Raw genomic sequence first — 142028 nt, 5'->3', positions numbered from 1 at the left:
TCCCAGGTCACATCCCGAGGGCCCCAGGCAGCCTGGCAGGGGGAGGAAGAACCCGGAGGCGCAGTGAGAGGGGCTCCCTTCAGCCTGATCCCACCTTGGCTTCTGCTGTATCGACCTGCACCTGTCCACCCCAGACCTGATCCTCTACCCCGTGACCCTTGGGGCGTCCCCAGCCCAGCTTCAGTCTGATCCTCAGGAGGTGGCCACACCCCATGCCTCAGGGACAGAGGAGACACTGAGGAGGAGAGACCACAGAGGAGGCTCAGAGCAGAGCCCGGTAACTCTACCCTCCCACCGGAAACTCTGCAAACACCTGTTTCCTCCACCCAACGGGGAATTTAATTCCTGTCACACTCGGTGGTGGAATTGGGACCCACTGGGCACCCTCCCCCTCCGCAGTGTCCCTCTCTGCAACCCCCCCAAGCAGTGTGAGTGTCCCCCACAGCAGCGGCGCAGAGGAGGGGTGCTGCTGGGGTGGAGAGCGGGGGCTGGGCTAGAACGTGAGCGCTGATTGTGGGCCCCAGAACGGCCTCCCCGCTCCATTCATGAAAGGGTATTTTTAGCTGAGGACTGGCTGCCTGCGGTCTGGGTGGGGGAGGCCAGGCCATGTGTCATGTCTGAGTGATCATGGACTCACTCTGCCCAGGAAACAAGCCCCCAGGGGCCAGCTGCTGGATCCCAGGGCTGCCGATGCGGCTGGGAAGAGGAAGATGTGCACAGTCAGGAAGCTTAGACCTTCTTACCCAAGGGGTGCTGCAGCTCAGGGAACGATGGTGATTATTAAAACACATAGAGCATCAACGAGGTGCCAGGCACTGCCCACTGCGTTGAGATATCCACTTAGTCCTTCCTGTGAGATCGATACTCTTATTAGCCCCATTTCACAGATGAGGAAACTGAGGCAGAAACAGTTGTTTTCCCCTCCTTGGATGGAGCAGAGGGATTTGAAGCCGGGCGGTCAAGCTGCAGAGTCTGTTGTGTGACGGCCTGGTCACCTGGAATCTGGACCATGGGTGGACAGTTATCTGTTGCTACAGATCCCTGGCTGGGCCACTCTCAGGCCACAGAGCACTCTGGGATTGCTCAGTTCATCCAGTCTGGCCCTTTTTGGGGGTGCGAAATTGGAAGCCCAGAGGGGGTTCAAGATAAGGAGTCATTTGGCCCTAATTCCCAAGCCATGATTCTTCCTACTGGATGGTTTTGTGGGACAGATTCATCCTGTGGCCCGCCCACCTCCTCAGCCCAACCCTGGCTCCAGAATTCCGTCTGTCCCTGCTCAGGTTGCTCTAAAGCAAAGAGCCTGGTCTCTGGAGGCAGAGGTAAGCCCTGCTCCTGACTTGCTGTGAGTCTGGGCAAGTGACATCACCTCTCTGATCCTCCGTCTCCTCTGTAGAGGGGCACAGTTGGGCCATCTCCACAAGCCTGTGTTGTGGGTATAGGTTGCCTGGAGCGATTTTTCTCATCTCGGGTTCCTTGAACCACGAATCACTCCCCCTACACCATGAACAATTTACACATGGCCAGGTACTCCTGTCCAGGTCGCTTCCAGAGACGGAGAGCTAGTGGTAGAACTCCAGGCACTGTTACCAGCGGCTGGGCTGGGAAGGGACCTGGAGCAAATGATGCCTCATCTGCCTCTGCCCAGGCTGCAGACCCCCAGCAGAAGAGCTTGGGGCCCAGATAGAGTGTTGGGGGGAGAGAGAAGAGAAGGGGCAAGGGAGACAGGCCTGCCCGTCCTCTGAGCCTGCAGACAGGCGAGCAGAACAGGCATGGCCAGCTTAGCTAGCTGTCCCCTCATCCCCTGAGTGACCCTCCCTCAGTCTCTGCCCCAGCCCCATCTTAGGTCCTCACTCTCCCACACAGAGAGGGGACAGTCCCCTTTCCTGTTCTCTCTGCCCTGATTTTCAGCTACTTGATTAGGGCAGTCCCTGCCTCAGGGGCTGGGGACCCTTGTGTCTTCCCCACCACCAACACACACGCACGCGCACACACACACACACACGCACACGTATGCACACACACATATACACACATGCACACACGCACACATGCACACACCCTCAGACACATGCACACACAAATGCACACACACACTCATGCACACTCATGCACACAGCACACTCTGCTCAGGGAGGCTCCACAACCTGGCTCCTGGGCTGGCCCTGGGCTTGCCCGTAGCTCATGTGGGCAGCTTTCAGTGACCTCGGCCCCCTGGTCTGCAGATACAGCCCCCCCATTTGCAAATTTCCTAACAGAAGGTCTGGCGGGGCCCATATGGCACAAGGCAGCCAGCGGGCCGGGTCCTGTGTCATGTGTCATGGGCCAGGGGTGGAGCAGCTGCTCCAAAAACAGGGTGAGGCTGAGAAGGAAATGAAGAAATCTCTACTTCAGAAACAAACCCAGTCCACCTAGGATGCAAATGAGTTACGTGGGAAAATGGAACTAACTGATTTCATTCCTCGTCTATTCTTTGCTCATCCAGGAAACTCTCCGCAAACAGGCATGGCTAAAATTAAAGAGAACCTGACACCCCCTCACCCCATACACAAACCCAGCTGCAAAAGGCTTTCAAAAGTCCTTGCCCTGACTCATCTGAGACTCTTCCCATTTGTCATCTCTTCTAATGCAGACAAATCTAACACGTGTGGGTTACTGGTTTTCCACCCAAAGGAGCCAGGATGTGATGAAATGTAACTGCAGATTCCTTTTAAATAAGAAAGATTTTTAAAAATATAAAAATAACAGCAAAGCTTTGAAAAACAGACACAAGGACTTAGCAGCTTGGGGGACATTCAGTGCCCAGCTGTAGTGACCATACTGTGGAGGAGTCCTCAAAATCAGCAACAACAACAACAACCTGGGGCAACGAAAACCAGTGAAATTTGCTCCCTGAACTTCACTTGGGATGGCAGAAATAGGTGACACATTGGGAAAGACTTCCATCTTTACAAAGGAAGGGCTTCACGTTTTTAGCAGGACTCGACCTCATCTGGAAAATGCATTCTGTGGAATAATGAGCTATAAATGATGTTTGACTATGCGCCGGTTTACAAGGCGATCCAACAAAAATAATAAATGGCACAATTTTGAAACCAAACTCTGTAACTAGCAGCTAGAATTTCATCAGCGGAGAAATAAGTGCTTTAACAGTGACTTCAGTTGGATCGAGGACCTTGGGGGCCCTGCCAAGAGCTGGAAAGCAGACGGTTTCTCTCCCACCACGTAATTTCACCCTCTCGCCTCAGGCGAGACCCTCACACTCGGTTATGGTGGTGGTGCGGGAGGAGAATCTGCAGGACTATAAGGTGTTCAAAGTGGACATCTGGAAGGAGGGGACTTCAGAGTCCCGGGCACTGTGGGTCCTAAAGGTTGTCCACAACAAGTCACTTGGAAGTTCATAAAAACTTCAGGAGGTCTGAGAGAAGAACCAGGAGTGTGCATTTTGAACACTTTGCTTCAGTGGATCTGATGCAGGTGGTCCAGGGAAGCCAGATTGAGAATTGCTGCTCCCCCACTCTGCAGGAAAGGGAAATCAAGGCCCAGAGAGGAACAAAGCAATGCTCCCAGTCACACAGCACTCAGAAGCCGAGCTGGCCCGTGGCCTGGGCAGAGCTTCTTCCCACTGCATTCCGCCTGCCCACGGACTGCCTCCCGGGGTGGACATTCCAAGGAGCCATGTAACAGGAAAGGAAACGTTGGCCGTGCCCATTCCGATGTTGGAGGGCCCATGGTGACTCCAGATTCCTGCAGACACAGCCCTCAGCGCTCAGACAGCCAAGCTCCATGAGCCTGCTTTTTCCAGATGGGACTGGGGATGAGAGTCCAAAAGCCAGTATTTATTTTTATTTCCCCAAGAAAATAAATCAGCAGCTTTGCTCCATGAGCAGTGGTCAGAGGAAGCAGTATTCCTAGCCGGCGGGAGGTCCTGGACCCTCTCCAGTCCCTCAAAGCCCCCTCCGGTGCCTCAGCATCCCCCAGGTGTCTGACGTGAAGGTGGCCCCCAGACAGCACATCCCTCGGGCTTCAGACTCAAGAACACTCTTCTGCTGACAGCGATGGATAAAGGGCTCAGGAGGAGGAGGGTCACTTTCTTCCTGGTCGAAAAGGCTTTCGCCAGCTTCTCCTATTGCCACCCCCCTCAACTGCTATATTTGAAATGATGGAATCTGATGCTGACAGGTCCCACCAGCACCTGGGGATCTGCTTTGCACATCCCAAAGGGGCAGAGCAGCCCCCCCCCAACAAAACCCTTCAGCCCAAAATGTCAGTGGTTTTGAGATTGAAAATCCCCGAGCCATGGGCATGTTATCACACATGGTGTGAGTCCAGATTTTGCCTCTAAATGCTGTGTGAGCTTGGGCAAGGTCACAGGCTCTCTGGGTCTGATACTCCCATCTGCACAAGAAAGCAGTAAGGAGAGGCTCGTCTATGGGAATTCAGCTGTTTTGGTCAAGGGAGTCTGGGAGCCCTGAGACAATGGCCCTGATTTACACCTCATAAGTGGCTGTCACAGGGAGGGGTCCGCCCAGCCCCCCCTTACCTAAGGGATGGACAATCAGCTGTCCCGAGAACCTCCCCCAGAGCACCATGTCTGGAACTCCTGCTCCACCAGGAACGGAAAACCCATTATCTGCAGATGACTTCACTTTGCAAAAATGCAGACGGGTGGTTGCCAAGCAGAACTCCAGGGAAGGGGCGGGAAAAGGGCTCAGAGCCTCCTGCCCCTGGCCTCACCAGCATCCAGCACCTCCAAAGCAAGGCTGCAGCTGCCCTGGGTATTGCTAGAAGCCCTTCCTGTGGGCAGTCCCCACCCCATGACTCTTCCGGAAACTTCAGAGGGCCTCTGGGCTGCAGGTGCATCTCCAGATGGAGGCCCTCCAAGCCCAGGGGGCCTTGTTGGGAACTGGACAGAGGAAAGTGGCCACCCTGCCCTGACCACTGGTACACACGGCAGTCCTTGGGGCCTCTACTTGAAAACAGGCTCTCCTCCCAGAGGGCTGGTCATGTGGCCACCAACTCAATTTCTTTCTTGACCTAGAGTGTGGGAGGGCATCCTGACCCAGGAGAGTGGGGACAAAGAGCACCCCAGGGAATGGCTGCATAGATGGACGAGGACCCAGGACTGTAGTCTCCTGGGGACCATAATGTGACGGGCTCTGGGAGTAGAGGGGGCTCAGGCCACCCTGGGAGGAGCCCACAAGGAGGCCTGAGTTCTATTCCAGACATGAGTCTGGGCCTCAGTTTCTCCTCTGGACAATGAGAGATTTGGTCCAGAGAAACTGGGGGGGGGGGTCTCTTTCAGCTCTAGAATTTGGAGGCTCCAGGAGCTAATAAGAGTAAGTCACAGTCAGAGCCTCATGGGGGCCGAGCTCTTTGGTGGGTGGCAGTTCCCTCCCCTGTCATCAAGAACAGGATCAAGTTCAGCCCCACTGAGCTCTAAAAGGAAGGAGGAGGAGGTGGAGCAACAGCGTGCTGAGGGAGGGGCTGGAGCACTGCCCCGCCCCTCACAGCTCTAAGCACTGCCCACTGCGGGGGGCAGTGTGAGCTAATGGCTAGCGCCCTCGGGCTGGCAGTCCCTGGCCAGAATCGAAATCTTGGTCCGTCCACCTTCTTGCTGTGCCAACTTCATTCAGTGTTCCCAACTATAAAATGAAGGCAGGAACAAACACTTCTTTGGCGAGTTATTCTAGTGGCCTCCCTTCCCCCTAAAGTAATTGCCAGCCCCCCTCCCTCGCCCTGCTCTGCCCTACCCACCGCACCCAGGCAGGAGAGAAAGTCAGGGAATTTTCCTGCTTCCCCTGCTGGGCCCCTGTTCTGGCTGTGGCCTCATCCCTCTCCGGGGTCCTCCATCCTGCTGGGAGGCCCTGCTCTGCGATACTGGTACCTAGCCCTCTTCTTGATCCTTCAGAACTGAAGGCCCACACCGCTCCCTGCTGCTGCAGGTCCTGGTGCGGCACTATCCCCTATAGCCACACCTGGCAAAAAGTCCCTTCATTACTTCCCCAAAGATGATTGACAGGTGGCCAACGGGCATGCGAGAAGGTGCTGAAGATGGCTACTCACTAAAGAGATGCAAACCGAAGCCATCATGAGACAGCCCTTCACACCCCTTAGGTGGCGCTGTCCAGAGAAAAGACAAGCGCTATGAGGACAGGGGGAGACCAGAACTCTGCAGGCTGTGGGTGGGACCGGGAAATGTCACAGCCACTGGAAAACAGTGTGGTGGGTCCCCAAGAAACTGGAAAGAGGACTAGCTGTGACCCAGCAGTGCCGCTTCAAGGTATACCCAGGGGAATTGAAAGCGAGGTCTGCAAGAGATGTCTGCAGCTGATGTCCAAAGCAGCGTTGTCCACAGCAGCCAGAGGAGGAAGCAGCCTCGATGTGCACGAGGGACAAGGGTCAAGCAAAGGCATGAGGGTAAAATGGAATATTAGCTTTGAAAGGGAAGGAAACCCTGTCACCCCGTGCAAGAATGGCCCTCGAGGACATCGTGCTAAGTGAAATTAGTCACAAATGCTCTATGATTCCACTCACGCGAGGTATTTAGAGTCATAAAGACAAAGTGGGGCTGGGAGAGGGGATGTTGGGGAGTCTTCGTGGGTCCTAGTGACTCTCCGTGTCACGGGATGGGAGAGTTCTGGAGACTGGTCACCTAACAATGGGAACACACTTAGCACTCCGAAACTCTATACTTGAAATGGTTAAGGAAGTTTTTTTTTTTTTTTAAAAAAAGTATCAAATGGCATATTTTGATCATGTGCAACTCACTGTGGGTCATTTAAATCTCAGCAAAGCTGCTCATTGGGGTTTTTGAAAGTCCCTTCATTAAATTCTCTTCAGAAAACCGGTGCTTCCCAAACTTGTTTGCATATTCAGACTTTTCTGGGAACCCTTTAAAAATTCCCAAACCCAAGCCACACCCAGAGGAATGAAGCCACAACCCCTTGGGCACAGCTCGGGCATCTGGAGGTTTTGATGATCCCCAGGGGGCTCAGTGAGCACAGCCTGGTACCATGGAAGTCGGTCCTCCACTGAGCCACATGCTTCTTGTCACCTGGAGTCACAGGAGTCTGCACAGCTAACTACTTTCTGGGCCTATTGTGAGCATTAAGAAGAATAGAGTTTGCGGAGCACTTAGCTAGTGCTCAATAAAACCTACTGAAGCCCTGATTGACATTAGTGCTGCTGTTATGATTTCTCAGGGGGCCCCTGGTTGCTGGGGCCTTGGAGAGGCTGCAGAAGGAGGGCTCAGGACCCAATGCAAGCCGAGGAGAAAGCCTTGACCGGGAGGAAAGTCCAGGCTCAGGCAGAGAAGGCACAGCTCTGAGTTGGCTGGGGACCTGTAGCGCATGCGGGGCAAGACTGCCACAATGGCAGGGGGCCAGCCGCAGCTGGCACCACTCAGAGACCCCAGAAAACACTGAGCAGCACCAAGGCCAAGAGCAGAGCTGGTGGTGGAAGAAGCATGGTCCAGGACAATCACACATTAGGGTTTCAGTTGTCTGCCACTGGTGTGGGGGTGCTTTTCTAAATTTGCAGGGGTCCCCAAGCACCTGGGTATCCCCAGTGGCCCCTCTCCCAGCCTCTCCTTGGGGCTCTTGGTGAGCTCCTGGCTGTCACCTCTGTTTACCTCCACGTGGTCATCCTGGCCACTCACCTGGCTGGGTTTCTGGGGCAGCAGGCCCAGACAGGGAGACTGTATCCCCTCCCTTGGGCACTGTGTGGGGACTGGAGGTTGTTGAAGGGCCATCCTATGGGGACTGCCTGAAGTAGGGGAGCCCCTGTGGCAGCAAAGGAGGTGAATGAGGAGCAGAGGCCTCTATTCCTCCCCAAACCCTCCATTCCAGGAACATTTCCTAAGCACCTGCTATGTGCCTGGCCTTTCAGAGCTCAAGTCTGGCTGGAGAGAGCAGGTGTGGAGGAGGCAGCCGGAGGCAGGTAGACAGGGCTCCGTGCTAGCTCTTCTCTGTACCAGCTGCAGGTCCTGGGGGAGTCCATCTCCTCTGGAGCCTCAATTTTATCTTTTGCCAAAACAGGCAATAAAAAGGCAGGCATGGTGGTGTATACCTGTAATCCCAACGGCTCAGGAGGTGAGGCAGGAGGACCACAAATTCAATGCCAGCCTCAGCAACTTAGTGAGGCCCTAAGCAACTCAGCGAGTTGTCTCTAAATGAAAAAAAAAAAAATTTTTTTTAAACAAAGGGCTAGGGATGTTGCTCAGTGATTAAGCACCTCTGGGTTCTGGGTCCAATCCCTGGTACCAAATAAATAAATAAAGCCACACTCACAGGGTTGTGCTAAAGGAAATGAGAGGACAGGCAGGAAGGACCCCCTGGCTGAGCTCTACTTAAACCTCCTTCCCCAGGAGGGAGAAGCAGGCCCCTCCCTGCAGCAAGCAGCTCTCAGGGGACCTAGGAGCCAGGAATCCACAGAGAAGCCTCCTGCCCAGAGGTCTCCATCCCGCTGGCCACTGGCATGTGGGTGACAGTGGACAATCCCTCCTGTCTGGAGGCCAGCCTCCCCACTGCCCAGCAGCCCCGCAGCCTGGAGGCCTGGTGAGCCCCTAATACTGTCACTCCAGGGAAGGGGCAAGGGCCTGGGGTCACTCTTTGCAGGTGGAAAAGTAAAACCCAGGAAGGACACAGGAGACCACAGCCAAGTCAGAGCCAGAAGCCATCTCCTCACCCCAAGCCCCCAGGGCCTCTCCACATCCTCCAGAGCCTTGGCTGGGGGTGAACCAAGGTACCAAAGCCCCATTGGAAGGTGTGGCTTCCTTTTTAAGGAACTCCCCAACAAAACTCTGGGCTCCATTAGGGCAACAGCCTTCCCCTCCAAATAGCCTCTAGACCAGCCATTCCCCTGCTCAAGCACCTTCCATAGCTCCCCTCCCACACAAACATCTTGCCCAGAGTCCAGGGTCCCAGTTTCCATCTCCAGCGATCTCCCGGGCTCCCACCCTTCTTCCATTCTGGCCACTCTCTCCCCTTCTCCAGGCCTTTGTGGATCTGCTCCTTCCTCCCGGAACACTCTGCCCTGTCTCCTTCCTCTAAGGCCATCCAAATGTCACCTGCTCCTGTTAGCCTTCCCGCTCCTCGTGTCTGACATGGCCTCTCCCTCCTCTTGGTTGCTGGAGGACACTCTCGGTCACCTTGCACACCCCTTCCCTGTGTCACCAAATCATCCTCAGCACCCTGAAGGGAGGAAGGGCCCAGTGACCTCGGTGCCCTGTGCCCGCACCACAGGGAACAAACAGGGACTGTTTGATGTCCTCTGGGAGCAGTACTGGGCCAGAGGTGCCTGCGGGCGGGGCCCTGGCTCAGCCCTGCTGTGCCTGAGCGCCTGTTTTTGTTTTCCTTCTCCCTGGGCGCAGGCTGCGGGGGTGTTGGAGCCACAGCTGGTTTTCATTGCATCAAGGCTTAAAAAAGCCTGAACATATTTTTAGAGAGAAGGAAAAAAAGAATATTTCTTCCCTGACCCAAGATGGGGCTTACTCCAGTTTTCCATCTGCTCCGTCCCTCTGGGTGGAGCTGTCGGGGAAGCCTCTCTGCAGGACGGTCCTTCAGGACAGCACGCGGGTCTCCCCTCCCCGGGGTCCTGGATCCAGCAGAGCCCCGCCCACCTGCCCCTCCCCCAGTGCCTGGATCCAGCAGACCCCACCCACCTGGGACCAGAATAAGGGATGCACTGGAAGCTTGTTTGAGGGCTGGTTTCCAATTGTCTGAAGACGCTGTTGGGGGTGAATGAAATACCAGATCATGTCAGGCATCACTGAACTCACAGAGCTTCTGTTGAAATGCATTTTCTCAATCAAAAGATGCTTCATGTATTGGCGCCCTGCAACTGTGTGTGTGTGTGTGTGTGTGTGTGTGTGTGCATGTGCGTATGCACACGCATGTGCACCCAGGCTTGTGCGTGACCTGTGTGAATATGGTTCATTTGTGTGACATTTGGTGTGTGGGGAGGTAAAGAGATCAGGTCACACTTTCCTCCCGGTGTGTGTAGTGTACTGTTTCTGGGACCCCGTGTGTGTTTGTGGTCTGACCTGTCCTGGACTTGTGTGTCAGAGGCGTGCTCCGTATACAGTCGGGCGCATGCGTGCTGTGCATGTTTGGTAGGTGCCTTGCATGCTCGAGGCGTGTCGGGGGGTTCAGTGCATGCAGTGTGGGTGCCACTGGTGGGGCTGTTCTTGGTACTGGCCAAAGCACATCTGGAACTGGGGAGAGGTCCCGGCTTCCCCTGAGACCTGCCCCCAGCAGCCCCTGCCCTGCCATCAGTCTGGTCTTTGCCCCGGGTCCTAAAACCCCCCAACTAAGCAGCCAAGGGCATGGAGGCTGAAGTGCAGAGAATCCAGCGTCCCCTCCAGGACAGGCCTAGGAGCCCAGCAGCCTCCCCTCCTCCCGAGCTGGGGAAGGAAGAAAGTGGCAAGGTGGCCGCAACAAAGACCACAAGTCTCTCAGCAGCACCAGGGCACTCAGGGCCCTGGCACTCCAAAAACCTGCCCTATTCCGTCTTGCACTCACCCATCAAAGGGGGCTTGAAACCATTGCCATGTTTTATGGAAGGAAAAAATAGGCTTGAAGAGGAAACAGAGGAGAAGGCAGGCCCCTTGGCAGCCCTCAGAGCTGAGAGGGTAGCCCAGATCCATGGGGGCAGCTTCTTGATCAGGGGTTCAAGCAGGGAAGTTGGAGGCATCTTGCAGGTGTGTGGGGGTCTGGCTCCACTAAGGGGTGCTGCCTCCTCTTTCCTGTCTGTAGAGACACAGGCCCTGCTCAGAACCAGAGCCGGGAGGAGGGAGGGAGAAGGTGGAGAGAGCACACCAGGGAAGTGGGCCTCCAGCTTTCCTAGGCTGACTGGCCAGGCCAGCTACCCTCTTGCCCAACTGCCTCCTTCTATCCCCGGGGGCAGGAAGGGCCACCAGGGGCTCACTCCCAACTTCTTAGAAACTGAGGCAGCCCAGCTGGAGTCCAGGGGAACTTCCTGGGAGTTGAATTTTTTGGGTAAAAAGGAAAAACCTGGATTCAAGACCTCCTCAGCCCCGGGGCCCTGGGCACACCCTCCCCCTTCCCTGTGCCTCAGGTCCCTCCTTTGTGACAGGAGGATTCCACCTCTCTTCTCAGGGGGAGGGGGGCCATGTGGGAGGGAGGGAAGTTTGGGCACAGGCCCAGTACAGGGAGCACTCATGGACGTGTGTCCTGTTCCCATCCCCAGCTGCCCTGGGCAGCCACGAGGGAGAAACTGGGCTTAACTGGTCCAAAGGTCCTTCTCTTCCTGGCCCCAGAAGGAACTGCAGGGGAGAAAGAAACAACAGTTCTTAGAAAGTCCGCGTGGAGTCCTTCCAGGAGAGGGCCGTGGGTCACCACGGGGCACCTGCACCACGCTGGTCCTCATCCCCAGTGCCAAGGTCCTGCTCCCCACTCCATGCCTGCCCTGCACCCGGGCCGGGGACTCACCACACACCTCGAGGCCCTCACAGGGTCCCTGGCTTGGAATGCCATCGCCCTCCTCTGGCAGCCACCTCTGGCTCACACCTCAAGGGCACCTTGGTCTTCAGCTCCCCAGGAAGCCTTCCGATTGCCCCAGCTCCGGGCCAGTGGAGGTGCCTCCTTCCCCAAACCCTCTCGCACTGCTGTCCCATCACTCCCGTCCCCCTGCCCCGGCCTGGCAGGTCCTCTTCTCCCAGCTCCTGTGGGTGTGGGTGTCCACTCGGTGGCCCACCTGGCCCTCCGCACCGACAGTGGCCTGCTGGGATCCGCTCTGGAAACTCCCAGGTCCCACCTTAGCCCCCAGGCCTTGGAGTTCAGGGCCCCGTTGGATGGCAGAGCTTGCTGGAGTCCTGGAGGGAGTGGGAGCAGTCTCAGTGCTAGGCACGACAGCCTGGTCACTCTCAGGAACTGCTTAAGCACAATCTCTCAGCAGCTGGGGCGAGGGGACCTGACCTCTGGGAGTGTTCTAGAAACTTCTCTCTCTCCCCTTTCAGAGCCTGTCACCAGTCTCATGTGAAAATGCCAACGCTGTTCAGAATTCTCGCCAGCGGAATCCTCGGAGGCCCCAGGATTTACTCTCTGCCAATGTACACAAGTTGCTGCTGCCAGTTATTTTAACTGTTCATAGTTATGGGCTGAAGAGTGACCCCTGAATTCACAAGTTGAAATCTTCACCCCAGTTCCTGAGGTTGCAGCCCTAATTGGAGAGGGGGTCTTTTTTGTTTTTGTTTTGTAGTGGGGATTAAACTCAGGGGCACTTGACCACTGAGCCACATCCCCAGCCCTATCTTGTATTTTACTTAGAGACGGGGTCTCACTGAGTGGCTTAGCTTCTCACTTTTGCTGAGGCTGGCTTTGAATTCTCGATCCTCCTGTCTCAGCTTCCCTAGCCACTGGGATGGCAAGCATATTCTCTCAGGGCTTCATGTAGCTGAAGGTCAGCAGCACAGGCCAGGCAGGAGGGCGCCCCACAGCTGGGGATGTCCTGGCAGAGAGGGGATCTTTGAGGAGGGAGTTGGATTAACTGAGGTCATGAGAGTGGGAATGACCCTCTTCCCAGTTCCAGACATCAGACTGGTGTCCTTCTAAGACAAAGGAATCAGAGGCAGACAGGCACAGAGCAAAGACCCTGGAAGACCAAGGGAGAAGATGGCCACTGCAGGACCCTGAGAGAGGCCTCAAGAGGACCACCAACCAGCCAACCTCTTGGCCTCCAACTTGTAGCCTCTAAGATGTGAGAACAGATTTGTTGTCTGAGCAGCCCCGGCTGTAGGACGAGGTGATGGCGGCCAAGCTGACCACTACAGATGTCCATGTGCCTCTGTCTCTCACTGTGCTGTGGTCACCTGTTTGAGAGCCGATCTCCCCTTGCAGACTAGGAGCTCCCTGAAGGCACCTTGCAGACCTGACCCAGGCATCCCTCGGAGCCTGGAACCCATCGCACCCCCAGAGGGTCAGAGGGCATTTCCCAGATGAACCCTCCCAAGGAGGAGCAGAACTTCATTTTGTGAGCTCTTTAAATCCTCAAATGCTGGAAACAGGAGACCCAACAGCACAGGTCTCTCCTCCCTCACCGCCTCTCCCCAGCTGGCCTGTGCTGCTGACCTTCACCTGCATATAGCCCTGAGAGAAAACTCCCCCCATTTTACAAGTGAGTAAACTGAGGCCCAGGGAAGACCACTGTTCTGCCCAGGAGCATGCATGAGCCCTCAGGGAGACACAGAAGCCCCCAGGTCCCAGGGAGGCCTGAGAGGGGTCTCCTGGGGCCAGAGGGCTCCTTGGGGAGATCCCAGGCCCAGGATTGAACCTGACTCCTCTTGCCCGCTCTGGGTGAGCCCGTTCCTGGCCTCTCTCCCCGGGGCCTCAGTTTCTGTCCACACAATAAGTTCAACAAACACGCGAGGCTGCGAGGGCTTAGCACAGTCTGACCCCCAGAGAAGCCCAGCAGTACCGCTGCAGCCACTGCTCCTTGTCCCTGGGCCCTGTGGATGGCCCACACCTGCTCCCACGGGAAGCCTGACAAGCTCAGGATGGAGGCTTTTCCTGAAGCCAGCAGGGGGGGTGGGCAGCCTCCGACCACCACCCAGCGCTGCCCCCCACCCCACCATTTGCCTTCCTCCTGGGCCTCGCGGGCTGCAGGGCTGGATGGGCTCAAGGCTCCTTGTTCTCCCCCAGGCCCAGACCAGGCCAGGCCTGCCGGGAACCAGTAACTAAAAATAGCCCTCGGAGCGTTTGGGTCCAGCTGCTATCTCCCGCAGGGGTCAAGAGGTGCCTGTGCTCTTCCTGGCCACCACTCTGGGCGAAGTCCAGTTTGGCCAGTTCCCAGATCACCCTGACCAGAGAGCCCAAGCTCACACCCACAAAATATCTAGTGGAAAATTCAAGGCCAGTTCTGGTCCGGAGGGCAGAGCTGTCTGTGGCGCAGAGTTTCCGAGTCGCAGGGTTCAGAGGTCAGAGGTGGGCTCAGCCTGCAGTGAATTGGGAGGGAGGGAGGAGGAACAGGAGGATCCACCAGGCCATGAGAACCGGGAAGGCCCCTAAAGGGGCAGGGATGGGGAGTCCACTTGGTAGAGCCGAAGGGGGGTCTTCCAAGGGGAAGCTCTGGCTCTGTGGGGATGGGCCCTGGGTGCCAGGCAGAGCTTCCTGACCTTCTGAGGGCCTGGGGGCAGGTTCCATGGACACCTTCACTCCCTGGGCTTCCCCCAGCACGGCTCCGTAGGACCATCCCCAAGCCCCCAGGGAGGAGCTGAAGGCTGGAGAGTGGGGTCCCCGGCCCACCCTCCAGGCCTCGGGAGGGGGCTGCTCACCTAAGACTTCAGGTCCACCTGTACATTGTGAGGCCAAGGTCAGCAACATGAGTGTGTGTGTGACCCTGCACATTATCACCGAAGGAAGTTCACTCCAGATGGAAGGCTGGTTTGATGTGTAAAAGTCAATCAATGTACTCTCTTAGTGATAAGCTAGATAAGAAGAATTAGGCTAGTCCATCAATTGACATAAAAAAGCATTTAGCAAAGTTCAAAGTCCTTCGTGGATGGTAAAAACTCTCAGAAAATTAGGGTAACATCATTCATAAATAAACTTCCTATATATAAAAATAACTTTTTTTAAAAAAAAATTTTTTAATTGTAGATGGGCATGATACCTCTATTTGATTTACTTATTTTTACATGGTGCTGAGGATCGAATCCAGTGCCTCACACGTGCTAGACAAGCACTCTACCCCTGAGCCACGACCCCAGCCCCTGAAATAACTTCTTATATAAACAAAGAAATCTACAAAAAACCTACACAAATATCATAGTCATTGGTGAAAGACTGAGGCCCCATAAGACAAGTGAAGGAAATAAATTGCATACAGGTCAGAAAGGGAAAAAAAAAAAAAACGTCCCTATTTGCAGAAGAATGATTATCTAAAAAGCCCAAGGCATCTACAAAGAAATCCTAGAACTACTGAGTTCAGCAAAGTCACAAGGTATAAGGTCAACCTACAAAAAAGAAATTGCATTTCCATGCACTAGTAAAGAAAACCTATAAACTAAAATTTAAAATATAATATTGTTTATAATCATGAAACTATGAAATAGGTGTAAGTCTAGTAAAACATATAGAGAACTCACACGCTGAAAATACAAAATGTTGATAAAAGAAATCAAAGAAGATCTAAATAAATGGAGATACCTACCACGCTCATGGATTGGAATATAAACATAGTACAGTTTGTCATAAATGGAAAAACAGGTACGATGTTATCCCGATCGCAGTAAGACGTTTCGTAAGCTAGACAAGATTATCCTCAAATTTATAGGCAGAGGCAAAGTAACTAGAATAGCCAAAGATAATTTTGAGGAAAAAAAAAAAAGAATAACATGGGAAGATCAGTCCACCTAATTGCAAGACTCATAGAATAGCAATCAAGACTCCCATTGGCAAAAGGATAGACACAGATCAATGGAACGGAATAGAGAAGCTAGAAGTAGACCAGTACTAGTATTTTTTTGATTTTTGACAGAGGTGCAGGCAAAATTCAATGGTGCCATGACACACCCCCGGGACAGCTGTAACAAAGGGGCATACATCATAACAGGTGTTGGTGAAGGTGTGGAAGTTGGAACCCTCCCACCCCGCTGGTGCAAATGGCTTGGCAATGTCTCCAAAGGCTGAATATAGTCTGTGTGTGACAGAACAACTCCACAGCGAAGTAGATACCTAAGAGAACAGAAAACATGTCCTCACAAGAACCTGCCCAGGAATATAGCAACAGCATTATTCATAACTGCCCAAAGTGGATATGACCCAAATGTCCCTTAATATAATGAAAGAATAAATAAAATGTGAGATATTATGCAGCATGAAAGAATGAACAAGGCTCATCATCGGAGAAAATGCCCACTTATTGAGGAACAGCTCTGCATATTTATAGAGCCGGGGAGGTTTGACAGTTATGACAGTTTAATGGTTGAACGGTTTGACAGTTGGCTGGGGTACTTTCTGATTGGTGGGTAAGGATCATGTGAGCCAGCAGGGCTAGTCTGATTGGTGGGTAAGGATCATGTGAGCCAGCAGGGCTCACCATTGGATGGGTCTTCTCAGGGGATGGGGAAGTTAGTCTTTGGAGCCGGGGTGACTCCCAACATAAGCATATAAAATGTAATTATAGATAATGGAATATTATTAGACAATAAAAAGAAACTAAGTACTAATACATGGGGCAACCGATGAGTCTTAAAAGCATTGTGCTATGTGAAAGAAGCCATTTGCAAAGGACCACCCGTGTGATTCCAGGACAGGCAAATCCAGAGACAGGAAGGGGATAGGCCCTTGCCGAGGGCTGGGAGGAGGGCTGAGAGGGAAGGAGTCGCTGCTAATGGGTTGAAAATACTTCTAGGAGGTGAGGCAGGGTTTGTTCTAACACTGGTTGTGATGGTGGTTACTATACAAACCTGTGAATGGACTAAAATTGTACCCTCTGGGTGGATAGCCCCCTATGTGGACATCTCAGAAAGCTGGGTACTTTAAAGCAATTCAATGACTGATTCAATTTGATCCATTTGAATAAATGATGTTGGATCCATGGAACATCCTTGTGCAAAAACAAAAACAACAACAACAACAAAAAAAGAAGTTCAACCTGAAGTTCATCTATGATGCACGTATTAGCTCAAAATGAATCACAGATCTGAATGTTAAAGTATCAAACTTGAGAAAAAAAAATAAGAGAAGATCTTCAGGATCCAGGGCTTTGTGCAAAGTTCTTAGACAAAACATTAAAAGTGTGATCTATAGAAGAAAAAAGAGATGAATTGGACTAGTTCAAAAGTAAAGTTTTTGCTTTGCCAAAAAAAAAACCTTGTCAGGAGAATGAAAAGCCAAGCTACAGACTTAAAGAAAAGGAGTGCAAACCCCACGTCGACCAAAGTGTCATCCGCAGAATATATAAAGTCCCCCACAACTCACCAGCAAAAAGGCAAACGATCTAATTAGGAAATGAGCAAAAGATGTGGAACGACAGGTCCCCAGTGAGGGTGTCCAGATGGCGGGTGAGAGGCTCAGCATAGCCAGCCCCAGGGGACATGCAGATGGAGACTGCAGGACGCACACATCTGCTGCTGCTGCGACAGCTCCAACGAAGCACAGGGACAACGTTAAATGCCATCAGGGAGGCACAAGAAACAGGTCTCTCTTGGTACAGCCCCTCTGAAAAGAGTCCCGTAGTTTCTTAAAACCAAAACCTGCACTCACCGTACTGACCAGCTGCCTTGCTGGACACGGATCTCAGAGAAATGGGAAGTTAGGTCCACACAAAACTCCACACAACTTGGTAGCAGCTGGAAATGTCATAGCCCCAAACCTGAAATGTCCCTTAGCAGGTGACAGGTTAAGCACACGTTGTTACCTGCACACGATGGCGAGGCTGCATCTCAAGGAGGCTCAGCTGAGCGGAGGGAGGCAACCCGACAGGTCAGTGCAGTGAGATTCCCTTCACACAACACTCTAAAGGACGAAGTTGGATAGAGCCCAAATTAGTGGCCGATGGGGTAGGGAGGGAGGAGGGGATGGTGTGCCCAGCAGGGCACACTCTCTGTGCCTCAGTTTCCTTACCTGAGAAATACAGATTTAGTTTATAAACTTTCTTTTTCTTTTTGCAGTGCTGGGGACTGAACCCCAGGGCGCTCTATCACAGAACAACACTCCCAGCCCTTTTTATTTTTTATTTTGAAACCAGGTTTTATTAAATTGCCAAGGTTGGCCTCGATTTGTGAGTCTCCTTCCTCAGCCTCCTGCCTCAGCCTCCTGAGTCATCAATAGGAGATAAACATTGATGACACGGTTCTAAGCACCTTCTAGGTAGGAACTCTTTTCCTTCTCGTAGCTACTTCACAATATAGGTACTGTTCCCACACCTGTGTACAGAGGGGAAAGTTGAGGCCCAGAAAGTGAAGTTACTTGCCCAAGTTCAGACAACCCCATAGAAGAGCTGGGAGTTCCCTCAAGCAACCTGGGGACACTGTGCTGCAAGGGGTGGGGGGTCCAATATGCCCTTAACTCCTGGGACCCCTGTGAGTGTGAAAGAAGAAGTCAAGTCAGCCACGTACTTAGCCAGTGCCTGGCACCTCTGAAACTCAGCAAATGTTCTTACCACCAACACCATCATCACCAGCACCACTGGCCTGGGGGGAGGGGAGGGAGGGTTCCAGGCAGAGGAACTGCTTGTGCAAAGGCCCTGGACAGAAGCAAGCACAGTGCAATTGAGGCCCGGAAAGCAGAGCAGCAGGGCTGCGTGCAGAAAGCTCACAGCCACCTTTACGTTATCACAACCACAGTGTTAGCTAAGAACTATCATTGCCTTCTCTTTATAAATGAGAAGACCTGGGCTCAGAGAGGTGAAGTGACTTGCCAGAGGTCACACATCGAAGAAACCATCTGAGCCTGACCTCAAGCCAGGGTTTCTACGACTCCAAAGCAATGCTCCTAATCACTACAGTCCGCAGCCCTGGAATGGACAGAACTCCAGGGATGGAGCCAGTTCCTGCTGTGAGAACACTTCAGTAGGAAAGACGGTCAAAGGGATGCAAGAGTCAGCTGGTTCCCAAGAGCACTTCCAATCCCCCCACTCACCCCTCCTCAGGGCGGGGAATTGAGGCCCGGAGAGGAAAGGGGACTTGCCACCAGCTGGTGTCAGAGCCAGACCCGTGCCCAACATCTTCGCCTGGGCTCTCACCCCACCTCCTCACCACCTCCTCACCACCTCCCGGGGGGGCTGCGCTGGCCGGCCTTGGTCTGCAGGGGAGGTGGGGGGGGGTGTGGACTACGCCCAAAGGGCAGGAGATTGTAAACAACCCGCAGGTGGAAATCAGGGCCAGCCTGGCTGGAGGACAGCGTCCCGAGGGGTGGCCCCGGGGCCAGTGGTAAACAGACTCCTCTGGTCCCTGGGGAGAGGCTGCCCCAACCCCGCGGCTCCCAGGCACATACGTTCCCACAGACGGCCCTGGACACCGCAGGCCCCTTCAGAAGGTCCTCAGACAGGAGGAGAGGCCTCTCTCCTGTCTTCCAGAAGGAAGGAGGCCCGGCAGCGGGAGGGGGGGCTTCATCCAAGGTCCAAGTCACAGAGAGGGTTGGGGCAGATGGAGGATAGGACCCAGAACTGACAGTGCAGGTGCCATTCAGATGCCCAGGTAGTGCCCGCTGAGCCCTGTGCGGGTCCCAGGCCCCACCCCCACTGGGGGCCCTGTCCTGTTCTGGAGCCCCAGGTCCTTGGTTAGAACCTGACAGACGCTGTGCTTCCTCCTGCACAGTTCGTTGGGGTGGGGCCTCCCCTGCCCTCCTGGTGGCCCTGCCAGAGCCACAGGCCACCTCCCTCTGTCCCCAGGAGTATGCTCCCCCTGGGCCAGGGCCCATGTGGGGCTCATACACACCCATCATATCGCTGAGGGGGGATTGTTCCCCTTTTGTGGCTGAGACACTGCCCCGAGACCCCTGTCCCACAGCGCGGCTGAGAACTGGGCGTCTCTGCACCCCCAAGCCCTGTGCTCAGCCAGGACCCCGTGTCTCGCCCATCTGCGGGATGCATAGGCCGTCGGAGAAAGACGGGCTGGGGCTGCTGGAAGTGGTGGTCCCGATCCCAGGGGCTCAGCTGAGCCATTTGTCCACTCCTCAGAACACAGTGCTCTCCTTGAAGAAGGAAAGCCACCCTCAGACCTCCCTCCAGGGCCGTGGGGAGCCTGGTGGAGACCAGGGTGGGCTCGGGTGTCCTGCCCAGTCGGTTTTCTCTGCAACCTGGCCCTCCATCCCCAGTGCCAGCCGCACCCCTGTTCCTCAGGCCCCCGCGGCCTCCTCCCACCAAGGAAGGGGTGCTGCTGTGCCCGGGGCCCGGGGCACCCCCTTTCCTCCTCCTGGCCCAGCCGGGGAAGGAGCAAGCACAGCAGATGTTCCACAGATGGTGCCCACTGTCGGCAGAGCAATGGCATACACGTGGCTTCTCTGGGCCCCCGTGAGGAGGGCCCCAGAGCTCTGGGGGGAAGCAGGGGAGGGGGCAGGGTCATCAGGGGCCTGAGGTCTGGGGGCACTGCGGGGTGAGTTACAGGGGCTTTCTGGGGCAGGATGTCAGCCGGAGGGTTCCAGGAAGGGACAGCCGGCAAAGTGACCAGGGGGTGCAGAGGCAGGAAGGTGGGGAGGGGGGCTCAGCAGAGCTGGTGAGAGGAGCGAGGCCAGAGAGTCCAGTGGGTCTGAGGTGGCTGGGGCAGGAGACCAGCAGGGGCTCTCAGACTGCCCCAGAGGCCCACCTTCAGGAGGGAGGACTGGAGACCCCCCAAGGCTCCCGGGCCCTCCTGACAGACTGGGGATACTGAGCTCCGTGTCCAGCAGAAAGCCGGGAGCTTGGACTAGGCGGTCTCTGCCAGGCTGCAGGGTCTAGGGGCCAGCTGCCCAGGCCAGGAGAGCACAGTCCTCCTGGGAAAGGCCAGGAGCAGGAGGGCTTTGACTCACTCGCAAGGAGTCGGCCACGGTTAGCACAGGCGACGCCGAATACCCTCCGGTGGCATCCGGCTGAGTGGCACTGCCATGCCCCTTCCCTCCCCACCCTCCAGCTGACCCCGGCTGCTCCCCACTGGGCCGAGGCTGGGCAGCAGGGCGGGGACAGGCTGTCTCTGGCTCAGTCCCCGGAATAGGCAGGCTCTACCCTCCCGCCAAACCGTTCCTGAAGCACGTGGGCCTGGCCTCTTGAGACCAAGGCCCCGTCCACAGGGGTGGGTGAGAGCCTGGGGTGGTGCCACCTGCCCCTGACCCCAAGCAAGGTGACACCAAGAGCAGCTCATGTCGAAGGAGCAGACACCTGAGCCAGGCACTGAGCTAGATGCCGCAGGTGCAGCCTCACCTGGCCATTGCGCCTCTGGGCTGGGCGCCAGCCGCACCAGGTACGGATGAGGAATCTTCATCAGCAGCAGAGCCTGGGACTGGCTGAGAGCCCGCTCCCCAGACCTGGGCCTTCCCACCTCCGCTCTGAGCTGCTTCTTCCAGTCTGAGCCACAGGGTGGGACCTGCACCAGGGCTTCCCAGTGCTGAGATCCCGCAGGGACCTGCCCAGGATCACAGGTTCCTTTCTCACAGGTGAAGAGAAATAGGGACCAGGCCAAACACTGTTCAGGTGACAGACGGGAGCCTCACAGGGCAGGGGATGTGTCCAAGATCCCCCAGGGAGCCCAGGTGGGTCCAGGTCAGGACGCAGGTGCCCTCCTCCTCTGGTCTCCAGCTGCTTGCTCCCCAGGGCCAAAGCTGCCAGTGGCCAGAGGCAGCAGGGTGTGAGTAATGGAAACCAGGCCGTGGGGCCTTCCGAAATGGGAATTCCATCTGCCTGACTCTGTTCTCCTGAACTTTGGTTTCCAAGACAACTTGGAAGATGGAGAGCCTGGCCCAAGGCTGAATCCTTAGAACCCAAAGAAAGGGGAAGGCGAGTCTGTGGACCCAGCTGCTTCTCCAAGCAGAGATGTCATAAAGAGTCCAGGCCAGGCTGGACTCTGAAATCCCGGGCTCTGACCCCGCTCTGCATCTCACCATTTTGGAGGGACCGTGAGTGGTATGACAGTCCTCCCTGGGCCTCAATTGCCAGGTCCCTGGACTCAGGCCTGAGACACCTGAGAGGCACCCTTGCTGGGAATCAGGAGTCCGGCTCTGCTCCCTGCCTCTCAGCCTCACGGAGGCCGGAGGCCCTGTGGTGGGAAAGCCCTTCCTGGTTCACCAACAAGCAACTCTCTGGCTGCAGCGCTGGGCCCTGGCCCTGGAAGAGGAAGACGGCCCCTTCCAGGGAAGGAAGAAAGGCTGCCTTCGGGAATCAAGCTCCTACTGTGTGCCTGCCCCCCAGCTAGGTCCTCTCCACAGTTGGGCTCACTGATCCTCATCCCAGGACTGACAAGTCACAGCACCTTCCCTGTTCTGCAGGCTCCAGGGGCACAGGGACTTGCCAAGGTGACAGAGCAAGTCAAACCCAGGACTGCCTCATCCCAAAGCCCCAGCAGCCTCTGGAGACAGGTGAGCTGCCCATGACTAATGCTGCTTGCTCCGACTGCCTGGGAGCACGGAGGAAGGGCCACCCCCCTGACCTAGCTAGGTCTGGCTCTCAGGAGGTCCCTCCAATACAGGCTCCAGGGAGGGCCAGGTGCAGTGAGGGCAGGAGAAGTCAGGAGCAGTGAGAAAAGCCAGACTCACCCTCCGTCTTGAGTGAAGCCCCAGGATCTGCAGTAGGAACAAGACCAAGGACCCTCTCCGCACCCAGGCCCAAGCCCCCTAATCCCATAGAGGACTCAGCCCCTAAGCTCCCCAGTTCAGGGGAGCAGACAAGGGGAGGCCAGGAGGAGAGTCCGACAGCCCCAGGGCCTCTGCATCTCCAGGTCCCCTGCGAGCAGGCCTGAGCGCAGAACCCCAGGCAGAGAACAAGGTTCAAGGAAATGGGCAGCCTCTGCCGCCGCAACCCCAGCAACCTCCACCGAACCAGCCCAAAGGAGCCAGGCCGTGCCCTCGCCCCTGCCCCAGCCCTGGGAGGCTGCATGGGTGGACACCAGGGCTGACTGGGCACCAGCTTGGCCTGAGTTCTGGGCCCTCCTCTGCCCACTTCAAGGCAGTGGTCCAGTCCTGCCCTGGAGTATGGGCCAGATGGTGCCTAAATTTGTATCTCCTTTAGGCAGGAGGGTCAGCCTTGTCCAGGGCCACAGAGAAACTCAGTCCTACCTCCTGCACCTCCCCAGCTCTTTCCTCTATCCGGGAAGCCTCCAGCAACTACCACCCTGTGTGGCCCTGACCACCTCTACTGGCCATCCCTGTCCACCGGAAGGTTCCTTTAGAACCTCAGGGTTTGGCCAGAGAAGTGAAGGTACATGGCCTCCTGGTGACCAAGCGAGGACGCCATCCTGCACTAGGACAGCTCAGCAACCCAGAGCCGGGCTCCACGCCAGCCGGGCTCAGGCTGTGTGTCCTCGGCCAAGTCACCCGTCCTGTGCTTCATGTTCATCTGTAAAATGGGGAGAAGGTGAAAATAACAATGGGAAGAGCGTGGCCAGCACCCAGCACAGGGGGGCAGGTGGGGAGCAGCTCCCTGGACACTGGTATAGATGGCCTGGGGTGAGGAGCAGGTGACGGCAAGCGAGGGGAAGTGGCTGACGGTCCTGACACCACCCGCCAGCCCCAGGCGCTCTGCGAAGGCTGGAGACCAGGAACGCACAGAGAGGGCCGAGAGCGAGAAATAACACAGGCCTTTTATTTGCTCCGGAACTTGGCTGCTGTGTGGTCTGAGGGTGCCATCCTTTCCCGGAGCCCCCAAGGACACGCCACCTAGGGGGTGCCAGACATCCCCTCTGGGCCTCGTCAGTCCAGGAGGCCCAGGTGCCCGGGACCAGTAAATGCCCTGAAACTGGACACTGGTGTCCACCTTCTCTGCAGGTGGCTTCTCACAAGGCATCGGTTAAAATATTGCACTTGTAGATCAAGAAAACTGACGAGGCAAGGGTTTCCTATTACGGGATGACGTGCCAAGCATCCAACTACTGTTTAAATAAATAAAACTCAAAGTGGGGGTCTGAGCTGTGAGGCCCAGCAGCCCCCAGGAGAGCCCCAGGGCCCAGGCCTGGGCCTCCTGCCCCATCAGCCAGTTCTGTAAGGAACTTGGTCAGCACAAAATCTCCGCGTCTCCAAAGCAGGGAGCAGCAGCTCCAAATCTGGCGCAGCCGGGGCCCCCGACCTGCCAGGGCCCTTGGGCCCCCTCGTACCGGGGCATTGGGGACCCAATAGGCTGGTCCTTCTCCTCCTCCAGTGCCCTGGGCCTCTCTAGGTCCAGGTCTCGAATCCAAATGTCCATCTCTCTGTCCGGAGATGCAGCCTCTGGGGGCTTGCTTGCCCCCTCCGTCGCAGGGGGGTGGGAGGCAGGTGGGCAGGGGCCCAGCCCGCTTGGTGTGAACGCTGAGCTCTCCCCCAGTGGCCCCTAGAGCGGGGGACTCATCTTCTTCTGGTTAATGAGGTCCAGGTAGAGGTCAGAGCGGAGAAAGCGAGGATACGAGTCCTTTTCCATGAGCCCGAAGATGCGCTTCTGGGCCAGGTCGAAGCAGCCCCGCGTGACGCTCTGCAGGTTGTCCTTCGTGTGCTCCCGGGTGTACGAGTCCAGGTTGACCTACGGAAGCCCAGGGCGACATGGTCAGGGCTGCCTGGGAAGGACTGAGCCGGGTACTGGAAAATCTGGAGGCCAGGTCAGCCTCTGACCTCCAGGCTCCTCTGTGCCTCATGGGGAGAGTTCCCCAAAGTGGAGGCCCTCAGGCCAGGGGACCCAAGTCGTGGCAGAGTCATGTCTGCCAGGGTGAAAACACTAGGGTCAGGAGGCCCGGGTTCAAAGCCCAGCAGTGCCACACCTGAGTGACCTGAAGCAAGCCACTCAGGGGCACCTCAATTTCCCTGTTGATGGGCTCGGGATGACAGTGCATGCCTCAGAGAATTGTGGGAATCAAGGCGGCACACTCCCCCAGAGCATCTTGCACACAGTAGGTGCTCAACAGATGTTAGCTACTTCAAAACAAAGATGATATTCAAACCTATTCAGACTTTTGTGAGGATTAAACATGAGAGCGCGAAGGTGAAGGGCTCAGCATGTGCCTGGTACGTTTGTGGCAGTGTCCAGGTAAGGCCCTTTTTTTTAAACAGAAAGATAATATTTTTTTTTCAGTTGTGATGGACCTTTATTCTATTTATTTGTTTATATGCGGTGCTGAGGCTCGAACCCAGCGCTTCGCACATGCTAGATGAGCACTCTACCGCTGAGCCACAACCCCAGCTCCGTTAGGGCCATTTTTAATTATGAACCAGGATTCTGCTTTTCCCCTGGCTCCAACCTGGATCACGGCCCCAACGAGTCTCTCTGGTCTCTCTCCTTCCTGGGCCGCTGGCTACTTTCTTGCAACCGAAGGGTCACTGGGCCATGGGGACTGGGGACCTGGGGCCAGCCCGCGTCCTACCTCCTTGCACGCCTGGATAGCAATGTATTCAGCAAAGATCTTCTTGGCTTTGGCTGTCATCTTGGACTGTGACTTGACCTTCTTGAAGTCCTCACAAGCCAGCCAGAACTCCAGGTTTTCCTCGCTGAACTCGGTGCGAAGAAAGGCCTGGAACACTATTAACCCATCTGTGAGGAAAAGAGCCAGGGTGAGAGGGAGAGACAACCTGCCTGCCCTTAGCAGCCCGGCCTCGCCCTCCTGGGGCCTCGTGGGTGGACACGCTGGGAGATCAGGAAGACTCCCCATCCCTGAGACCAGGGCATGGGGGTGGGACCTGGTCCTAGCCCTGCCATTGCCACTGCTGAGGTCCGAGGGGCCTTGGCCAGTCCCGCCCCTGCGGATGCCTCAGTGTATCCTCATCTATAAAACAGGGCCGTCCACCCTGGGTCAGGAGCCCCGTGGGGATCAGATGGGATCCTGCCCCGAGATGGCAGGCACATTTGGCCCAGTGTGAGCCCGCGGTCCACGGAAATGTTTATTGTTGTTCTGAGAATACGGGTCTGAGCACAAAGGTCCCCACGGGCTCCAGGAGGCAGGGCCAGCTCCCAGGGGCAGGGAGGGGCTGGCAGGAGCCAGCTTCAAGTCCAAGCCCAGGGTCTTTCTTGGGCCCAGCCTCTCCCCCATGGCCGGGACACCTTGCTGGGCCCAGGCGAGAGGGAAGACAGCCTCTCCAGGACCCTCTCTGGGCCCAGAGGAGGGGAAAAGAAGAGGGGGAAAGAGAGGAGGCTGGGGGGAGGCAGAGCACCTGGCGCACTCACATTTGTGAAGCAGCAGCTTCTCCAGGGATTCACTCCACTTGAGGGCTTCCTCCGAGGTGGGCCTGAGGGGCGAGGGAAGGAGCACCGTGAGGCTGGGAGCCAGCCGAGGGGGAAGCTGGGGCTGGGCAGCCTTGGGAGCTACCCTGGGCCCAGGCTACAGCTGAGCCAGGAGGGAGGCCCACTCCTGGCTGGCCCTGCCTGGATGTCCCCCTCCAGCCAGCTGATCCCCGCGAGGGCTGCTGCTTACTGGGGACCAGGCTCCCTCTGCAAGAGCCTCCATCTCCCCTGAGCCGATCCCACTGACGAACCCCTGCTCCCAACCCCACCCCCCAGCCCTGCTCCCTAGAGCCAGCCAGCGCCCGAGGGTCCCAGGATGCTGCCAAGGACCTACCTGAATGACTTCATCATCTTGTCTGTCTTGCCCGCTGGCTGGGCCCCTGGCGATTCATTTCGCCGCCTGAAGATGGCCAGCTTGTTCTTCACGTCCTTGGCTCTGGGGGCAGAAGCAGAGGAGGGAGCTGGTCAGCCTGGCACCCACGACCCCTGCAAGTTCAGGGTGGGGTGGAGGGGTCTGGGGCCGGGGACACCTACTCTTTCATGGTGTGCCGTCTCTGAAGGTTCCCATTGCGCGTGAGGTACATGCCCCGGAGCATCTCTGTAGGGCCCCCCACCTTGAGGACCCCCGTGATGGTCTGCAGGGAGCACCCTTGGGCTCCCACCTTCCACCCAGTATCCCGGGCTGCTGGCAGCAATGGTACAGACCGCAGCGCAGCGCTCGCTCGCCGGCCGGATGACTGGACTCCAGGCTCAGCAGAGCCAGGGCTGGGGCTCAGACAGGAGGAGCCAGGAAATGGGAGGGACCAGGAGGGGGAGTGGAAAAAATAGCCCTCCTGACCAACCCTGAGAGCGCCCCCTGAAAGGGGCATGTGTCTGCCAGGGACAGCCTCTGGGGCCCGCCCCCAGGCAGGAAGCCAGACCCAGTTATTTGTGACCAGCCTTCCTGTTACCATGGCAACAGGGAGACAGTGGTGGGGGGGCCAAGTCAGCAAATTGCTGGGAGGGAAGGAAGGAGGGAAGAAGGGAGGGAGGAGGTTCTGCCCACCAGGGTGGCAGGACCAGCTATTTTTAGCTAAGAACCATTTTTAGCCAAGCCGGGGCTCCAGGAGGCAAATTTCAGCGCTGGGTGACTCTGCTGACAAGAAAGGGGTTAAAAGCCTCCGGCTCTAGTTCACTGCCCTGGCCCCTAGTCCCCTGCCCTGGGCACCTCCAGCCCCTGCCAGCCTGTCAGTGGCACTGGGTCCGCCCATCTGTGAAGACACCAGAGGCCCCCAAAGTCTTGGAAGTTTAAAGCTTGAATAACATCAGATGTATAGACCCTAAAAACTTGCAAAAAAAAAAAAAAGTGATCTGAAAGTTCAATTATTTAATTCACTACACATTAGTTTTGTGATTTTTAAATTTCTTTGTCTGTTTTTAGTTGTTGATAGACCTTTATTTATTTATTTGTATGTGGTGCTGAGAATCGAACCCAGTGCCTCACACATGCCAGGCAAGTGCGCTACTGCTGAGCCCCAGCCCCAGCCCCTGTGATTTTTTTTTTAATAATAAAATTTTCATTCTAATTTTTGGTCTCCATCCTACCAAACGTATGAAATGTTGAAAATTTTATTATCAAAATCATGAAGCGAAATAAATGTAAAAAAAAAAATTAAATAATTGAACTTTCAAGTGCGTTTCTAGCATTTCTACTTCTGAAGTGACTAAAGCTTACGACAGCTTTAGTAACTGTGTCATTCAGGGAAGTGGCACCCTGCCAGTGGGGTCAAGGGTCCCGGCCCTGGGGCCCAGCAGCCCCAGCAGGGAGTGTTCTTTGTCCAGTCCCTCAAGCCCTCTCTGAAGGTCAAGATTCCCTCTGTCCAGCAGGGAGTATCCCGGCTTGGGGCTGTTGCAGGACCCAAGGAGAAAGGGCACTCTTGAAACATGCTTGGGACACTAAAGGCCCACACCTGTCCTGGGTGTCTAGGACAACTGTCTAAGGTCAGGGTCCCTGTTGTAGCAGGTTCCAAGCCAACGAGATAAGGCCCAGGAGTCCCGGGGTCTCAGCCCTCAAGGAGCCCTGCAGGGACAGTACTCTGTGCTGGGAGCCCTGGCCCCAGCCCCCAAGGCCAGGTGAGAAGCAGAAGCCCAGGACGGGAGGGCCCAGAGCTCCAGGGTGCTGGCTGCCTGCACCCCACCGGGCTCCTGTCTGCACAGAGCCCACTAGGTTCCTCTGTGGCGGAAGGAAGCCAGGGCTCCTTTCCAGCCACGTCTTTCCTCCCAGACACTCGGAGCCAGCAGGCCAGGTCTCAGATCCCAGCTCCACCCAGCTCTACGAGTAGTAGAGTAACTTGGATAAGTTACTTGGATGAGTGACAAGCATGTCCCCAAGTGGTTGGCTAAGTAACTAACCTCTTTGTGCATCAGCTTACTCATTATAAAATAAGGATAGAGTAAATAGAAAATGTCAAATGAAAATAATAGTAACAATTCACTTCCATCAAACAAAAGTAACAATCTCCTTCCATCCTGTGTGACATAGAACAATGCCTGACCCCATGAACCCAGGCCTGTGATTACCCCGGATGCTAAGTGCCCTCAATTAAGCCTTGTGGAGTGTGAGTGTCAAGCATTCCAAAGGTGGTGCCCATTCTGAAAGGAGACTGGAGGCGGTGGGCCCAGGCAACTCCAGCACCCTGGACATGGGCCTCCCGCCACTCCACTGCTCCCAACAGCACCACCCACAGCAGCCCTGGAGCTACAGAGACCCTCCCTTCCAAAAAAAGTAGTTAAGTGAGGCTGGTTGGGGCAAAGGACTATTTTTGTTTGTGTTTGACCTTCCTGAGAAAGTACTCTTGTTCCTGGGTGCAGAATGAGGGAAGTCTAAGCTTGCTACAGAAAAGGCTGGGGTGGGGGGGTGGGGGATTAGAGGGCAGTGGACCCCAGCCAAGGTCAAGGCCAGGGAAGAGGGTCACTGGAGGTGTCTGGGGAAGACTCCAGTCCTCTTCCCCCAGGCCCAATTTCTGCATAATGGCTGGATACTACCAAACTTGGAAGCTCTCTCTGAGACTTGTGCTCCGTGGCCTTCTCCCCTGCACCTCTCCCCAGTCTCCCTGAGGCCTTGGGGTAAAAGGAGGTCTAAGAACACACCTCCCCACAAACACACACCCACAGAGTTGGAAAGGCCTGAAGGAGCCCGGGATACTGTAGCTAGGCCAGCAACGCCCCCTCCTGGTAATGCTTAAGATAGCACTAAGGAGCTCCAGAGAAGAAATGGGAATCCCCAGAATTGTCAGTTCCGCCCTTTCTCAGGTCGCTCCAGGGCCCAGAGGGAGCAAAGGTCTTGTCCACATCACTACTTGGCTCAGAGGCTGGGTGGCAGCCGGGCAACCTGGCTAACTGCCTCTGGCTCGCTGTGGCTCCCAGGTACTGAATAGACAACCTGCCTCACTCTGAGTGGATTTTCAAGACCCTGGTGACTCTGCCCTGGGGCCACTGCCAATCTTCAAGATCCTATTGATCCTTGATATCTGTCTGGGGCTAGAAAGGGGATGGGCACAGCCCTTCTCCCCACCTGTACCCCTGGAGACAAGACAAACCCTTGGGCAGAGGAGGAAGAAGGGTGCAGGGAGCCTCCCCAGTCCCAAGAATGAAGACCGTGGATCTTCCCAACGTACAGGTTTTTGCTCTTTCTCTTCTGAGAAGCTTCGTCATCGTCCCCAACTCCGTCAGGTCCACTCATCTGCAGAGAGAAGACAGACAGGATGCAACCTGTGTGTCCAGAGGCTGCTGCCCAAGTCCAGACCCAACAGCTCCTTAACCAGAGGGCCCTGCCCCAACGCTCACCCCTGGAACAGCGTTGGGTGCGGGAGGAAGGCCCCACTGCTTGGAACAGCCCAGCCACGGTAAGAGAGGCTAGGCAGAGCCTCCAGCCAGGGGTCCCCTCGAGGCACATGTAGGACCCAGGTTGCCGGGGAGAAGCAGGAGTGACAGAGCCTGATTACGGGCGGCAGAGAGACAGGGGAGCAGCGCTCCAGGCCGGCTCCCACTCAGAGACTTGCCAGTCACCGCCCTTTTCTGAGCATCTTCCTTTATTTCTCAAATCCAGATCATAATCGTTAACTCAGGATTGTGAAGTCCAAAGGAGACCTGATGGGTCCGCAGTGCATAAAATGAATCACCACACAGGCCCGAGCTTTCCAAGACTCCCTAGGACTCTCAGGATAGTGTCCCGACTCCATGACAGGGTCTTCTATCTCAGGGAGAAAATCCCTCCTTAACCTCAGTTCCAAGTCCCTGGGCCGTTGTTCTGCTCAGCAACCTTGACCCTGCCTCCAGCCAAACGAGTGTTTTGGCCTCACCTTGGTGACTCTCCTGCTTCCTTCCCTCCTGAGGTCCAGCTTCAGTTCAGGTCTCAGCCTAGCAGCCAAAGGCCCCTTCCCCTGGAAAGCCCTCCCTGATCCATAGGGCCAGGCGTGTCCCCTTCACCTCTTTTAAGGTCCCTGCTGCACCAAAAATGACTTGTGTCAAACCTGTCTTCCCTGCTTGGCTATGAATTTCCAAAAGCAAGCCTGTGTCTGCCCAGGTCACTTCCACGGGGCCTGGCACGTGTTAGGAGCTCAGTAAGTCAAACCTGACAAATGAATCAATTGATCAGAGAGAGAGGGCGCAGACGAGGAACCAGGACTCTCGGAGTCCTCCTTGCTTGATTGGGCCTTCAACTTTACACACACACACAGCCCTTCCATTGCAGGGTCCACCCCACCCACTCTACCCTATCACCTGCCTTTCGCCTGGGCTGTGCCCCCAGCCTCTCGCCCTCAGTCTCCTCTTCCCTTCAGACACTCCTTCTCTCCTCAGACCACCACAGACTCCCACCATCTACACTGGGCCGTCCTCTGTGTCCCTTGCCCTGCCTGGGCTTGGGCATCCTCCTCCAGGGGAGGCCCAGGGCCCCAACAGTGCTACCCTGCAGCAGGAGCCCATGCTACACTCGGCAGAACCAGACTCAGAGTACAGTGGGCATTGAAGCTCTGCCCCAAGACAGGGCAGGAAACCACCAGGTGTAGACTCAGCCAGACTCCACAGGAGACCCACCCTGAGGCTCAGTTTCCTCATAGAATAAAGAAGATGGGCTAAGCTTTGAAATGCAGAGTTCTTAACTCTGGAAAGAAAGTGGTCTCATTCCAGATGTAGCCAGCAGGTGAAGGTCCTGGCCTCTATGGAGCACCCACTAGAGGATGGACAGATAGATGGACAGATGGATGTGTGAGTCATACCTTTGTTGACCACAGCTTGCACTACAGGCCAGATCCTGGGATGAGCATGAGCTAGCTGCTATACCATTAACCCTCACAGCAAATCCAAAAAGTACACAGGCTCAGAGTCACCTGCTGGAGGAGGAGGACATCCAGCATTCAGTGAGCTGGAATGGGAGCCTGTCAGGGTGCAAGGCGGGGGTTTCTCCACTAGAGGGCGCTGCCACTTGAGCCCAGGACAGGGCACATTTTGACCATTTCCAGGGAAAGACTCAGGAAATGCCGCCTCCTTCCTGAGGCTGCTGCGGACCAGAGCCGCTGGCACGTGTGTGTACGTGCACAGAGAGGCCATGCCCTGTGGGGGTGTGATTTTAGGGCTTTGGGGCCAGGCTGGGCATAGCCCTACTTCATGAACTTGGGAGACTCAGCCTCTTAGCTTAGATTTGTGAGTGACAGCACAGCCAGGGTGACAGCCGCCCCATGGGAAGGGTGGAGGATCCACCAGGATGAAGCCTGGGCCCCGATGGCCTGGTCCTGGTACACACGGTGTCCTCAACGGCCCAGTTGCTGGGTGTGTCACTGCTGTCACCCCAGCACAATCGCAGGCTGCAGGCAAACTGGCCTGGCTCAGCAGTGCCCAAAGCCCCCACCCGTGGGAAAGGGCCACGCCACTGGGCTTCCTCCCATTCTAACCTCGGCTTCCGTACTTTATCAGCCCCACACAATGGGCCTGGGGACCACTCCCGCCCTGGCCACCACCCCCAGCCTCTGCACTGCTGGGAAATGGGCTCTTCCTTCCAGTGCTGGGAGTGGGGGGGTGTCTTCAGCAGGGACCCGTGCAAGCCAAGCAGCCTGATGGAGGGCTGGGCAGCTCTGACCCTGGAAGCTGCCCCCGGGCACCAACGAGGACGAGCAAAAACTGCAAGGTGGGACCCAGTTCTGATTCCCAGCCTAGGGTCTCCTAGAGTCCACAGGGAGGCTGAGACCTTAGCCTTGGAAGAGGCCAGAGTGGCCCCAACAGCTGCAGCGAGGTCCGCCCAGGGCCCAGCATGCAAAGGGCCTCTCCCCAGGGCTGCTCCTTCCATCGGCTCCTCACTCTCTCCTCCGTGACCCTGCCCTGCTGACAGGCGAATGGAAGTGAGCCCAGAACCAGCAGCCCTCCCTACACCCAGCCATCAATGCCTGCGGCCTGCCCGGCCTCACCGGCCACCTCCCAGGACGGGAAGCTCACCATCTCTTGGAATAACAATTAGAATCCTTACTGTCATTACAGGAGGGATCTAGAGTGCAGATTCTAGGCTCAGGCACATAGGGGTTCATTGACTTAGCTCAGTTTCCACCCTCTCGCTGCCTCCGTTGCTTTACTGGTAAAACGAGGGTGACAACTGGGCCCGTCTTATGGGGCTGCCGTGAGGATTAGGTAAAGGACGTGCAGGACGCCCTCGGCGCAGCGCCAGCACAGGAAGGTGCTCCAGAGCCATTAACTCTCCTCAGTTCTTTATTATTTACTGGGCCTCCCTATGCGCTGGGCACGGTGTGACAGTGCTGTGACATGTTTTCTGATTTGATCCTTCAACAGTTCTAAGAGCCATTTGCTCCTGTTTCCCCCAGTCTACAGCTGGGGACCTGAGGCCAGGAGGAGTTTGGTGACTTCCCTAGGCTCTCAGCTGCCAAGGAGTAGAGGATTTTGAGTGTGGTCCAGAGCCCAGTGGTGACGAGGGCTCTTCTGGGAGGGCCCAGCTGGTTCCCCTCTTGGTCCTGGTCTGACGTCTAGGTCTACCTGATTGTTCACGACTGCCAAGCTGCGCCCCGGGTGGCCGTGTGGAAACGGTGGATCTAAACTCTACATTTATTTGTTTGAACATAGGAAATAATTCTCTAGGCATTTTGAAAATAGGCATTTTGGAAGCGTTATCATGTTTTGGAGCTGGAAGGCATTTCAGGAGGCCTCTTGTCTGATCTCCAACCCAGATAGGAAGCTTAGGCAGCGGGGCTGGCACCTCTGATGGAGCTGGTCCCCAGCCCAGGGGGAAGGAAACATGGCCAGAGAAGGCCTGTGGCCTCCTCACTGTTGAAGAATGGCCCGTGACCCTGAGCTCAGCCAGACCAGAATGGGGTGCAACTCAGTGACAGTGTCCTGGACCCAAACACAGAATTTACCTAGGGGGATCCTCTGACTCCCCAGGAAAAGAATAGGTATGAACCCCTGGATCTGCTCGGCTGGGCCTCCAGAGTCGGGCAGCAGAGGGCGCCAGGAGCCAGCTCAACTTCACCCAGGGGGCAGACGACCCACTGGCCAGCCAAAGAGGCCGGCTCCTCTCTGGACCTCGCCAGCTCACCAGTGAGGCAGCCACAGCCAAGCAGACCATTTCTGAGGCCTGTGTGATTCTGACATAGAAATGGCTCAGGACACCGGGGCAGGGTGGCAACAGAGGCTCTGGGAGGTCACAGCTCACCCATACAGCAGGACGCAGCACCAACCCAGGGCCATGCCAGCTTTGTCTGGCCCTCCTGGTCTCGCAGCATCACAAGATCACTGCCCGATGGGCAGAGCTTGTCATGCGCCCGGCACAGAGAGCTCTCTGCACACTGATACCTCGAGTCCCTGGGGCCAATTCCAGGAAGACTTAGCGCTTGCATTTTATAAGAGAAAACTGGAGCTCAGAGAAAGAATGAGCTTGGCCAAGGTAGCAGAGCCAGGCAGGAGGCGGGGCTCAGACTTGAAGCTGGCTCCATTTGGCTCCAAAGCCTGAAGACTTCGCCCCTCTCCTTTTTACCTCTTGATTGGCGCTGTCTGGGGACAGGGGCCTGTCACTGACTCTCCCAGGACAGCCAGGCCCAAGCCAGGAAGACAGAAGTCATGAGAGAACATGCTCCCTCCACCCTCTGTCCATCCCCCACCCCAGCCTCTTATTAGCATGAGATGCAGGGGGCCTGGGGTAGAGCCACAGAGGGCAGGACAGGGCAAGGCCACTGTCAAGTTCTGCCTTGACTGACTGTGTGGCCTGGGACAAACCAGCCTCATTCCCTCCCTGTAAAAGGAACACTGGTCCCACTGGTGGCACTTTGTGAACGGGGACATAGCTGTTCCCGCTCTGGCTCCTGCTGCCCCACCTCCTCCCTCCTCCCCCTCCTCCAAAACTGTCAACATTATGGCCATTTATGGAACACCCTCCCCTCCCACCAGGTGCAGAGTGCCCAGCACTGGCCTAGATACCTGCCTCAAGCTACTTCATCTTCTCAGAAACCCTAAACAGGGGCGTCACCCCCATGCCCACCTGTCCAGTGAGGACACGGAGGCTGAGAGGGCAGGGGCTTGCCGAGGCCCGTTGCAGTGGACCACAGCTCTGGACCCCGTGTGGCTCCGCCCAGGCTTCATTCCCTTGCCCAGGACGGTTCCTTATGAAGCCAGCCAGCCGGAGGCAGTACACGGTGCCAGGATGACAGTGCCAGGCCTGGTTAGGGAGCCACACAGGAGGGGCCACCACAGGACAGGGCAGCCTCGGAGGCCTCTTCCAGCTCAGTTGCTCAAGCCCAAAAAAGGAAGCGAAAGGCCAAAGGAGAGTGGGGGAGGGGAGGGTGCCAGTGGGAACCCTGAGCACCCAAAGGAGGAAGCTGAGACAGAAGGGAGCCCTTCCAGGCGCACACTTGAGCCGGGTCAAGTGAGCCAGGGAACTCCACAGAAGCCCTCGCAGGAGTGTGTGTGAATTTATCTGTGTATAAATATTTGTCCTGGAGCACGGGTGGGGAGGGCACAGACGGGTCAGGGAAGGACCTGGTGGGGGTTAGGATTGGGAGGCCCCAGGCAGGTTTGGGCCCTTGGTCCTCAGCTGCTGTCCAGAGAGGAATGGCCAGGCCCTAGCTGTGTGAGCTTGAGGCCTTGCCTTGGCAGGACAGAGTCCTGGGCTCCCTTCTGCAGCAGCTGCCTCAACAGGTGGCCTAAGATGACGGCTCTTGAGCTCCAGAGAGCATCGAGCTCCTGAGGAGCTGGTTTAAAGTGCAGAGTCTGGGCACCACCGCTGGAAATTGTGATTCCAGAGGCCTGGGGCTGGGACTGGAAGGCATACGGGACCAACCTCCCCAACTCTGGCAATTCCAGAGCACACCAACTTGGAGAACTGCACACGCTTGACAGATGAGGAAACTGAAACCCGGTCCCAATTCCCTTGAAGTTGAATCCTGGTTTCTGGGCCCAAAGTTCAAGGCCCTTTCTGCAGGACCCCGGCCTGACCATATTCCAGCAGAAGCCAAGTCTTCCTGACCCCTAGTGGCTAAGAAGCGAAGAAGGTTTCCCAGGTCATGTCCCAACCGAGTGGTGACATGTGCTGGGATCCACTAGTGATGTCTGCCGTTTGGGGAAGGCCCTGTTTGGAAGGCTGACTTCAAAGGTGTGGGCCCTTTAGGAATCCCCTATTCCAGTCAAAGGACACCTGCTCATCCTCTCTCTGTTCTAAATCTCCTTAACCTTCCAGGGTCAGCTGCACTCCAAGGCCACCACCGCCCACCTAGCCTCAGCCATTGTCATAACAAGGTCCTGCACTGCCACTGCACTTCAAGAGAAAGAGCTCCAGGAGAGCCTCAGACATACTGCTCACACTGTCAGAACACCAGCCTCTTCTAATTCCCCCTCACCTGCCCGGGAACACGTGTGCTGTCAACCCCCACTTTTCAGGGAAAGAAACCCAAAGCTCAGAGGAGCTGGGTGACTCACCCGAGGCCACACAGTCAGTAAGGGACAGAGCCCAGATTCCAGCAGGCTGGTGGGCTTCAAAGCCATGGCACAATCTGTTCCCCGTTAGGCCATGTTCCCCGCCCACACAACTCATGCCTCCCAGGCTGAGAGCAGCTTCACGGGTTTCTGCAGCCCCTGCTGCGTCTCTGAGCGCAGGGCCTGGCACACAGCAGGAAATCTATAAACACTTATTTAGCTCTTTATAAATATTTGCATGAGCAAACAGCATGGTGCCAAAGAGAGCCAGATTCTACTTTGTTTGGACACTGTGCAACCTACGACAGGTTAGAGAACCAACCCTCGGTGCCTTGGTTTCCCCATCTATAAAATGGACGCAGATATACTATCTACTTCATAGGACTATTGTGAGAAAAGAATGCAAACTCTAGAAAATTGCTAGCACAGAATAAATAATGGCTGACAGATTCCTCGGCTGGCTGGGCCTGGACCAGACCTGAATTCCAACTCCTTATTTCTCCAGCTATTATCTCAGATCTTTTAAATCCAAATAGGTACGGTCCTGCTCTGCCTTTTGTGGAGACCAGAGGACCATGGGGCTGTGGGAACACAGCGTCTGGGGTCCAGAGGTGCAGGGTTTGGGTCTAGGCTCTGCCTTCTTGGTCCCTCTGGGCCTCGTCGTTACCTTCTGTGGAATGGGCAGAAGGTTCGCTGGGAGGCTCAGAGAAGGGGTGGGAAGGCTGCTCCTTCCCTGCCACCCTTCTGGGTCCCACGTCCCACCATCCTCCACCCTCCACTTCTCACCTTCCTGTGTCCCGTGAAGAAGAGGGAGAGGTGGTGCATGGAGCCGCCATTGCGGCCCAACTCTTTCTTGAGGGTGCGGGGCGAAGGTATGGCCCAGGTGGACGCGGTGCCCTCGCCGTCCGAGCAGTGCAGGGTGGTGTCGGAGGAGAAGCAGGGCCCGCGGGCCTCCTGCAGCAGGCTGCCCTCGCTGTGCGTCCGGCGCCGCAGCGAGTTCTGCACCCGCAGGGAGAGGCCGCCCTCGGCGCCCTGGCCCGTCTCTATCATGCTGCTGCGCTTGGCCTCGCTGTGGCCCCCGTAGTTGTCATCGCTCGTGTCCTCCTCCTCGTCCTCCTCGCCCTCCTCCCCCTCCTCCCCCTCCTCCGCCTCCTCCTCATCTCCAGAGCTGCCTCCCTCGGCCTCTGCCTTCTGGCTGTAGGTTCTGTCCAGCCGGACCTCGGGGATCACAAAGGTGGGTCTGGAGGCGGCTGGGGGGTCCCCAGAGCTAATGGTCTCCTCGGCGAGGGCCTCGGCTGGTGGGGGGGCCTGGTGAGGAGGCAGGTCCCCACAGGCGGGGAGGTCCTGGGCAGGAGGTTCCGGGATGTCAGCGAGGTCTTTGGCGAGCGGAGGGTCCTGGCTGGGAGTGGGACCTGGAGCAGCAGGCAGGTCCTGGCCGGGCTGGAGGTCTGGGGCAGGTGGGGAGTCCTCGCTCAGCGGGGCTTCTGGGCCGGGAGGGGGCTCTTGGCAGGGAGGTGAATCTTTGCTGGAAGGTGATTCCTGGCCAGGAGTGGGCTCCTGCTCTGAAGAGGAGTCCTGGGGTGGGAGATCCTGTCCTGAAGGAAGCTCCTGGGCAGGAGAGGGGTCCTTGCTGGGTGGGGCTTCCTCAGCGCCTGGCCCCTTCCCTTCCTCCAAGGGCATGTCCCTCTTCTCATCTGCCTCCGTCTCAAACATCTGGTAAACAAAAAGCAAACAAGGAAGGGTCAGAAGAGGAGGCAGCATCACAGGCTGATCCCAAATCGGGCAGCCACCCGAACCCTGCACCCTGCTGTTGGAAAGTCCAGGTGCCAGAGGGAAACCCCTGTGACTCTCTCGTCGCCTTGCTTGAAACTTCTGGTCCACCCAAAATATGGCAGGCCACTTGGGGGCAAGAGCCATTTACGTGGCTCCTGCTGTGTGGCAGGTACCAGGGAACCTAAACTCCCTCCCTTACACGACCCACCCCACCGCCCTGAAAGGGGACCACTGGCGTCCTCACTTGACAGAAAAGGAAACGTTTCCTCTGAGAGTAAAAGTCTCTGCCTTCTTGGACCAGAACCAAACCAAGCCCCTGAGCCCGAGCCGTCGCGGTGGCAGAATCTTGAGTACAGGGAAAGGGTCTCTCTACCAGAACCAAAGTTGAAAAAGAACAACCTGCCTGAGTCATTCTAACAAGAATTTTTCTGTAAATGTTAAATACATTTTTGAAACCAGGAAACTGGAATAAAACCAGAACTGGAAAACATGGCCCACACCTGGACTAACTAGACGTCACAGACACATCCACCCAATGATTATTAAACGGTGTGGAGGAAACTCAGATCGCACACACAGACAGCATTTCCTGCCTGGCACAGCACCCAAGGAACCCTGGAGGGGTTTTGCTGGCCCAACTGTAGACTCCGTTTGCAAACGGAAAAATAGTTCCCTTGATGAGAATCTCAAAAGCAGCTCTTGCTACACTCAAGGATGTGGACTGCTAGAGCTACAACTCTTCAGAGCTCAGGTTTTGTCCTTCAGAAAGCCATAGCCACCTAGAGCAAAGAGGAGGACCCCACACATACCCTGGAAGCGTGCAGATGCGTGGGAGTGAATGTGTGCGCATGCGCTGGCCAAGAATTTCCGCAGCAGGTACCCCCGAACATAGGCCCCACCCTCTCACGGTAGACAGCACGAGTGGCGGCTTGACAGATGAGAAAACTGAGCCCCGGGAATGGTGACTTAGCTACTCTTGCACAGCAGCCCAGAGACCACAAGGCCACGCCCCAGGTGGGAAATTCTTACACGTGGGGAGTCTGCGCCCAAGACCCATCTCCACCTCTCAGCTGGGAGCAAGCCACCCAGCCCAAGCCACACCCATCAGGGGTCACGCTGGTACCTGGGAGCACCAGAGCGGATGTGAAAGTACAGTGTGGTGAAGATTCATGGTCTGGGGGCATGAAAAGTGAAAGCCCCTCCCCCAGCTGGGTGGGGTGGCACAGAATGGGAAGCCTCTGAGCACTCTAGGGTGACCTGGTAAGCTGGGGTCAGGAAGGGCACATCTTGGGCTCCATTTCCTGGGTCAAAGGCAGATGCCTGCTGACTCCACAGCCTTCCTGCCCTGTGATCCTACCTGCACCTGGGAGGTGACCAACCAGGGACCCCTCAGACTTTACAGGATCAGCCCCTGCAATATCATGATCCCAAATCCCTGTTGCATAGACAAGGAGGCTGAGGCCCAGAGAGGGGTAGGGGCCAACCCATAATCACACAGCAGGACGAGGTAGACCTAGTTACTAATTCTCTGGGCCTCCAGGTCTCCATCTGGAGACCAAAGTGGGTTAACCGATGTCATGCACCCAAGTAACAAACCAGGAGAATAGACTCTAGAAAAGAGAAGGCTCCTCGATGGGAGGATGATGGCAATGGTACCTGTGGTGGTTTTAAAAATGCATCTAGAGGGAAAACCTGAACTCAGGGACCACAGCAGAGGCACATCTTCCCCACGGACCCCTAGAAGCCAACCCCGCCTAAGGCCCAGGATGAAAGTTGGCAGTGGTGATGCCAGTCCCCTAGTCCAGAACTTCTGGAAGCTAGGGGCTGTGCTTCAGTTCCACAAGGCTGTTCCCAGGTGCAGAGACAGAGCCTCCATGGATCTGACAGGAAGACTGAGGACCCAGTTGGACGGTGACTTGGTGACTTGCCCCATGTCACCCTACACACTCAGGAGCTGAGCTTGGGCTCCATCCTGTCCAAGTCCACTTCTGATCTGTCCCAGTCCCCAGCCCATCACCTCGCCCACCAGGGAGCACCTCCATCAGGGAAAACAAACTGTTCCCCAAGCACCCCACATCTGCATCACCCTCCCCTGCGGCCAGATCCCCCACCTGCCTCCCATGGTCTTACGGGAAAGATGGAAGGACGCAGCCACCGGGTCCCCTTGGGGCCTGGCACAGACTGACTCTAAGAAGCAGGCCTCATTTCCCTTTCCTGGGAGGTGGGGTGGGGGTGGGGCCCAGGCCTGTCCCCGTGGTGCCTGTCCACAGAGCCCGCCCTGTCCCCTCAGGGAAAGTGCAGCAACAGGCCCCAAACCAGATATGCAAGTCCACCTGCCTCTGCCAATCCTGCCCTAGTCGGAGGCCAAACCAAACAAAGCCTGGAGAGGAAGTGTCCTCCAGTAGGGGAGTCCATCCCCAGAGGGCCCCACCCCAAGGGTTTGGCCGGGAAACCACCTGGGACTGAAGGGCTCTCGGTGGTTACGCACTGGATGCCCAGTAAGACCTTGACTTGATTCTGACCGGGCCCCTTTCTAGCCCTGCAGCTCTGGCCAAGTCTCCTAACCTCTCGGAGCCTCTGTCACCTCACCTAAAACGGAACTCAGGAATGTCACGCCAGACTCCCAGGGCTATGGTCAGCCTCCTCACAGCGCCTGGCCCAGGAAAAGCATGTGACACATTGGTAGTTATAAGTAGTTTCATCTTATTTAGAGATGGGGAAACTGAGGCCCCAGGGATAAAATTACCTAGGAAGTCAGGACCCCCAATCCTGATGCAGGAATAAGACTCCTGTGCCCCATCCCAGGTCTCTTGCATAAAGGGTCTGAGGCCCTGAGGGGACCAAGCAGTTGGGGAGCAGGCGGTGAGGACTGTCCAGGGCCCTGGCCTGACTCCATCCACCAGGAGACATGGGCAAGGCTCCTGTGCTCTCTGGGCTTCCAGGCGGGGCTTGTATAATGTGCTGTGCCTGCACAGGAGGGTTTGGTCAGGCCAGTGTTCCCGGGAGGGCTGGGGCAGGAGTGGCTTGTCAGGGTGCTCTGGGACAGCTCCAGGAGACCTGAGAGCCCCAGGGGCACCAGGTGGCAAGTGGAAGAGAGAATGAAGGTAAGAGAGGAAGTCAAGTTGAGGGTGAGGTCGCAGAATGAATGGCAGGTGTGGACCGTGCTGTCAGCCCCAGAGTGACACTGGCAGAGCTGTCTGCGTCAGTCCTGCCCTGGGCAGTGCCAGCAGGATGTGGAGGCAGGTTGTGCGTGTGCTCATGCCTTCGTTCATTCCACAGGACCCCGAAAAGGCAGGGAACAAGCCACACGCTCGCTGCTCTCAGCGAAGCAAAATGACAAGAGGTTAGACATCAGAGTGTGTGTTGGGGGGGAGACTTTAATGGATGAGTTGCAGACAGAAGTCGCAACAGGCTGGGGTGACAAGATCCAGCCAGGGCACCCTTGGAAACCAGCCTGTGCCCCCAGCGCCTTAGATGCACAGTGCTGGAGGCTGCTGCCCAGCCCTCCGAGGGGCCCTGTATCTCTCCATCCATCACTTCTTTGGCTCGGCTGGACCAGGGGCAATTCTGCCCTTGTCTCGCCTGCTGGCAGCGCACAGGAAATGAACCAGGGCCTCTAAATGATCTAATCAAATCCTCTCCCCAAATCCAATCCAGAACTCGAGCAGGCTGGGGAAGTGGCAGCTCACACCAGCCAGTGGCTCCTGTGCCCCAGACCCGCCGCTGCTGGGTCTGGGAATTAGTAATGGGCTGCTAGAAGTGACTTGCCCAATGTCCCACAGTTACTAATCCAGGAGCCAGGACTGCTGACCCCAGAGGCGACCTGGTGGCTTTCCCTGGGATGACTCATCCCATCCACCCAGAGGCTCTGGGTCTGCCCAGGAAACCACTTCCTGCTACAGGAGGGGAAGCACACTGGGGGCTGCCTCTGTGTCAGGGTGGCCCCTTCGCAGGCGGGAGTTTACAGAAAGCACTGGACTTCAAGCCCAAGGACCGGAGCGGCCTCCTCTTCATCCTCTGCTGGCTTTGGGATCTCCACCGCCTGGTTCTCTGCCATGGAGAGGGGAGGGGGAACCTCCTGCCCCTGCTCCAGAGAGAGACAGCCCAGGAAAGGGCTGCGAGCCGGAAGGTGGCCTGGGAGAGGGAGAGGCCTGGGAATCCCTGCCCAGCTGTGGGCCTCCGGGCTCAGCTTCCAAGATGGGATGGTCCTTCAAATTTGGAGCACTCCAGGTCCCCAGCTTCTGGACCCCTGGCTCCACCATGACATCTGCAAACCTTAGCTTCTTGGCCAACCCTGGGCTCCCTTCTCCCAGCCTCAGTCAACTCCTCCAGCGCTGGCTTCCCGACACCCCGAGCTGCAGCCCCCAGTGCAGCCTCTGCGGCCAGCTCAGGGACCCTCCGAGGCCATTCCGAATCTTTCCTTGGCTTGACTGGAGAGAGTGGGCAAAGTCCAGGACAGGGGCAGTGTCTGATAGTGACTGAGCTCCACTTTGCATTTCCTGGTGGGGGGCCCCTGGACTTAACCTCTGTGCCTCAGTTTCCGTAGCCATACGAGGGATTTGTAACACCTCCCCACGGTGCTGTCAGAGGAACAAATGAGTAACGTTCATCCAGAGCTTGGCACTGCGCGGCCGGCCACACGGGCATTCAACGAGTGGCAGCCATGACCACCCCAGCACGGCATGGCTCTGCCCTCTGCTGCCTGGATTTCCCCTGACCCATCCCCTGGGCACTTCTCCACTCCATCATGGGCTGCTCTGCCTGGAATTTCCCTCGTGTACCCATCCGCTCCTGGGCTACCATCAACCTCCGCACCACTGGGCCACCGACGCCTCCTGGTCTACGCAGCCGGCCAGCTCCGAACCCGCTCCTGAGGGCAGTTCCCACGGGCGAGCCTTTGCTCAATCCTCACCAAAGACTCTGCAGCCGGACACTGTTCCAGGCTCCTCCGTGACACAGCTGGGAACCAGAAAGACCCAATCCCTGTGGTCATGGAGCTTACTAGCTAGAGAGGAAAGATGGGCATAAATCACCCAAGCTGTCACCCACGTCAACACAGGATAGTACCAACCGTGGCCTGCTGCACGAAGGAGACCTACCGGGTGCTACAAGAAAAGAAAGGGGAGTGCCCAGGAGAGTCACCCGTGTGATGACCTGAGACTGAAATGTGCTCAGTGGGCTGGGAGGGCTCCTGGGGGAGGAGGCGCCATAGGCAAAGGCCCAGGGAGGAAGGACTCGGTGCCCCAGCCGTGGAGAGGGCCCCCTGGAGCCCGGGGTGGAGAAGAGACCTGAAGATGTGTACCCCCAATTCAACACACCCCAGACGGCACGTGCAATTTTTCCCCAAGTCTGTTCCTCCTCTGGGGGCCCCTATATGACGCTGCCATCAGTCACTCCAACCAGGGACCCAGACTTCATTCTCTCCTCCTTTCCCCCCACTATCACCCCCGTGGCCAGCAACCACATCCTTAGCATCTTTTCTCGTGGAATCCCAGGAATCTCTCCACTTGGTGAAAGGCGGTGGGTGGTGGGGACAAAGGGCACATGGGAACTCTCAGTACTTCTGCTCAATCCCCAAAACTACTCCGAAAAATGGAGTTAATTGATTTTTTAAAAAGAGAACATTTCCGATCTCTGTGCCTGATCCTACGCTGCCCTGCATCCAGGTGCGGCTGACCTTCCACCGGTGCCCTAGATCCCTCTGCTCGAGCTCAGTGTTACATCAGGGAGCCTTCTAAGTGGACTTGAACTTGTCACTCCTCTGCTTGAACCCCTGCTGTGGCTCCCCAGGACCTCTTGGGTAAAGTCCAGGTTCTGCGGTCCTGGGAGACCCTGGGTTCTGCCCTTCCTCTAGCCCCACTGGGCTGCACCTCAAGTGTTTGATGAATGAATATTTGACTTAGTAATCCAATGAATGTCACAGGACCATGCAGACTCACTCCTCAAAGTGTGGCTCACTGCCCAAGGGAGCTGGTAGGAAGCACAGACCCTGAGGCCTCGTCCGTAGCTACCAGGTCAGAGTCTGCACTGTAATCAGATCCCAGATGATTCATGTGCATATTAAGGTTTGCAAAACACTGATCTAGACTGTTGGTTCGCAACAGAGCAGTACACTCAAGAATCGCCTGTGGATTGTTTAAAAATATCTTGGCTCAGGAGGCTGAGGCAGGAGGATCACAAGTTCAAAGCCAGCCTCAGCAACTTAGTGAGGCCCTAAGCAACTCAGCAAGACCCTGTCTCTAAATAAGATATTAAAAAGGGGCTGTGTAGGTGGCTCAGTGGTCAAGTGCCCCTGGGTTCAATCCCCAGAACAACAAAAAGAAACCTACATCAGATCCCAATTTTACACTTACTGGATCAGATTCCCTAAGAGAGGGGACCCAGAGAGGCCTAACCCGGGGAAGACAAAGAGGAAGAAGAAGGAATTGGATCACAGACAGAAACTTCTCTGTCCTTAAAGGATCCCAGGACTCATGGTCTTGGGGGCTCAGGAGGGGAGCACACCAAGGCTCGGAGGAGAAGCCACTCACCCCAGGTCAGAAACTCTCAGGACCAAGCCGACAGTTGGGAAGGGAATTCCCTGAGGAGTGAGAAGACAGGAGGCCCCTCATGGAACCTTCCCTGCTCCTGGAAGTGTCCCCAGACGGAGCCAGAAGGACACACCATGGCAGCCTGCGAGCTTCCCTACTCCCCATGCCTAGCTTCTCACTGGGCGGGGAGGCGGCTCCCAAGGTCTGGTTCTGGGTCTTGTCAATGCCCTGCCAGGCTCCTGCTTTTCTTGGGGTCTCAGATACCCAGCCTCAACAGTGGGGCAGGGGGACCCCCAGGGTCTTTACCCAGCCCACAGCCCCCTCTCCATCTCCAGTTCTGCTCTCTGAAAGGCGGGGCGGTGAGAGCAGGGCTTCCCAGCTCCTTCCTGCGCTGTGCCCATGGGGGTCTGGCAGGAGAACCCAGGCCCGGCCAGGCTGCTCTGCTTAGCGGCTCTGTCCCTGAGGGCTCCACCAATGACCCCGTCCTTGCGGGCACCCTCCTCCTTGGCTGCCACATGTGCCCACAGGGTCTCATTTCCCTAATATCTCTGTTTTGTCGAGTGCACTTCCTGCCCATTCTGTGAGCCCTGTGGGTTAGATGGCCCTTCACACATGCCGGCAGGAGGGCTCTCGGCTCTCCCACCCCTGCCCCTGCCCTGCCCTGCCCTGCAGGTGTGGCCCTGGGGCAGGCCCCACTCTGGTTCCTTTGGCTCTCAGCCCTGGCATAGTCACCACAACCGCCCCCTGCCCTGCCCCAGAGTTACTCAGCAAATACCTCCAGAGCCCAGCCACGTGCAAAGCCTGTGCCAGGCACTGGAGCCAAACAGCAGCAGCACATCTTCCTGCCCCATGGGGGAGAGGTGTAGGCCCAGGTCAACCTCTCCCCCACCCACTCCTGCCCCCGGGAGCTATGGCTGCACAGAGGTAGCAGGAAAGTCTGACAGACTCGGAGGAGGTTGTGGGGAAACCACAGGACCCAGAGCCAGTGCATTTGGTTCCACGGGGAGGAGGTGGCTGGGCTAAGGGACTCGGGCCTTCCCCCTTCCCCTGAAAGTAGTGCTGGGCTCATGGGCTGTCTTGGCTTACTTGCAGCCCCTTGCCCCCTGCCCAGGGTTTCTTCGACTTATTTTGCTTTAAGATCTTGTGCAAGTTACTTAACCTCTCTGGGCCCCAGCTTCCTTATTTACAAAATGGAACCAATGGCACTGACCTTACAGAGTTGCTAAAAGTGACAGTCTAAGTAGAGGAATCGTCACAGTGGCTGGAGTGTAGCAGATGCTCATTTAATGACACCCCCCCCCTTAGATTTTCCTCCTTCTCTATTTCCACTATCTCTAGCTCTACCCACCCCATCCCAACAGCACTACAGGGTGAAGTCCAAGTTCCTTGCCACACCCACCTGCATTCCCCCCAGAGCTCCCTGCTGTCACCTCAGCAGCCTCCTGCCCCATGCCTTTCCCCAGAACCTTCTCCAAGAGTCACGTCCTTGTTTTCTGCTGCCTCTGTGCAGCCATAGCTCCCTGGGGCAGAGGTAGGTGGGGCAGAGGTCGACCTGAGCTGGAGTCTCTCCCCCATGGGGCAGGAAGATGTGCTGCTGCTGTTCGGCTCCAGTGCCTGGGGCAGGTCTTGGCACGTGGCTGGGCTCCGGAGGTATTTGCTGAGCAACTCAGTGGGGGGGAGGGATGAGCCAGGGCTGTGATCCTGAGGACCCAAAGCAGGGAGGCTTGGCAGGGGCAGGCAAGCCGAGAGCCCTCCAGCTGGGGCAGGTGAGGAAGCATCTAACTGCGCTGATCAGACGGGCAGGAAGTGGACTTGATGAAGTGGAGATACTACAGCACACGTGGCCGCGTGCACGCGCGCGCGCGCGCGCGCGCACACACACACACACACACACACACACACACACAGCAGAGGAGTCAGCTCTACTTTTCTACTACCCAACGAGCTTCTTTCCTCTCCTGTCTCTTCATTTCCTTTCTCCCTTCCTCCCTTCATTCAAATGATGCTCCCTGGGCACCCACCTGGGCCGGGCACTGTGCTGGGTGCTTCAGACCCTTCTGGGCCGTGGTGAGCAGTTTGGCAGGCCCCACTCTGACTCCAGGAGGCTGGAGCCTGAGGAGCAAGAGCCTGCTCGGCCGGAGAGGGGAGGAGGTGCAGAAACCCAGGCACCTGACGACTCTCCTGAACACGCTTCCAAATGGGGCTTTTCTGCCATGCTCGGCACTAGGGTAATCAAACAAAAAAAACCTCTGCCATGCCAGGAAGACCCCAGAAAGGGCACAAATAGTGCTGTGGTCACAAGGCCAGAGTCTGGGGTTGACATTCTTTTGCCAACCATAGAACTGTCAACGTGAAGCCTCCCTCACGAGGCCGCGTGGGGTGGGTGGAGGCAGGGCCTGGCACTCAGCAGTGTTTTAGCACATGGCAGTGCCCCTCTGCTCAAGAGTAGGCACCAGGGACCAATCCCAAACTAAGGCCTGATTGCAAACAACAGCTTGGTGAGCAGGAGCACTCGGAGAGGCAGAGGGAGTGGGAGGAAAACCCACCGTGGTGGAGAACCGGGGCCTGGAGACCAACAGATCTGGGTCCAAACACCAAGTGTAGGCTGCTTCCCCTCCGCAAGGTGGCCTTTCCTCCTCTGTAAATGGTGACACAAACACTGAGCACTGCTGGGCAATGATCCACATAAAGAGCTTGGCATGGGGCCGGGCACATAGCAGATGCTCAATTAGCAGCTGCACTTCCTGTGGTCAAAATAGGCCTCCCACCACCAGCAGCAGCAGCAGCAGCAGCAGCTCCTCCCCTGCATCCAGTTCCGTGACAGCACATTGGCCATGTTGGGACCCTGACCACAGCCTGGAACAGGAGTCTTATCAGCTGTGTATGCAGAGGAGGAAACTGAGGCCCACACCAAAAGCCTTGGAGGCTGTGGGGTGGGCGAGTTTGTGCCCCGCCTTCTCCTGGGTTTTGTCCTCCTGTCTCCCTTTATGGCCCAGGCCAAGTCACTCCCCTGTCTGGGTCTCATTCTCCCTGGGTCAGGGGTTGTCCAGCTCTGAATCTCAGCCAGCCCCAAGTGGTCAGATCTTGGGCCCCCCCCGGTGTGGCCAGGTCTCCTTGTGCGTGCAACAGGAACAGGAGAAGCGGACAGCTCCTCTTCCCAGGGACCCTGCAGGCTTGTGTGTCTGCCCGATTCCTACAATACCTCCTCCTTCAGCGCCGGCATTGCTGGGGGTTCTGGTTGGGCAGAGGTGGCAGGGGGGAGGCTCTTCCACCCCAGGACACTGGAGTGGACATCTGGACATTGGACTCCACCACACCCTGTGGCCAAGGTCCCAGGCACCCTCCTGCTTCTCCACTGCCTTCCTCCCTGACCAGCCCTGTGTCTGCTGAGGGGGGAACGCTGGGGCTGGGTTGGGCTGGGTCAGTTCCAAACTCATCCTCCTGTCATCACCCTGTCATGGAACTGTCCCCCGATTCCCCTTGGCTTCGTGAGAACCTGGTTCTTTTCCTCTCCTGCTCAAAATCCCTCCAGCCTTCTGGAATAAAATCCCAGCCCCCCGCCTGTGTGCCCTGCCCCCTCTCCCCCACGTATCTCCCCTTCTCCCTCCGCCAACCTGATGAGCTCCTCTAACCCTGTGCTCACACTGTACCTCCTGCCTAGATGGCCTCCCCTCCCCGTCCACCTCCTGATCCTCCGCCTGACAAACCTCTACTCAGAACCCCAGCCCACCACGTGTGTGTGCCCCTTGATTCCTGGCCAAGGCGATGATACCCTATGGAGAGAAAGGATGGTCTTTTTAATAAATTGGATATCCACCCCAGGGGAACGAGTCTTTGCCTCTGCGTATGTAGTGCAGAAAAATCTATTTCAAATGGATTTGGGATATAAATATGAAAAAGGACAAAATGCCTAGCTGATCAGAGAAGAAGTTGGATCCCTGTATCTGTGGGTTTCATATCTGCAGGTTCAACTAACCACAGACTGGAAATTCAGAGGAAAACATTTCATCTATAGTGAACGCAGACAGACTTGGTCATTATTTCCTAAACAATATTTGTAACAATTCTTTACGTAGCATTTGTAATACATCAGGTCTTTCTTATAAGTAATCATAAATCAGAGATGATTTATTGCACCCAAGAGGATGTGACAGGAGTGTGTAAACATGACACCTTTCTGTACAAGGGACTTAAGAATGGGTGGCTTTGGGCACCCACATGGCTTCTTGGGGCTAAATCCTACAGATACCGAGGGATGACAATATGTCCATAACCTCATAAGAAGCAAAGACACAGAACTCCGCAAGCATTCACCATACAAGAAAAAGATTAACAACTCGGACTGCTCTCCAAATATTCCCTTAAAAGAGCAAAAGACCAGCCAAGGAGTGGGCGAACATATCTGCATTGTGTTTATCCAACAATCACATAGCCAGAATATTTTTAGGTTCCACAGATCAATCAGAAAAAGAAAAACAACAGTCCAATAGAAAAATGGAGAAAAGTCTTGTACAGGCACTTTGCAGACAAAGTCATCTAAATGGTCAATCAACAGATATAAAGGTACTCATGAGCCATCAAGGAAAAATAAATTAAAACCACATTAGAATATCACAATGTCAATATCAATAATGTGGGTAAGTATGTGGAGCAATGGGTGATGTCCTGCTCAGCTCAAAGGAGGGTGTCTTGGCATCACACTTTGGAAAATTATATGATGGTTATCTACCAAAGCTAATTATATATAACTCTATGACTCAGCAATTGCAAACCTGGGGTATTTACCCGACAGGAAGCAAGGACATTTACAGCAGCACCATGCATCATAACCTCGAACCCACAACAACCAAAATGTTCATCAAAAGTGGGAATGGATAAACTTAACGCCACACAGCCATGGGAAAGAACAAAGTATAACTTGACGCAATAACATTGATGAATCTCACCATTAAAACGCTGACGGAAAGAAGTCAGCAGAAAAGAATATTTACTCAATGACTCCATTTACACAAAGTTCAGAGTCAGGTGATGGTAATCAATGAACAAAATCAGACACGGGCGCTGCCTATGAGGTGGCAGCGATTGAAAGGGGTGCAGGGTACTGGAATGTTCTATTTCTTGACCCGACTGGGGTGCTTACATGCGTGTGTTCACTTTGTGACAATTCATCAGTATATATGTCTAATCTTCTTTTAAGTACGTGACACTTAAGTTTTGAAGTTCATTTTAAAAACAAAACCCCTCCTCCCTGCCTCTCCTCTGCGCTCCTCCGGCAAGCCCCTGGCCCTCTGTACACATCTCCACCAGGGCATTCCAACTGTGTTCTTCCACAAAGCTGCTTCCCACCTCCCATTTGCTGAAGGCCTTCTGGGCCACCCCATGCACTTCCCCACACTGTTGCATTTAGTTACGGCCACCCATGAGATGAGGTGCAGTGGCACACGCATCCCTAAATGACCTGGAGTCCATACCTTTGAAGTCTAGTCTGAGATCTTTACATGCACACCTCATTTGATCCTGGGACCACCGCCTGAGGAGACAGAGGCAGGGGCTCAGGGTCCTGCCCAAGGACACATACAGCTAAGCTGCCGTCAAGTCCACTCCTGCATGACACATGAGACAGCCTTCCAAGGTAAGGAGGAACACTGGCTATACCTGCAGAGGCCATTTCTACACCTAGGGGGAAAATCAGACCTACAGTGCAGAGGGGTGGGTAAGCCAGGTGGGAACTTGCTCTTTCAGAGGTCAAGCATGGACACCACCAATTCAACCTCTCCTCCTGCAGGACGCACCACTGGGCCTCGCAGGCCAGACCAGGGCTCCCCAGGATTCCCAAGGCCCTGGGCCTCTCCATCAGCACTGTGTTGTTTCTGTCCTTTACGGCCAGTCCCTGGCACTAGAATAAGGAATTAGGCCTTTTAGGCTATAATCACAGCTACACCCAGGAGGCTGAGGCCAGCATGGGCAACTCAGTGAGACCCTGCCTCAAAATAAAAAAAAAGGGCTGGGGGTGTGGCTCGGTGGTAGAGCTCTGGCCTCACAAGCAGAAGGGCATGGTTCAATCCAGCACTGGGGGGGGGGGGGGAAATCAGTCCTTTTATTTCTGCACCTCCTGTACCTGGAAGGAGCCCGACACACAGAAGGGGTTCAACCTATGTGGAAGGAAGGAAGGAAGAATGGGAGGGAGAGAGGGGGCAGAAGGGACAGAACAGAACCACCATCTAGATCAACGGTGAACTCCATCAAATGAGATCTGAGCGAGGAAGAGTCCACGTCCTGGCTGGACTCCAGCTATAACCCTTGACTTGGGGGTGGCATGGCTATGCCACCTTCCATTCTGGGGCTCCTCCCCTGGCTGCCTCCAGCCTTCTCTCCAGGTTCCCACCAGACATTGGGTCCCTGAGGCTCTGTTCAGCCCTTTTTCTGCCCAACCCTGTCCCCACCCCTGGGCCACCTGCCCTGAATGCCTGAAGGTAACGAACCCCACCGAGGTAACAGGACAGCTCAGGGAGCCCTGCCCTGTGCGGACAGCGTGCCTCGGCTAGCCCCACCGAACTTACTGCGTGCCCCACCTTTCTAAGTTGGGAACTGCAGGGCATTCTCTGGCAGTAGCCTGGGCCAGGGTGCCAGGTGCAGGCAAGCTGACCCATGGCAGGCAGGGAGATGGCTGGGAGAAGCCCTGGGCCATCTGAGCAGAGGGCACACCTGGCAGCGCCCCACACATCTGCGGGGATGACCTAGGCCTAGGAGGAAGAGGGCACCCTGGAACCCTCTCCTCTCTCCTGGGTGCCTGGAAGCTCTGATCTCCCAAGTGGCTCATGGCTCACCTTGGAGACCAAATGGGAAGCGGCTTTCAGGGTCCCCAGGGACCCTGTGGCCACTGGCACCCTACTACTGAATGCCTGGGTACAGCTGGTTGTGCAGGCGAAGGCGGCTCCCTGGGGTTGCGCCCAGCTGGCCTGCTGTGAGCGGCTCTGGCCTCTCCAGGCTTAGGGGGCTGAGCCATGAGCGGCCTTGTTTATCCCTGGGAGGAATGATGGTTTTCCCTGAGCAATGACATCTTGGAAACAGCCTGGCTCCACAAACAACAACAAACCTCCCGCCAGGCTGCAGTTTGCATGAGAAGGCTTCTGCCCAGAGGCGCCTGAATGTAAGGTTAGAGGATGCTTCCCTGCTGAGCCAGACCCTGGCCTTGACCCTGACTCCTGGAACCCAGGAAGAGGAGGTGTCTGCAGAAAAGCAGAGAATCAGATGGCTGGAAGAGGCCTGGCAATACCTGATCCATTCCCTGCTTGTTCCAAAGGGGAAACAAAGCCCCCAGAAGAGGCACATTTGCTGAACGGACACTGAAAGATGCCCTGGTCTCCTGGGATTTCTCCATCGCATACATTGTTTTTCCAGAGAACAGCAGGACTATTGTCAGAAAGTCTAAGGGTCTGAAAAAGAAGGTGCCACCAGGAAGTCCAAAGATGGAGAGCCACAAGATGAAACCCAGCTGGGGCAGTGGAGAAGGATGCAGGCTGGGCAGCCAGGGTCCTGGCTTCTGGTCCCTCTTCACAGTGGAGTCGTGTGTTACCTTACACAAGCCTTTCCTTTGCTGCTCGCTCCTTTCTTTATCCATCCAGAAGGCAAACAGACTCTGCCATCTCTAGAATCTTGGAGACCAAATGGGAAGTGGCTCTCAGGGTTCCCATGCTGGGCCTGGGTACACCCTCCCCAACTGCATCTGCTGGGAGAGTCAGGCAGACCACTGGCTGAGAACCAGTCCCCCAGATCCAGCCTGGTTGGCACCATCTCAAGGAAGTCCCGGGATCTAAGTGCTAACCATGTACAGACTGTGCAAAGGACCATGGGCATTGTATGCACATCAGCCAGGGCTGCCCGCTCCACCTTCTGTGACTCAGGCTATGGTGTGGACACCACCTAGCCCAGCATGACCCCTGAGTTGGCTGTCCCTCGGATCTCAGCCAAGCTGAAGTCAGAATTCTCCCAGACTCACCTCCCATCAAACCCAGCCCCTAACCCCTTGGCTCTATGGATACAACCCCGACCTGCAGAGACTAGGGTCCTCCTAACGGCCCTCTAACTGGCAGTGCCCACTCTCTCGCCAAAGATCCAGGGTGTGCTCACCCGCCCTCGTTAGCCAGGGCACTTCAACACCAGCTCCAAATATGCCCCAGGAGCAGGCCAGGTTCTTGGGTGACTAAGGGGAGAATAAGGCCCATATCCTGCATAAATAGGACACAAAGCAGCCACCGGCAATGCTACCACTAATGGACCGACTCATTCACTCTAGTTGTGAAAGTTGGGTAGGATTAGGACCTGGAGGGAAGGAAAGAGAGGTGCTTTCCAGACAGATAGAATTGCACCCACAAATGCTGGGAAGTGGTGCTTTCGTTGTTACTGAGTGTTGGACAACAGAAGCCACATGGAAGGTTCTGGCTCAAAGCCCTCGTGGGTGGCCAGTGCCTCCATCCTCACCACTGCCTGCTTCTCAGATGCCCGGCTGGACCCAAGCAAGCCCTGCTGCGGAGTTTGGCTCCCGGGAGGACCCGCCCTGGGCTAAGCCATGCCACGTGCTAGGGCTGGGGAAGAGGGGAGGTGTCCTTTGGCTGGGCACAGAGGACTCAAGGGGCCCTGGTGGAAAGTTTGACTCTGGCTGCAGTGCGCTGGCAGGAATCCCTTAGGCACCAGGGGGCAAGCCTCTGCAGCGCCTTCCTTCCAGAGATGCACCCACTCCAGCAGTCCTGAGAGGAGCCAGGAGCCCCCTGGCCACAGGTCTGAGGGCATCAGGGTGAGAAAAGTTTGCAAGAGTGGCCTGAGGGTCTGGTCTCCCTGCACCAAGCCAAGCATCTCAAGCCAGGGGTGCCAGTGGCTTTCCACATGTCCTGTCCCCACTCCTCTAGGAGGCAGAGGTCCTCCATCCTGGTCTTGGTTCTGAACTTGAACAAGGCTCTCTCCTCTCCAGGTCTGGATTCTCCCTCCTGCCCTGGGCAGAAGGTTCAAGAGTTTTTCCTAGACACCTTGGGACAAGGGTAGACATGTGGACCCTTCAAGTTGAGGAAAGAATTGGTGTCTGCCGCTTGGCAGTAGCTGGCTCTGTGGGGTGCATGCATCTCTAACCACTACCCTCTTCCTTATGGGTCTCAGTTGGAGCCAAGAGAGCAGGTGCAAGCCCTTCCCCAGGGGGTTTGAGCTCAGGAAGCAGAGCAAGCCTGCTTGTGTTTTCAAAGGTCATTTCTGCAAAAAGCCAGTCTCAGGGATCAGACTTGAGACCAGCCCTGGAGACCCCCTTTTTCCCTGCCAGAGGAACCAGGCAGCGCTGCCATCGCCAGAGCCTGGTGTGCGGCCAACGTCCCTGACACAATAGCCAACACTGCTGGCGGAGCGCTCCCTCCCCATGCAGTGTCCTGACTTCTCGGTCACCAAACATTCCTCTTCTCTCCCAGAAAGAAAAACTGGCGGACTAGCCCAGAAGTGGGGAGCAGCCAACAGTGGAAGCATGCCCCCTAACCCTGCAGGACCCCCCGTACACACACACAAACACACACACACACACACACACACACACACACAAGGCTACCTCAGAACAGAACACAACCGGTCGCAACATGCTTATCAATGGCTGCCCTGGGGAAGAAACAATAGAAACAAGGGCAGGGGCTGGCTTGGACAGGCCCCCCCCCCGCCCACCAGCCCACCCCTGTCACCAAGGCACCTACCCAGCACACTCCAGCAGGGACCCAAGCGACCCTGGGCTGCCGCTCCTGCCAGCCCGCCCGCCCGGGTCTCTACCCGGCTCCTCCCGCGAGCGGGCGGCGGTGGCAGTGGCAGCTCCGGGCGGGCGGGCAGGCGGGCAGCCGTGTCAAGCGGCTGCCTTCCCCAGACAGAGCTTCTTTGTGTCAGCAGAGCTATTTATGGACTTACCCAAGTTCCCCAGGGGAGCGGTACCTGCTGGGAAAAGCAGAACCAAATGACCAGGTTCCACCTCCCACATCTAGGTAGCGTTTTTTTTTTTCAAAACCCTTGCTTGCATCACCCGTCCCTCCCCCTCCTCCTCCTCCTCCTCCTCCTCCTCCTCCTCCTCCTCCTCCTCCTCCTCCAAGCGCCCTTCCCAAACACACCCTGTCCAGCCGGCCGCTGCCACTCTGGAGAGAGGCTGGATTTCCTTCTTCCATCAAACAGAAAACTCTGTGATTTCCCAACCACTTTCACCCGAGGAGGAGTCCGGGATGTCTCAAGGAAGACAGTCCTCAGCCAGCCCGTCCTTCAGCCTGCCAGGGGCTCCTTGCCTACACGCTCGCATTCGCCGTCGCTGGCCCTGGGACCCCTGCCACCAGCCCCCCAGGGCCCAAGCTGGCCCCCGGAGTGCTGCTCTGGAGAGAGAGGCGTCCATGCCTCCTGGCGGCAGCCCCTGGCCCTGGGATCCCGAGTGGGCTCCACCCCAAGCACATCCTGAGGGCTCCCGGTCTGGGGCAGCGCAAAGCCTCCGCTGCTGCTCCCTGGCAGGTCCAGGCCAATCACGGAGGAGGCTGCACTGTCACACCCCCACCCCTTGCGGATGGTCCCAGTGGGTGGTTGCGATTGAACCCGGTCTCCCGGCCAGCCCAGCTGACCCTGAGAATGCAGTTGCCCTGGAGGGTCAGGAAGTGGTGGCTCTGATCACCTCCAGGCAGCACCCTCCAGCACAGCTGGACACGTGTTTGATTGGGCACTTTTTTGTGTGCCTAACTCCGGGGAATCCAAGATAAGAGCTGGAGGCTTCCAGGCACAATGACTGAGAGGGACCCGGAGACATCTCTAACAGGAAGGTGGGGACTGTGGAAAGGGCACTGACCTGGAGGCAAGGCCCCTGCTCTAGTTCCAGCTCCAGGGGTCTCACTGTGCAAATTGCTGCCCCTCTCTGAGCCCTGGTTTCCTCCTCTGTAAAGCAGGACTGATGCCCCTGGGCCTGCCCACCATGGGATTAAAGGACGGCTCAGTGAGTGAGGGCAGCTTGGCTTCCCAGCGCATGGCTCCTGCATCAAGGCTGTTAAAGAGCTGGATCATCACTGGCACCTTCTGCTGAGGGGACGATGATTACCCTCTTGACAGATGAGAATCCAAGGTACAGATGGGCAAAGGGAGTTCCCCAGGGTCAACCAGCAAGGTGGCTGTGAGGCCAGGATTGAAGGCCAGTTGGTCCATCTCCAGGGTATCCACTTTTCACCATGACGCTGCCCTGCTACTGCGAGAAGTAGCTTTGGGAATACAAAGCCATTCTCTGACGCTGTGGCTGTGACTGCTGCACTGTGTCATCTGACTTTGACAAGTGCTCCCTGGGCTATGCCTACACCATCTCATGGCCACTCCACCTGCGTGGAAGGCGCCTGGGATTCAGCACAGGAACAACTGGGCACAAGAAGCCCCACCCTCCTGTCCTCACACCCCCACCCCCAGCCACAGCAGGCTGAAGTGCTGTCCCCCGCCTCCCACTCTCCCTGTAGTCGTCTCAGTGCCTCTGCCCATTTCTCTGCCTGCCCCCCGGCTTCCCTCTCTGCTTTTGGGTTCCTGTCTTGCTCACAGTCATGAGCACACACATGCGTGCACTGCAAGAGAACTTCCTTTACCAGGGTCCACCGCACAGAACGACCCTCACCTGAGTGAGTCACTTATGAACTCCAACCAGTGTTTGTCATGTTCCTGGGGGCGACGCCAAGCAGTCCTTGCAGGGGCCTTGAAGCTGCCATCCTGCAGGCTCCTGAGAAGCAGGACCCACCCGTGGCCTGGGAAACCACGGAGGTGAGTCTCAGGAGGTACCAACTCTAACGGGGGCTGAGTAATTCCCAGGGCGGCGGGTTCTCAGGATGAAATTCCTGGTGCCTTGGATGAGAATCTCGGGTAGAGAGGCTGGGGCAGGGGCAGGGAGCCACTGACAGCTGGAGGGCCTAGGAGACCTTCCGCTCCTCACACCCACACACAGCCAGTGAAATGGAGGTGCAGAGAGGGTAAGTGATTTTCCCAAGGAAACAGAGCAAGCTAGTGGCAAGGCCGGGAGCAGGGACTGGACGACTCCTTGTCCAGCGCTCCTCCTACTTCTCAGCTCTTGGTAAACGATGGTGCTGCTCAGTGCAGGAGAGATGGGGACCCAGGGAGTGGCAATATCCTTCTGGCCACAGGCCACAGGGTCAGCACCTGGGCACACAGGGCCTGGGCCCCATTTGTTGACCCGTGTATTTAACACTAAGCACTCCATGTCAGCCCTCTTCCAAAGCATGGACCTTGCGTTTCCTGATGGCAGGTGCTATGTATTGGGGACACATGCCACAAATGATGGGGGTGGTGTAAGAAAGAGCAAGTCTCCTCAAGTTCAAGTTCATAAGGAGCTCTGGCTTGTAGCCTGCAGATTCCAGGTTAAGTCCCTTCCCCATCCTGGTTTCTGTGCTCCATTTATAAAATGAGAGCTCGGGATGGAGCTCAGTAGTAGAGCACTTGCCTAGCATGCACGAGGCCCTGGGTTTGATTTCTAGCACTGCAAATGGGGGGGGGGGAAAGGAGATCCCATCTCTAAAATGAGGCCAGGGCCCAGGGACCTCATCCCCCTCTCTCCCTTGTGTGGTCAGTCTCACACCCCCTCTAAACTCTCACACTGAAAGAGTTGGCTCAATACCACCATTTCCAGTGGTATTTAGAAAGAGCATAGTCTTTGGGGGGGGGGGTCCAAAAACTTTGAATGTGAATTAATAATGGACGAGTCACTTAAATGTGTTTGAGTCTCAGTTTCCTCACCTTAAAATAGGGTTATTACCATCTGCCTGACTGGACTCTGTTGGGGGACCCAAAGAGGTAGCACATTAGATTGCCTGGCACACAGTAAGTGCTCAATAAATAGAAGCCATCAAGGCTGCTGTTGTTGCCTATCATCATGCCTATCTCATAGATCAAGAAACTAAGGTACAGAAGTCACATGGCAAAGCACCGGCACACCAGGCAGGAAGGCTCCGAGGCCCGAGCTCTGAACTGCAAGTTCTGCCCCCAACCTCGTGTTTCCTAAATCTCTCCCCTCTTGCCATGGGCAATTCCCCAGCAACCTCAGACAGCAAAGGACAACCCCACCTGCTCCCTGAGTCTGCAGCCCCCAGCCGCAGCAAGGAGAGGCCCACATGTGGCAATCATGAGGCCCTGTGGAGCTGGCCCTGAGGATTGCCACGGGCTGGCTTCTGCCTCCAGCCTGGAGACACTTCGCCATCACCTCAGCAGTACCAGCCTGACCTTGGGTGGCTGCAGCAGCACAGGATGGCCAGGAGCCATGACCATCTCCCTTCCTGGCTCCAGCCCAATTGGCCACATGCTAACCTGAGATTTCAAGCTTTCAGGAGCAATCCTCGACCCGCCGCCCTCATGCCAGCTCCAGGGCCATGCTGTGCCCTGACAGCCTGAGTTCCTGGGGAGTGTTCAGCCCCTGACTCAGCTCTGGGGAGACCAGGCCTGTAGCCTTGGCTGCTAGGATCTGTTCATCCACGCACTCCCCTGGGTCCACCCACTGCTTGGACCACTGGGCTGGAGCCAGGTCCTCCAAATAGAAGGTCAGTGGGAGAGAGACTAGACCGAAACGCCAACTTTGCTGCTGCCTTCTGCGAATTCTGGAGCAAGGCCAACCCTTTCTCTGAACCTCAGTTTCCCCATCTCTAAAATGTGCACAGGGGTTGGACTTGGTCCGTCCATTCAAAGTGTGGCCTATGGAACGTGAACAGTTTATCACTGGACTGCAAGGTGGTAAGCAGCCAGACTGAGAGCATTTAGGAACTTCCATGGCAACTTGACATTGCCACATCGAAGCATGAGGTCAGCAACAAGTTCCCTGGAATAGGGTGCAGGCCGGCGCCGTGTTATCAAAGCCACATAACAAACCATAGCCCTCCCACCAGTGGCTGAAGAGGCTCTGATTGAAGTCTGGTTGAAGAGTGTCCCCGGGCTATAAGAACCCACTAACTGGGACCCTGTCATGCTTCTTACCCTGCAGTGGGACTCACAGTCACCGTAACTGTCCCCCCTCCACTGCTCAGAGTGGCACTGTCCCTCACCTACCTCAGCCAGACTCTTAAGTGTCATCCATCTCCCAAAAACCCTCCACCATGAGTCACCAGATCTTGCAGATCTCACCTCCTGTACATCACGTGAATCTTTCCTCTCTCTCAATCCCTGGGGCCTCCAGCCCTGGTCCAGGCCACCATCATCTCTCCCGAGTACAGCACACCTTCCACACCCTCCCCCAGGAGGCCACTGTGCGCAGTCTACACGGCAGATGCAGCGCCAGGAGCTCCCGCTGCCCTCAAGACCAAGTTCAGACTCCTTGCCGCGACTTCTCAGGCCCTCCCTGCACCGTCTGCCCCGAGCTCTCTTCCAGCCTCATCTCAAGCTTCAGCCACCTCCCCCGTTCCTCCCCCTGGTCTGGCCTGCTTTGGGGGACAATCCTTATAGATCCCAGACCCTCAGAAACTCTCCTAATATCCTGTCCAGATCCTCCCAACGGATTGGTCCGATGTTCTCATTGGACCATTTTCTTATCTGTCGTTGACAGGTTCCACGCTGTTCATAGTTAGTGATGTCTGTCTCTCCTCCTGCTGTCCTTCCACCACACTGGACTGTTAGCTCTATGGAGATGAGGACAGAGCTGGCTGATGAACCAAAGGGAGGAGGACATCTGAGTTTGTGCCTGACCAGCCTCCGTTCACCCTCTTTGCCATCCACGGGACGACACTTCCCTCCCACATTCTCAAATCGGATGACTCGTATGGAATGGACCCATCTCATACTCCAGAAGTGGGCATGTGACCCAAGCAGGCCTCAGCCAATTAGTTATCCCATCCTGTTGTCCCTGGTGACTGGGACGGTGACATGATCCAACTCGGGCCCATGGGACTCAGGCCCAGGGGCTACCATTGAAATGGTGGATGGGATCCAACCACAAGGCTATGACCCTGTTACTTCTGTCAGCTCCACCGCCACCACCGAGGATTGAGCAATGCTAAGGAAGAAGAACCAAGACATGGAAAAGTGAGGCCCGTTCTAGGTCAAGGTCCTGAATCCAGGGATGCATGGAGGTGACCCTCCGTAACCCAGTGAGCGCTGCTTATTGGCTGAAGCTAATCTGAGTTGGGTTTTTGTCACTTGCAACTGGCAAATTCCTGACTAATAACTCACTGGTGCTAAGTACATTCGACACTCCAGGTGTGTTGGCTCATTCATGAAGTCACACCCAGCCACACTCAGCAGGAAGAAGATGACTAAGTTTGCTCAATAGAAAGAGTCATCTGGCGGCTATTTAGAGAGGTGACTAAAGGGACAGGAAGAGGCAGAGGGAGATCCACCAGGAGACCATGTGACAGAGATGAGGCCTGGAGAGAGTGGCTGAGACAGAAGGAACGGAAGAGAGCAGAAGATGCCCTGGAGAATCCTTGACAGCCTCTGCCCCTCTCGGGCCTCAGTCTCCCAGTACAGTATCTCAGTCCGTCATTCTAGAACGCCCACGTGTTGGGCAGATTACATATTATAGCAAAAGGAAAGCACACTCCACCAATGTTAGGTGCCATTATTATTACTATAGTCAGTATTAGGAATTTCAAAAAGAGGAAATGGAACACAAAGTCCATAAACAATGAATATCAATAGAAATTGTCCTTGAGCTAAGGGAAGACTCGGGTCTGCTGACAGAGGGTTTACCCTGTCAGTACCCAAGGAGAACAAGCGACTAGGAATAATCTGGTGGAATTTCCAAATATCAATGATTCAAAAAAGAAATCTTGTCTGTTTCCATAAAGAAAATCTAAGAGACTCAAATAAACAGTGTGATTCTTACCAGCACTAAAACTCAGAGACCACAGAGGACAGCTGCTAGGTTTGCAGGGAGAAGGACTATTAGCCTAGAACTCTTGACTCAGGCAAACTACGGCTCAAGCACGAGGGCAGACATCTTCAGATCTCCAAGAACTTAGACAGCACACCACCTCAGCCCCTTTCTGGAAAAAATTACTCAGGAAAGCTCTCGGACACCAGGAAATCGAAGCCCAAAAGTCAAGTGAGACACGAAGCGGTGGGAGAGACCGATAGCAAGCCACCAAGGCAGAACTTTTATAGGTTCAACTACCGATAACAGAGAGTTAAAGGCAATTTTCAATAAATGATTATTCAAACACAATGTCACTAACATTTTAAAATAGTGACCATGGGTAACAATAAAACTGAAATTCCGGATGATCTCAACACTATCTAGGAGGTACAGAGAAAAGGGAAGACAAGTACCGGCCAACCGACAGGGTTTGCTGTGGGTTGTAGGAGGTGAGGACGGACCATTGTAGCTCTGCTGAAATGCTTGAGGTTGAAATATGTGTGGGGAAGAGGAAAAAGGAAAAGCATCAGCTGCCTAGAGCTGGAAAGTATAACTTCAAAGGGGAATTTGCTGGAGAAAATAGAGGCTGGCCCTGGGGTGCTTACTACCACTAAAGCAGCAGGAAGCAAGAGCCAGGGAGTTTGAGGCCAGGGCCAACGTGGAGCTGTGAGGGGCACAGGAGAGTTCAAAACCCCACCCACCTCTGGGGGAAAATTTGGTCCATGATAAATGAAAAAAAAAGGAAGAACAGTTAAAAAATATAGGGTTGGAAAAACTGGTCAACTGTTTGGGGGGGACAATAATAAGGGTTAATCCATCTGACACCAGGCACTAAATTAACTGTAAATGGATTATAAACACAAACGTAAAAATTAAAAGGACAAAGGGTAAAAATACCAGAATAAAATATTCCTCATGATCTCAGGGTAGTAAAGGCCTTAGTAAGTACCAGCCACCCCCCCCAAAAAAATTGATAACAAATTGATTATTAAAATTGATTATCAAAAAGATTAATATTTGAATAATAAATGATAGTACAAATGAGGTTAAAAGGCAAACAGCAAGCTGGAAAAGTATTTACGTCCTATAATAAGCAAAGGTTTAATATTCTGATCATGTAAAAGCTCTTACACACAAGAAAACTGGGTCAGTGATATGAACTGGCAAGCCAAAGAAGAAATATAGATAACTAATAGGCATAAAAAGAAGCCCAACCTTGTTAGTAATCAAACAAATGCAAATCAATATGGAAGGTGATTTTTCACTTCTCAAGCCAACAGAGCTCAAAGAATAGCATCCAGGGTTGGGTAAGGGACAGGGAAACAGGTGCTCTCGTTCTGTTAGTAGGGATGCAAATTGCACATGCATTTCACCACTGTGTTCCTTTGTTTTCTTATCTATAAAATGGGAATAATAATAGTGCTGGGCAGATTTACATGTGTAGACAGAAGGAAAGCAATTTTAGAGGACTTTGGTAGCGTGGGTCACACTCTACCCTAAAGTGCAAGATGGAATAGAACAGTCCTCGCATGCTCATTGCAACATTGCTCCAAATATCAAAGCATCAGAAACAACCTAATTGTGCATCAATAAATAAATCATGATCCTTTGGCTACTAAAAATGAAGATGGAGAACTTTTAAGTATCAATGTAAAAGATTTCTACAACATAGTAAGTTTTTATATTTGAGTTTTTATATTTGCGTGTAATACAATATTATTTAGTAAAATAATATGTGCATGGAAAAGGATTTGGAAGAACCATGTCAATCATTAGTGGCTATTGATGGGGAAAGGGCTGGAAGAATGGGGGGGAGGGGTCTTGATTTTATTCAGTTCAGTTAAATTTAGATTTATGTTTGTGGGTGTATGGTGCTAGGGATCAAACCCAGGTCTTCACCTGTGCTAGGAGTTATGGTTTGGATGAGTGTCCCCCAAAAGATCATGTGTGAGACAATCCAGGAATGTTCAGAGGTGGAATAACTGGATTGTGAGAGTTGTAACCTAATCAGTGGATTAATCCACTGATATGGATTATCTGGGTGATAACTGTAGGTAGTTGGGGAGTAGCTGGAGGAGGTGGGTCACTAGGGGGGTGCATGCCTTTGGAGTTTATATTTTGACCCCAGGAGAATGGCTGTCATGTCCTGAACTGCTTACTCCACCATACACTTCCACCATGAAGTTCTGTTTCTTCTTGGGCCCAGAGCTATGGAGTTGGCCAGCCATGGACTCAACTTCTGAAACGATGAGCCCAAATAAGCTTTTCCGGGCTGGGGATGTGGCTCAAGCAGTAGCATGCTCGCCTGGCATGCGTAAAGCCTGGGTTCGATCCTCAGCACCACATACCAACAAAGATGTTGTGTCCGCCGAGAACTAAAAAATAAATATTAAAATTCTCTCTCTCTCTCTCTCTCTCTCTCTCTCTCTCTCTTAAAAAAAAAAGTTTGCACTGTCTATACTCTTCTCCCCCAACTTTAAAAAAAAAAAAAAAAACAAGTAAGCTTTTCCTCCTCTAAATTGTTCTCAAGTCTTTTGGTCACAGCAATGAAACAGCTGCCAAAACACCAGGCCAGCATTCTATTGCTGAGTTACACTCACAGTCCAAGATTCTATTTCTGTTCTGTCTTTGAGGCAGGGTCTTGTTATGTTGCAGGACTGGCTTTGAACTTGCAATCCTCCTAGTTCAACCTCCTGAGTAGCTGGGATGACAAGCGTGCACCACCCATACCTGACTTCCAGCCCAAGTTTGTAATTTTTATACAATTTTTGTAGAAGCATGTTTCAGTTAAAGCACATATATAATGTTAAATAAATAAATATTCCCATTCACAATATAAATAAAAATCTATGTTCCCCACAATAGATAACAAAAAATGTGCAAGTCACACATGAATCTTGTTTTCAAAACTTTGCCTGGGAAATATTTTTTAAAGATTTGCGTAAATGAAGAGATATGATCCTATTCCCAAATGAGAACATGCTATTGTAATGATTTTAATGCTCCCATTTTTATAAATTTTAAAGTATACTGACAATAGGAATCTCAAAGAGATTTAAAACCACAATGAGACACTACTTCAAACCCACTAGGATGGCTATATTTTTTTTAAAAAATGGAAAATTATAACTGTTGGCAATAATGTGAAGAAATTAGAATCCTCATACATTGATAGTAGAAAGTAAAACTGCACCGTCTTTTGGGAACAGTCTAATGGTTCCTCAAAAAGTTAGGCACTTGACCCAGAAATTCCACTCCTAAATATGCGCCTAATAGTCAAAAGGTAGAAACAACCCTAATGTCCATCAATAAACAATACATGGTACAGCCATATGATGGAATGATATTCAGCCACAAAAAGAAATTAGGGATTGATACAGACTACGGCATGGAAGAATGGGGGATCATTATGCTAAATAAAATAAAGAAGCTATTCACAAAAGACCAAACACATGATTCCATTTATATGAAATGTCCAATATAGGCAGATCTATAGAGAAAGAATGCGGATTAGTGGTTGCTAGGATGGGAGGAGATGGGGGGAATTCATGGGTGACAGCTAAAGGGTATGATTTTTTTTGAGATAATAAAAATGTCCTAAAATTGATTGTAGTGATGATTGTACAAATTTGAATATGCTAAAACCCGTAAACTCATATATTTTATGTCTTATGTTGCAGGACTGGCTTTGAACTTGCAATCCTCCTAGTTCGCCTCCTTATGGGTGAATTGTATGGTATTTAAATATCTCAATAAAGCTGTTGCCAAAACAACTTACAGATATGACTATCTATAAATCAGAATTACCTGTAGCTTAAGAAATAATAAAAATAGCCAGGTGTGAGGTGGCTGAGGCAGGAGGATTGCAAGGTCAAGGCCAGCTTGGTCAACTGAGTGAGACCTTCCCTGTCTCAAAATAAAGAGGACTGGGGGTGTAGCTTCATGGTAGAGTGCCCCTGAATTAAATCCTCAGCACCACAAAAAAGGAGAAGAAGAAATAAAGAATAAAAATTAAAAAGTAGCATACAAATATCTTTATTATATAAAGAGCTCTTTGGGAATAAATAACTAAATGATAATAAACAGTCCAACTGAAAAAAATGGCAGAAGATTTGAACAGACTATTTCCAAAAGATGACATATAAATGACTAAAAGGCATATAAATAAATGTTTACATCTCTAGTGAACAGATTTTAAAACATAACAGTATGCAGGGTACATACGCCCTGAGTGTACAGGGAAATGGACATTCTTTTACCAAGACTCCTTGGTTCCCTGGAAAGCAGGACTTTCCGTGCTAACTAGAGCAAGACCCATCAAGGCAGGTGAGCTGTTCCATCTAAGGTGGGGCTAGAGATTGTTCCAGGCCTACTTGGGGGTAGGCTCAAGAATCCATTGCACACCTACCCATCCACTGACCCAGAAATGCCAACAAAGCGTTCGTTCTTTCAACAATTATTTATTGAGAGTCAAACTGGATGCTGAGCCCGAAGCTGGGGACACCAACATTTATCTACCAGGATTTTTATCTCAGGTGTGTGTAACAAGGAAAAACTGGGAACCACTTGAACGTTGACCTGCTGGAGATGGTTTAAATAAAGCATGTTTGATCTACATAATGAATTACTCTGCAGGCACTAAATAAAAATGATGTTGTTAAGAATAACGTGGATATACTACACGGAAGAAAGCCGGTTAGGAAATGGCACCAGTAACCCCAATTTGTAAATAAGATATATATGTGTGTCAACAAATGCCTGACAAGTTAACCCCCCCCCCCCCAAAGTTAACCGTGGTTATCTCTGGGTGCTGGGATTAGGCTCATTTCCTTCTCCTGGTTCATCTGCTTAAATCTATTCTTTATCATAAACATAAATTCCATGAATCGCTTTTACAATCCAAAAAAAGTCAACTGCATGAGAAATTATACTAATAATCCTGCCATGCCCCCAAGGGACGAGGCCCCTAGTTATGGGGTGACAGAGTCACACCTGTGTTCGATGTTCCACGTCATGACAGCCTCTCCTGTTAGCGTTGTAAGAGATGTTCTCGCCACCACCCTCTGATCATCACAACAGTCAGCACGACAGGTGTTCGTGTGTGCTCTTGCCTCATTTTGTACTAACCCTACAGCTACCAGTGCCCACAGAGGCCCTGGACCCCTGGCCCCTCTGCCTCTACGCCCACAAGCCTCTAGCTGCCTCTGCCTGTTCCCAGGGAAGGGCAGAGAAAGACCCCAAGGGGAGAGGCCTCACTCCTGAGGCCAGTTCTATGCTCCTCCTCCCTGCAGAGAGTGCAGGAGGTGACCAAAAACAAGTCAGCAAGGGAGGGGACATCAGCAAGGGGAAGGCCTGGCGCTGACCGAGGTCAGGGCACAGAGTGGACTAACCGGGGGACTCCTCGCCTGCCAGGCGACACTCAGGAAGCCCGACTACATCCGGTAGCAGGAGTTCCCAGGCCCCGTGAGCCCAGAGGCAGCGAGAGAAAACCTCGCAAGGTCTCAGGCTGCCCTGTGAAACAGCAGGAGGAAGACCGCCTTCCTCTGGAACCTTCTCCCCAGACTAAGTGACTGCAGGCCAGTCCTCCAGCCCTGGACCTCCAGGGCCTCCCGGTGGGGAGGGTGGGGGAGGGGAGGGCTGCTGCTCCAGGACCTTCCCAGACCTGAATTCTGTGACCCTGCGGGACTTCCTCACCAAGGGCCCCGGCAGGAAGAGGAAGGGGGCCAGGAGTCTCCACCCTGCTCCCAAAGGGGCCCCCTCCTCTTCCCTCAGTTGTGGTTCCCACTTCTATTTTTAGAACAGACCACAGGGGAGCGCCTCACCTCCACCAGCCCGCCCCCACCCTTGGAGCTCCAGGTAAAACAGGGGCCCATTCATTCCGCTCCAGCAAGAACATGCCAGGAATTTCTAGACAAGCCGGCCACTAGACAACCTCTCCCTAAGCCATTAGCTGGCCTGGTTTCTCACTTTTCCATTACAGCCAAAACAGTGGCTTGTATTTCTTAATGACAACTCTGTGCATTGCTGAGAGACGAGGAGAGCCATCTAAGACCATCTGTGCCCTGCTCTGTGCCCCCAACCCAGCAGAATCTTCAAAAGCCTGGTACCAGCTGTGTGCCCTTGGCCAAGTCTTACCTCCCAGTTGGTTTGGTTTCTGTAAATCACCTTGTTAATCAATTGACCTCAGTAGGGAACAGGGGAGGATTATTTATTTATTATTTATTTATTTATTTTAGAGACACCTTAGAAGAGTCTATGGTTAATTCTAGTTATTCAACATAAATACTGACTTCTCTGCTTTGGGATATGTGCTGGGTTGTGGTCCCAAAGTCTTCTGGGGGTTAACCATCGAATGTACTTTCCAATGGAAACCGTGTCATAAATCATGGTCATCTTCCTGGGCTACTTTTCCCTTAATGTTCTTCCATGGAAGAAAAATGGTAGAAAACTAAATTTGCAATAATAGAATTAAACTCAAATGGAAAAGCACTAATGTTTAAAAGACACCTTTTAAGAAAATTTATCTTCAATAGTATTGTCTGAGGGATAAGGAACAGATGTTAAGGGCAATGAAACAAGTCCACGACAACTTCTGGGGAAGGGTCTGCAGGAGAGAGAGACTTCCGACCACTCCAAAAACTGAGCACTGCACATTGATGACCATCAGTTCCACTTGAAGTCAGCCTGATGCTGTAGACCAGAGCTGGTAAGGTTCAAGACACACATGTGCACCTGTCGCTGTGAAGTTCCAACGATTCCTGGGTGTGCCAGGCCACCTGAGCAGAAGGGAAGGAGGGAGGGGAAGGTTCTAGACTGAGAGCTCCTTGTGCTGGCCTCCCAGGGGAGCCTGGAAGAGGTGGCCCTGGGTGAGATGGAGGCAGGAGTGGGTTTAATTTTGGGCATCTGTGATGAGGACCCTGACTGGTATAAGATCCACAAGCAAACCTCGAGTTAGGAGTGCATGATGGATATTAACCCAGTACGTGTGCGTGTTTCCACACACATGCTCTCTGATGTCTGCTCCTTCTTTACCTTAAGGGTCCCGAGGCTTCCTGCCCATTCTCCCCTCTGGAATCCAGTGTGGAACTGTCCCAAGGGATCAGGTGTGTGTCTGGAGACAGTGACAATGATGAAGAACTTGAACTAGTTCCAGCTGTCCATCAAGGGCTCTATCCTCTTGGAGGAGGTAGCTACTCTATACTGAACCTTGTGGTTCTATCTGAGTAGTTTGGAATTTGATGAATCCTGGAGACCATTAAAGTTCAACTCCTTCATTTTTCTTGGTAAGGAAATGGATGATTAGAGATGAGAAGCAATTTGCCCAAGGTCACATAGCAAGTACCAGCAAAGTCAGTATTTGATCCAAGAGCATTGGAATTCTACTTTGGTTTTCCACGAGACAAGTGAGAGGGGGGAGCCCTAAAACGTGGGGAAGAGAACCATAATAGCAGCTCTGGTCAGGTTTCCTTTCCCTCTGAGGAGACTCTGGTCAGCATGGGAACATGGTTGCTACCCTTGACTCTGATGTGAATCTGATTAGATTGGCTCATAAACCCCTTGGGACTCCAGCCCTGCCCTGGTATCTGCAAAGCAAGGGGTAGGACAATAAAAAGAGCTCTGAGCAAGAGAGTCCTCTGACCTGAAGTTCTAGCCCTGGCTCTGATGCTAACTTGCCCATGACCCTGGCCAGGTCACTTCCCCTTTTGGATCCTGTTTCCTCCTGTAATTTCCAGAACATGAGAGGCTTGCACTGGGCAGCCCAATACAACATCTACTGTGGGCCAGACAACAGCAAAAGACAAATAAAACATGGCCTCCACTTGCCCCGCCAGGGGCTTGCAGTATTGCAAGAGAGAGCTCTGCTGATACACCACGCTCAGTATGAAAATCCTCTGGGAAAGCACTACGGGGGGAGGCAGTGGCTTCTGATGCATGCCTGAGAAAGGGGTCTCAGAGGAGGTGTTAAGCCTTGAAGGTTGAGGATCGAAGCCAGCACAGACAGCACAGAGGTAAAGCAGCATCAAGCAGGAGGAAAGCCTATACATGAATGGGCCCTGGGACTTTGGAGCAGGGGACATAGCCCCCTGTGGCCAGGCTCAGGGGCAAAGCAAAAGGGAAGAGCAGCCAGGAGAACACAGAGACCTGGGCTTTATTCTGAGGACAATGGCCTCCCTGATGGCTTTTAAGCAGGAGTGTGACTGCCCAGTCACCCCAGCCCTTCCCAGCTGGGATGGTCTGTGGTTGCAGAAAAGCAGCATTAGAACCGAATCATCCAAAGCCAGGGTTCTGGAGCTGGGCTACCTGGGTTGCAATCTGAGCCACCCACCAGCTGTGTGACCTTGGGCAAGTTTCTGAATTCCTCTGAGACTATATACTGGGCATAATGGGAGTCGATGTGAAACAGAATAATGAAGCTCATAATACCGAAGTGAGGATTAAAAGAGACACTGTGCGTCAAATCTGGGCACTGTGCCTGGCTCACAGTGTGATGCTCATAAAATTACCTAGTGTTATCATTCTAACCTCAGACCAAGATCTGGGACCAGTTGGGAGGACGGCAGGCAGCAGACAGGCTTCAGAGACAGGCTTGGGAGAAGACAGCTGAGACAGAATAGAGGGTGAGACGAGGCTCTGTTCCTTGAGAGTGACAATAGCAAGACGGCAGAGCCCGGGAGCAAGACCGAGAAGACGGTCCACCCACAGCCAGACCAGCAGCCGGGGAGGGAGGAGAACCCAAGGGCATCTGGAAAGAGCTGAGCTTGTTGGAGAAAACGGTCTGCCTCTTTGAGGGAAAAGCTAAAATCCAATCCATTTGATCTCCGCTCGCCCAGGGTTGAGACCTTAAATCAGTCAATTAGCATAAAACCCAGCAGAGGGATCAGCCCAGGCAGGCCCTCCCCTTCTGTTCTCAGCTGGCTCAGGTCAAGGCCTCCAGAGGTACAGATGCTCAACCAGGCCTTCCTGCCTGGGCCCCAGGGCTGTGCCTGCGGATCCTCTTGAATGCCAGGCTCCAGAGGGGAAGGGGCATAACCCAGTCATTCCCAGTGCCCTAAGAACCCGTCTTAGGAGCTCAGTCTGCCTTTCACATCAGACTTGATTCAAATCTTTTGGGAAAAGATTGATCTTTTCAGCCTGTGCCACCCCACAGGGAAATGAATACTGGAAGTTTCTTCTTCAGTCAGCAGAGAATAAGGACTCTCATTGTACTTGTCCCCAAAGCATCCCCACAACAGCTGGCGGGGCCACAGCTTCTGACACACAGGTAGCCACCTCCTGCTTCCTCCTGGAGGAGGTCAATGACTTCTCTTACTTCTAATCCTGAAAGCAAATTTTTTGCCTCTAGAAAGAGTGATCGATCAGACTGGAGGACTGGTTCAGTCTTAGCTTGAGGGCTGGTTGGGTCCCTTACCAGCTGTGTGACCTAAGAGAAATCACTTAACTTCTTCTCAGAGGGTTGGGCTCTCTCATCCAAGAGGCCCAGGGGACATAATGCCTGGGGACCCCAGCTGCCATTTCCAAATCTTACTTTATCACTGTGAGAAACCCTCCCACCTTGCAAATTACCTGCACCTTTACTTTGTAGAATTCTCTTGGTGCCTTGGCGCTATATGTGACAAACGAGGGCTTTGGTGGCAGAATTTAGGGAAATAAATTAAAGAATAAAACAACAAGACATACACAAATAAATGTCATTATTTCCCAAAGGTCCATGTTGTCCCAACTCCTAAAGGGGCTCAAAGACCCGAGCAGGATAGCTTACAGGAGAGATGAGTGTTTCAAAAGACCCGGAGCCTGAGACCTAAGAAACCATGAAACAGGATCAGAGGGTGTGTGGGGGAACTAAAAGGGTCACTTTGTATTCAAATGACACAGATGGCCTTTTCAACAATAAATGGTTGTGCTCCCATGCTCCCAGCTCCTGGGCCCAAGACACCAAACCAAGACAATTGGCCCATCAGGAAAGAGGCCATTGTGTGCTTCTTAGCGTGATTTATGTGGTGGGGAGGGGCCGGCCACGTTTCCCGTGATTATGACTCTCAGATGTGATTTGGATAGCTGTGCACCATCTTGAACGGCTGGGATGGACTGGGATGCTGAAGAGCGGTGGCCACCAGGTCATATTTCATCTTCTGGAGCCCATGGAGCCAAATTAATTGTTGCATCGATTCACAAGGCAGAGCAGCAATGGCACTGTGGCTCACCGCAGTCGCTGGGCAGCCCAGGCCCACCAGCAGCACAGGTCCGCTTCCCCGCCCTGGACCCGGAGGGGAGCATGCTCCGCCTATGAGCTCATCAGGACAAGCTGGAAGGCAAGCCTCGGCCGGGGGCTGGGTACTGTGTTCAGAGTCTCCATTTCTCTGTGGTCAGAGCTCCTGTCCTCTGCACCTGTCTGCTGGACAGAGCTGGGTCACCAGGCCCAGAGGAGACAAGCCTGCTGCCTTCCCAGACAGGCGATTCTCTCGTGCCTCCCATTCCTCTTAATGTCATTTTGTGAGGGAATCAAATGAAATCAAAGTGCAGCTTGCTGTCTGTGCAGACCCAGCTGCTCCCTGCTCCATTCGCCCTGCGGGCCGAGCCCTGGCTGGCAGAGGTGCTGAGTATCCCAGTCCAGGCAGCGTCTGTCTCCCTCCTGGGCAGGGGCATTAGCTTGGTCACCAGCAGATCTATCCCACCCCCCAGTAGGCTGCTGATTCAGCACGTCTGCTCTTCCTTACACTGGGAAGAGGGTACATGGAAGGTAAGGGGCATATCCTCTTCTAAGCTACCAATCTGGGGATTCAGGTGGCCACAGCAGCTGTGCAAACTCACAAGGGCACTGGAACCTTCTCTAAAGACACTGACAACACAGAGAGTATCCAAGGGCAGGGGCTTCTCTGGCCAGAGCCATATCTCCAGCCTCTCGGTTCCCTTTTCCTTCACAAATGATGCTGGTCTTAACACGTACCCTTTTGTACAGGAGTGTTGTCCCTCAGACCTGTGACCTTGGCATAGGAAGGGGTATGAGAGCTGCCTCACCCTGAGCTCCAGCAGGGGCTGTGGCAGGCAGCCCCCAGGATGGGCTCCCATCATTGCCCCTCAGTGAGTCTTCTAGGACAGTCTATGAGAGTCCCTGAGCCACACCCAGCCTGTAGTCCCTGACCCTTAGGAGCTCTACAGAAAGCAAACCAAGCATGTCCAGAGCTGGGTTCCAGTTTCCCATGAGACCACTCAGCAAAGGATGGAGGGGCTGCACGGGCAATCCCTGCCAAGGTCTGGGGGCTTTGAACCTTCCCACCTTGGCCAGGCTGAGCATCACTGGTCCCACCTCCAGGAACGCTCAAGAATTCAGCCCAGGCCTGGCCAGCAGGCAGCTTTCTGAGGAAGGTTCCAAACCTGGCTCACACCACTGAGAAAACAAGATGTGCTGGAAGATAAGGGCGGGTGGTGGGCAGGGGCGGGGGGCAGGGAACCATCTCTTCTCATCCTAGAACCTGGCATTCACATGCCCACCCCACCACCCCAGTCACCCTCCAGGACAAACCATCGTCCCTCACCCAGAGGACTGAAGGGACCCCTAACTGACCTCATACGTCCTCTTGGGCCCCACTATCCACAATCTGACCTTGTAGAAATGTACCTGAGGCTCTGACTCCCTTCCTCAAAAGCCCTCCATGGCTCCCACTGTATCTAGAATGAAATCGACAAAACACTGCCTAAGTCCTGCCCAGGCTGGCCCTCACCACTAGGGGCAGCACTCCACGCTCCCACGGTAGGAGTCCTCCACAAGCTGCGCCTTCGGCCTGGACCATGCTCTCAGACCTTGGCTGGCTTATTCCTTTGCCCTCCACTTTCCTGTCCCTGCAGAGCCATCTGGACACAACGCCCTCTAGAGGCATTCGTTAGCTTCCTGCACAGACTCTCCCAGCTGTGAGCTCCTGTTGGCGGTGATTTATTTAAGGTTCCTTCCCTGCTAGGACTAGAATCTGGATAAGAGAAGTGGCCACATCCACCTGGTTCTCCATAGTACCCCCCAAGCTCCTAGCACAGAGCCTGGCACAGAGGAGATGTCCCCAGATATCCAATGAATGAACACAGGAATGTGTCCAGATGAAAACGAGTGACTGGGTAGAGGCACCTTCTGGCCGCAGAGGGTCCACCTTGTCCACCAGGGCGACCTCGGCGCAGGTGCCCGGATGCCGTTTAGTCTCCTTCTCCTTGGAGGGAATGAGCTTCCGAGTCTTCTCCATCTGGGCCTCCTGCCACTGGTCTGCACATGCGCCGGGGGCCTCTGGCGCCACTGCTCCTGTTGCCAGTCCACACATACCCTCGGGACTGCTCCCTTCAGATGACCCTAGGCCCACCATCTTGGTCCTCTGTTTTGGGTCCAGTTGAGGTGAGGTTACTGTGTGGTAGGGGACGCCCCAGAAAGGGTTAAGTTGCCAGAAGCAGAGTCCCGCCCTTGGGCTTGCTCAGCCAATCAGAGTCTGTCCTGATGAGGTAAAGCTTCTATCCTGGGTAGCATTGGTGGAGTTGGCTGGCCCCATCTCCTGCTGGAGAGAGCCGTAAGGGTGGAGTTTCTGTGGAACCAGACAGAACTGGAATTAGCTCACTGTCTACTCTCAGGCCAGGCCTGCCTGGCTCCACAACCTGCCTCTGGTCCTTTCTAAGGCATTCAGACAGTCCCCAGCATCTCCAAGGCCCATCTCGGGCTGCCCCAGAGGAGACGACAAGGTAGCACACACCTCAGCATCCCATCTGGGAGAAGGCTGGCAGCCGGAGCGGACCCAGGAGGCCTCGGTTTCCCCGCCTGGGTCCTGAAATCCAGGAGGTGGCCACCAGGAGGTGGCATGGAGCAGTCCTCACAGAGCACCAGCATCGACTTCAAGAAACGAGGACCCCAAAGGAACCTTCCTAATCAGACATCATTGACAAACCACGGCGAGAACGACCACAGGCGCCAGTTCACAGAGATCTTCTCCCAGGCCACTTGGCCAAGCACAATACCAGTGTGATCCTCAGAAGGGCCCTGTTAACCCATCCACTTCACTGATGAAAAACTGAGTCTCAGAGAGGCTCCGTGGCCCGCCTGAGGTCATGTCACCACTATGTTATTTTGAAGTATCTGCTGCCTTATCTGTCTCTGCCATTAGACTGTGATCTGCCAAGGACAGAGTGTGACAAATTCCTCTGTGTAGTTCCCAACATGGAGAGCAAGGCCAGTCTGTGCTGCCCTGCACCTTCTCCCTGGTCAGCCCCAGGACTGAGGCAAGACTACTGTGCTCAGAAGGTTCCAGAGGCCAAGCCTAGCACCATGCAGATGGGAATGCTCCAAGAGGATTCCCTGCAAGGATCATGAAGACATAGCCACAGCCCCTGGGACCACTCTTAGACCTGCAGGCAGGGCCTTAGTGCCCAGATCACCACTCGGATGCCCTTGCCACCTCTCCCCAATCAGAAGAACTCCATAAGGACAGGGACCAGGTCTTGTTCATCTCTGTGATCCCAAAGGACCTAAACCAGCGTCAAGCACAGAGAACACATCCGTTATGTATGTTTGATTGACTAGCTCAAATAACCCACCGCTGCCTCTCCCCACCAGCCCGGAACCTCGCTGGCCGCAGCGGGGACCAGCTCCGTGTTGCTCTAGATGAGAAGCGTCACAGCAGTGCTGGGGGAGCGCGTGGAGAACTCAGTGTGAGTTGTGCAGACGGAAGAAAGCTGGAGGCCCTCCAGGGACAGGTAATGAGGCAAGAGAGGGGCAGAGTTCCCCAGAGGAAGGAGGTTGTAAAGCAAGAAAAAAAAAAGCTGGGACAGGAGAAGAGCCACTCCACGGGTGGTTGTCAACAAAGAGCAAGCAGGAGAAAGGAAACGGAGTCCCCAGACAAGGGATGCCAAACAGCCAGCTGCTGCCGGTCTCGTTGGTCCATCCTGCCGTATGGGATCCTGCACTGTCAGGCCACAGGCACCTTAGACATGGCCTAGAGAGCCGGTATCTGCCCTTCCACCCGCAAGAGGAGATCAGGTCTGGCCTCTGAGACAGTAGGTTTCATGAGAACTGGGCCAGAAGCCGGAAGCAGAAATCTTCAGGAGACTGGATGGCCCCAGGCCCTCGGCTTTCACGATCATCACCTAGCTGGAAGTGCCCCAAAGCCACCTGACCAGTACAGAGGGGACTGGCTGAGGCCATGGCGGGCAGTAGTTGATGAAGGTCACACAGCATGGGTCTCTCCTGTTCTTTGAGTCCCTCTTCCTCCCTTTCCCCATCCTTCCCAGCAAGCGTCTAGGTCATTTTCAGGGCAAATCACACTTATTTCAGTTGGTGAACTGGAGAAGAAAGACCTTCGCCATCCTTGAATGGCTGAAGAGTTCCCTATCCCAAGGGGCCAGGGACTCGGGGCTGGGAAGGGGCAGCGGGTTCTAGGCAGTTGCCTCACAAACCTCTCTTTCCCCAAGAGGCATCTGGATGGGGCGGAGTGCTTGGCAGCGGGAGGTGGAGCCCCCCTAGAGAACACAGAGGAGTGGAAGGACAGCCTGGGCCGACTCCAGGGGTCGGGCAAGCAGGACCTTGGTGCCGCAGCCCAGCCCTTGGGAAGGAGGTTTACGGTCCCCCTGAGACAGGGCAAATATATGGTAGGGTGGGCCGGCTGGCAGCCACCTGGGCCTGTCACCAAGGTCACTAAACCCTTCCTGGACTTATTTCAGCTGGAGAGAATTGTATTTATTGGAACTTCTCTTGGGAAGCCTCTGTAAGTGGCCAAAAGGAGTAAGTTGCTAAGGCTCTGAGTATGGTAGAGGCGGGTGGGGAATGTTGAACCCAGAGACGTCGGGGCCACCTCACTAGAGTGGCTCCATAAACTGCCTTGTACGAAGGGTGGGCTGGGGGAGGGTCAAGCCTGGGGCGGGGCCCATCTCAGGCCCAGCAGGCAGTCCCAGAAACTGGGTGCCTCCTCCACCTTCTCCTGCCGGCTTCTCCACTAACCACTTGTACAAAGGGCTGATGGGGCAAGGTGGTCAAACTGCTGCTTACTCGAGAGGCCCATAGATCTTGCTGGGTCCCTGAGGCCAGGCCAGGTTGAGCCACCTGTCAGGGTCAGCAGCTGTCTCAGACACAGTCAGCCTCCGGGTGCTTGTGACCCCACAGATCTCGAGAGGCTATTACCAACATGCTCCAGAGGCAGCCAACTCTGAGGCTGAGACTCACAGACCTGTTCCCCCACAAGAGAGGAACTAAGCCCAAAGAAAAGAAAGCAGGGGACCATTCAGACATTCAGCACCCCCAGGGCTGCCCCAGTGAAGGAGGCTCAGCCTGGACTCTGACTGTGGCCAACCCCGGATCAGTGGGGCAAGACCAGCCTGTAGCCCCAGACAGGTCTCTCCCCAGAAAAGGAGCCTGACAGTGAGACCAGCCGGTGCTACCTGGGAGAGGGCAATGCAGTAGAGTGACTAGCCCAGGGTCACACCGCCGGTCAGTGGTGGAGTGGGACTTGGGAGGCCCATGTCTTCCCACTACCCTGGTCAATGTGAAACACATCAACTCTCAAGTCCAAGATGATGAAACTCTCAGATTCTCAGTTCCTTTGGGAACAGCTGGGGATTGTCTGTCCACCAGTGACAGGAAAGGCTGCCAGACACCTCTCCCACCTCCTGCTCACAGCCTCCTCCAAGAGCCTGGGTGCGAGGCCCCCGCAGGCCTGAACACTCCCAGAAGCAACAAGGCCAGCGGGTTAACAGGCTGCAGCTCCCTCTCATTTCTCCTCTTCCCCCAAACCCAAAAGCACCCTCCTCAGCAACTCTCATGGCCAACCACACCAAGTTCCAAACGGCCAGCATGTTTAGTAAGAGAAGGGATCTGAAAACCTTACAAATGAGGGAGTAAAACTGTGCCTTATGGAGGCATCCAGGTGTCAAAGGGCCAACACGCGTCGTGGTCCATCCCCAAGCCCTTGGCAGTTTCCACTGGCACTCTCCAATTTTCCCTAGCTGGCCAGTCCCCAGCCCCCCGCAGTCCAAATCCAGCTCCACTTGGCTCTGGCCTGCATCGAACTATGATAGGTCCTGCCACAAACACGTCTGCCTTGGGCCAGTGCTAAACACCAGTGCGCTGCCCCCAGGCACGGCCTACCAACGGCAGAGGGGCCGCCTGCCTGGCAGCAGCAGGGAAGCCAGGCCAAATTAAACCTTGCCCCAGGCGAACCCAACAGCAGAGCCGAGGACTGATGGATCACACTCAGTTTGGCTCCTCGGCTCTTCCCGAGCGATGTCACGCTCACTCGACAGACCCGAAGAAAAGCCCAAGGGGCAGACCTTCCTGCTCAGGCAGCCTGCCAAGAGCTTGGTGCCCAGATCCAAGTGCCAAGCCCAGGCTGGCCCCCAGCTCAAGGCGGAGGACCAGGCTGGCAGAGGGGAAGCGAGGCAGCCTGGGCCGCGGCGGCTGGCGAGGCCCTTACCTTCCTCCCCGGGGGCGGCGCTGCCAGCTGTTGCTGCTTGGCGATGTTCTCCGACAGGCACCAGCACACTCTCTTCTTCTGCTCCTGCGAGTGCGCCTCCAAAGTGAATAAGCACTCTGCCTTCTGACGTCAGGGAAAACAGAGAGAGGGATGGTCAGGGCTGCTCCCTGGCTCGAGGGGCTCCCAGGCCCCAGCCCATCTCTGGGCTCCAGAGGGCGAGGCCGCAACGGGGAAGGGAGCGTCCGCTAAGAGCCACAAATGCACACTAATCCCAGGTGACATCAAGGCAGCCAGAGGAGCAGGGAAACAGTTCTGGGACCAGCTGGGGAGCTCTGGGCTGGATGGTGTTGGGGGAGGGGAGGGAGGCAGTGGCTCCCAACACAGTAAAGGCCTGTGGAGAGCTGTGGGACAGGGACCAGGGACGGTGAGGTCACCCCCGGGGCAGGCAGCACAAGGCTGCAGCTGGGGAGCACTCGGGGAATCCAGAGGGACGAGGTCTCAGGCTGACGCTGTCTGGAGCCAGGGCCTCTCTGCATCCCCCACTCAGCACACTCCTCTATCACAAGGTCAAGGTGAGATGGATGGATGTTGGATGGATGCTGAGCAGAACCAACCCAAGGAGCAACTCAAGTCCCTTTGAAAAGTGCCAGGTGGGCAGTGATGCTCCTCTGCAGCCCACCATGGCCTGGCATGTGAGCTGGGACTCTTCCCTGACTGTTGAGCCCCACTGAGGGTAGGGTCACCTTGGGCACAGCTGTCATTTAAATAAAATCCTTCTAGGAAGGCCCTTTTCACCCAGCCCAGCCCTGTGCATGGAAGTACTGACTTCAGCAAGCTCTGGCTGTGAGGAGGAACTTTCAGGAAGAGGTCAAACCCAGGCCAGCTTTGGCACAGGCACAGGGACACTGGCCCCTGAAGCATTCAAATCATGAAAGGGGTGCGGTGGAGCCAGGAGCCCAGGGTTACCACCCGCCACCAACCAGGCAGGTGTTCTGATCAGGGCAGGAAAGTGCTGACACCACCAGAATTTGGTTGTAACCTCAAAATGCTCTGATGACGTGACCTCAGCCCAGGAAGCTGGGGAATGAGCTGGAGGGAAGAGAGAAGCAGGCTGTGTTTCCACCTGGTCCTTCCTCATGGGATTTGAATTCTGCCTTTGACACTTCCTAGCTACCACCCTCAGGAAAAGCAGGAGTTTTCTGTAACATAGGACTGATAATGATGTCACCTACATCCATTCCCAGGCTATTAGGAGACCAAGCTCACAAGGATGATCTCAGGTCTCCTCATGCAAAAGCTATTGTTATTATTTAATAATTTATTCATTTAGTAAGTGTTTATGGAGCACCTAATATGTATCAGGGTCTCTGCTAAGCATTGGTAATAAAGATGCAAATAAGATTGACTAAGTCCTTGTCCTCAGGTTAGGAGGTAAGGGCGATAAATCATTAAATAAATGATATAATTTAAAATGGTGAAAATGTCACAAAGGTCATACTTGAGCTGGGTGGTCAGAGAAGGCTTCTAAGAAAGGCTGAACTTGAGCTGAGGCCTGATGGTTAAGAAGGAGACAGCAAGAAAAGTGTTCTTCTGGGCAAAAGGGACAGAAAATACAAAGGCCCCGTGCTGGGGGTGTTCACTGGTATTTTCTTCTTCTTTTCTAAATTTTTTTAGTTGTTGATAGACTTTTATTTAATTTATTTATTTATATGAGGTGCTGAGTGCGCGCTACCGCTGAGCCCCAGCCCCAGCCCTCATTGGTATCTTCTAATAGCACATTTGGGATTTTTTTCCTTTGCCCTACATCAAATCCAACCCACAGGATACCATCCTTCAGGGTGGGACCACCTCCCACCCTGTCCCCAGGGTGCCAGCCGTTCCTCTGCCACAGACAAGTACTCAGAAGCCGATCTTCCTAAAAGCACCGAGAGGGGAAGAGCCTGCTGGCTGACCTCAGAAAGGCCACTCTAACCCTCCACCTCTCACTTAACCAAGGTGCCCTCTCTGCCCACTGCAGGGGAAGGTGCAGGACCCACCCAGAAAAAGAGCGAGATTCCCCAGGAGGAAGCCCCTGGGGCAGGCGCTGACCAAAGAGGCTCAGTCTCTTTCAAATTGGAAAAAAAACCCACCACTTCAGAAAGCTGGCCCCGGCCTGATCCTTCCTGCCCTGCAAATTCCTTCATCTCCCACAGTCTTAATGTCCTCTTTCTGTTCTGAAGCAGGAATTCGGCCTTAATAATAATTCCTTTTATCTGATTATCAATTTTAAAAAGCACTTTGCCATCCATGATCTTGTTTTGATCTTGGCAATTTCATGGAAGCGGAAAACTAAGCCTCAGAGTAGCTTAAGGGTCTCGCTGAGTCTTGTGGCCAATGAATCTCAGAGAGAAGACCCCAAGCCTTACAGAATTATTTGCGGAGGTTTCATCTCCAGAACCTGGGGAGGCCTCACCGCCTGGCCAAGTGCCCTTGTCTGGCAGGACTGCTCTCTCTTGCAGACAAAGCCAGAAGCAGCCACAGCACCAGACCATCAGAAGAAACTATGGGCCAATGGGTCCCCCAGCAGCATGGGAGTTCACTGGGAGCTTTTGTACCACTATCTGCTGTTCCACGCTCCAGCAGGGCAAACCCTTCCCTGCAAAAGTATGAGAAAACTTCCCTAGGTTGGAAGGACCCCTCAGAGAGACAGGGCTACCTCCCTAATGTCTGAGACAGCTTCCTCCCACCCCCCAGCCCCCACAGGACTAAGCACCTTCCCGGAGGTGCCTCAATATTTCTTCCAATAATCGTGTAAGGTAGCAGCTGTGATCATTCACTGACACCACAAGAACCACCCCTTTGGGAAGCCATGTTGCTCCACTTGGAATGGAAACCCGATCATTTGTAATGATTAAATGGGATGCTAAAAGATTCTGCTGCCAAAGCACTTAGCCCAGCGCCTCCTGCGGAATGTCACTTGGAAAGCCATGTTTCCCTACCTGGCATGGCCACCATAGTGCCTGTGTCAGCAGCAGAGCATAGGGCTGGAACCCTCCAAAACGCTAGAGGACCCAGAAGGCTTCCTAGGTACCTCGACAAACCCAGGCCTGGCCCGGGACAGGGGCTGGCTGTCTTAGATGGGAAAACATTTTGAGGAGCTCAATCTTGGCAGACTGGCCTGGCCAAGCGGAAGAGCCACGCTCCAGCCCCCTCCAGGGAAGCTGAATCTCCGTCTCCCTCAATCTGCCTAAAGTGGGGGCCCTCACTGCCAGTCTGTCTGCCCACACACGTGAACCATCTCTCAGACCAGTGTGTGCTCCAAGTGCCCCAACTTGTGGGTTTCATGCTGACTTGAACTTTGCCCTCAATACCAGGCTCCAGGGTCAAGGCCGCCGTGAGCCATGCAAAAGGCATCCTCACATAATTCACATAACCCCCCAGGGTGGTCAACCATGCACAGACCGCTCAACAGTACAAGCCCTGAGCAAATGGCACCGGGCCCAGACCCCTGCTCTTAAACATGGCCATCCTCAAATCTAAACAGACAACCCAGCTCTTCCTGGCTTCTCTGAAACCCCCATCTTGCCTCACCTCCTTGCTCCTGGATTAATTTTACTTTGATAAAAACCAAAACCTTTTCATCTATGGCTGAAGTTTGTTCGCTTGCTTTGGCGAGCATGTTCTCACTGTTGAGTTCTCCTGACAAGTGCGTGGTGTGGGGAGGAAGGAAAGTCACAGCTGTTCCCATTCTCCAGATGAGAACACTGAGGCTCACAGGGATTAAGTCCGTCTCAAGCCTCCTCCCGAGCCTGTGATCTGTTGGGCTTGTATCGCTGTGTAAGCGCATCACAGAAAATGTGAGTTTTCTTTTTAAAAGATCAATAAATCATTTGTTGTCTCGCTAATGGAGGGTAAATGAATATGAAAAGCACTTCCTCTTGCTGTGAATCTGACAATAATAGTAGCTGCCACTCATTGGGCACTCTGTGCCAGGCTCTGTGCTAAGTGCTTTGGATGCACTGTTTCATTGAATCTCATTTAATCATTACAACCCTGCAAAGTAGGCCTCCTCGCCTTGGGTCACAGAGGAGTATATAACTTGCCCAGGAAAAGGCAAAGCCAAGATTCGAATCTAAGTCCTCCTTAGTCCAAAGTGAGGGAATGGTCCCTAGCCTACATGATCATCCACCCAATGCCCCCTGTGCTCCCATGCCCGTCCTGGGCTGCATCTGACCCATGGATTAGCAGGGGCTGAGGGACACCTGTCCAGGGGACTAGACCCAGGACTAAGGACTGCTTAGGGTGACCTTCCTCTGGACTTGGAGCTGGGGAACAATCAGAAAGCTGCTACCACACAGGCTGTGGGGTCCTCTAGTGCAGAATGGAAACACCTCTCCAAACCTTGACTCATCCCCCTGGTTTCTGCTCAGGGTGCCACTTGCCCATCAGACAATGAAGAGAAGTCACTTGGTGGAAGTTCCAACTAAGACGCGAGTTTGGGGCCCTCCACGGAACCCAAAGCAGCCCTGTGGAGACTGTGCCAGCTATAGAGCAAGCAGGCGTCTGTTCTCCCTTGCATTAGACTTGCCTCTCATAAATAGCAACCCATTAGGAGAAGAGAGACTTCCAGCTGCTTGCGAGCTGCAATCTCCCAGCCCCCTGGGGTCAGATCACCTGGCACTTCACTGAAATAAAAGGCCCCAAATCAATATCCCTTCTTCACTCTTTGGAGGGCTAGGACACCACAGATCCAATGGAGCAAAAGTGCTTTTCTCTGGGAAAAACAAACCCAGCCTGGCAGGAAGCTCTCTTGGTATTAAATTAAAGGTCCTGGAGCCGCTGGAGAGAATCAGAATCCAGAATGACAGCGCTAGGGGACCAGCCTGCACCCTGTGCGCTTGGCTCTGTAGAACTGGACACCCTCCGGGCACTGAAGCTATTCCCTGTGTCCCAGTGGGGATGTGGCTGACCCAGAGGAGGACATCCAATGCCCTTGGGTCTGTATTCTGGGCCACTGAGTCCCCAGGTCCTTCTTGGGAGTCCCCAATTCCTTCTCAGAAGGGTATATTCCTCTTGGACAGCCGATAGACCATGTCCCACCCCCAGGGCTGAACAGTGTGGACTCTCCCACCAGTGTAGACAGGTTCCCAGGACTATTGGGTGAGGCAGACTTAAGGGGAGGCAGAGGGCAGGGGTGAGCCTAATGAATCCTTCCTTAGAAATGACGCCACCCTGCCCACACATTGGCAGAGATATAAGATTGAGAATAGAAAATTCACTGAAAATGAAAAGAACTTGTGTGGCTCAGTGGCTCTCAACATTTTCATCACCAAGGACCTCTTTGGTTAACCCCCAGGTTTCACGATATTTTTTTCTGCCAAGTCGTATCAAGCAATAAGTTGTTTGCCTAATTTTGCTCTGCATCCAAAGCACCTAGCACAGAGCCTGGCACAGAGTGCCCAGTGAGTGTTTTTCTGGAGCCTCCTCCCTCCTGTTCGAGGATCCCAAAATCAAGCATGTAAGCATGAGATAACCAGGAGAGTCCACCTCTCTGAGCGGGGATCGGTCCAGCCCAAACACACACACTTCGTGTTTGCTTTAGCCTGCGTTATCTGGCCCAGGGAATGGTATGATCACCTTTGGGGCCTTTGGGGCCTTTGGAAACACTGATGAGACCCTGTAGGAGTGGAGTGTAGGTGTTACTTCCTGGAAAAAGACAACCAAAAAAGGCAGGTGCAGGAGTCAGGGCAATCTCTAGAGGAAGGGCTGCTAAATAAATAAACAGAGTGAAGTGCAGCTGTCGGGCTGCACCCTCATTATGCGAGCTGAGCAGGAGATCTCAGGAGCTGTCCTGAGCGCCATCTTGTCCACTGCTCTTTCCCACAAAGCTAAGAGACGGGGACACTGACTGCCATTCTTGTTCAACAGAGCAAGAGGCAGCCCTTCTGGATTTGCCCTGGATCGTGCAAGAGCCTTGGGGAGGCCAACATCAGAACCCTCCTCCAGAACCCGGCCCCAGGTCTTCCCTCAAGCCCCAGATCGCAGATCACTGTCCTCAAGTTCAGAGAAAGGGACTCACCTCTGCTAGATACAGCACACAGAATTTCAAGTCTTCTGAAGAACCTTTGAAAGAACAAAAAGTAAGGCTGGTGTTAGCATTGGCTGAAGAGTCTCAGCTGGGACACAGCCCAGCTGTCCCAGCTGTCTCGCCCCAAAGGCTGCAGGTGCTGCTTTCTGGGAAAAGTGGGAGCAAGAGGAAGGCACAGGGTGCAGAGCCCACTAATTAGCCAACCAGGGTGATGCACGGTTGTAAGTCGCCCATAGGTCAGCGTGAAAGGCATCCCCAGGAGAGGCACCCCGAGCACCCTTTGGGCATCCAACAGGCAGACACACGGAGCTATCATAGATCCCAGGAGGCCTCCTCCTTCCCGAGATCCTGCTATGAGGGGCGTGCAGGCAGCACACACCTGGGTTTCCCTTTAAACACCCCAATTGCCTTGGCTATTCAGAAATTCAACAAGGGGCCATTTGGGACCTGGAGGCGAGGAGCTTGTTTCCCTCCAAGAAACACGGGGCCAAGGAAGGGCAATCCCCAGGCACGGGCTTTCTAAGCAGGTTTCCTGTGTGTTTTCCTGGAGCCTCCTCCCTTCTGCTCCAGGATCCCCAAATCGACCATTTACCAACCTCTGCGCCTGCAGAGCGCTGGGAGAAGCTGTCAATCATTCCCTTCTCCTCCAGCAGAAGAGCCAAGGCACAAGCCCAAGGACCCAGAGGTGACCCCCAGCTGTTGGCAAGGGCGTCCTGGAGGAGGACCTTTCTGAGCTAGAACTCAAGATGGGAAGGTGGGAACAGCCTGAGCAAGGGCGAGGACAGCGAGAAGCAGCAGCTGTGCCCAAGAGACAGCGAGTGCAGAGGAGAAGCTGCTGCCTCCTCCAGGACACCTGCGCTGGCCACCGGGCCACCCCTTAGGCCCTGGCAGCACTTCCCATTGGGACACTTGTCTGAACACAGGGTGGGGATGGGTGGAAACTCCCTGCACTTTAAGCAATCCACCTCAGCAGCAGCCTGTCACTTTCGAGGACGCAACCATACAGCAACGCTGAAAGCCCCAGAGATCTCTGGAGTGCGACAGTGCCGTGGTCCAAATGTTGCTTCAAGTGCTTTCCATGTATCAGCTCAAGAGCTGCGGGGTAGCTCAGCGGCAGAGTGCTTGCCCGCCATGTATCAGCCTACCCCACCAGGACCCCCAAGAGGGGGAGCCAGGGGTCTACTCGGCAGCCTGGTCCACAGCCCACCTCTCAAGGCCTACCTCGCAAACACTGGGCACAAAGCACACTCCGCGCAACACATACTTGAAGCAAAGAAATTGTCAAAGAACCAAAACTTGTCACAAAGAAAAGGCAGCAAGGTAAAAACAGAAATGGTGGGTCAAGCCGACGCCCTAGTAAAGCAGAGAGTGGGGCGCTGGTGGGTGAAGGCCAGGTCCCCTCCAAGCAGGAACACAGGCAGTTCTCTGGGCCCAAATCTCCTGAGGGCCAGAGCCAGACAAAAACAGCCCCGAAGTAAGTGGGGGTCTACTTTGGGCTAGGAATAAATCTCCCTAATTTCCCCACTGGGGACGGGCTGGGGAGGGAGGCCGTCCTGCCTAAGAAATCATCACGTTGAAGGAAACTAACTCCAAAGCTTCTGCTGGTTCTTTGTGCTGTGGGGGGTGTGAAGACAAAAACACTTGACTTTCCAGAAGCAGACCTTAGTGCAGAGGCAGAGCCAAAGAGACCCATGGAGGAAGAATGATAGAAATTCGGGTTTTAGAAGCTGGCAGTGAGGACGGAAGGCTCTGCGAGGAAGAGGAGCGCCCAGGACATGAAATCCTCCAGGAGGCAGGAGCGAGGCTGGGGGTCCCCCGTGGAGTCTGCTGTGAAGCCAGCTCCTGCTGCCCGGACCTCCCCGCATCGCTGCAAACTTCCGCTGGAATCTGCTCCGCGTCCCAGCCGGGTGCTGGCAGCACTGGGACAGAGGATGGAATGGGGGCAGCACTCAGCATGAGTCAGAGCCTCATGAAAGAACTACAAACCAAGGGAGCTTAGGGGGCTATTGCGGCCACAGAAAAGCAGGGGCAGGGGGGCTGACCCAAGAGAGCCTCAGGGCCATGGTTTGGGTCTGGAATGTCCTCAAAAGCCCATGTGGTGGCCAGGGTCCCCAAATCAGCAAGGTTCAGAGGGCAATGATTAGATCACTGGTGGGGACTCTGAACTTGTCATGGATGGATCCATTAATCCACTGACAGCTTAATGGACCACTGAGAGGTGGGACCTATTGGAGGGAGTGGGTCACTTGGAGGGTGTGCCCTGGAAGCACTGATCTCCCCCCAGCCCCTCCCCCTCTCTGCCTGGATGCCATCATCTGAGCAGCGCCCTTCCACCCGCCATGCCCTACTGCCACCATGCTCACCTCGGGCCCAGAGCAATGGAGTCAGCTAACCACGGACAAAATCCTCTATAACCATGAGCCCAAATAAATCTTTCCTCCTCCTGGTTGTTCTTGCCAGGTATTTTAATCACAGCAACAAAATGTTAACACACTTCCCTCCTGGAACATTAAGACTGGCACTTGCCTCCCACAGGTGAGGCACTGAGTTTGATCCTCAGCACCACATCAAAACAAAAAAGACTGGGGCTTTTTGAACTACTGAGCGGTGGGACCTAGTTGGAGGAAGTAGGTCACATAAAAAGACTGGGGCTAGTGTAGAAAAGAGACTCTGAGGCAGCGTGTGCTGGGGTTTTCCTCGCAACATTCTAACTGCCTCCGCCATTTTGAAACTCAGTGGGGAGCCATTGACAGTTCCAGAGCGGGCCTCCCTTCCCAGGAAGGAATGCAGGGCCTTGCAGGGCAGATCTCTAAACATGAGCTAAATGGAGCCCAGAGGGGCCTTCCTGGCCCAGGTCTGACCCCTCTGTTATTTTCCCAGAGCCCTTTCATGCCTGGCCTAAAATTGCAACTCAACCATTCACCAAATCCTCTTCACCCTCCGAAGCAGGCCAGGAGGGCTGCAGTCTCCATACCCCAGGTACACAGACCGAGGCCCAGGGAGGGGAAACAACCTGTACCGGGCACAGTGCTTCAGTGGCAGAGCTGAGATTTGACCAGGCGTCCCACCCCCAAAGCCTGTGTTCCTGACAGCTGTGTCACACTTCTGCCCTGCCACAGGTCATTCCACCAGGCTGGGAGCTCCAGACAGGGACACGCCTCTTCCTCTGCTCTGGCCCCAACAGCGAGCACCAAGGTGAGCACCAAGGTGAGCCCTGAGGACAGGCCAGCAAATGTCAACTGAGATTTAACTCCGAGTACTCTAGCAGCTGGGACCAAAGCCACTGAGTTCCCCAGTGAGAACCTGGCTCCTCAAGGTGGCTAGAGAGCCCATGAGTCAGCCGGACATTTCCAGGCCACGTCTGAGAGACCAGGGCAGGCCAGGAAGATACACTGTGGGCGTGATGCTGGCCGCCTGGGAGGCAGAAACACAAAGAGGAGCAGAGCCAGCAGGCGGCAGAGGCAGGAAGAGACCACAATGGGCCCCGGCTGACCGGAGATGTCCCAATTGTTAGCTCCAGCCTTCTGCCTGTTCCCATTACACTGCCATTCAGGCCTCCTGATCTCGGGGAAAGCTGGGCAGGAGGAGGCAGGCAGGCAGGCTTGAAGAGACCACCAGCCGGGAGCCGAGGGGGAGGGGAGCCACCCCCAGCTCCCAAACTGCTGCGTACTTCTGGTCTCCTTTTAATCGTGAAGTCTGTCCCCCAACAAGCATTTGTGCCCACCCATAATGCCCCATGCCCTGGCAAGGCCCTGGGAGTGTGCCTGGCCAGCAAAAGTGAGGGCTCCTCAGACAAGTCACAAGGGAGTCCTTGGTCCCTAGGGTGGGGTGGATTCTCCACAGACACAGCCTTTTCTGGCCCCAGCCTACAGGAAAGTTTGGATACACCCCTTCTTTACCATCTTCTCTGCCCCAAATGAATTCTGTGAATGTATTAATTTGAAAGAGACAACAAGAAGCTTAGGAGCTTCAGGTAGAGACCATTGTGCCCCCAGGGGCTGAGGCCGAGTGTGTCTCATGGCAGCCTCACAGGCTCCTGCTCCAGCACCGAGTCTCCTGGGCCCTGGGCAGGAGGGCAGGAAATCAGGTGCCAGGACTCAGAACAGCAGGTCCTACAGCTCCAACCCTGAGAGGAACAGAGGGGGCACTGGACCTCGGTGAACCTCTGGAGCCATCTCTGGGGGTGGCTGGGGGCACTCCAGGGCCCCCTGTGGCCCAGAAAGAAGTCTACACACCAGAGCACGCACCCTCGGTGCCCAGCAACATGGGGCCTTTCCTTCACCCTCAACCATTTCCCCAGGGGCTGCTCCAAACCGTGTCAGGCCTGAGGTCTGCCCAACAAATCCAGAGCAGGCACATCTTCTCCCATGCCAACCCTATGCCAGGCTCTGATGTCCCTGGTCATCTCTTCTGAGGCACACTGCCTTGGCCACCCTCACTCCTCAGCCCTCTGCAGGCAGAAGTGGTCTTTAGGTCAAGGAGGCCACGCCTGCACCAGACTGTGGCTGACACACAGCTCAGCATCTGGAGAGCTCCCCTGCCTCATGACCAGGCGCCCACCACCACCCTGACCACGTGACCCTGTGAGGGACGGAGCGCACCCTTCCTCTAACTTCAAGTTTTGGGTCTGGGGGATCCAGAGGGGAAAAAACTCCCAGTTCAGGCCCCCCAAGGGGTGGAGACAGGGCAGTCTGGGCACTGTCCAGCTTCTCCCAGCACCCACAGGGGTCCCAACAGAGGGTGTTAGGTCCTACCCAAAAGCCTGGCCCACCCCTTGCTTCACAGTCAGAGAAGCCCATCTCAGAAACGGGAGTGAGGCAGCCAAAGTCACAGAACATGAGCAGCAAAGCCAGACCCCACCTCCAGCTACGCCCTCACTCCTCCATCCCTTCCTCCGCCCACCCTGACCTCCACCTAAAGCACAGCCAGTCGGAGCCCCCTTCTCTTCCCTCCCTCCCTGTATCTGGAAGCTGAGCAAACAGGGGTGCTGGGCTTGTGGCCCCAGAACTACAATAACACAGCAGAGTTGGGGTTTAGTTCTAGTCCCCCTCAGGGCATGTCTCTGAGCTCTGCCTGCCCAGGGCACCTCAGATTCGACTGGCCTGCGCGGTCTGCAGAGCGGGATGGCAGGGGCAGCAGAGCAGAGGGACGGTGCCCTAAGCCTGTAGGCAGGGTGTGCACCAGCGCAGGGAAGCCGGGTGCCAGGGAGCAGGGAGGAGCTGGTGGGCAGCAAGGAAGCCAAGGGCAGAGTCCACTGGCGGGCACAGGGGAGCACCCAGAAAGCTGGTGCCTGCGCTGAGGACGCCTCCTACCACTGGCCCTGGGTCGGGCTGAGCCAGCCTGCTCGGAGGGAGGGGCTGGCCCCAAGTGAAGTGACTTGCTTTTCTTTTCAGTGGCCACCCTGGTCAGTGAAAGCCGGAGAGGAAGAGTTGAAAGCCTTTTCCCACGGGGAGGGGAGAGTGGAATTTTGTCACGGGGACACAGCGGGCTTCCAAGGAGGAAGGCCAGCCGGGGCACCCAACACGCAGGATGGGTCCACGAGCAGTCAGGAAGTTTCCCTGGAGCAAAACCCACCCAAACAGATTTCATTCTCTGGGTCACATTTTCCCCCTGTCGCCCGTGCTCAAACAGGTCTGTTGTTGTTTTCGTGATCCAGAAGAGGAAATCGGGCCCCTCTCAGCGCAGACCTCAGGCGCCAAACCAAACTGCTGGACACACACTCCCAGCTGGCTTCCCGTTCCCCGGCGGACCAGGGCACGTGGAAAGTTCTGGGTTAGAAATCCACCCCATGTTTCTGCATGCTGCGTTCACCAGCCCCAGCCACACGCACTCCCGCTGCCCCCAGCTCTGGCCAGGGCCATATGGCTGGCTGAGGAGGGGCCAGTAGTCACGGTCTGCAGCCAGGCACAGTGAGTGGGGTGGCAACAAGCATTTATCGGGCACCTGTTGTGGGCCAGGCACTTTGCATGAATGACCTAATTGGACCCAACAACCTTCTGAGATACTATTATTATCTTCATTTACACAAGAGGAAATAGGCTCAGAGAGGTTGAATAATCTCCCAAGGTCACACCAGCAAGGATGAGCAGAACCAAGATTTCAAGATGGGTCTGAGTCCAAAGCGCTTCCATTCCGTGGCCTCCCTGGAAGATCTCTAGAATAGAACCTCCCAGAGAAGCTCGAGGTCTACAGAAGGCTGGGACGGTCTAGAATGGAACAAGAGTATCTGAGAGGCTGCCAGCCCAGGGGCAGAGCCCGACCAGAGAGCACACTCAAATGACCCACAGCTGGCAGCCAGGTTCCCGAGGGGCTCCCAAACCAGGCTTCTGGCTGCCCAGGGCAGGGGCAACTCGTGCGTCCAGGCCCTGCCTACCTTCCTGCAGCGTCACGCTCTGGAGGTAGAGGGGATTCCTCAGGACACTGCAGCGACCAGGCTCGTCCTCCTTGGTGAAGAGCAGCAGATCCGAGTAGGCAAACAGCGTCACCTGCACCAGGAAACAACAGACAGAACCAGCTGCTCTGCTGTCCCCTGGACGTGGGCAGCCGCAACCTCCCTGGAGGTCTGTGCCACACATCCTCCTCGTCATCTCAGGTAGAACCAGGGGCGCTCCAGTGTGGCCCAGCCCATGAGGGACTCACTCTGCAGGGCACACAGCCCCCAGTTTTCTTGAGTCCCCTCCTTGAAGTAGGAAATAATGAGCAAGAAGAAAAACAGCCCTCACCCTCTACGGCCAGCAGCTTCTACCAGCTCCTCTCCAGCCAGGTGCCCCAGACCCTCTCCTGGACTGGCCACGCCCACGCCTAGGAGCTCCAACCCTGAGCCTGCTCCTCCTCCACCTCTTGGCCCAATAGAATGAAGCATCATGTGGCCTGAAGTCATTTAGATACCTTGCAGGTAATTTTAACTGCATTGAGAAATCAGTTCAAGAAAAGCCAGTTACGTCCATTCCAATACAGACTTGTATAGAACTTTATCTCCCGTATGTTCTAGCCGATCCAAAAACAAAGGAAAAGGCTATTTTTAGATATTCTAGGTAAACTGACGGGCATGCTTGGCATACTTTTAAGCTAAAAAAAAAAAAAAAAAACCCAGTGGATCCTCTACAGCCTGGACTGCTCTTTGTTTTGGAAATCCTGCAGTGGCCTTTAATTAAAAGCAATAAAATCCAATTTTAGATGCGCCCAAAAAACACAAAGTAGTATTCATTCTGGGACGTTCTTTTTTCGATGTCAAAAACCGACCCTGCCTCCCTTTCTGAAGTAAGAAAAGTCAGCTTGGAGCCTGCTGAGGACACACGAGCGTGCGCTGGATGGTGAGCCAAGTTTAAAAAGCCAGCGTGCTGACGCAGAGCCACAGGCCGTCAGAGATGACCCGCAACTCCACTTCTCAGATTCTTCCTACAGAAGTCAAGAACACACAAATAGGAACAGAGAAGGAAGTGCTCAGAGGCATTTCTGAAATTAAAAAAGAAAAAAAAAAAGACAGAAAGAAAGAAAACATAAATGCCCATCAAGAGAGAATGGATAAAATAAATTACGCTGCTTTCAAATGGCACAATTTTATGCAACTATTAAAAGAACAAAGTAGAGCTATGTGGGCAGAAATAGAAATCTGTCTCTCATAAACTGAAACAGTGCCGTGTGCAAAAATACCTAGAATATAATGCAATTTTGTCAAACAAAACTATAAATCTCTCCATATGCATTTTTTGTGTGTCTGTGTGGTGCTGGGGACTGAACCCAGGGCCTTGTGCATGGGAGGCAAGCACTCTACCAACTGAGCTCTACCCCCAGCCCTCTCCATATGCATTCTTTAAATATCTAAGGTACTCCCGGCTCTCCTCACTCTGGAGAGTGGGGATTTGACTTTCTTCATTTCTGTTTAATTTGCATTATGTTACAGTGGGACTCTGTCCCTTCTGTAATTTAAAAGTATGCAGTACACATTTCAAGGCCCACTTGTGGCTTGAGCATTGCACCAACACCGAGATTGAGAGGATCAGGGCCACAGAGACAACAGGAAGATGTTCTTGAGCAGGGGGCCTCAGGGCTCCTGCTTCTCCAGTGGGACCCAGACTCCAGAACTCTGGGCTGGAAGGGATGATCATGGTGATCTTATCCAACTCCCTTCCCAGCACAGCCCTATCATAATACAGCCCAACAGAAGCCTCCATTTGTTGAATACTCTCTATGGATCATCACTTAAATAACGCTGTCACCCTTTACAGATAAAGACCCTACAGCTCAGAGAGGTTAAGTGACCTGTCTACAGCCACACAGCCAGAAACCACTACCCAGATCCAAAAGCTCTCACTATCCAGAGAGAGAGCAAATACGCCTACAACTGGCTTGTCCCTAGATACGCGAGAATCCAAACAGGGACCAAAGAGAGGCGCTAAGGAGACCCAAAATATAAGATAGTAAAGGGAAGGGAAGAAAATAATCAAGAGTTCAGAAGGATTCAAGGGGTTGGCTGTCTGGGGAGAGGAACACAAAGTCCAAGCAAAGGAAAGAGGATGCCACAGTAGCCGGAAACACGAGGCAAACACTCAGGCTCCCACAAAACATGTCCCCAAACCAGGGAAATCTGGCTGTCACCTCCAAACACACAGGGAGGTTGTCAGGGGCAGAGCTGGAGGATACAACCTGCCAGGAGCCTAGAAAATCCAACGTGGCCCAGGCCCAGAGAGGGCTGGACAGAGTGCACAGGGGAGGAGCCACAGGCAATGTGGGAAAAGCCCCCGGCCACTGCCCCAGCCCAGACTCCCAGAGCTGAGAGTATGGTCTAGACAGGAAGTGATTAAGGCATGAATGAAGAATTTCCCCAAAGGTCAGGTCAGGGAAAGGACAGAGCTGGCACACAGCTCGCCGTGGTGCAGAGGGCAAGAGTGCCAGGGGAGAGCCTCAGACCCCTCCCAGCTCTCGGGCATCGGCTGGCCTCCTCCAGTCCCAGGGCCCACAAGAGGGAGGCCTAGCTCCAGGGTCCAGTACCTGCGGCCTTCCCCCACTGGCCAGGGGTCCTCCAGGTGTCTGGCCCACACAGGCGCTGAGGACACATCTGTTTTCCCAAGGGTCAAGGGTTGAGGGATGGCTTAGGGAATCCTTCCAACCTGGAAGGCTGTCCTCCCAGGTGGCCCCAACCAAGCCTTCTCCTGGGAACCTGGCCTCAGGGCAGGATTTGCAGAAAAGACCTTGGTGACTTAGTTAATGGTAAACTCAGTGAGTCATTGTATAAAAAGAGGGTGTGTCTGTCTCCGTGGCCTCACATAATTCCTGCAGCCTCGCACAGGGCCTGGCCACGGAGCATCTGAACATCTAAATGAAGCAGTTCCAAACTGCACATGCAGCACATCCGTGACTTCTGGGGCAGAGGATGCATGGTGTGGAACTGGATCGTCACAGATCATCACCAACTTGAGCATGCCCGGAGAAGATAATGGGACAAAGAAGCAAACGGGGAACATTTCAGAAATAAAGAATTCTGCCGAAGGTAACAGAGAACTCCCTATAATTTAGACCTCTCCAGAAAACAAAACCACTGCTCAGAGAGGCTGCCTCTCTGCAGATTCAGAACTTCCAGGAAAACCATTAGCTGGAAAGTTACAGAGAAAAGTTAGGCACAGTGGTGGACACTAGGAGTCCCAGCAACTTGGGAGGCTAAGGCAGGAGGATCGTAAGATTTGAGGACAGACTGGGCAACTTAGCAAGGCCCTGTCTCGAAATTCCTTTAAAATATAAACGAGAAGGATTGGGGATTTAACTCAGTGGCAAAGCACCCCCGAGTTCAATTCCAGTACTACAAAAAAACTTCAGAAAAACAAATATCAGGGATGATCACTGAGAGCCCAACCAATACTAGATTCTGTGAAGTTATCCAAATCCCTCTGGAATTGGTTTCTATTTTTAGTCTGAGTAACATGATAGGGTACAACAATCCTCATATTTGGTTGCTATCATACTTCAAGAGAAAGGGATATATTTATTTTACTTGTCTTCAAATCACTTCCTTCAATCTTCAAGCAGAGGGGGGAGGGCATCTCTTGGTTCTAAGGTTCCAGAGATCCACGAGGCAAATATTTTTTGGATGAAGTGTAACTATGGCTGTGGCTTGGCTTGTGTTTCGTTGTTTTTAAACAAACATGTCAGGACAGTGTGGGATCATAAAAGGCATTTCTGAGCTGTACTCAGTTATACTAATGCTGGCTCCATTCCTCACCAGCCTGGAGACCCTCAGGCCCCAGTTAATCTCGCCAGAACCTCAGTTTCCTTGTCTGCAAAGTGGGGACAATCATGCCTCTCCAGGAGACATGCAAGAGCTAATCGGGAGCAAGTATATAAAATGCATGTGTGGTATAGGTATCCCCAAAGTGGGGATCCAGAAAGACCGTAAGCAAAACCAACCAGTGTTGGGGGATTAAGTGCGCGGTCTACCTAAGGAGCCCCCTTGGAAAAAAGCAATGCTGATTTGAACTTGAGGGTTCTGGTCCTCTTGTTGGAAAACAAAACGAAACAAAAAAAGGCGACCTCCTGCTCTAGGGACAATCACACAGAGTGCCCAGATGCTTAGGCTGAGAAGCTTAAGAGCCTGCCTCGAATACAGACCACCCTACCGTTCGGATGAGGGGGCGGAAGAAGAGAGGAGAGGTGACAAGAGACCCAGCCGCAGAGCTGGGGCTGCACACAGGCTCCTGCTCCAAGCTTAGCTTTCCACTGCCCCAAGCAGCCACTCGGCCCGGCAGAGCCAGCTCGGCAGTAAGCCCTCTGCCCTCGGCTCCTGGCCCCTGGGGACCCAAGCGTTTCTATTCCCAAGTAGTTTTCTGGGGCTGAGCTGGAACCTGGCCAGCTCTGGGGAGTGTGGGGGTCAGAAAAGAGCTCCCAGTTGGAGAAGCAGGGGCCAACTCCTGGGAGGAATGGCTTGGCCTGCACCCTGACCCCTGCTGGCAGAGCTGGCGCTCGGGAGAAATCAGACTCATCTCAGAAGAGGATCTGGGATTTGGGTTAATACAGACTCAGAAAATTCGAGCAATTGATGCGCCTCCAGAAATTCTCTTTGGCTAACAGCTTGAATCTTCTCACCGACAAAGCCACTCTTCACAGCTGGGACACACTGCCAGCTCTTCTCCTTAGAGGAAGCTGGGATAGGGAATGGGGTGTCTTTAGGGGCTGGGGGGATGTCTAACCATCAAAGATGCCCTAACAGCTTTGAGAGGACTGAGCTGCCCGTCACTGGCAGCGTGCAGGAAAAGGCTGGTTGGCAATTCGGTCAAGAGAACAGGGGGCACAAGGGGGTGTTAGAAGGGTTGTTAGGTTGTATGATTCCAAGACCATCTGGAGGAGAGAAAAGTGCAGGGTACAGAGGATGGCAAGGACGGCCTGCAGGGAACGCGTGTCACCTTACCTGGGTAGCCTTGTTCCTCCCCTCGTACAGCAGCAGCTCCTCCGACAACAGGAGGGTCCGGGCAGGGTTGCAGAGATCTAGAGGCTGAAACAAGGCAGGGCTCGAGTGAGCAGGCAGTGCAGAGGCCCGGGGCGCGGCAGTTTGCCAAAACCAGCCTCAGGGAGAAGACTGCGCCCGCCCCCTCGCAAGAACCCACACGCCCCCACCACCCAAGGGACGGAAACAGAAAGACAGATGAGCCTGTCCTGTGTGGAACGGTGGCTGTCACCTTCTCCACCAGCCCTCACGGTGACGGCTGTGCTCTAACAGGAAGTCCAACCACACACTTGGTCAAGCAGAGGGGGAGGGCACCTCTTGGTTCCAGCTGTCTGCCCCCTGCTCTGAGCTCCTGGGCCCTGGCAGCCCCCACACCCCGGCTCTGACCTGCTCTCATCTCCCAGGAAGCTCTTTGCTGTCCAGCCCGGGAGGCATCCTGAGAGCCACACCTGAGAGATCTGGCCACTCGAGTCCCTTCGAGGCCTATCCCTGCTGTGCATTCATGACACACTGCCACCCACTGCCTCCTCCTTGGCCATCAGGTCTCCAGGAACAATTCCCACCCAAACTGCTCACCCCAATGTCCTGTCCCCACGCAGCTCAGAGAGAGCTCCCCATGCCCGAGGTTCCAGCAGGACGTGACCTGGTGAATGTGCATCTGTGACGTGGCTCTAACTACCCAACCTCAAGCCAGGGGCCGGAGGAAAGGTGAAAGTCCCCACGACACGCAACAGCCTCCGCGGATCTGATCAACAAGCCACGAGGCGAGACCTGCGTGAATATATGCTGTCTGGTCCTCATTAAATAGCACTCGAAAAAGGCCAAACAAAACATGTTTTTTAGGGAAACATGCACAGATGGTAAAACTAAAAAAAAGCAAGGAAATGTTCCTCATCAGGCCAGGCCCGTGGGAAGGAAGGGCATTAGGATCAGGGAGAGCGTGCAGGCTTCCAGGCTGGCAACGAGGGACAATTCCTTTATCTCAGTGCATATTTGTGACATAATTATAGGTTAAATTGTTCATTTATGTGTTAGGCCCTTTTTAGTTTATATGGTATGCAATTTTAAAATTTTCAAAAAGTTTCCATTACTTTTTTTAAAAAAATCAATTTTAGTTTTTTATCAAAATTTAAAAAACAATAAATAACCCCCAGGGATGCCAAGACCTTTGGGTCATAGCCTAAGACACAGACTCACAGACAGACAGAGGCCAGGCCCACAGCCATGGAGAGAGAGGAGAGGTGTGCTGCTGGCCACAGACGCATGGAAGACCAGAGGAGGGCAGGGGCAGAAGTGACACCCCTGGGACCGTGTCACCTCTGTGCTGCTGATGAGAGAATGAATGGGATCATCCTGGTACGAAGCTTGCTCAAGTGTAAAGAGGCCTCCACGTGTGTGGCTCAGCCTTTTCACTTCCAAGAATCTTTCCAAAGGCAAAGAATCAGAGAGGCCATTCATGTGCCAGGATTTTCATTACAGAGCAGATTACGATAGCAAAGGAGTAGAAGAGTGGACACGTATCTGAAGGGAGGACCGGTGAGACAAGCCTGGCAGGTGATAAAGAATTGGGCAACCGCCACATGACCCAGACTCCAGGAGCATCTAGTAAGTGGGAGATGCTCATGCTACTGTATTTGTTTAAAAACAGCAAAAGGATACATAGAATAAGATCTATTTTTTAAAATGTGTTTATATATGTATATATATATATATATATATATATATATATATATATAAACACAGAAAAGGCACATCTTGATATTCATACTGGTTATTATTTTGTTGATGGAATAAAGATTATTTTTAAATAATTTTAATAAATAATTTTAAAAGAAGGTGAGAGAAATGCAGGAGAAGAAGAGGAAGGAGGAGGAGGAGAGGGAGATCCAAATGCATCCCAGGCCACAAAGCTCTCCTTCAGCCAGTTCTGAACCAACCACTGGCCAAGCCAAGGAACGGATGCCTCACAGGAGAGCACCTGTATGCATTGCCCTGGGCCAGACAAAGAGAAAGCCAGGAGGGAAGGAGGAGGCCCTCTGTGCTCCACGTCCTCCTGGAGACTTTAGCCTGCTCACACGACCTCAGAATCCTGAGCATCCGAAGCCATTTGTCTTTCCCCAAAGGAGAGTCCTGCATCCTGGGACCCACACCCCACCTGGTGCTCAGTTCCTCCTGACGGGACCCTTGGGGCCAGCCTAGCATGCTCACCTGTACAAAGATGGGGAACACCAGGACTTTGGGGGCCAGGGTGACATAGGTGCCGTAGCTTGAGTGCGTGGCATGCGGCCTCAGGACAGGGCAGTCCTGGTAGTTCCCGTGGCCCTTCACGGTCTGCACTGTCTTCATCAACCGGGACTTCTTCCCCAGGCCCGTGTAGGACTTTCCTTTACTGGGAGTCCCTGATTCTGTGGACAGAGATGGGGGACAGTGAGGTGTCTCCATCACCCCTGCAAAGGATCCTCTCTGTGGAAACAGGGAGCACAGACTCAGCCAACCCTGGGGCCTGGGCATCCACCCTGTGCCAGGAGGAGAACACAGGGAGGCCCCAGCAGAGTCATGGTCCTCAAGGAGTCCCTCACCAACAGGTAAATAAGCACCTCCAGGGCCAGGACAGAGCTGGGAACCAACAACTGTGACCACGGCAGCAGTCCCCACCTGTGACCCCAGCCCCGAATCCCATCTATCGGTTTACTGACCTCCCGCTTTTAAATACCAATCAAGTGCTCATATTTTAGGATTCAGGGGGCCTGACCTCACAGTCCCACAGGGAACGACAAGTTGGAGCAGGGGCGACTGCCCGAGGCATCTGCACCCCCGCTGCCATCCCAGCCCAGCTGGCCCATCATCACCCTGAGCAAAGATCCATTCTCAGCAGCGGTGGCAGAGGCAGTGGGCTTTCCCAGGACATATGGGGTGGGTCTGCTGGAGCCACCTGGTCACCACAGTCTAACTAGGGGCACCTGTCGCACCTGTTCTTGGTGGGAAGCTCAAATCCTGCTCCCCTCCTGCTAGCCCGGCGACCTCAGGAGACTGACTTCCTCCTCAGCGCCTCGGTTTCCTCAGCTAGATCAACAGGGACAGGCTCATGGGACTGTTGCAAGGGTCAAAGGGGATGCTCTGAGCCAGGTCCCCAGAAGAGCTCCTGGGACGGCATGTCATGTTTGTCATTGTGATTCCCCCACTTGGAAAAGCAAATTTGGAAATTAAGGCACCCCGAGGAACTCTGGCAAGTCTAGGCATTGTCACAGGTAGGAGGTCCTCCACTTGGCCACAGCTTACACAGTATTGTAGTCATAAAAAAGAGAAAGAGTGAGGACAAGGTCACCCCAGGGAAGAGAGCCACAATGACAAAAGGTGGTCCCTCAGGGACCCCGCTGGACACACCTCTGCGTGAACAAGGAGAAGTGCACATGTTTTTATCATGTCCCATCAAATGGGTAGAGAAAAAAGCCCAGAGTGACTAAGAAGTCAGAAACTCCTGAACACAGCAGGGGACAGACAACCCCAGAGTAACCAGGCTCCCGGGGCACCCAGACCCCTTCCAAGGACTCCTGCTGCCAAGGGACCCAGCCAGGCCCTCCCTGGCCCCGGCGCCCAGCTCGGTCCCAGCACCCAGGCCGCCTTCTGTCCCAGCCTAGGCAGCAGCACGGGGGATTGACAGGTGGCCTGACCCCGCTGCAACCCAGGGAAGCTCCCCGCCAACGCGAGGCCGGGCCTGGAGGTTTCACACCTGCTTCCTCCTCCCGCCCAGGGCCCTTCTCACCAAGATGTGAGAAAAACAAGTCAACTGCTCCCCCAAAGAGTGACCACCGATCACAGTGGAATCAGGAGGCGGCACTCCCACCACGATCACTCAAACCGCTTCCTGCTTCTTCAGTGAATCACCTAGAGAGGAGCAGAAAGAACCGAAACCCAGGATGGGGGCAGGAGGCGCAGACGCCCCCAGAAGCCCACATCTCTTTATCAGCTCTGGCCCCAGCGGGCTCTGTACTGCCAGGTGCTGGCCCCTTTGCTGGAAGAATCCACACTAAGTTTCCAGGTCGGCGCGGGATGGAAACTGGGTAACCCCTGAAGCTGAGCACGTGTCCCAGGTCACAGATGGCTGTGTAACCCTGAGTGGGCTCCTTTGCCCTCGGAGTCAGCTTTTGCCACCTTAAAGTGGAGGTCGTGCAAATTTCTGCCTCACCTGGCCCAAGGCCAGTGGGAGCTCACAGAGGCCTGATGGGAATGGGCTGGACCAGAACACAAGTGCCCAACAGGTGACCTCAGACCCTCAGCACTGAATACGCAGCACACCTGGGTTGGCAGGAAGACAGAAAGGGCAGCTGGACCTCAAACCGTGCTGGAGCCACGGGGCCGGCCTGGCACGACACAGGCTAATCTGGCGTGGCCAAGCCTAGACCAGAAGGCAAAACCACCCAGGGCTGACTGGAGGCGACTGAAGCCAACTAGACCAAAATTAAACAAGGGTGCCACCTGCACATGACAAAATGGGGTCCCTGGGCCCCAAGTCTAGACTCCTAAAAGAATCCATTCCCTCCCTTCCCTGGCCCAGGTGCTCATGGCTATCAAAGAACATTCACCTTGGACCTCGAGAGCCATAAATCAACACCTGGCCCATCATGTTGCCTTCAGAGAGGAAAGGTCTGCTCAGTCCCATTTTATAGACAAGGAAACTAAGGCCTAGAGTGCTTGGGTGACTTGTCCAAGGTCATTTGGCTGGAAAACGTTACAAAGCCACACTCAAGCGTCAGCCATGGCCCACAGCCCACCTCCACAACCCCGGTGTTGGGGGGCAGGTGGGCGTGGCTCTCCAGTACCCATTTTCCAAGTCTTTCTTTTTTTTAGAACAGTGCAGATTGCAACCCAGTTGTGGAGCTCAGTGAAGGCAAACTCATTTACTTCCCACCTGCTCCTTCTTACAATGACGTCTGGTCTAAACCCCCACTTCACCCAGTTATCCTGCAACACCTGCCTCCCTGACCAAACACGCTAATTACACAGCGTGGCTCTGAGCTTCCGAGGCGCGCCCTGGCAGCCTTCCCACCCTGGCAGGACTGGATCTGAGGCCAGGCTGCCTTCACAGGGCAGGGGACAATGCTGAGGGCACCCGCGGCCAACGGGAACATGCCAAGTACAGCCGGATGGGTGCCCCAGGGCCCAGCGGGATACCAAACCCTATTCAACTCAGGATGGCTCATGCCTCCTGAAAGGCTGGCCGTCTCCTGGCAGCCGGGTCAGGGTCACAGCCTTGACCTCCGCACAGCCCCCGGTATGCTTCAGGGAAGCTTTGTGCCCTGGATTTCACCCCTTCCTCTGGATCCCGGGACTGGAAGCACAAAGACTTAATCCCTGGTAAAGAGCAAAGATCTCCCTAGATACCAGCACGGTTACTATTATGAAGAGTAAACAAAACAAAGTCAAAAGCTTGATAGAAGGCATTCAAAAAGTCAACAGTGGCATTAACCACACCATCGTTTCCCCAAGGCTCAGACGGCTGTTCTCTTCTTGGGATCATAGTCTCAAGAGTGAAAACATGGACACATGTGGGGAGTGGCCCTGGAAGGCATCTCTCAGGCTGAGAGGGAACCAACCCCAGGCCGTCCAGCCCTTGGTCACATGCCCACAGCAGGTGACACCCCTCTCCGGCACCCTTACCCCATGCTCAGAGTCAACTGGGGTCATTCTCCCGTAGTCAATCACTCAACCAAAATTTTACTGAGTATCTGCTGTCTGCCAGGCCCTGGGTCTGGGACCAGACTCAAAGAAATATGCCAAACCCAGCCCTGCCCTTAATGAAGTCACCATTTAGCAGTGACATCCTCACTCTCTAATCCAACGTGCCAACTAAAAGTTTTTTAGACACTTCTTGTGGAATCATGATCAGAGTCCTCCCACAAGGAGTGTGGCCTCACTTCCAACAGACCAGGCCCAAGAGCACTGAGGTCTCAGGGTGGTGAGGAAGAAGGCGCCTTCCTCAGTGTCCTTGAGCCTGGTAGGAGCCCTTCTCCTCCCAGAAGAAACAAGCACTCTTCCAAGTACCGTCTTCATGCCACCCACGGAGGGGAACAGCAGGAAGCCAGCTGCAAGTGCTAAGGAAAGGCCACTCTCAGGGAAGGAGGCCAGGAGCTCTGAAGGCAGAGGAAGACTCCAGCATGCCCAGGCGGGCACCACCGGCCACCTGGCCAGTGTCTCCCAACCCTCCAGACACCAGCTGGACTTCTAAGTCAGAGCTCTGTGGCAGGCATGGAGGACCTAATGGAGTGCTCAGCCAGCCAAATGTCAGGACCCACAGGCCAGGCTTCCTGGGAGAAGGGGTTGATTTTGGAGTCTGGCTTCCATCCCTGGCTTGGACTTGAAGACCAAAGGAGAAGAATCCATCCAACAGCAGAGACCTCTGTGAGCTTCTAGGACCACCACCTCAGGTCACAGGCTACTGCTCACCACCGTGTGCTCATTTAATCTGCCCAACAAGCCTCTGCCTAGGAATTACTGACCCCCATGTTATAGGTGAAGGAACTGTGGCTCAGTGAGGAGAAACAATTCAAAGTCACACTGCTAGAACTCCAACCCAAGACCTCCGGGCTCCACACTCCACGACTCCCATCCATGCATCCCAGTTACACTGCCTACAGCTCCCAACAAATATGGCGGCTCAGTAAGACTGGAGGATGCTCGACTGGATGCCTGAGACCTGAACACTCATTCTCCTAGACGACTCTGGAAGATTCCCCTCTCTTCTTTCTCAGTTTCACTTCAAGGAAAAACATGGTGGTTCATTAAGGGAGAAAAGGTACCCAGAGGAAAGAGGGTCTGCATCAACATGCTGGGCAGCCTTGACAGAGAGGCTTCTGAACTCTAAGGAAGAGGCTGGGCCACGCCTCAGCTGACCTCTGCCATCTGCCCAGACTGAGATGGTGGGCAGCTCACCTTCGGGGATGGTGTCCTCCTGGTACAAAGGCCGCAGCAGCTGCAAGAGAAAGACAAGAGAACAAGCTCAGCCTCAGGAATTGGCCAGGACAGCCCATCAGGCGGCTGGACACCAGGCCTGGGGGACAGGAGGCGCAGCATCTCAGGGCCAGGGGGAGAAACAGCAGTTTTTCTGACCAGCTGAGGGAGGGGGCCTGGGGAAACACAGAAGCAGGACAGTCAAAGGAGGCTTTATGTGTTGTGAAGTCTCACCCCTTGGCGAGACCCCCAACTTCCTTTACGGCAGCTTCCTCCATGGATCACTGGAATGGGGGACCCTAACAGCCACCACTAAGGAGTGCCACTACGGAGGAAGTTTGGGGCAAGCAGGGTTAAACAAGGTTCAGCCACCTCCTGTACTGAAGGAGGCTCTCAGAACCTCAAACAGGCCAACGTGCATTGGGAGCCCCCCAAAAGGAAAGAGGGTATGGGATCCCCAAATGTGCGTGATCTCAGAACACTTTTTTCCTAGAATATCTCATGGTTAATGTTTGGGGGACGTGCTTCACCGTCCCACCATGTAAGCATGCAGCTCTGCCTTCACACCTCCTGCCACAGGGGGCCCATCCCCTCAAGGCAGCCCTTTGACCACGGAAAAGCACAGACGAGGAGAAAGCTCTTCCTTCTTGGGAGCTGACACTTCCAGCCTGTGCATCCCCTGGCCCTGGCTCAGCTGCATCCTCCACCCAGGACAGCCTTGCGGAGGCCAGAGCCAGGGCAAACCCATCTCCCTGCTCGATGTCCCCAGCCCCTTGCAGGCTCCTCTCGACACCTCCTACCCTCCCACAGGGACCCAGGACTCTCCCCATGTCCATACCTGGCTCCCAGGATTCAGCGGGGCCAGGATGATGTAGTTGGGGTCGGTGGGGGCAGTGGCGCGGGACAGCGCAGGTAGGGTGTGCTGGCCCCCGCGCTTGGTCACCTCCGTGTAGCGCTCCCAGCCACCGAGCAGCAGCCCATCTGAGCTGTCGCACACCAGGTGGCAGCTGTGGCGCTGCTCCGGTCGTGCCTGGGCGCCGTGGGTGCAGTTCTTCTCCCTCTTGTTGGGGGGTGACTGGAGGTCATGCGATGACTTGCAGGAGGCCCGCCGTAGGACCCCACCATCAGGCCCAGGCTTGATCTGGGGAACCATGCGCCACACCAGCAGAATGATCTCACCAGGACAGCTCCTGAAAGTGTGGGGGGTTACACAGAGAAGTTGAGTCTGGGGAAGACCAAAATAAGCTAGGGTGGAGGCTGCAGAATCAAGAGGAAGAGGAGGGGAGGAGGAAGCAAACCCAGAGGCAAAGCGCCCAGTGTCAGGGTCCAAAGGGACGCAAGAGGCCATTTAAAGCAGATATAGCAAAAGGGTCAGCTCGAACCTAAGCTTACTCAATGGAGTCTGAGAAGGACCTGAGGGCAAGGCCAAGTTCAACAGTAAAGAGAACCATACCCAACACAGGCTGCCTGTTGTAGGTAAGATACAGCAAGCAGCCACAAGACAACTACCCACACGCAACCCTTCTCTAGAGAGTCTAGAAGCAAACCAAAATGGAACCATTAAGGTCTTACCCCAGGGGATCAAACTTAAGGGGCCCAAACATTTTTAAATTTTTTAATTGTGCAGTTGAAAAATTTACAACGTCTACACGCCCTAAAACAGAGGGCTCAGCTCTTAGGTGGCAGAAGTACTTAGCTGAAGTGGAAAGCAACCCCCTGGAGCCATGTCAGGAACCACGGGGTCTGTTTAAGAGCTTCTCCCTGCTGTTGGCTCTGGGATCCAAAACTGCTCTGAGCCTGAACCTTCCATTTTCAGGGCAAGAACCGGATTCCCCGAGGAGCACAGTGAATTGCTCACAGCGGGACAAAGAAGGGAACAGCGAGAACAAGACAGGACAAGGCAATGTGCCCAGAGCTGGGGTGGGAGATATGTGCCACCCGCTGCCCCTGTCACCGGATCTCATGTGCCAGCTCCACACATTTCCAGTGCTCCACCGGCCTTTCATTCAGTTGCAACACCGTGTCCAGCTGCTGCAGCCCTGCCCGCTCTGCCGGGCCTCCTGCAGGGACAAAAGAAAACCCATTCAGGGACCTCTAAAGCCCAAGACCCCCTCAAAAGACCTGGAGTGCTTCACTTCCAGGGTGACTTCGGACAAGAACCGCCCTTTTCCTCTCTGTGTCTTTATCTGGGAAATGAGGGGCCAAACTGAGTGGCTTTCCAGGTCCTGGAAGGGAGGTACCCTTTGCCCTCACCTCCTCCCTGCCTGCCCCACCCAGGGCTGGCTCACCTCTCTGCTGTCCTTCCCTCCGCAGGGCCTCCCCGCCCACTGAGAACCCTCTCTGGGGCCAGGCTCACACTCCCCATCCATTGTTCCTACCTCATTCATTGAGTGCCAACTGCATGCCCATCGCCCTGATCACTGAGCCTTGGCTTCTGCCCATTAAGTGTACCCCCTGTGATGAGCAATCTTTCACTTGTTAAAAGTAAAGAGAAGGGATGGCTGATTCTATGTGCTGATCAGGCTTATAGGAGGAGAACTGCATTCCAAACACAGTCCATAACTGACTCTCATTTTCCTATGTAGCCTTTACAGAAATCGGGCTCAGTTCCTATTCAGAATGACTGAGAAACAAAATATGAAAACTTATTTTCATTTTGATAAAACAACAACAACAAAAAGAGTGGATATATTTTCATAAACTTCAGTTTCATCCATGGTCATTTAAAAATATTATTCTTTTCATTTTGAAACCCAGAACTCTTTGCTCCAGTTTGGAGCTCCCTGTCCAGTTCCACCCTGTCTGCAAAGCCCGGGTGCTTGGCAGGACAGTAGAACCCTGAGTCGCTCACTTACCAGAATCCACAGCCTGGACTCGGACTGGAGAGTCGCAGCAGATGGTGAAGCCAAAGCCGTCTTTGCCCCTCGGGATGGTGATCTAGGACACAGCCCTTCCCAGTCACTCCCAGGAGCCGCAAGGCTGGGAAGCCCACAGGCCCCACCCAGAGCCACCCTCCTCTCCAAGGAAACCAGAGCTGAGAAGGAGCACACTGTCCCAGGCTCAGCCCAGGCATCTTGACGCTGGGTTGTGGGCCAGGCAGGGAAACTGAGAGCTCAGGCGGGAAGCCCCCCAGTCAAAGCTGGAAGGGATGGGGGTCTGGGAAGGGGATACCTTGCCCAAGTCAGCCCCAGCAGCCCCAGCTCTCTGCCCAAGGAATCCCTGAAGCTGCGTCTCCACCTTGCCACGTCCCACGTTCATCACATCCCTTCATTCTTTCCCAGAGACCATGCGTCACCACAGGGCTGGCCCTGGGCTGAGTCCACAGGAAAAGTTAACACGGGGGCTGCCCTCTCAGCACCCAGGGGAGGGAAAACAGGGTCACACTTGCTCAGTGTCAGGTCAAGAGTCAGAGGAAGAACCTGGGGTTCTTGGGCACTCATGGCTAGGGGCCCATGGCAGTCAATGAGCTCTCAGTGCAGGGGCAGGTAAGGGAGGGCACAGCTGGGCCTCCCAGCTGAACATGAACTAGCCCCTGACTCTGCTGAGCCTGCAGGGCTGTGTGCAAGGCAGGTCCACAGTCCCAACTATCAGAAGTGCCAGGAAAGGGCCCTGTCATCCGTGTCCTCTCTTCAGACCCACACAGCTATGGAGCTCCTACTGCACACCAGGCAGGTTCAGAGGCGCATGGCCTTGGTCTCTGCCCCCCAGAGGCCACAAGAGTACATAGATCTCTCCAAAGAGATGCAGGCATGATAAGCAAATAGGAGGACTGTGCTTAAACAATCCTTTGTGCTTGACTCCAGAGGTCACCCTTACGCGTGGTAGGAACTCAACAAAGGCTCAGTCCACAAGGGCGGCCCAGCACGTCGCACCCACAGAAGGACGCTGTGTGCAACGTGGCGCACGGGCTCCCTTAGGCCTCACTTCACCAGAAAAAAGGCAGAGGTGAAACTCAGAGGGGCCCTGCAGAGGCACAGAGCTATCCTGGGCGGCTCAGCAAGCTGGCAAAGGTCAAGGGCACCGCTTGCTGGGAGACCGCTGGCCCTGACCTTTAGGGGTTGTCTCTTCTGGGCTGGGTGCTTGCATTCACCTGCCGGCTGTCCCAACGCCAGGCTTGACGAAGGGGAGCGGGTGGAGGCCCAGAGCCACCAAGGCCCTTGGAAGCTGGAGGGGCCCCTGAGGCTCTGCTTCCCACCAGCCCTGGGCCTGGATTCAAAGTGAGTTTGTAAAACAGGAAATCTGACAGACAAGGGGAAGGGGGAGGGGGCAGGAAAATACCCTGTTCCCATAAGAATTCTGGGAAAACACACAGCTAAGACAGGAAGGGAAAAAAAATGGAAAGAAAGAAAGAAAAACAAACCCAGGAGTGAGTGTGGAAAGCCAAAGGAAAGGGGTAACCTCTAACTTCCCAGCCCTCCTGAGGCCCAGAGAAGACTCCGGGGCCTCCTCCACTCCACGGGACCAGCTCTCGGGGGCTTGAACCCCCTCCAGCCCACACAGCTCCCGGGGCATTTCCCCAGTCCTACCCCGTGATGGTACCATGGCCCAGCACCCTGGGGCTCTAGGCTAACAGGTTTTGGGTGGTGGCCCCAGAGCCGAGTCTGGAGAGAAGGAATGTGCTCCCACATTCTGGTGGCCTCGTCCAGGCAGGGACAGGAGCCCCTCCACCTTCCTGAGCACCGACCTAAGAAGAGACAGCCCAGAGAACCGTCCAGCCCCGTGGGAGCGGAAGCAGTGGAAGGGGAGGACACAGACTCCTCTCCTGGCTCAGCAGGAGGGGTGGGGCTGCTGGGGAACAGAATGATGCTCTGTGCACTGTGATCACCGGCCATATTGAGAGGGTGCTGTCCAGAGCCTCCCATCGCTGTGGCCCCAGGGGAATGCAGTTTAGCACGCCCATTTCACAGAAAAGAAAACCAAGGCCCGAAGAGAGAAAGTGCCCAAAGTACCCACCTAGTCCCCAGCCCTCCTCTCTGACCTCAGGACTGGGGGGGGGGGGGCTGCAGGGGGCTGTCCTGACTCTGGGACCTCAACCAACAGTTTGCCTCCCTGAGGGTGGTTTTTGCTCTTTACTGCCCAGGGCAGGAAATGCTACTGCCCCCAAGTCTCAGTCAGGCCTGCACCTCACTTCTGCTCTCCTGCCTGGTCCCTGATGCTCTTTTATGCCCGGACTTCAGTCCCCAGCTGCCACCCTAGAAGAGCATAGCAGACATTGAGCCAAGCATTTCACATGTATTGTCTCGTCCACTCCGACAGCACCACCACTGGGTTTTACCATCTAGGAACACGGAGCTTGAGGCTCAGAGAGGGAAAGTGCCTTGCTCAAGGGCTGCAGCTAAAGGGGGCCGATCTCGATTTGAACCCAGGTCCCACAGAAAGCTTAGCCATCTCCACTCTGCAGTGGTTTCTAAAACAGGAGCTGTTGGAACGCTGAGCCCCAGGGCCCCAGGTACAGCCCACACCAGCGCCTGGGTCCCCTCTGACCATCAATGCACCCTGGTCTTCTGATCCATAGTCACAAGGAGACCAGGGACTCCATAACATCCCAGTCAGGACTCTCCCTGTCTCACCATTGTGCCACCCAAATGCTAGTGTCACAGGGGCTACTCTTCCAGGCTACAGGAAGGAGGTCAGGGAGCACCAAGTAAGGCTGGCGAGGCAGGACCTGAGAGCTGGGAAGAGGTGGTGGAAGAGAACTCCAGTTCTCCGGTAGCAGGTGTGGACATAAGGGGTCCCTCTGGGCATCTCCCTGGGACCTACATGACACATGTCAGGGGATTCGACCCAATTCCAGTCTGGTTATCAAATCAAGTTTTAAAAATCAGAACAATTTCTGGACTCCCTTCTAGCTTGGACAATGCCAAATTCTGGACATCTCCTCCTTACCCTCACTGGCTCCGTTCCATTTTTATAAGGGAAAAAAGCCTCAGCACAGTTCCAGAGGAGCTTCAGGGGTGGATGGATCATCACCCCACCCTCCAGACCAAGAAGCCAGACCCTTTCGATAATGTTGGATTCCAAAACCACAGCTGCAGGGGTCCAGGCCGGCGGGAGGAGAGTCACACATGTGTGCATGCACACAGAAACATCCTACCCGCACACGGGCACACACCACACTCACAAAGGGCGGAATGGGCACCGCCATCCCCCGGGAAGTGGGGAAAGTTAGCAAAGTCACAGAAGCCGCCTCCAGAAAGAAGCGCCCAGCTGCTCAACCACCAAGCCGCTTGCCATCTTGGACTCCAGATGCCTCTTTAACCCACACCTCCTCCCCAGATAAAAAGAACAGAAAACCAGCTCAATAATCTCTCCCCCAGCCAGTGGTTAGGAGGCTGCCCGCAGCAGAGCCTCACTGCCCCTAACACGGGACTGTAGGTGACAGGCTGGGCCTTGGTACAGCTCCTGCCCCTGTCCTCCCCCAGACTGAAAGGAGCCTGCAGGAAGGAGAAGGCCGATGGGGAGAGGTCCGCTGGACGGAGCCCCCACCCCTGTCCCCCGATTCCCCACAGTGTCCCCCAAGGGGACAAGCACCCACCTGGCGGTAGCGGCGCTCCGAGCACACCTTGCAGAGCCCATTGAAGCGGTTCATGGCTGCGGGTCCTGCCTCGGCTGCCGCCCCATGAAAACCCAGCTCTCCCCCCAGCAGCGGGAGCCCGCACTGCGCCCGTCAGCCTGGCATGACCGCCCTGGGAAGCCGCCCCGCAGAAGAATGGCAGGAAATCACCTCTCACCTCCCCAAGCCCTGTCTGCGCCGGGTGCCTCTGCAGATAAGCCCGAAGGCTTCCTGAAACCTCAGAATGACAAGGAAGAGGGAGAGTTTTATATTAAAATTCCTGTCAACTAGTTAGTATTCCCCGGGCCTGGCGGGGAGAGGGCGCCTTTGTTCTGGCCGCATTCTCCGCCATGGGCCACTTTGTGATTCCAATGTTCCCACAAACACCCCTCGCTGCCTGCCCAGGAGAACCCAGGCAGAAAACACGACTCCGCGACAACACCGCCTCCCCTGCAAGTGCCAGGTCCCCAGCAGCAAATCCAGGGGACTAACCAGAGAATCTGAGGGAGCCCGGGGAGGGGGAGTTGCACCTGAGGACATCCCATCTCAAAACAGGGAGCATAGAACATTTGGAGCCTACCACTCAGGGGCTCCTGACGTCACTGTCTTTGTCCACATGAAGGGTCTGATGGCACGTGGACCATAATGGCAACTTGGAAGGGGTTTCCAAATCTTCAGACCACCCAGCCCCCTGTTCTTATCCACAAAGAAACTGAGGCCCAGAGAGGCTGTCACACGGCAGGGCAGACCCAGGCTCTATCTCTGGCCTATGGTTCCAGAATCATATTCTGCAGAGCAGCACAGTATAAGCCTGGCCCTCCTGCCCACCTGGGAGCCTGAGGAAGCCCACCCGCCCACTTATGACCTCATGATAGAGGCTGCCCCATGTTTGGTTGCAGTGTGACAGGTGACCCAGGTTTTGGGGCCTCCATCTCCCCACCTGTACAGTGTAGAGATGGATGGGTGAGACCTGGCGGCTTTCCCAGGTCTCTGGCAATCACCCCCTCTTTGCTGAGCCCTGTGGACACCTTTGAGTGTACAAACCCAGAAAAACCCACACACCTCAGAAGAATGTTCCCAGGGGCGTGGGCTTGGGCACAGAATCCAGCATGAAGCAGGACTTTCCTAAGTCACCAAGAAACCTGCAGTGTCTATGCCCATGCAATTCCCATGAATCCCAAGGGTAGGTCCCCCAGGACTGTCCTTTCTGTACTTGGTGCACAGAAAAGGAGGAAAGTCTTTGCAGCTACCCCTAAAGCTGGACGAAGCTTTTCAATTCCCAACAAAAACCACAGAAATCACTGGCAGGTTTCTCTCACAGCAGGCTGTTCAAAATGGGAGCAACTAGACATGTGTGCAGGGTATTGAAATTACTTTAAATAAAAGCCGACATTCAGCTCCTCAGTCCTGCTAGCCACATCTGAGTGACAGCTCAATAGCCACAGGCAGAAGTGACCACCACCCTGGATGGCACAGGGGTGAACTGTGCACACCACAAGGCCAGACCTTGCACATGTGCATGGCTCTGTCCCAGCACTGGGCTAGGACCACACAGGTATAGACACGTCATGAAGGAGTGAAGACGTAAATGCATTGAGTCAGTGAAGTGACGGTGCCTTGTGGATTGCAATACACCTCCGTGTCAGATGTTACAGACCCTGTCAATGGTCAATGGCGGATCTTCCCAGTTGTCCTCAGGTAGGAAACTGCACAGTGCAGTGCACACGGGGCTTTAGAATCAAGGCTGCTCCCTGCTCACAGTAGGCCCAACTCAAGATGGTGGTATAGCCACAGTGCCAGGAAAGCAGAGGGTTTGGGGCCTCTGAGAAGGGAGGACTTGGCTTCCAGAAGCTCAAAGTCAACAAGATCCATAAGTTTCCACTTCCAGGAGTGAGAAGTCTGTCCCTTTCCCCGCCATGGCTGCAATCATGAACAACCTGAGAAAAGCATCTATTTCCTATGGTGCACTTTAGAAAAGTCAAGAGATACTCCCAGTGTTCCCTTCAGGTCAGGGGATATAGCTCAGTGGTAGCTCTCTTGCCTAACACGCACGAGGCCCCAGGTCCAATCCCCAGCACCACAAAGAGAGAAAAGAAAAACTGCCTTCAGAATGCAGAAGTTGCTGTGGAGTCTCAAACACCAAATGCCGCTCGCTTTGGAGGTCACCAAGGCTGAGGGTCTGACAATCGGATCAGAGCCCCTGGAGCAATGCTCAGGTGTGACCAGGTGCCCCCAGCCCTACCCAGTCCTATCCCTACCTACCTCGAATTCCTCCCCATTGTCAGGGTCCCCACATCCTGGCATTCTCAGCAGCGGGTCTGGAAGGGGACAGAGCAGAGTCAGAAAGCTTCTGCTGACATGTGAGGGCCCTTTCCGCACACCACCCAGAGGATGAGGCTGGGCAACAGGACAATGTCACTGCCAGGCCCATTCCATGACCCCCTGATTTAGAGATGTCCGGGGCTCAAGCCAGGCAAGGCTCTGGAGCCAGGTCTGCAATCCTTCCCAGAACAGGACTGAAGAAGACACAAAACCCAAGTCCTGAGCTTCAGGGCTCCTGGCAGGTCCCACACAGCCTGTCGGTAGAGGTGGGCACCCCAAGGTCAGCAAGGCAGCCTAGAGGAATACCTCGAGACGTGGAGCCTGGGAAGGAGCTGGTCAGGAAGAAAGGAAGCCCTCCAGGAGCAAGGTGGGGGGCTGGACCACGGGGGGGCCAGGCCTCCAATCCCCTCCCAGGAAGCTTCAACCTGATAAATAAAGATGCCGTGGACAGGAGCAGGCCTGTAAGCTGGATTCTAGTCTAGAATTCCCCGGACCCAGTGGCTGGACAAGGGCCTGGAGTGGCAGATTCCCTAAAGCGCAGGGACCAGTGTTCCACACAGGCAAGGAAGGAGGGGGAAGCCTGGGGGGGGGAGCTGCAGGGGGTGTGCTCACACCTCTCAGGGGCCGCAGCCGCCGTCTGGCCACCTTCAGGTGCTTGGTCCGACCGAGGTCCTCCCCCAGAAGGTAGTACCAGCCACTGACCTCCTGTGATGAGAGAAGGAATGACACTTTCAGACAAAGGAGGCAGAGGGCACAGGTCAGGCAGTTACCAATTGCTCTCAAAGAGTGGCAGCTGGACACCCCCCCTTCAGAGACACAGATGTCCAGCCTCCTGCCTCATGGCCACCACACCTGCACCTCCGGGAGGCCCTCCCCTCCCTAGAGCTCCAGCAGAACTGGAACTCCCTCTGTGGGACTCCGAGGCTTCTTATCCCTGGAGGACAACCGTGTGGTTGTCTCCTCCCCCACCTCCACCCCTGCCCCAGATTGTACACAGGCTCCTGACATGGCTGACACTGAGACTAGTACACAGTCAGAGCCCAATAAATGTTTGACAAATCAGAAGGAGGTGAAAGTCATATGGAGGGGACAAAGAGCAGACATTGGAGGCCCCTGTGCAGTCTCCAGGCTCCCGAGGGAACATCTTTTCTCATGGAAATGAATCCCAGGCGGCAGTCCAAAGATCATGGGGCCCTTAGGCAAGGTAAAGGGTCCTCAGCCACCCCTACCCCACAGACTTCACTCCCAGGTCACAAAGCTGGGTGGCAGGGCCATGCAGCAGGTCACCAGGACACCCAGGGATGTGCAAACGGAGTGTATTCCTGCCCTGAGCAAAGCTGCAGTCTGGGAGTGGGCAGCAGGGCAGAGACGACAGCTGGTGACCCAGAGGGAAGGCCTCCAAGTCCCATGTGCTCGCCCAGTCCAAGGCAAGCTCCAGAGATGTGCCGCTCCCTCCTCCTCTGAGCACCTGCTAGACCAGAAGCATCAGACCCAGCAGACACATCAAGAGGACCCCTGTGTGGGACCACCAGGAGCACCTGCCCCCTCTTCCAGGGTGAGCCAGGAGTGCTCTGTTCCTCCAGGGACCTGCCAGTCTCAGCAGACACCAGATTCAGCCTCCAGGGAGGCCTTGTAGCTACCTAACTGCCGTCCGACAAGATAAACCAAGAAGGAGACCCAAGCCCTCAGGTAGGTAGGTGACAAACAATGCTGTTACTGGGGACATTGGCACATGCCTTGTGGGGGGCACCATGCCACAGAATCTCTACCCAAGGATTTCCAGAGAAGGCCTGCCCGTGCCAGGCTGGGCCTGGGCAGGATGATGTACTGGAAACCCCCCAGGACCCACCTTATCCGGAGCCAGGAGGGACTTCACCCCGAAGCTCATGCAGCCGATGAGTGCACATTTCCTGGGGAACAGCAGAGGACAACTCAGTGCCCGCACTGGGCTGCACCCAGAGTTCCCCTACCAGTGCACACAGGGTTGCCCAGTGCACGGGACTGAGCACTTTACCAGCCTAGCTTCACTTGACTCTTGAGATGCAAGGTCAGAAGTTCTCTCTGATTTAGAGAGAAACACAAGGCTCAGGGTTAGTACCTTCCCAGGGTCACAGGACTGGCGAGTCCTGTCACAGGAACCTGCTCGACCCGACCTCTGCCCACTTGGTCAGTGACCAGAGGCCTAGAAGGTCTCTATAAACATTTTGTTAGGATCCTCTGGAAAGGGTGGCAGCTCACCCCCTAACAGGCTTAACCAAAACAAAAGAAGCCTCTCAAAGGCAGCCAAGCTAAGTGAGGGGTGGGGTGCAGGATGCTAGGGGACTGGCCCTCAAAACTGGTCCACCTGCCTGCTAATCCATGCTCTGAACCACGGCCACCCATGGGGCTGAGGCCTCTGCCTCCTGCTGTCCAGTCACTAGCTCACTCCACTACTCCTCCAGCTGTGGCTCCAGCTGTCACCCTTCCCTTTTGCCCCCTCCCATCATATTCATAATCTACTCAAGGAGGACAGCGCAGTCAACCTGATAAAGCATCCCTTCCATGTCCACCTCCCCAGCCCACCGCCCAAACAAATCCTCCTTCCTACTGGGAGGTAGCCAAGGCCACACTAGCAGGAGGCAGTCGCAGTGGCTGCCTAAGTGGCAGATGCTCATCTGAGCTGCCACTCAAAGTTGTCTGGACTTTGCCAACATCGTCCTACTGATTTTGCTTTGTTTGCAACACATTCAAGAGAAAGCCGGCTGGTGTCCAGGTGCCCACACTGCCTCGCTCTACTCTTGTCTCATGCTGGGCACGGCTGAAACGAGAAATCTCCAGGCCAATGCATTAACTGTAATCAATGCAGCCCTGCCCTCCTCTCCAGTAAGTGGAAGTTTCGTTCCCTGGTGTTAGAGAATGCTAAATGGTTAATAGCCTCCCTTGAGCTTTGCTTCCTACTAAGGGGCCTCCAATGATTTCAGGATCATTCAGGCAGAGCAAATTGTCACAATTAATGTCCACAAGCAGGAACTTTTCTCTGAGTGTTCTTCAATTAGCCATTTCTGCAGGCTGCTTTTGAAAAACCTCTGGAGGAAGAAAGACTTCTTTTACAAGCAACCTGAGCATACGGCAGTATACTCCAATATACTCGTCAGCTTACAGGCTTGGGAACAAGGGCTGGAGAGGCCTGAAGTTTCTGGAATCAAGCCTTGGTCCTTTCTGACTGCCAAGGTCTGAGCTCCAGGCATGGTGCACTCTGTGAAGGTTTGGCAAATGGGAGAATCCATCATGCCCATGGTTGGCAGGCACTGGGCAAGAAGCCCCAGCATTAAGGAAACAAGACAAACAGGCAGGAATTTACACAGCAGCTCAAGACAGCAATACAGGGAGAGATTGACAGATGAACAAGCACAGGCAACAGATTCTGAAGGCTTAGGGGGCAAGAGGTAGTTTAGGACTGAGATGCTTGCAGGAGACCTAATGAGTGGAGCCAGAGAGAGAGAGAGGAAGAAGAGGAAGAGCATCTCAGGCAGAGGGAACAGCCCATACAAAGGCTCAGAAGTCACTTCATGGAGCACACAGAGGGAAGAGAATTTAGTTTACTTTTGAGCATAGGGGAGAGACGCACTGCAAGATGAGAATGCATTATTTTCCAGGGCACGCATTTCAAGTCTCATTCTCAGGGACTGAAACTGTTTTTCATTACAGGGTTATACAATTTAATGTCAATTTGTTTTTTAATTTGATGGCTTCGGTTGAGCACATATTTTTCCATTCATTTCTTTCCTTAGGTTTCGGTATCCATCACTGGCCACAAGCTTTTTGACATTAGATCACTGTTCTTGGCACGGAGACCTTGTTTATAATGGATTAAGGGAGAGGGGACACTTACAGTGCCCAGGATGGTGCTTGACATATAGCAAGCAGACCCTCCATAAGTGTAGCTACTGTTAGCCTAAAATGTTATGTTCTTGAATTATAAATTTTTTTTAAAAACTTGGTGCATGCCATTACACTTCTCTCCAAGATGGTTCTCTGACCACAAGTTCTGAAAAATGCTATAATTCATACTAGAAACTTCTGTTTGGCTTTCAGCATATCATCAAACAGAACTTCCAAATAGCTTAGTTCCATATTCAATGTGATTGAAGAATTATCATTATTTCTAAGTGTGATTATGACACTGTGGTCATGTTTTTTAAAGACTTATTTTTAAGAGATATACACTGATGAACTGTCTGGTGTTTGCTTTAAATACCACGGGAAGAGGGCAAAATGGACAGGGCATAGGTGACAGAAGATAGGCCATGAAGGAATGAAACTGGGATGAGATTTCAAGGGTTTATTATATGATATCGCCTACCTTTGCATATGTTTGAAATGTCTATAACTTTTTAAAATTCACAGAACCTTGAAGCTGGAAGTAGAGACATCTGCATTTCACAGGCAAGGACACTGAGGTCTGGGCCTTTGCCAGCACTCGTTTGTGGATCATCGTGTTTTTCTAAGTGAGTCCCTGGACTCACTTAGGATCATGAGGAATCTTGGACCCAATGTTTCCCTCTTACCTCCTACTGGTTTCAGAATGTGACCACCACTCATGTGGCTGGAATGATTTATATCAGACTCTGCTATTGGTGCTCACAGAAGCAGCCTGAGGCCTGAAGGGGATGCTTCTGACTCAGAAAGAGCCACTTCAGAGTTATTTATCACCCAGGCAAGGTCATCAAGGGTACAGACACAGGCTTGGGGACATACTGCCTGCATTTGCAACTTGTTCTCATTGCATTTCCGCTGTGTTACCTTGATGAAAGGTCCATAAACTTGAGCAAGGTCCATAAACTTTCTGAGCAGGTGAGACCCCCAGGGAGGTCTATTCTTGCCTGTAAAATACCTACAATAATAATACCCCACCTCCTAAGGTGGTGTGAGGATAGATTAGATAATGCCTGGCATGGGCGTGCTTAGGGTAATGTCTACTCATAAGAAGTGCCTGATAAGCATAAGCTGTTACATAACCTCAGGCCGAGTCCTGGGCCTTTGTGGGCCTCAGTTTCCTCTTCTCTGAAGCCAGGGACAATACTCATTCATACCCTTCAGGGCTGTTATGAGGATTAAACAAGATAATGTATGGAAAATGCTTGGCACAGAGAATTTAGCAATCGCCTGTTTCCTTCCTTCCATAATTGTCTTTCACGTTAAAAGGTTCAACGTCCATCCTTCAGAGAAACACAATTTGATCTGGGAGCATTCAGCAGAGTCAAAGTTTCCTGTCAGCCCTGTCTGTCCCTCACCCGGCTCAGGCCTCCTCGTTCAGAAATGGACCAGTAAAGGACAGGCCACGAGAAGACACGAAGACCGAGGCCCCACTGCTGCTGCCAGCTTCTGCAGGGCCATCTGCTCACAGACAGGCCGGCCAGAGCCTACCCTGTCCCTCTTGAGCTTTGGGCTGGGACTGTGACCACAAGTTGGGCTGTGTTTCATTTAATAAGGAATCTCACTTTCCCAAAATAGGCAACAAGTGGAGACGCGGCTCGGGTCACCCTGCCTGGCTGGGGCTGACTCACTTTCCCCCCGCTTCACTTTCTCTTCCAAAAAACGTGACCTGCGACCTGTATTACTGGATCCTTCACGTGCGGCTCCGCCCCTTGCTGTGTTCTCCACGGAGGGAGAACCCCGTGGGAGGCGTGGGAGGCGCGGCCCGGTCCTTGCCTCCACCCGGTGGGTGAGCCAAGCACCCTTCTGCCTCTCTGACACTCCTGTGCCTCCAGAACTGTCTCTGCATTTCCCCACCCCTTCAAAGACACAGTTCTGACCCTTGGCCTTGAACAAGGCCCCTCCCTGCCAGAATGTCACCCACCTCCTGTCTCCACGGTCCTGGCTGCACACCTCCATGTGGCTCTGGTGAAACCTCTCTCTCCCTTGTACTCCAGGAATAAAGGTTTCCCTCCTCGACCTCTGCAAAGCTGACCCACCTTCCCCTCTAGTTCACTCTGCCTTCGCTGGGGACACCACCAGCCACCCAAGAGCTAGCTTTGACTTTTGCTGCACTCACTGGCAAATAACCACTAAGTACTTACTATTAACTGAATCTCTCAAATATGTCTTGCTTCTATTTTCTTCCTCTCATCTCTGTCGCCTTGACCTACCAAAGATGTAATCAAACCACAGATCTAGAATGTGCATCTGTCATTCCCTGGCTTGACACCCTTGGGTATCTCCCAAGGGCCAAAGGTTCCGGCTGCATGCACTTGTTTAAAAGAAGATTCCTAGGCCCTAACCATGAAGATCCAGATTTAGTCCATCTGATGTGGCCCCTGGGAACCTGTGTTCCTCCCAAGCATCCCAGATGATACTGATGCACATCCAGGATTGAGAACCACTGGCCATTAGGAGAAAACCCACTCTGCACAGAACCCATAGGAGCATCTGGTTCAACTACACTACCCCTTCATCTCATCTCCAGCCAGGGGCTACTTTGCATTTAACTCTCCAGCAACTCCAGTGAGTCTGCAGGTACCCCTCACTCTGCTCCTGTCCTCTCTGTGCTTCTGGTTCTCTCTTCTGTCTTTTTGCTTGCATACCCATGAGGCATTATGGTGTTAAGTTTAAGGAATCAGCTCCATCAGTAGGCTGAGGCAAGAGGATTGAAGGTTCAAAGCCAGCCTCCACAATTTAATGAGGCTATAAGCAACCTAATGAGACCCTGTCTCAAAATAAAAATATATTTTTAAAAAGGGCTGTGGATGCAGCTTAGTAGTTAAGCACCTTGTGTTCAATTTTAATCCCTGATACAAAAAAAAAAAATACTCAGGTCCAGCTGCCTTGATTCCCACCCCAGCTCTACTTCACTGTATGGGTGACCTTGCGTAAGGTACTAGCCTTTCGTAGCTTCAGTTTCCTCTTCTGAAAATTTAGGAGAAAACTATATCTTCAGAGTTTTTATAATAATTAAATGAGATAATGTACTGCCAACCCCTAACTCAAGGTTGGCACCCAGCAAATAGTTGCTCTTGTTATTAATGTGATGTCCCCTTCCTCATCCACACCATTAAGTCTATCATTGATCCTCTAGTAAGCAGGACAGTCTCTGATAGATCCCGTGAGTTCTCAGTGCCTAGAATGTTGGTGCCAGAAAATGGCAGCTGAATGGATAGATGAATGGATGAACAGATGGGTGGGTGGATGGATGGATGGATGGATGACTGAGTGGATGGATGAGTGGATGGATGAATGGATATATGAACAGATAGATGGGTGGGTGGATGGATGACTGAGTGGGTGGATGAGTGAATGGATAGATGGATGGATGGATGAATGGATGGATGGATAGATAGATGGGTGGATGGATGGATGGATGGATGGATGGATGGATGGATGCATGAATGGATGGATGGATAGATAGATGGGTGGGTGGATGGATGGATGGACAGATGGGTAGATGGATGGATGGGCAGATGGATGACTGAGTGGATGGATGGGTGGTGTATGGATGGATGGATGGATAGATGGGTGGGTGGATGGATGACTGAGTGGATGGGTGGATGGTTGGATGGATGAATGACTGAGTGGATAGTTGAATGAATGGATAGATGGATGGATGGATGATATGGATAGATAGATGGGTGGATGGATGACTGAGTGGATGGATAGATGGACAGATGGATGGATGAATGGATGGATGGATGGACAGATAGATGAGTGGTGGATGGATGGATGGATGAATAGATGTGTGGGTGGATGGATGACTGAGTGGATGGATGGATGCATGGATGGACAGATGGGTGGATGTATGGATGGATGGATGGATATAGATGGATAGATGGGTGGATGGATTACTGAGTAGATGGATAGATGGATGGATGGATGGATAGATAGATGGGTGGTGGATAGATGGATAGATGGATAGATAGATGGGTGGGTGGGTTGATGACTGAGTGGATGCATGGATGAATGGAGAGATGGATGGAGAGGTCTCTAGCACCATGAGTACCACTCTATGAGGAAAAGCAGACACTCTATTAAAGCAAAAATTCTTCATTTTGAATGTTAAATAGGGCCCAACTCTAAAAAGTATACTCACCAAAAAAATTTAGTAAATTATATACTAAAAAGCATTTAGGGGGTAGGATATACAGGTCAATAGTAGCATGCTTGCCTAGCATGGGCAAGGCCCTGAGTTCAATCCTCAGCACCACAAAAAATAAATAAATAAATAAGCTTCAACTCAAAAATATTTTCCAGGTCTAAGCTGGTGAGTTGAGCTGGTTTTCATCCACCTAGGCCCCTTCCCAGTCACATTTGGTTCTGATTGCTTAATAAATGTTAGCGACCACCTCATCTCCCAGACTCCTCCTGCCGTACCTGCTGCTTACAGTGAACTGCTCTCACCCGCCTTCAAGAACAGCCCATTCTCACACTCCCCTGCCCAGCACTCCTCTCTGCTCCATATTGCCTGCCACTACTAAAGACTGCACGTGGCCTCCTGTGTCCTGGGCTACCTGCAAGATCAGCCTGTTTGGATTCTCCTACAGGATACTTCTGCACCTGCCTGAGCTGGCTGCCCTGCAACCTGAGCCCTCTCTACACATTTCCACCTCCCTGCCTTTCCTCAGGCTGCGCCCTGCCTGGAATATGCTCTCTGACCTTCTCTCCTTGTCTCATTTATAGTCTGTTCAAGTTCAAAATCCTACTTTCCCCAGGAAGCCCCCCTTATCATCAGCCTGCAGTGAGCTCTCCCTCTTCCCACACTGCCTGTCCTCGTTACCCATCTCATTCCTCATGCATGCGGACAATATTTATTCAACATCGTCATGCTAGGCACTAGGTACAGTGTGCTGAGTAAGAGCAAAATAGGCCTATTTTTCATGGTGCATGGAGTCCTTTGGAACTGGACATGTGTATGTTGTCACCTAACGAATCTCCATGCGGCAGCCCTTGCCCCCACCTGAACACTGGGCACCTTGACAGCAGAATCCACGTGTGGGTTGGTTGGCACCCCTGGAGGCCAACGCTGTGCCTGGTTGATACCAAGCATTTGGCAAATCCTCATGATACCAGGGTTCTCAGCCTCACTTGGAGTGATGGTGACTCAGTAGGTGGCAGCCTCTGCAATGTAGCACTGTCCCTACTACTCCTCCGGCAGGCACTAATGGAGCCCCTGCTGCATGCTGGACTTCTGGCTGCCACCCACAGCCCAGAGCAGGGTCTCCATCCAGCTCAGAGCAGGGTCTCCGTCCAGCTCAGCAGTTCTCACCTGGTCTTACTGGCCCTGTTCCACACGGTAACCAGAAGACGCTTGTGATCATCCTCTTCAGGGACAGGACTGTGAAGCAAAGCAGACCATCAGAGAGCTGGAAAAGCCAGACCCACCAAGCCTGTCATAATTGCAAAAATCTGAAAAGAACCTCAACAGCTGGTTAAATAAACTCTAGCGTGGGAGATGAGTACTTACACGGACAGAAGAGTTTATATTACATTGTTAAGAACAAAAAGGAGGTTACAGCACATCATTATGAAACAATTCCATTTCATAAACACACACACACACACACACACACACGTCCACGCCCACACCAATGAAAGGCCCTGATGAGGGATACAGAAAGGCCTATCTGTCTGAGTTGTTGAACCACGGGTGTTTTCTATTTTCTTCTCAGCTCCTCTGTTTTCCAATTTTCTAGAAAATGCAAAATCACCTCTTGAGGTGGAGGGGAGAAAACAAAATATAATTTTTAATTTTCACTCATAAGAAAAGACCAAATGTCCGTGACCTTCCCATTGACCTCAGAGTGCAGAGGTGGGGAAAAGAAATAACAACAGCAGCAGTTCCCAGTCTGCCAGGTGATGCCACACATCGCATTGACAGCTCGCAGATCCCCCGAGGCGGGTGCTATTAGTAGCCCCACTTCACAAATGAGGAAGCTGAGGCTCAGGGAGGTTAACAAGTTTAAATAAAAAAGGGGGACAGGGAAGTGAAATGTCCCTCAGCTTGGAAAATTCCTTCTACTGCAAGAGAAATCTTGGCCCGAGGCATGGTGGGAAATTGCCTACTCTTCAGGGGCAGCCAGGCCCAGGCTGGGCATTTTAGTTCTGAGAACCAGCCAAGTGATACCTTATCGCTGTGGACCTCACTGCTGGGCCCAGGGCCAGGGATGCAAGGACACAAGGGAATGAGAAAACAAAGACATCCTTTAAGTCACTGTTTTTCTGCTTAGATCCAGTTCTAGATTTGGCAAACAGAGCTGTTTCCAAATAAACATTCCTTCCCCCTCCTCTTGAGGGCCCATTTGCCCAGACTCTTACAAGAAAAAGTGTTCATGGAAAGCAGGGTTTCTGCAGTCTGGAATGGTCTGCGTCTTCTGAAAGCGCATTCGATTGTTTTCAGGGATCAAGGAAACCTTGAGTTGAAGAAAAGCAAGCGTTAGGTCACAACGTCACCTAAGTCCAGCAGCCAACTCTGTGCATTTCTGTGCTAAAGGTTTCCCAGTGTCCTCCAAACCAGCCTCTGCAGAGGATCGAGTGGGGTCCCCAGTTAGATGCTGGAGAGGAACAAGGAGCATGGAGCAGGGGGTGTTGGGAGTCAGATGCCAGGACAGGGCCTCTTGGTGGTGGTACCAAGAAGGCAGCACAGCCAGAGATGGGGTAAAAAGGCACCTGCTCTGTTCTTCCTCCAAGCTGGGAGATTCCCCCAAAATCCAAAGCTCTCCTCTCTTCTAGACTCCTGACAGCTGTTAACAGCCCTTCACAGAGGCTCCGCTCCTTCTCCTGCAAGGCCAGGCTCTCTCCCCAGGGTGCTCTCCCCTGCAGACCCCCAGCCATGCTCTGGATAGAGCCCTCACCCAGGCCCTTGAGCAGGGGAGGACTTAGGAAGAATGCAGAGGGTAGCACAAGGGACTACTATCCCATTGCCACACTAAAGGAAGCTCCTGGCCTTGTCTCCCACTGGAAGCTGACCCTCGCCCTCCTGGCTTCACCAAGAGGACCCAACTCAGCAGGCTCTTCCAGGCCTCAGAGACACTCCCTCCGCTTCCCTGCCCAATCCTGGCTGCCCTGCTTCTAGCTTTGGAGGGTAGGGAGTAAAAATATTATTTTTTACAAGAGGCCTTAGATTTCAGCCACTCATGTGCTCACTGTGCCCATCTACATGGATGACCAGGATCACCGTTAAGATTCTAGCTCCTGCCCAAAGCCCCAGGGACCAAGGTGGCGAAAGGAAAGGGTCTATCCTAGCACAGAGCCTAAGCAATGCCCACTGACCCAACGAGTGAGTTGGTAGCTACACTCAAATGGCCTGAGCCTGTGGATATGCTGGGACCTTGGGACTCCACCCAGTGGCACGGTCCCTCAATACCCCCAACAATACCACCCCTCCAGTCTCACGTACCTTCACATAGGGATCACAGACGCCGGGCTCTTTGCTAATCAGGCCTCTCCCTTCTATGACTAAAAGAAAATGAAAATGTTGGGGGGGGGGGCGGAACACACTTCTCTCTCTCTCCCTCTCTCTCTCTCTCTCTCTCTCTCTCACACACACACACACACACACACACACACACTAGCTCAAAGATCTGTAAAGAAATTCAGGGCATACCTGTGAGCAGTGGGCATGGCCCTCACTCCCAGGCCCTTCATCTGTACAACAACATTGGATATAAACCCCCTGGGGTCTAGTCCATGCCGCCGTCCCCCACATTCTAGCAGCACCCTCACCACAACACCACAGGGTGTGTTCACTTCCCTGAATCTTACAGCTGGAAGGGAATCTAAAATATATACAGCCCAACCCCTCCTGAAGGGGGCAAATGGGGCTGCAAGGGGGACCAAAGAAGTAAGGAGCTTGCCCGAAATCTCAGAGCCCTGGGGATGTAGAACCCCATGTCCTTGGACTCCCAGTCCAGTGCTCCTTCTGCCTTCTGGGGTGGCAGGGCCAAGCTGGCCCTGCCTGATGAGCTGCACTGTGGGTGGGCAGAGCGGCCCCCAAGCTCGGGTTCCAGAGGCAGTCAGATGCCAGCTTGGCTCCCAGCTGGGCCACGTCCTGAGCACACAGGCTAGAGCATCACCTTGTCTTCTCTCTGAGACGGACTTTGCCATTTTTCCATGGGTTAGAGCTGACAATATGCCCTTCACACAATCATCGTACCCGTTAAATGAGATAATGTATCTACAGTGCTTAGTAGAGTGCCTGGCAAATAAGCCACTGCTCCACAAATGTTTCTGCTAGAGAATAAATAAAGGCCAAGGGACAGGCGTGGGCTGGGTGCCGGTCTGGTCATGAGGGCAAGAGTGACCTGTCGGCCCGAGGAGCCTGAGCCTCCTTTCTGTTTTCTTTTGAGCTTGGTTTTGAGGGAACCCTGGAGTTGGCCTGGACAGAGCCCCTGGTAGTCTGGGGCAGGAGGCCTGGGAAGCCAAATGAAAGGGACGAAGGGCTGAGGCTGGGGCGAAGCCAAGACAAACTGTGAGGACAAATGGGGTGGTGGAGGCCAAGGCGCATTCTGCAAAAGCTGTTTGCACAGCTGGAGCCAGGCTCTGTTGGGCAGAGAACACCCCTCTTCTGGTCCTTGGGAACTTCACCTTGGGCCCCCTCAGCCACAACCAGGGAACCCCCGGCACCCCCGGGTCTGTTGGGCCCTGCATCCTAGTCACTGTGTCTGTGTCACCCCTCCCCTGGAGGGCGCGGCTCCCGAGGGCAGGATCCAGGCCCGAGGGCCTCCTGGGTCACCGTGGTGGTGAGGCAAGCCTGGCCCCTGCCCTCGCTGCACTCCACGCTGCTGGAGAGACCAGACCCAGGGTGGCTCTGGGCAGCCAGGCTGTGGGGACACAAGGAGGGAGCAATAAACTCAGCCCGGGCAGATGGGGGGTGTGACTCCCAGAGGGGAAAAGATAACAACATGAGCCGCCTTCCTGCCTGAATCTTGGTGATGGGGAAGGGAAGGCAGACATGTTTCTTGCAAAAGCAGAGGGAGGGAGAGTTATTTTTCAAAGGGTGTTTGACAAAGAGGGAAGGATTTTCCAAACACAAAGAACAGTAGGTGCAAAGGCACAGAGGCATGGTCAAGCGGGGTATATACAGCGGGGTCCAAAGAACTACAAAGGACGGGGGTGGAGGCGGCCCTGACAGCAAGAGCCAGGGTGGCTGGGGAGAAAAGCAGTGCGTCTGGGCTGAGCAAAGGGTCCAGGCAGTGGGGACCATGACACAAGCTTGTGACTGTTTACATGTTGAGTAAAGAACAAATGGATAAATGAGCGTGTAAAATATAAGACCCTCCCGTGCCGGGGGGGCAGCCATACTAGATGGATCTTCAAATGCAGCAGGCCTCTCTGGCCCCAGGACCTTTGCAATTGCTGCCCCCTGCTCCCTTCTGCTTGGGGTGGGCCTGCTCCTCCTCCAGGGTGGAGTGTGATTATTACCACTGTGCCATTCTCCTTGGCATCCCATCAGCACCACCAAGACAGGAGTAAGTGCTTCTCAGTGTCCCCAACCCCTACCCAAGCCAATGCTCAGCCACTATTTTTGGAATTTATGGCATTCTTTTTTATTTAACCAACACTTATGTAGGGTTTACTAGATGCTGGGCTCTGTTCTAAGCAATATACTAGTCTTAACTCACTTCATTCTTATAACAAGCCACGTGACGAATTCTATTACTACTACCATTCAACAGAGAAGAAAACTGAGCTTGCGCAACGTCACCAGCCAGGAAAGAATCAGAGCTGGGGTTCAGATTCTGGAGGTCTAGTATGGTTTGGATGTGAGACAATGCAAAAGGTTCAGAGAAGACGGGCGCAGTGGCTCATGCCCGTAATCCCAGCGGCTCGGGAGACTGAGACTGGAGGATCGTGAGTTCAAAGCCACCATCAGCAATGGCAAGGTACTAAGCAACTCAGTGAGACCCTGTCTCCAAATAAAATACAAAATAGGGCTGGGGAGATGGCTCAGTGATTGGGTGCCCCAGTACCAAGAAGAAAAAAAAAAAAAAAAAAGATCCAGAGAAGAAATGACTGGGTTACAAGAACTTTAACCCAATCAATCAGTGAATCAATCACCTGATGGGATTCATTGAATGGTAATGAAGGGAGGTGGGGTGTGGCTGGAGGAGGGGGGCATTGGGGGCGTGGCCTTGGGGTCTATATTTTGTATCAGGCAGTGGAGTCTCTCTGCTTCCTCATCACCCCTGAGCTGCTTCCCTCTGCCACACTCTTCCTCCATGTCTGCCTCGCCTCACCTGAGGAATGGAGGCTGCTGTCTGTGCACTGAGACCTCTGAAACCGTGAGAAGCTCAATCAACCATTCCTCCTTTACAGTTGTTCTGATCAGTTCCTTTTGTCACAGAAGCAAAAAAGCTGACCAGAACAAGGTCTGACTCCCAGACTGTGATCTGAACATGACCCTGCACAGCCACCAGTGGCTGGAGAAATGAATGAATGAATGAATGAATGAATGAATGAGAAAAAGAGAGAGACGCTGAAAGGGTGGGAGAAAGGACCAGCTCCGTGGGTGGAAGGGCAGCACCAGGGTTCCCAGGGACAGCTCTGGGCTCCACAGGCAAAGGCCCGCTGTGAGGACTCCTGACCCAGCAGGCCGGCTCCTGGCTGGCTCTGCAGAAAGAGCCCCGAGTGAATGACCACTTTTGTCGATGGGCACACAGCAGGACACAAAGATGAGACAAGAAGCTGTGGCCCATGGCAACCCTGGCCCCAGGCAGGAGGGGAGTGGCCCCCCTTTGCTACGTGAGCCCGTGCACAGCCATACTCACTGTGGAGCAGCAGGACCCGGTCCTTGGTGTCAATCGACAGCTTCAGCTGACCTAAGGAAACCAGAGAAACAGCTCGCCTCAGCTCCTCCAGTGAGCACCATGGTGACGGGTGCTCCTCTGTTCACACCAGGCCATTCAGAGAGGCCGGCCATCTCTGGCTAGGAGGGCCCTCAGAAGCCACCTGCTCGGCCTCTCTTCTACAGTGCCTCCAGCGTGGTTCCCCTGCCCGGCTGGTGCCACCGGGGTGATGGGGAGCCACTGTCACTGTGGATAAAGTGTAGGACCGACAGCAGGCTCTCTCTCATCCCGTTGGAGGGCCCACGAGGATGATTTCTGGCAATACCAGCTGGGATTTAAATGTGCACATCCTTCTTCCCAGCTGTCTTCAGTCCAAGTTACCAACAGAGACAAATCCCACACAGGGGGACACAAAAGCTGCACCACAGCACAGCTTAAAGAACGGAGGGAGAAACTAGAAACACGGGACTTCCCACCTGCAGCTCTACTATGCAGTACCATGGACCGGCCCCATATGGCCTGGCAGGGGGGACTGTTGGGAAGTATTCTCGATAAACAAATGGTAGAACATATGTACCCCTGTCCCTTTCTGTGAGGGTCTATGCACTGAAAGGGACCAGATGAACACAGTGATCACCTCGAGGGAAGAGGCTGGGAACCGGAGGGTCAAGAAGGACTCCAACCTAGGGCTATTATTGTTGTTTTACAATATGAACATATCCATAATCTATAATTTAAAATAAAAAGAGAGCTGGACGCGGTGGTACATGCCGGTGATCCCAGAGGCTCGGGAGGATCTCAAGTTCAAAACCAGCCTCAGCAAAATCGAGGCACTAAGCAACTCTCTAATACAAAATAGGGCTGGGGATGGGGCTCAGTGGTTGAGTGCCCCTGAGTTCAATCCCCAGTACCCCATCCCCCCAAAAAATCAGTAAAATAGGGGCTGGGGTTGTGGCTCAGCGGTAGAGTGCTCGCATAGCACGCGCGAGGCCCTGGGTTCGATCCTCAGCACCACATAAAAATAAATAAATAAAATAAAGGTCTTGTGTCAACTACAACTAAAAAATAAATATTAAAAAAATCAATAAAATAGACTTCTGGCAAAACTCAGCAAAGAAAGCTACAATTAAGTTTGGGAAAGAGGAAGATAACTAAGATATAAAGGTTCAGTGATTGAGTGCCCCTGAGTTCAATCCCCAGTACCCCCCGCAAAAAAAATAAAAATAAAAAAGTAAAAAGAGAAGACAAAGAAAGAAAGAAAGAGGAGAGGAAGAAAGAAAAGAGGGAAGGAAGCCGGGAAGGGAAACTGTGAAGACAAGAAGCACCAGACAGACAGCCAGGGAGGAGTGGGGACCAGTGAGGGATTTTTTCCTCCTTGATTTTCCTGTTTTTTATTTAAGGAGAAGAACGTCAAAATAAAACTCCTCTTTCTCACGACGTATTAAAGTTCCCTCTTCAGGCTGGGGTGGAGCTCAGCACGCGTGAGGCCCTCGGCTCCATCCCCAGCACTGAAAATAAAAACCCCCCTCAGTCCAGCCCACTCTTCCTGGAACCTCAGAAGATGCAGAATTCTGTGCACCCAGGTGACACGTGCTGGGGAGGTGAGGAGTCAGGCCTGCTCTGTCTGGAACAACCATCCTCAGCTGCCACCTCCAGCAACGGGGAGCTCTCTTCCCTTTCTCTTAAGCAGCTGGGTATTTGATGCTCCATCTATTGAGCCAAGAGGGACCTCTCAGTATCTTTCGCTCACAGGATCTGGTTCTGCCAGCTCTGCATTGTCCCCTGTAGACCTGATGTCCAAAGTCCATCCACCATTCCTCATGACACTATGAGACCTTCCCTTGTCCCCCCAGTTGTCATCTCTGGACATGGCCCAGGAAACTGGGCTGGGGGCTGGGCTGGTGCTTCAATGCTGGCTGGAGGAAGGGCAGGCAGGGTGGGGAGAACTAAAAGAAGGGACTCTGCATGTCTCATAACTGCAGGAGTCCCCTAACCACGGTGACTGGCAATTCCTGGGAACTCTCACTGCAGGTGTTTGCTCCAGCCAGAAGCAGTTCAGACTCCAGCTAACTCGGGTCCTGCCCTTTGCCCGTCTGAATCCTTGCTGCTCTCCTGCCCAGGACACAGGTCCTACAAGCCCAGGAGGCCTGTCCAGATCCAAGCCTGATGACTCTCCCGTCATTTAGGACCATGGTGTCCATGGCTGGGAGTGGAGCTAATGATAGTGGTCCCTGCACCCCTGAGCTGGGATCAGATAATGCTGGGAGTGAGTCCTTGGATGACAGGTTCCATGGGAATCCACTGTATTATTATCTCAAGGTCTGAGAATTACCACTTTGGGGGTTCACAGAGCTGAGAACCCTCCTATAAAAACTGTGCCCAATCCAATATGGAGCAAGAAAGAAAAGCTTGGAAAACAGACAAGGCCAGCAGCACACAGCAGATCTCACCCACTCACAGCAGCTACGATTAACATGAGACATGTTTTCCAGAAACTTCTACCAAGGCAAAGCCAACTCTGTCCCAAATGTGTTTGAATTTCCAAAGCCCTGGGAAGAGGTGTGCTATCCGACCCCTATCACCCAAGAGTGGCCCTTCCCAGAAATCAAGATTGAGAAGTCTCCTAGCACAAATGTCTTGATCACTAATTCTAGTTGGCAAACATGAGCCCCTGCATGAAGGAGGGCAGATCCAAACGTCCAGGAGCCTGTCCTCAGGGAGCTCCCAGCCCCGTGGCTCAGACAGAGATGCAGACAAGGCCAAGGCTAGCACTAGAGTAGAGGAGGGCCTGAGGCCAAGATTGACTCAGAAACCATGAGTCTGCAAGCTCCCTGCAGCTCCCCGGGCAGGCTCGGCCAAGCAGGGCTCCTCAGGGAGGGCCAGGGCGCCCCCTGTTAGAACAGTGACCAAATCCAGCAGGCCAGGCTCCAGGCTCCCTGGTTCCTTCCCTCTGGGCTCACAGATGAGGGTAAAATGAGACCCTCCCTGGCACTGTGCCTGCCCTCTCTGTCCTCCCCATCAAATGTGCAAGTCAAGGCTCCTGAAATCATCTTGTCCAACTCTTCATTTGGTACCCAGAGCAGTCATGCCCAGAGTCCAGAGCCAGGACTGGAGGCCAGAGGTCAGCCCTGACCCCAGCACTGCTTCCTGTGTGACAGTCTTCTAGAACAGTTATCATTCTCAAATGAACACCAGCCCCATGGCATCTGCCAACTCAACCCTTGGGTTCAGGAGGAGAGAGAGCCACAGACCCTCAACAGGGTGCCTCAGTTCTTCTCAAGAAGTCAAGAGGAAGCCAGGAAGAGGGGAGGCTCTGAGAAGCGTCTCCAATTTAGAAAAATAAGCCATCAGCAGGAGGAGGACTCTTCAGCTGGATAGGCACAAACTGATCAAGTGCTTCCCAAGTCCCCCATCCCTGGCCTTTCCAATAGTCCTGCTTCCTCCCACACTTGGGAGGGCTGTGGAGGGTGGGGGTGACCTATGAGAGTTCCCAGGAATGTTCAGGCCGAGGGCCTGAAGTCATCCTCATGAGGCGTGTACCGGGGCCCTGGAGGGGGCATGTTCCCATTCCCCGTGGGCTGCAGTTGGGCACCACCTCTGGCTGCAGAGGCTGGTGGTGACAGATACCCAGGGTGGCTGCCACAGTGCTACCAGGAAGCAGTGACCTGGAGACAAAGTGAGAAGACACAGGCCTTCCTAGGCCAGAGAAAATGCTGAATAAGAGTGAGTTTCAGAAAGCTTGGAGAGGGCAGTGAGCCCAAATTCTGCTGGGCACAGGATTGGGGGTACAGACTCACTGAGCACCAGGCCAAGGGTATGATGGGAGTCAGCTACAGAAATTAAATGGGCAGATCCCCAGCAGAGGACAACCACAGGGAGATGAAATCCGACTCTCAAGACAGTCGGGAAGAGATGCGCCCAAAAAACAAAGACATGGGCTGCAGCCCTGGCTACACTCAGAGTTCAAAGGCATGTATCCCCAAGGAAGCCCCTGCCAACCTAGGATGTGCACAGAAGTCATCCACCAGAGACCTGCCTGGTAGCATGAAGCAGCAGCCATCCCCAAACCCAATTCACCCCAAAAGCAGGGTGGTCACACTTGAAAAGTCACAGGAAGGATGATACCAGGACAAATGTACCAAGGAGGTCTGGTCTGTGCAGCCCAGCCAGCCGCTAATATCCATAAATTCACCCTCCATTTATGAGTCTGCCCTCAAGCCTACAAGCAAGATGAGGGAGTGTTTTTTCTTCCAGAAAGGTTGCTCTGGCCAGCAGACGTCTTCTAGTCTACTCAGCATTACCTAATAAATTAACATTCAGATCTGTGGAATTGGATTCCTGTGGATCATTTGCAAAGGATTCTAGGTCCTTCCTGGGCAAGCCAGTAAATTAAACTTTGTGAATCTACCCCAGTCAGCATCTGAGGTTGGCTGGGCCATCACATCGCCAAAGCCAGCAGTCTGTGGGGCCCTGACTCAAGCCTCTCACTGGCCTCCTGTGATCCCACACCAGTGGGCAGGGCCACGGTAAACCCCTGGGCTGGGCACACACATGCGGAGAAGGAAGGTGACCTTCTTTGGATGTTTACTGGGTAACTCAACATTCTACTACATGCTTTTTGTTTATTTTATTCCTCCAACAACTCCATGAAATAGTTCCTATTTTTAATCCTCATCTACAGGAAGGGAAACTGAAGGCTAAGAGTTAAACAAGCCACCCAGGTCACACAGCCAGTTAAGTGGCAGAACTGGGGTTGGACAATAGGCAGTTCGGTCTAGGGAACCCACTTTTAGCCACTCTGTCCCTGTGGGGGGCTCAAAATTGGTCTGCAACATCACTGATGCTCCTCCCTCCTGTTGTGAGATGGACTTAGTGGCTTGTTTCTAACAAAGAGAATGTGGTTGAGGTGATGATGGGTGATCCCCCAAGAATAGGATGTAATAGGCATTATGGGCTCCTTTAAAAAAAAACAGCTATATTGATTTAAATTCACCAATTGAAAGCATGTAATTCATTGTTATTTAATATATTCATAGGATTATGCAACCAATCATCACTCTAATTTTAGAACATTTTTATCTTCCCCTAAAGAAACCCCATGCTGTACATTCATGTTCAAAACATGAGAAAAACTAGGGTGAGTAGGAACATACCTCAACACTGTAAAAGCTATAGATGCTAAATCCAAAGCCATCGTCATTTTAAAGGGAGAAAAATTGAAAGCATTCCTGTAAAAACTGGAACAAGACAGGGATGTCCTCTTTCACCACTTCTATTCAACAGAGTCCTGGAAACTCTAGCCAGAGGAATTAGAAGAAAGAAATTAAAGGGGTACAAATAGGAAAAGAAGAACTCAATCTATCCCTATGTGAGACAAGGATTCTATATTTAGAAGACCCAAAAATCTCTGCTAGAAAAATTCTAAAACTCATAAATGAATTCAGCAAAGTTGCAAAACATAAAATTAACACCAATAAATCAATTGCATTCCTATACATCAGTGATAAATCAAGTGAAAGAGATATTAGGAAAGCTATGCCATTCACAATCACCTTAAAAATAAAATATTAGGGAATCAATCTAACAAAAGAGGTGAAAGGCCTCTACAATGAAAACTGCAGAACTCTAAAGAAAGAAATTGAAGAAGACCTCAGACGATGGAAAAATCTCCCATGTTCTTGAATAGGCAGAATTAATATTGTCAAAATAGCCTTACTACCAAAAGCACTACATAGATTTAATGCAATTCCTATTAAGGTTCTGACAACATTCTTCATAGAAAGAGAAAAAAATCTGTCATAAAATTCATTTGGAAAAATAAGAAGCCCAGAATAGCCAAAGCTATCCTCAGGGAGACAAGTGAAGCAGGAGGCATCACAACACCAGACCTTAAATTATACTACAGAGCTATAGTAACAAAAAGGGCATGGTATTAGCACCAAAGCAGACATGAAGACCAATGGTACAGAACAGAAGACACAGAGACAAATCCACATAGATACTGTTATCTCATACTAGACCAAGGTGCCAAAAACATACATTGGAGAAAAGAGAGCCTCTTCCACAAATGGTGCAGGGAAAAATGGAAATCCATATGTAACAAAATGAAATTAGACCCCTATCTCTCATTCTGCACAACTCAAAGTGGATCAAGGACATGGGCATTAGACCAGAGACCCTGCACCTACTAGAAGAAAAAGTAGGCCCAACTCTCCATCATGTCAACTTAGAAACTTTATTCCTCTACAGGACTCCTAAAGTGCGAGAAGTAAAAACAAGGATCAATAAATGGGACGGTATCAAACTAAAAAGCTTCTTCCCAGCAAAAAACAATCAAGGATGTGAAGAGAGAGCCTACAGAATGGGAGAAAATCTTTGCACCTGCTCCTCAGATTAATTTCCAGAACATATAAAAAACCTAAAAAACTTAACATAAAAAAAAACAAATAACCCAATCAATAAAATGGGCTAAGAAACTGAACAGACACTTCACAGAAAAAGAAATACAATCAGTCAACAAACATAGGGAAAAAATGTTCAACATCACTAGCAATTAGAAAAATGTAAATTAAAACTACTCTTAAGATTCTATCTCACTCCAGTCAGAATGGCAATTATCAAGAATACAAGTAATAATAAATGTTGGTGAAGATGTGGGGAAAAGGTACACTCATACATTCTTGTTGGGACTGCAAATTGGTACAACCACTATGGAAAGCAGTATGGAGATTGCTCAGAAAACTTGGAATGGAACCACCATTTAAACCAGTTACCCCACTCCTCAGCATATACACAAAGGACTTACCATAGTGACACAGGCAAACCAATGTTTTTACCAGCTCAATTCACAGTAGCTGAACTATGGAAACAACTTAGATGCCCTTCAATAGATGGATAAAGAAAATGTGGTACATATAGACAATGGAATATTACTCAGCCAGAAAGAAAAATGAAATTATAGCATTTGCCAGTAAAGGGATGAAACTGGAGGCTATCAAGCTAAGTGAAATAAGCCAATCCCCAAAAACCCATGGCCAAATGTTCTCTCTGATATGAGGGTGCTGACTCACAATAGGTGGGGCAATGGGGTGGGGGAGTTTTCACCAGATTGGACAGGTTGGAATGGGGGAAGGGAGGAAGGAAGGGAATGGGAAAACAGTAGAATGAATCAGACATAACTTTCCTAGGTTCATACGTGAATACACACCATTGGAACTCCACAACATGTACAACCACAAGAATGGAAGTTACACTCCATCTATGTATGATATGTCAAAATACATCCTACTGTCATTTTTAGCTAAAAAGAACAAATAAAAACATTTAAAAAGAAAAAATGAATGCCACGCTCATTAGCAGCCATTCCCAATTCCCCTCTCCCCCACAGTCCCTGTCAACTGCTGATCTACTTTCTGTCTCTATGGATTTGCCTATTCTGGACATTTCACATAAAGGGGATCCTAAAACATGTGGTCTTTTGTTACTGGCTTCTTTTCACAGAGCATAATATTCTCAGGGTTCGCCTACATTGTAGCAGATACCAACACTTCATTCCTTTTTGTGGCCAAACAAGATTCCATTGTGTGGATGTGCCGCATTTTGTTCACCTGCTGATGGATGTTTAGACTCTTTCCACTTTGAGGATACGATGACTAATGCTGTTGTGAGCCTCTGTGCACAACAAATATATGGGCACACTTTGGGAACACAAATATAACATATACTCATTTGTGGGCACATGTTTTCACTCCTCTTAGATACATAAATAGGAGTAGAATTGTTGGGACACATGTGACTCTCTATTTAACTTTTTGAAGAACTGCCAGACTCTTTTCCAGTGGGAGCACTATTTTTACATTCCTGTCAGCAATGTTACAAGGTGTCCAACTTCTCTTCATCCTCTCCAACACTTGTTATTGTCCCTTTTCATTACGGCCATTCTAGCAATGCGATATTTCATGGTGGTTTTGATTGGCATATCACCGATAACTAGTGACATTGAGCAAAAGCTTTTTCATGTGCTATTCACCCTGGAATATTTTTTCTATGGGAAAAATGCCCATCCAAACCCTTTGTTCATTATTAAATTGGGCTATTTGTCTTTTTATGGGGATTCTTTCTTGCTTTCACCTCTGTATCACCAGCTCAGAAAGAAGCCAGCCGCCATGTCAGGAGGAAACTCAAGCAGCCCTATGAAGGGGCCCATGCCCATGGGATGAGAAACAGAAGTCTTCTAACAACAGGTAGCAAGAAATTGAGTCCTCCTGCTACGAAACTTATGAATAAGACTTAGAAAGACAACCCCCAACCCCAGTAAAGCCTAGTTAGACTATCGAAGCCCCAGTTAACTTGACTGCAACCCCCATGAGAAACCCTGAGCCAAAACCACCCCTCTAGATATGAAGAAAAAGAAACACTTTTACACTGTTGGTGGGACTGTAAATTAGTACAATCACTATGGAGTTTCTTCAAAAGACTAGGTATGGGGGCTAGGCTTGTGACTCAGTGGTAGAGTGCCTGCCTAGCATGCATGAGGCACTGATTTCCATACTCAACACCACATAAAAATAAAAAACAAGTAAAATAAAGGTATTGTGTCCATCTACAACTAAAAACAAAAATATTAAAAGAAAAAAGACTAGGCAGGGAACCATCACCATATGCACCAGCTATACCACTCCTTGGTATTTATCCTAAAGAAGTCAAGCCGGGGGGACCAGGGTTGTTGCTCAGTGATAGAGCACTTGCCTAGCATGTGGGAGGCACTGGGTTCAATCCCCAGCATCACATAAAAATAAACAAAAAAAATAGAGGTTTTTTTTAAAAAAAGACTCATCTCACATTAAATTTAAAAAAAAAAAAAGAAGTCAAGTCGGCATACCATAGTGATACATGCATACCCATGTTTACAGCAGCACAGTTCACAAAAGTCAATCTATGGAACCACCTAGGTATCCATCCGTGGATGAAGGGATAAAGAAAGCATAGTATATATACATAATGGAATTTAATTCAGCCCTTAAAAAATGTGAGATTATGCTATTTGCAGAAAAAAATGGATGGAATTATATAACATTATGTTAAACAAAATAAACCAAATTCAGAAGGTCAAGGGACATGTTTCCTCTCATATGTGGAATCTAGAGAGGAAAAAGGCAAAGAAATGGGGAGGATGTCTCATGAAAATCAAAAGAAGATCATAGAGGAAAGTGGGTATGAGGCGGGCATGAGCCGGGGAGGGGAGAAGTGCTGGGGAGTGATATTGGCCAAATTATATTGTTACATGATGTGCATGTATGGGTGTGTAACAACAAATCCCATCATTATATATAGCTACAATGTACCAACAAAAAAATGCAAAAACAGAAAAAATAAATAAATAAAATATTTTAACTCATAAAAAAAAAAGGAGGAGGCGGCTTTGGAGCTGGTTAGCAGGGGGAGGATCTTGAAGATCTGTAAACTGGAAAAGCTTTAGAAGATTGTGAGCAGAGCTTGGTGGGCAATTCTGGCATGAGCTGAGAAGACCAGAATGCTAATAGGCTTGTGGTTCACAGTCATCTATCATTCTGTATTCATATGTGAGCCATATACATGAGAAATAATACTCCTTTTGGTTCATGTAAATATATGACCCTTATCAACATGATAAAGAAAAAATAAAGAAATAAAACACCCCTGTAAGCTACCCCCAATCTCCTGACTCACAGAAACAGTAAGATAATAAATGGTCACTTAAGCCAATAAATATTGGGATAAATTAAGTCACATAGATTATAAGGCAATTTTTCAATTTTAAAAATTGTAAAGACAAAATACAGTTTTCAGATACACCAGTACACTCCGACTAAGGAACAAAGACCTCCCAGTTTTGGGGTCTTTGATTTTCTCAGTAAAGAATGATGACAGATTGAAGCCATGCCCGTTGCAACTGAACTGCAAAACGTGGAATTGTCCCATATAAACCGAGAACAGCCCCATGCATTAACGAAATGCATCACCCGCGGAGCAAATGGCTTCGTTTCATATGAACTTATATACAATGCTATTATGTGTAGAAAATTCATGTTATTCTACCTTCTGTGATTTTCCTTTGGATTTTATTATTATAATATTTTTAAATTACATACATAAAGTCATATAATTTTAAGTCTAAAATTGTCAATTGTATATTTACAGACTACTCATCATCCCTCTCTATTTCATATTGCAACTTTTTCTCCATAATTAAATATGTATTATTTTATAATGATGAGCATCTGTTATGTGCTTGCGGATGGCTTGAAGCCACACAAGGGAATCCATAATTTATTTTCATTATCTTTCACATTAATGTTATTTTTTTAAAATTATCAAATAAGGTTTTCCAGAGGAACAAGTTTAATACAAGAAAAAAAAAAAAAAAACAAGAGAAGAAGCAGGGAACTATGAACAAGTGTGGGTTTTGTGCAGATGCTGGTGCAATTCGGCTGTCACTGGACTGTGAAAGCCAATGCGTGTGAAGTGCCTAGCACAGAGGGCACAGCCACTAGAAATGTATGGTGGAGACTTTCATGTCTGGGTGGCAGAGCCACTGAGGAAAACTGGAAAAATATACAAAATGTTAAAAGCATCTTCTTAGGGCTGGGGACGTGGCTCAAGCGGTAGCGCGCTCGCCTGGCATGCGTGCGACCCGGGTTCGATCCTCAGCACCACATACCAACAAAGATGTTGTGTCCGCAGAGAACTAAAAAATAAATATTAAAATTTAAAAAAAAAAAAAGCATCTTCTTAGAGCCATAACCAGATAGAGAGGAAGAGCTGAACGCCCCTGGGGGATGGAGGGCTGCAGAAGTACACCTAGTGTCTCCCGGAGCTAATTCCTCCTGAGATATCTCCACACTCCAGGGGGACAGCTGAAGGGCCAAGCAGAGTTCTCCGCCACCTCTCAGGTCTTGAGGAAAAAGGGCTCAGAGAACAGGGCATCCCGAGAAGTCAAGTTCTTCTGAGCCCCTACCGTCTGGGACCCTAGAGGGTTGCTCCTTAGGAATAGGGGAAATTATAACCACACACAGCTCCTCAAGGGACCGTAGCTCAACCTCAAATAATCTCCGTCCCTAACATTTAATGAAGATTATCCTACTGCTCAGGAGGCTGAGGTGGGAGGATCACTTGAGCCCAGGAGTTCAAGACCAGCCCCAGCAACATTGTCAGACGAGAGGGAGGGGGAAGAGAAGGGGGAGAAGAGGAGGAGGAGGAGGAAGAAAAAGAGGAGGGGGAGGAGGAGGAGGAAATGATCATTGCAGAATGCTAGCTAGTGACCCCACAAAGTGACAAGCAAATAAAGGTCTTTTTGGAGGAAGACATCATCTCAGGTCTTCAAGAAGAAAGATGCTCTTTGGTTTAGACATAGAGGAGGGGAGTGAGCGAAGGATTAGAAAAGGCATGCCAGGCAAGTGGGTAGCTACGTTAATATCAGGAAAAGTAGATTTCATCTAGAAATAAGGAGAAATCTTCATAGCAAAAGAAGATTTCATAATAAAAGCTTCTATTCACCAGAAAGATAATCATTCTAAATGTGCATGTTCTCAATATAGCTTCAAAACATATAAAGGAAAAACTCACAACTCCAATGGGAAGTAGACAAGTTTACAATTAGAGTGGGAATTTTTAACACACCTCGCTTGGTAACTGATAGAACAAACTGGGGGAAAAAATCAACAAGGATACAAAATACTAGAGCAATGTAATTAGCAAGTTTGACCTAAACTTGACATTTGCAAAGAACGCTGCATACAACTGCTGCAAAATTCTTTCGGAGTGCTCAGAAAACACCTAGAAAAACTGGCTATCCACTGGGCCATCGAGCAAACCTCAATGAATTTCAAAAAACTGCTGGATACAGAGGATGTTTTCTGATCAAAATATAAAATAAACAACAAAAACATTGCTAGAAAAAAAAATTGGAAATTAAGAAATATACTTCTAGATTATCCATGGATTGGAGGAGAAATAACAATGGAAACTAGAAAATATTTTGAACTGAATTATAATTCATATATCAGACATGAGCTTCTGGATATTGGTAGTATTCAATTTTGACTCTGGTGAAAGAAAGGTACGTGCTTTATGATAAGTCACTGAACTGTCCCAGCGGCGAGGGGGCACTTTTCTATATGTTTGTAATACTTCATAATAGAAAAGATGTAAAAGGAGCATCATTAGAATTAAAAAAAAAAAAAAAAACAGAGAGCTATTGAGCCATCAGAAGCTGTGAGGAATCTCTGAAAGCTCCCAAGCAGATGGATTCCAAGAGAGGAAAAGCAGTAAACTCTGAAGACTCCAACCAGCACGGGATGAGCTCCTGAGAATGGACTATTTCCAGAGCCAAGCCTGGGAGGGATGAACACAGGGGTCACGGAGCAGCCAGCAGGGACACACCGAAGGGCTGACCTCACACTGCCTGACACAGGCCACAGCTGGGACAGAAGAAGATGGATTCTTTATCTCCATGACCTCTGGTGGGGGGCAGGAAAAGGGTAGAACAGGGCCCCAGTGAACATGGAAAAGGAAAACAAAGGGCCAGTGAACCCACACTGTGCCTTAGCCCACTCTGCCTTCAACACAGCGTCTTCCTTCTGATGAACCTGACACCCCAGGCCCACGTTAGAGCCTGCACTTAGAGCTCCTCCCCACAGCTCCCATCTTGCAGGTTCACCTGGGGGTGGCATTTCTAAAGAGAAGTGGGTTGTCTTCCACGTCCACAGCTACCTACATCCCTCAGGACACGTCCAGCCTGCCCATCGTCTCCTGGCCCACACACCCTGCAGAAAGGGCAACCTGTTCTCCACCGGATCACTCACCACTTCCAGGATACAGAGACCTGAGTGACAATTTGGTTCAGAGACTGCACACAGGTTAATAAATTGGCTCATCAGGCAAGCTGATACACGGGAATCCCTTCAATAAGACACTCTATAAATATTTATCCATATTTTTTGTGAATTTGATTTTTATTTTCTATATAAAACATTCTACCCAAAATTCAGATGGAAACTCAAGGGACCCAGGACAGTCCAAATAAACTTGAAAAAGAAGAACAAATTTCAAAACATAACTACAAAGCAATAGTAAGACAGTGTGGTACTGGCGCAATGATTGATAAACAGATCAATGGAATAGAATTGAGAGTCCAGAAATAATCCCATGATCAATTGCTTTTTTAAAATATTTTTTTAGTTGTAGATGGACACAACACCTTTATTTTGTTTATTTATTTTTTTAATGCCCGTGCCTCACACTTCACTTGCAAGGCAAGTGTTCTGCTACTGAGCCACAATCCCATCCTTCAATTGCTTTTTTTTTTTTTTTTAAGAGAGAGTGAGAGAGGGGAGAGAGAGAAAGAGAGAGAATTTTTTTTTAATATTTATTTTTTAGTTCTCGGCGGACACAACATCTTTGTTGGTATGTGGTGCTGAGGATCGAACCCGGGCCGCACGCATGCCAGGCGAGCTCGCTACCGCTGAGCCACATCTCCAGCCCCTTCAATTGCTTTTTAATAAAGGTACCAAGATCCTCCAGAGGGGGCATAAAAATATTATCAATAAATGATACTGGGACAACTGGATAGCCATATACAAAAGAATAAAATTGGACCCTGAGCTCATATCATATACAAACATTAACTAAATGTGGATTAAAACATAAATGTAAGAGTCAAAACTATGATACTCTTAGAAGACCGCAGAGTAAATCTTGTGACCTTTCACCTAGCAAGAGATTCAGATTATGACATCAAAAATACCAACAACAAAAGAAAAGATAAATTGGACTTCTACAAAATTAAAAACACTTGGTCTTCAAAAAACAATATAAAGAAAGTGAAAAAATCTACAGATTGAAATAAAATATTTGCAGATCATATATCTGATAAGGGGTTTACATCTATAATATAGGAAAAAACTCTTCTAACTCAGTAATAGAAAAAAATTGCCCAATTTAAAAATGAGCAAAAGAGTCTGAAGAATATTTCTATGAAGAATATATGCAAATATCAATAAGCATATTAAAAAGGCTCAACATCACTGGTGTTTAGGAAAATGCAAATCCAAACCATAATAAGATACCATTTACAATTCACTGGGATCGCTGGAACTAAAAAGTCAGATAATAAGAGGTATCAGTGAGGATGTGAAGAAAGCAAAACCTGCATTCATTGCTGATGGTGTAAAATGGTGCAGACAGTGTGGAAAAGTTTGACAGTTCCTCAGCTAGATAAACACAGAGTTAACATATGATCCAAGAATTCTACTCATAGGTATAAGAGAGAAAAAAGGACATCTTTCCACACAAAAACTTGTACATAAATGTTTGTGGCAGCACTATCCATAATAGCCAAAAAGTGAAGGCAACTTAAATATTCAACAACAGATGGATGGATAAACAGGATGTGGTATGTCCATACAACAGAATATTATTCAGCCATAAAAATGAATGAAATGACACATGCTACAACATAATTAAACCTTGAAAACATCATAAGTGAAGGAAGTCAGTCCCAGATAAACATGTATTATATGATTCCTTTTATATAAAATGTTCAAAATAGGCAAGTCTATAGAGACAGAAAGTAGATTAGTGATCACCTAGACTTGAGATGAGGCAATGAAAATGTTATAAAAATAACTGTGGTAATGTTTGTGCAATTCCCATTGAATTGTACACTTTAAATAAATGAATTGTATGTATGTGAATTATATCTCAACAAAATTTTTATCAAAAAAATGTTAATGAATATCCTAATCAAAACAAAAGAGATAATCCTGGGGAAAATATTATGTATACTTCTTCAAAGTACACCAATTATTACAATGAAGAAAAATTTCCCTCTAGAGTAGTCAGGTCCTAGACTCAGCTTGCATAACCCTCCCCTGAAGTGAACACCCCCACAGAAGTGAACATTTCCAGAAGGTTCAAGTTCAGGTACAAGTCTTGGCTCATGAGAGATCTTCCTCTCTCTGGGCCCAAGCCTTCACAGAGGAAAAATAACCCCTCTGCACAGGGAGTTGCAAGCCCAGGGAAGAAACAAGGGCTGTACTCTAGAGAAGGGCTGTTATCTTTACTATGGATACTTGGAAGGTCAGGTTTGTCCAGGCCTTTGTGACAGCCGCTGCCCAGCTGGTATTTGGAAGAACTCCATCTGCAAACTTAGCAGCTTGGGAGTGGAGGCCTACTGCCCCTTTCTCCACTTTAAGTTGAAGGGCAGCCCTGGGAGTCTCCCAAGGTCTGTCTTGGAGGAGAGAATTCTCCCACCTCGGCTGCAAGCCAGATACCCATTGAAGAAGTCAGATTACAGCCTCCAGGGTGCGCCACAGGAGGCAAGGCTACCTGGACTGACCCTGCACCTGTTGAGTTGCTGAGTCAAAGGAAAGTGGGTGAATGAGATATCCAGAAACTGAACCTTGATTGCACTGGAGCTGCCTGCTAATGGGAAACTCCGTGGTGACAAGCCGGGTCTCTGAAAGATTAACTGGAGCGTGATTATTCCAGCCAAGTGAGGCAGAACCAACTGCAGCTGGCACCAGCGGCCGGGCAGCAGGTGGTGTCCCGCGACTCGCTGCGCCTGAGCCTGTGCCCTGAGCCCTTCTGGGCGATCAGAGGAGGAAGGAGCCAGAGAAGTCGCCCCCAGATGGGAAGAGAGCTGCCCAACATCGCCTTTCACCACTGAGGGTATGAGGGGGCAGCCTTGCCCCCCGAGGCACTTACCAAAGGTGGAGAGGTAGAAGGACAGGTCCCGGCGGGCGCGCTGGTTCCCAAAGGAGACGCGGTGCAGGGAGCCCTCCATGGCGTCCCTGCTGCGGGAGGGGCAGGGTAACCCGAGGTGGCTGTGTTGTGCGGGTAACCGGGGCAGCAGGCTCGCCCGCGCCCTGCACCAGCGCCTTGGAGCGGCGGCGGGCGGGAGCGGAGGCCCGGCTGCGCGGCGCTGGGGAACGGCCGCGCGCGCCCGGCCCTGATTGGCCCGCGCTGGTTTGAATGGGGAGATTTCCACCTGATCTGGCAGACGCAGGCCAAGGGGAGGAGGCGTGGGCGCCCGGAGCAACCAGGACAGTCACCAGCAGTCAGAGGAGCCGGTTGCACCCGGCGGCCGTGCCAGGACCCCTGGCTCCAGCACCGCACTTGGGGCTCGGAAGTGCCAGCCCTGAAAGGGGCCAGTTGCTTAGCCTGCTCGCCCAGCTCCCCCAGGCTGCAATTAGCCAGAGCTTTGAAGCTCCGACCTGTAATCATCAGACCCAAGCAAGGGCAAAGGAGCACCCTCCTAGCCAGGAACAGTAGGGTTTGGGAAAGTGTTCTCTGCATTTGGACAAGCCACCCCCACCAGAGGTTCCAGCCTCTTTCCAAACCCTGCCAGCCCAGATGGCCCTTCTGAATCTCCCTTGGATGAGAGCATCCTAGGACAGGTACATATGGGAGCAGCTTGCACCAGCCAGCCTCATGGTCCTCCATGTGCAGCCTGGTGCCATCAGACAGTAGTAGGGCAGGCCCCCAGCATCTAAGGACAGGGAGGGGAGTTGGGAAAGTGGGTAGGCACTTTGAATCTCCAGAGCCTGGTGCAAGCCGGCAGAGCTAGAAGGAAGGTCAGCCCTTGTGTGGATTTGTCGGCAAACATTCATGAGACACCTCCAGGGAGCAGATTCACACCAAGACATCTGCTCTGCAAATCTCTGACTGTTGCCACTGTGGGAGGGAAAGCTGCTGGTCTCATGTAAATCTAAAAATGGGAAGTGTTGGTGTTTGTCCCTGATCCCTGACTTCATTACCAAGTGGGTATTTGTGGTTCCATGATCCACTCAAGACAAGATTGGGGGAGGCAAGAGAGAAGAGTTATATATATTGAGTACCAGGTGCCAGAAGCTGAGCTGTGCAATTAACACATATCATCTCATCTGATCTTCCCCTAAGCCTAGGAAGTATTAGCTCCAATTTACCAGGGAGAAATCTGAACCCCAGGTGGAAATGGTAGGTGACGTGCCCAGGTTTGCAGAACTAGGAACAGGCAGAGCTGAAATTGGACCCTCTGCCCCAAAGGCTGTCACCCTTCTGCTCTTCCTTGGCTTCCACACCTGCCCCATGGTCAACAGCAAGTGGAGGTAGCAGACCTGATTTCTTGAGGCAGTAAGGAAACTAGATGCCACAGGTTTAGCTGGCCACCGGTAGGAAGCAGAAACTAGAGGAGGCTTAAAATCAACAAACTACTGGTCAAGTGCAAATGAGTCACATACAAGTGAGTGGATCATTTGAATCCTGGTACTGTGTAAAGCCCTGTCCTGCTCTTGCCTCACCTACCCCACACACACCATGAACACTACCCTTAGCAGGAGTGGGCTCACTCTCCATTGGCAGATGGTCTTACCTGCACCCTGGATTTGGGCATGCTTGATCCTCTTCCTGACTGGAGAAGTCTGAGTCCAGACATCCATTTTGGGCAGGGAAGTATCCTGGCTTAGCCACTCCACCCAGTCATGGAAAATGGGCAACCTCAGGTTCAAGCCACAGGGTGCAGACAGGACACTGCGCTCCAGGGTGCTGCAGCGCTGCAGGAGCAAGA

At 53.0% G+C, this 142028-nt stretch overlaps 1 protein-coding gene across 7 annotated transcripts; it reads right to left on the bottom strand.

Annotated features, from left to right (window-relative positions):
• Positions 1-23209: 23209 nt before the first annotated feature.
• On the bottom strand, positions 23210-140299 carry Rgs3 (regulator of G protein signaling 3). 7 transcript variants are annotated; one of them, XM_026393302.2, is made up of 23 exons: positions 140189-140299; positions 124427-124477; positions 121057-121115; positions 119976-120070; positions 118927-118995; positions 111541-111601; positions 110306-110396; positions 109632-109687; positions 103672-103753; positions 102771-102876; positions 101655-102006; positions 100799-100838; positions 96077-96273; positions 93833-93916; positions 88808-88919; positions 82426-82469; positions 76368-76490; positions 36556-37482; positions 29481-29545; positions 26159-26260; positions 25768-25829; positions 24971-25137; positions 23210-24135 (listed from the first exon to the last, which is right to left on the bottom strand). In XM_026393302.2, exons 1-23 carry the CDS (start codon positions 140265-140267, stop codon positions 23950-23952), a joined length of 3210 nt encoding a protein of 1069 aa, XP_026249087.2. In that variant the 5' UTR covers positions 140268-140299; the 3' UTR covers positions 23210-23949. The 7 variants fall into 7 exon arrangements, with proteins under 7 accessions (XP_026249087.2, XP_026249088.2, XP_077653208.1 ...); XM_026393304.2 differs by lacking the exons at positions 23210-24135; positions 24971-25137; positions 25768-25829; ... (1 more) ...; positions 29481-29545; positions 36556-37482 and adding an exon at positions 69663-72497; XM_026393303.2 differs by lacking the exons at positions 109632-109687; positions 110306-110396; positions 111541-111601; ... (3 more) ...; positions 124427-124477; positions 140189-140299 and adding an exon at positions 107352-107479.
• Between the last annotated feature and the right edge of the window lie 1729 nt (positions 140300-142028).

Source organism: Urocitellus parryii, chromosome 4 (genome assembly GCF_045843805.1).
Source record: "Urocitellus parryii isolate mUroPar1 chromosome 4, mUroPar1.hap1, whole genome shotgun sequence".
NCBI classification, from domain to species: Eukaryota; Metazoa; Chordata; class Mammalia; order Rodentia; family Sciuridae; genus Urocitellus; species Urocitellus parryii.
Note: the sequence above shows the minus strand (reverse complement) of the source record. Positions and strands in the feature narration are given on the sequence as shown.

Excerpts from the sequence above, each read along its gene's own strand:
- Rgs3 (XM_026393302.2), bottom strand. The coding sequence starts at position 140,267 with ATGGAGGGCTCCCTGCACCGCGTCTCCTTTGGGAACCAGCGCGCCCGC. Across the intron at positions 121,116-124,426 it reads CCGGGTCCTGCTGCTCCACA|TCATAGAAGGGAGAGGCCTG; the intron begins GTGAGTATGGCT and ends ATTTTCTTTTAG. Across the intron at positions 25,830-26,158 it reads AAGATGATGAAGTCATTCAG|GCCCACCTCGGAGGAAGCCC; the intron begins GTAGGTCCTTGG and ends CTCGCCCCTCAG.